At 38.5% G+C, this 144179-nt stretch overlaps 1 pseudogene; it reads left to right on the plus strand.

The window, feature by feature from the left end:
• The first annotated feature begins 12447 nt into the window (after window positions 1-12447).
• Window positions 12448-82466, plus strand: LOC104654242 (annotated as a pseudogene).
• Window positions 82467-144179: the final 61713 nt, after the last annotated feature.

Raw genomic sequence — 144179 nt, forward strand, 5'->3', positions numbered from 1 at the left:
TAATAAGAGTATCTGTCTCATTGTTTATTGAGAGGATTAAATAAGATGATTCATGTAAAGTCCATAGCACAAAACCTCATGTATTAGGAAGCATTCAGTAATGCTAACTATTGTTATTTTGAATTATTGCTTGCTGAAATAATGACTAGCAGTTTTGCCTTGTATGTTATAAAGAACATTCATATACTTTATCTCATCTGTTTCTTGTGACAACGTGTCAAATAGGTGAGTAGACATTATTATAATTGGAGGAAGAAGTTAAGTGACTTGCCCAGTTTGTTAGTAGAAGAACAGTGGTTATAACTCAGTCTTCAGACCCAAAATCCTATGAACTTAAAAAAAAAAAATCACAATACGATTGTAAACTCCATTCATGCAAAGACAACAAATCTCATGCAAAATTATATATGGAAAAAGACCCTAAGCAAATACATGCAAATCAGTTACAAAATAATATGCTATGGCCGGGCACTGTGGCTCATGTCTGTAATCCCAGCACTTTGGGAGGCTGAGGTGGGTGGATCATTTGAGGTCAGGAGTTTGAGACCAGCTTGTCCTACATAGTGAAACCCTGCCTCTACTAAAATACAAAAATTAGCTAGGCGTGGTGGTGGGCGCCTGGAATCCCAGCTACTTGGGAGGCTAAGGCAGGAGAATCGCTTGGACCCCGGAGGCAGAGATGGTAGTGAGCTGAGATCGCACCACTGCACTCCAGCCTGGGCGACAGAGCAAGACTCTCTCTAAAAAATAAATAAATAAATAAAATAAAAATAAATATGCTACTAATAATTCCAATGACCAAGTAAGATTTAGTCCAGGGATATAGTGCAAAGATAAGTAATCTAATAATAGATTAAAGGAGGAAAATCATATTAGTAAATGTAGAGGAGGAATTTGATTTAGTCCAATATCTACTGTTAAACTCTTAGTGAAGTAAAAATAGGAGAAACATCCTTAAGAAAGTAAACAGAAAAAAGAACTGTTCATGATCCAATAATGAGGATATTATGACCCAATAGTTTTGATTAATTAAATTTCATGTCCTTGGTTGGAAAAAAGAAGAAACCTATTAGGAATCAATATTAAAAATTATATTAGCAGGCTGGGCGTGGTGGCTCACGCCTGTAATCCCAGCACTTTGGGAGGCCAAGGCAGGTGGATCACGAGGTCAGGAGATGGAGACCATCCTGGCTAATACGGTGAAACCCCGTCTCTACTAAAAAATACAAAAAAAATTAGCCGGGTGTGATGGCGGGTGCCTGTAGTCCCAGTTACTCGGGAGGCTGAGGCAGGAGAATGGCGTGAACCCGGGAGGTGGAGCTTGCAGTGAGCCGAAGTCGCACCACTGCACTCCAGCGTGGGAGACAGAGCGAGACTCCGGGGGAAAAAAACAATTATATTAGCTATTTAAAACCTAAAGATATTCTTTCTAGTGTCTGAAATAAGATGAAACTATTTTCATTATCAACAGTTTTTAAGATTCTAGCCAATACAATAAGCAAGAAAATAAAGCAAAAATGTGCATTATAGATAGGAAGAAAAGATCATTATTTTCAAATGATAGGATTTTATGAATAGAAAGTCCAAGAGATTATACATTAAAATATTAAAGGTAAAAAGAAGCTCAACTCATTGGTTCATTTTAAGATTACTATGTAGAAATAAAAATCTTTCTCTTACATAGCAAATTATGTATGTGATGGATAAATGTGGAATATTAAAGATAACCACAGATTCTGTTCAGCTCCTTTCATGAGCAGTGACGTTGATTTCTACACTCTCATAAATCTGGGTTGGCTTTGAACTTGCTTTGACTAACAGAATGTGTGGGAATTGAGGCTATGTAGCTTTGAGTCTCAGTTTCAAGAGGTCCTGCAGCTTTCCCTTTGGCTCTTTTGAAACACTACTCCATGATATGAAGAAATCCAGTATCTAGTCTAGAATCCTCTAGATGAGTCCAATACTATCCTCTAGTCTCTAGGATAAAAGACCATGCGAAGTAGGAATGAGCTTAACCAGCCAATACCCACTAAACTAATCAGCTAATAGCCAGCACCAACACAAGACATGTGAGTAAAACCATGCTAGGAAATCCAGTGCCAGTGAAACCACCATATGTCTACAGCTGTATGACTGACCCTGGTTAGACCAGAAAAAGTACCCTTTTCCTAGTTGAGCTTAGTTCAAATGTCCAATCAACAAAATGTTGAACAAATAAATGGGTATTGTTTTAAACCATTAACTTTTAGAGTTTGTTATTCAGTTATGTATAATTGGTACAAAAATATTCAAGATTTACAATAGCAATAAAAACTAAAAAGTGTCTAGGAAGACATTTATATAAAGAGCATTATGAAACATACATGAACGATATAAAACAATATATGAAGAAACACATACAGTATTTTTTGGAGGAAAGATGATAAAGATATCAACTTTCTCCACAAATAAGCTATGTGTTGAGTAATATACCAATCAGAATCCACCACTGACAAAACTGATAATAAATTTTATACGAAGAATGCTGAATATAAAATTTGGAAAGAATAATAATGAGGAATGCAGTTATTAATTGCTGTCTAACAAAATGCTTCTGAATTTAGTGTCTTAAATCGACAATAAACATTTTGCTCATGAATCTGTAAATTTGGTAGGGCTTAGTTAGACGACTGTCTTTTCTCCTGGTGGCATGAGCTGGAGTGGGCCTGGAGGACTCACTTTTGAGATGGACACTCACATAGTGGTGAGTTGGTGCTGCTGACTGTTATCATCCCCAAAGGAAACCTGTACTCACTAAGCAGCCACTTCTCTCCTGCTCCACTTCAGTCTTGGACAGCCACTAACCCGATTTCTGTCACGATGGATTTACATATCTTGGGTATTTCTTATATGTGGAATCTTATAATGTTGAAAAAGAGGAAAAAAGTAGATATGCATGTACTGGATATGAACATATTTTTCCTGTATATTATTAAATAAAAATGAAAATGACAAAATTGTCATATTACATATATTATCTAATCACAATTTGCACATATGTATATATGACTAAAAAGTGTGGAAAAATATAAGCCAAAGTTTTAGAGCAGTTATTTTGGGGGGCTGGTATTACCATCCAAAAAAAAACTAAACATGTATTTGTATTGTTAAATACAAATTTAAAAATTAAACATTAACTTCATAGTCAAAAAGCAAAGATATTTTCATTAAATAATATTTCAATAGGAAGAAATGAACTATTTAAAACGTTGGTGAGCAAACTCTAATGAAATAATGGCTTTAGGCAAGGATCATCAATGACTGCTAGCAAAAAAGACAACCTGATATTCCATGTCTTCTAATGCCAGTACACATCACAGCTTATAAGATATTCTAGCCAAAAATATCAAACCTTAATTGGATTAAGACTTTATCTCTCAAAAAATAGAGCTATATCTCAAATTTCAAAGAGGCAGAGACTCAGGAAATTTGATTGTGAACTTAGCCAACTCCTATTACCTCCCCAAGCCTCAACGTCCTTGTTCTTGCAAAAACAAGAGGGATGAACTTTCAAAAAAAATAAAAAATAAAAAACCCGTAGTCCCTCCTATGACTCAACCACTTGATTCACATTTTCACACGGAAATTTTGATATTTCAGTGTTCTCTATTGGCTTAGTACTTTCATGTGTTGTGTCTTTATTCTTAATTTACAGAAAGTGTAGGGAATGAGAAACATGTTCCAAGACAAAATGGGGAAGCCTTCAGCAAAATCCAGAATGTGATAAACTCTAGGGGTCAAATGATCTGGTTCCTTCAAGAAATAAGGGGAGGAGGCAGGGAATAGAATCCTGTTATATATATTGTGCAAGACGATTCTTTGTTGGTGGTGGCTGTCCTGTGTTTTGGAGCTTTTAGCAGCATCCTTGCCCCTAGGCACTACATACCATTGGAACTCTCCCCCTTTCTCCTTAACCAAGTTATAACAACCAAAAATATCTCCAGACATTGCTAAATGTCTTCTGGGAACAAACTTGCCCCAGTTGAGAACTAAGATGATAGATTTTTTTTAAAAAAAAGGAGACTTAAACGACAGCAAAAAAAAAAAAAAAAAAAAAAAAATGCATCTTGCACACTAATTTGTATAAACCAACTGTAAGGAAGAATTATGAGATAATTGGAATTAGATGTATTTGAAAAGAGACCCATTCTTTAGTGATATACAATGAATGGTATGTCTGTGGTTAAAATGATATGCTGTCTTGTATTGAGGTTGGTGAGTAAACGGGTAGCTGTATAGATAAAATGGGATTGACTATGTGTTGATAATAACTGAAGCTAAGTCATGAGTACAAAGGGTGGGTTCACCATGCTACTCTCTAGCTTTTGTATGCATTTGAAATTTTCCATAACAAAATGTCTTAACAATAATATTCAGTAACTACCAGAATATTGTAATAGTGACAACCAGAAGGAATAGCTAAAAAGAGATGAAAGTGTGGCTTCCGGGAGGGGTAGGGAGAGGAGAGAGGACTGCTTCTTTTTAAAACAAACCTTTTAATACGACTTCACTATGAGTACTACGTGCATGGGTTACTTCAAAGAACAACAAAAAATAATTAAAATCCCCAAATAAGCAAACAAAACATTGGAAAGATGCCATTGATACGAATATTTTTCTTGTAAAAATGGAAGTTTAGTTATATAAAATTTCTAAATATAGAAAGTAAGTTAAATGACATCATGAGGAAGCAACTAACTGAGTCCAGATGTGGAACACTGGACACAGCAATTGAGTTTCTCCTGAGGCTGGCCTGGCTATCTTCTTTTTCTCCTTTACCTTTTTTATTGAGCATGTTAAGAGAGCCAGGGCCTTCTGAGGAAGAGGGGATATTTCTTGTCTTTCTCATTGCATGTGGAAAGCAGGCAAGGGAGGACTGTCCCCTGAGTCACAGCACCCTCTCTCTAACCCAGTGAATGAACCACAGGGCAAACTAGAGTTCATCTGCTTACCTAATCATCTCTTACTTAGGGAGTAAGAAGTCTTTTTGTTTGTTTTTCATATCTCTTGGTCTAAGCTGCATTTTCTAGTTCAGTTTTGATCAAAGCATTATACTGGGGGAGAAGGAAACATTTGTCAAGCTATCACTAAGGGGCTTATATCATCTCTGATTTTGCTATTAACTGTTTTTTGTGTGATACTTTGGCAGGGAGCCCCCAGAATGGACAGAGTAAAAGGATTCTCATACCAAAACCCTATCCCGAACTCTAGCATCTTTCACAGTTCCAAGAAAAACAAACATATTTCTTTTGACCTACTATTCATAAATGTCATGTTAGATGCATAAATATTATGCCTCTCTGGTAACAATGAGTGATATTCCAGCATTCCTAGGAGACAAATCAGCATAGTGACCCAAGGCCAATGTAGGTGAACAGGCCAACAGGATAATGTAATTTGAAAGGTGCTCTAGAGCTACTTGCATTCTGAGGTTTGTTCACCAAGGTTCTAGGCTACCATGGTGCCTAAAGTCACCACTTTGAGAGTCAGCCCTTTCTGTAAATGCATAATGTCTCCAGAAGCTTTCAGCTAAAATACCAATGTGTTATTTTGGAGAGAGAACACATGAACTCTAAGCACTCCAAATTGCCTAAGCATGAACCAGTTTATCAAGTTATTTAAGTTGAGAGAAAGGTCCTCAAGGAAGGAATTACAAGATTGTGCTCTTTATGGGACATCATGAGAAGGCACAGGGAAGTTATGAGGGTAAGAGTAGTGGAAGGAAGAAAAATCTGAAGATACTTGGGAAGGCGTACCTGGGGTAGGTAGAATCCTGGCCAGAGAAGGGAGAGCAGAAGGACTCAGAGTCTAGATCAACTCCGTCCATTAGAACGTCCTGTAATGATGAAAATGTTCTGTAGCTGGGCTGTTCAATATAGTAGTTATTAGCCACATGTGAGTACAGAGGACTTGAAATGTGGCTGGTGTGACTGAGGAATTGGAACTTTAAATTTTATTTAATTTTAATTGATATAAATTAAAATGTAAATAGTCAAATGTGGCCGATGGCTCCTATATTGGATAGTACATGTTTAGATGAAGGATTTGGGGGTGGGAGGTGGGAGGAAATCATAGAAAGGCAATGTGGAAAAGAAAGATACAGTTTGCTTAATTCACACTTTGTATGGTACCACTTTTCATTTCTAGGCAATATGTAGTTTACAATTTACAGGTTATATTATATTTAGCAAATTAACCTTTATTATGAAATAGCTGCACAGATTAAATAGACGGATGAGAATAAGCTATATTAATTAGATTGGCCATGTCCTATATGATCTTATTTTATTCCTATGCATGCTGTCCACTGAAGGAAATGAAAACATTGACTCAAAAGTGTTAAAAAGGGTATCCTGGCCGGGCGCGGTGGCTCAAGCCTGTAATCCCAGCACTTTGGGAGGCCGAGACGGGCGGATCACGAGGTCAGGAGATCGAGACCATCCTGGCTAACACCGTGAAACCCCGTCTCTACTAAAAATACAAAAACTAGCCGGGCGAGGTGGCGGGCGCCTGTAGTCCCAGCTACTCGGGAGGCTGAGGCAAGAGAATGGCGTAAACCCGGGAGGCAGAGCTTGCAGTGAGCTGAGATCCGGCCACTGCACTCCAGTCCGGGCGACAGAGCGAGACTCCGCCTCAAAAAAAAAAAAAAAAAAAAAAAAAAAAAAAAAAAAAGGGTATCCTTTGTTTAATGTTCCAGAAAGGCTGCAATTACTTTTCATAATATGTAATTGCAAGTTTTTCTATTGTTTTTCTTTCTGAATAATAATTATTTTGCTCCATTGCAGAGCAAGGCAAGGGTCACAATCACATTCACAGAACCTCCTTAGGGTGGATCCACAGGACATACTTCCCACTGCTCACAAAAGTATTACCACCCCTTGGAATAGTCAATCAATCAAACCAACTCAACAATCTTCCTTTTTTTTTTTTTTTTTTTTTTTTTTTTTTTTTTTTTTTTTTTTTTTTTTTTTTTTTTTTTTTTTTTTTTTTGGGACGGAGTCTCGCTCTGTCGCCCGGGCTGGAGTGCAGTGGCCGGATCTCAGCTCACTGCAAGCTCCGCCTCCCGGGTTACGCCATTCTCCTGCCTCAGCCTCCCAGGTAGCTGGGACTACAGGCGCCCGCCACCTCGCCCGGCTAGTTTTTTGTATTTTTTAGTAGAGACGGGGTTTCACCATGTTAGCCAGGATGGTCTCGATCTCCTGACCTCGTGATCCGCCCGTCTCGGCCTCCCAAAGTGCTGGGATTACAGGCTTGAGCCACCGCGCCCGGCCAACAATCTTCCTTTTAATGCTAGTGGCACATAGTGACATAAAAATAAAATTTTGCTTTCTGGTGGGACATGAATAATAAAAGTATTTTAAAAGTTGTTTTAATCAAGGCTTCACTATTCAGAAAGTATTCATAAACTGGCACCAGAAAGTTTTCCAAAATCACTAGCTAGTTGTTAGTGGCCACAGAACCTAGATGAGAATAAAAATAATGTCTAAACACAACCGAAACCAGAGGAATCTTTTTGTTGTTGTTCAGGAGGAGACAGCATCCCCTTTGAAATACTTGGAAGGTTCTCCTAATTAATGTGGCAGTACATAGGTGTCATTTCTGAGCCAGATGGTTACTCTAGATGTAGAATTTTGTCAAGTCTTCATTTCATGCCATGTGAAAATCCAAATGCCACCACTTCAAGATTTTCTGTTACCAGAGTCCTTACATTCTTGTGGTCACCTATGACTCTAAAATGCTCTTTCCTCTGAATGCATTGGCTTGAATCATGAATCTATTGCTGTCTGTATTTTCTGTTTTTGTTCTGCCAAACCAATTGTGAACTTCCTTTCCACAGATTTCTGCCATCATAAAGCATGTGCATCAGAATTGCAGATTTTATTTATGTATAAGGTATAGCCTAGGACTTGGCAGAGGTGGAGGATCCTGTTTCATGACGCTAAAATTGGGGGAGACCGAAGACCTGATAATACCCATTAGGGAGGCGGGTGGAAAATACTTGTATTTAAGTATTAGTTAAAATTTTTGTTTGGTTTTTGGAGCTGCTTTACATGATATTTTGTTAAAATTTCACTTTCCAATAGTTTATTATTAGTGTATGGAAATACTATTGATATTTAAAAGTTGACCTTGTAGGCTGAGGTCTTGGTAAATTTACTTACTAGTTTTAGGACCCTACCCCCAGCCCCACTGTTTAAAAAAGATTCCTTCAGATTTTCTATGTAATCATTTCATTTGCAAACAGAGATGGGTTTTTTCCTTTTTTTTTTTTTTTTTTTTGGTTTCAATTTGTATGCCTTTATTCTTTTCCCTTGCTTATTGCACTGGCTAGAACATACAGTACAGTACTAAATATGCGTGGTGAGAGTGGAAACCCTTGGCTTGTATCTGATCTTAGAAGAAAAGCATTCAGTCTCCACCATTAAGTATGATGTGAAAATTTTATAGATTCACTCTATCAGGTTAAGGAAGTTCCCTTCTATTCCTAGTTTACTGAGACTTTCATCATGAATGACTTTTGAATTTTATCAGATACATTGATATGATCATGTGCTTTTTCTTCTTTAGCTTGTTAATATAGTGTATTACACTGGTTGGTTTTCAAATATTGAATCAACCTTGCACTTTTGGGATAGACCCCACTTGGTAGTAGTGTACTACTCTTTTTGTATATTGGTGTTTGATTTGGTAATATTTTATATATTGACCTATAATTTTCTTTTCTCATATTGTCTTTGTCTGGTTCTGGCATCAGGGTAAAGCAGGCCTTACAGGATGAGTTGAGAAGTGTTCTTTCAATTTTTTGGAAGATACTTATAGAATTAATGTTATTCTTCTTTAAATCTTTGTTTGCATTCATCTGTGAAATCATTGGGTTTGGAGCTTCATTTTAGGGAAGTATATAAAGTGTAAAATCAATTTCTTTATTAGATATGGGAACATCCAAATTATCTATTTCATATTAGGTGAGTTGTGGTAGCTCATGTTATTTAAGAAATTGGCCCATTCCATTCAAGTTGTCAAATTTATGTTTGTAGTATTTTCTTATCATCATTTTGGTACCTGCAAAGTCTTTAGTAATATCTGCTATTTTGTCCTTGTTATGGACAATTTGTATCTTCTTTCTTTTTTTGTGTTAGCTTGGTTAGAGGTTTATCAATTTTATTGTTTTCAATAAATCAATTTTTGGTTTTGTTAATTTTCTATGTTATTTTTCTGTTTTCAATTTTACTGGTTTCTACACTTATTTTTATTATTTCCTTTCTTCTGCTTGCTTTGGGCATATTTTGGTCTTCATTTTCTAGTTTAACATAGATACTTAAATTGTTCACTTGAGAAATTTCTTTTCTTCTAGTAGAAGTATTGAATGCTATTAATGTCTCTTTAATCACCACCTTCACTACATCTGACAAATTTTGATATGTTGAATTTTCATTGTCATTCAGTTCATAAGATTTTCCAATTTCCCTTATGACTTCCTTTTAGATCTATGAATTATTTAGTAAAAGGTAAAAGATTTATATGATTTGAAGAGAAACCAGAGCATATCTATTAATTATTTAGAATTGTGTTATTTAATTAAAAGGGATTTGGAGATTTCCTAGTTATCTTCCTGTTACTGAGTTCTAGTTTAATTGCACTGTGATCAGAGAACACATCTTGTATTGTTTTATTTTTTTAAAAAAATGAATAATAAATTTGTTAAGGTTTTTGTTGACTTAAGGTATGGTCTGCCTTGGTTTATGTGCCCTTGAGTAGAATGCATATTCTTTTTGTCGGTGGGATGTTTTATAAATGTTAACCAGCTCATTAGTTAACAGTGAGTTGTTTTTCCATATTGTTGTTGATTTTTATCTACTTGTTCTATCGACTACTGAGTGAGAGTGTTGAAATCTCCAACGGCAATTTTAATTCTGTCAATTTTTGTCTCATGTGTTTTGCGGCTCTGTTGTTGGGTAATAAATGGTTAAGATTGTTAAGTCTCTTGATGAGTTCCTCCTTTTGTCACTAAGTAGTGTCCCCTGTTATCCCTGAAAATCTTTCTTAGCTCAAAGCTTTTTTCCTTCTGAAGACCAATATGATATATAGCCAATCCTGATTTCTTTTGATTAGTATTTAGGTGTTACATTTTTTCTATCCTTTTATTTCTACTTTACCTGTATCATTACATTTAAAGTATAGATTGATTGTAGCAAATAGTTAGGTCTACTTTTGGACATTCTGAAATATGCTTTTTAATTGGTGTATTTGCATCATATGTACTTTTAATTTAATTATTTATATGTTGGGATTTAGGTCTACTACTTTATTTACTTTTAAAATCTTGGTTTCTTCTCATTTTTGTTCCACTATTTCCATCTTCTTGACTTCTGTTGTGATATTTGCATACGTTTGGATGATGATGTGTCTAGGCATAAATTCCTTTTAGTTTATACTATTTTGGAGTGCAATGAACTTGAATTCTTAAGTTCACATCTTTTTCCACATTTAGGAAGCTTTTAGCCATTATTTATTCAAAATTTTTTTCTGCACTCACTCTTTGTCCTCTTCATTTGCTATTAATATATCAATGACATGAATGTTAGATCTTTTAGTATGGCCCCACAAGTCTCTGAGACTTTGTTTATCTTTTTTAACATCATTTTTCTTTTTGTGTGTGTGGCTTAGATAATTTCTAGTAATCTATCTTCAAGTTCACTAAAGCTTTCCTCTGTCACTTTCATTTTGTTATTGAGCTCATCGAGTAACTTTTTAATTTCATTGTTATACTATTTGGTGCTAAAATTTTTGTTTGGTTCTTTATTATATATTCTGTTTATACGCTGAGACTTTTTATCTTTCTGTTTGTTTCCTGAATGCTTACCTTATTTCTTGGAGCATGGTTATGGGAGCTGCTTTATAGGCATTATTAACAATATCAAGATATCCAGGTAATTTTGAAATTAGCATATATGAATTGCCTTTTACTTTGCAAGATGTTGACATTTTCCTCCCATTTTGTGTATCAAATAATTTTGGATTATATCCTGGATATTTTGAATATTTTGAATACTTCATTATGTGACTGTAGATCTGGTTTATTTTCTATTTTTTTTTTTTTTTAATGTTCATTTTAGGTTCAGGGATACATGTGCAGGTTCATTATATAGGTAAAATTGCTGTCATGGGGGTTTGGTGTACAGATTATTTCATCACCCAGGTAATAAGCATAGTAACCTGATATGTAGTTTTTCCATCCTCTCCCTCCTCCTACCCTCCACTTTCAAGCAGCCATATAAAGAATAAAACACTGATGAATACAGCTAACCATGGAGTTGAAAGGTCTCCACAATGAGAATTATAGAACACTGCTAAAAAAAAATTAGAGATGACACAAACAAGTGGGAAATCATTCTGTACTCACGGATGGGAAGAATCAGTGTTGTTAAAATGGACATACAGCCAAAGCAATTTATAGGCCTTGTTTAAATCTTATGGAAAATAGTTTTCTTTTAGTTGGACAATTAAACTGGTCATGTTCAGGTTCTTAACCACCTTTCTGTAGACATTGGTTCTATGCCTGCATCTTTCTGCTTGAATTGTAGGTGAGACATACAGACTGGAAAATATACAAAGTAGAAAAGCCTAATGTACCTACATTACACAGTATAATTCCCTCCTGGTATCTATCTTCTTTTGGTCATGCTACAGTGACGTCAACTTGTTGTTTCTTAAATTTTATCCAGACTTTATGATTGTTATCTGTGGAATGATTTATCTACCATAAGTTACTCTGCAAATATCAAAACCAGAACTGCTAAATATATGTATTCATTTGCTTATCTACCACCTGGATTTATAATATGTAAATATTTTGTCATTTTTTTCATTTTATTTTTGAAAATAAAATCTTATAGAATTGAAGTCTCATCTGTGTTATTTTTCATAGCTCATTCTGTCTTCTTCCCCATGGACAACCAATATTTTAAGATTGGTGAAGAACCTCCCTGCTCATGTTTCTGTACACTTACTGTCCATATGTATCTTTATATAAAATACATGTACATAAATTATTTTATGCTATGTTATTTTGCAACATTTTAATATTTTCCAGGTCAGTTTATATTGTAGATCTAATTTATTCATTCAAACTACCAGATTATGATTTTAAAGCTGTTAGTAGTTTTCTCTGTTGCTCTAAGGGTGGAGCCGTAATTTATCCTTGGGCAAGATTGTGTTTTACTTTTGGGCAAAACTCTAATGTCCCCTTCCAGTTATCCATAGGTAAATCTAAAATGCCATTCTGTATTGGAAAAGTTAGGAATAAAGAAAAATTCAACTGTTCTGTTATAGGAAACCTTGACTCTTGTGGGCAGAGTGGCATCCCTACACATTTTATGGTTTCATGTTGATTAAGCAGGGGGAGCCATGAAAGGTAATGGTCCTTTTAGAATGCTTCTGTCTATGGGAAGGAACCTGTTGGCAGTGAGCGTCAGCATTAAGGAGGATGAAGATCAGGTGAGAGACTTCCAGTGAGAAGATATGACCAATTGTATTTTGGAGGAGAAATAACTAACTTCATTTTTAAGCTTTCTGTCTCTGACTCCCCATTTCCCCTTATAATGCCCCAGTCTTCAGTAAAGTATTATTGAACACTGTGGTCTGGACTTTGGAGAGCTGCAGCAGCAGAGATCTGTGGAGCAGCTGCCTGAATTGACAATGGATATCCAACAACCTACACAGAGTTGTGGAACATGTACATGCAATCACTGAAACCCTTAAAAACACCTGGAAAGGGAGCCCTAAAAAGACTGGATATGAATGTTGTACAAGTGGAATGGGAGATTTTGACTATCATATTTGGGGAGTAATGGGAAGAACACTGCAGACTTGTAAGATGCTTAATAAAAGGATAGAAAAATTGATTCCCCCCAATAGTACAAAACAACCATCACCAAAATCATTCTCATCATTTAATTTCATTTGACAACTTTAGAATGCTCGACACAATGCTTCAATTACAGCAGGCCTTTCTACAAGTGAATTTTCCATACAAGTATGAAATTAACAATGCTTCACTCCCTTAATGAGTTCAAGTTCTGGGTAGAGGAAACACACCCATACTCAATAGACATTCATGGCCAACTGAAGACCCCAAATTGTCTTAAAAAATATAGTTCAGTGGGAAGAAAGACATGCTTAATTTCCAAGTATCCTTTAAATCGGAAAATACATTTTTTTAACTTAAATGAACTGTAAGCACTTTGTCCTGAATTCTACAGGAATTGTTTTCTACTAATTATTCTTTAATGTATATGTTTAGTGCCCATGTTCACATTTTTCAGGATACTTCTGAGAGTCCTAAAGCCCTGTAAATTTATTACTAAGAAATAACCAAAACAGCCCTCAAAATAGTGGTTTTCACTTTTATTTTAAATCAAATAAAATGCTCTTTATTCAAGGATTTTTAGAATCATTAGTCTCCTTTTTCTTCAAATGTCCATGGTATTCGTGTTAATTGAATCAGGTCCTTCTTTCTCAATGTTTCTAAAAATTTTCCTCTCAGAGAAGAGATGCACGTTTTTCTCAAATGATAATGTTATTTATATTTACAATTACTCACAGAAAATCTGGTTATAGACTCCATTGCCAGATTGTTTATTAATGAGTAGATTTTGAGAAAAAATATTTTATTACCATTTTTATGTCTTAGGGACCTCATCATTGAAGCTAAACTTCTAATCTTCCTTACAACATAAAGATAATTTTACTTATTGGAAGCTTAAGTACCTAAAATTTATATTTTGACAATTGTCTTGCAGTTTATAAATATGATAATAAAGAAAGCTATACCAGGATGGTTTAAACTCTTTAACTTAAAAATGATAACTGTGAGACTTCTTGGTATGCTCTGGATGACATTCCAGTTGTTTTTTTGTGTTTGTAGATATAAGTCAAGGATCCCTAAGTTATTCTAAAGTCATGCCCATTGTTCCTCAAGTCTTGGCTTCTGATAATGTCTTGATTTGCTTGAAGTACAGTTGGTTGGTTTATTAATCTCCTTATTGTTAAGATGATTCAATTAAAAATGTCCCAGTCATTTGACAACTTAATCAAATAACTTCAGACAAAGATAACATTCTCATGAAAATAACTCAGAGTGATTAAATGTAGAGGGACTGAGTAGCCCCTTCATATAAAGTCATCGTGGGAGATCTCTAGATAGAGGATATTTCAGGTGGGATCTAAATGTCAAGCATGACGTGGTCTCTCAAGAAAAAACATAAGAAAAAGCATCAGGAAGAAGGAAGCAGAAAACACAAAGGCCATCAGGTAGGAATAAGCTTTGTTTGCTTGAGGAATGACAAGGAGACCAGTGAGATGACTAAGGTGGGAGAAGTCACCAATGCAATAGGAAAAATGAGCAGGGCCAGATTACACTCAGCCTTGCAAGCTGCGAGGATTATTTTGTTTTATTATTTTATTTTATTTTATTTTACTTATTTTTGAGATGGAGTCTCACTCTGTCACCCAGGCTGGAGTGCAGTGGTGCTATCTCAGCTCACTGCAACCTCCACCTCCCAGGTTCAGGTGATTTTCCTGCCTCAGCCTTCCGAGTAGCTGGGACTACAGGGGCCTGCCACCATGCCCAGCTAATCTTTGTATCTTTAGTAGAGATGGGATTTCATCATTTTGGCCAGGATGGCCTCGATCTCTTGACCTCATGATTTGCCCACCTCAGCCTCCCAAAGTGCTGGGACTACAGGTGTGAGTCACTGCACCTGGCTGGAGTTCTGATTTTATAAGCATGGAATCACATGTCCAAGATATGGTTGAGTAAAAAAACTATATTTCGAGCAGCCTGAATAGAAAGATCCCCTTAATATAAAATTATATATTCATTTTCATATGTGTCTGTAGGCACAGAGATACATTGGGGCCTATGTTCAGAGAAACACTAACATTGGAAATATCTGACTGCTGGACTTCAGGTGACAATTATGTTTCTTTTGTATTTTTCTGCACTGCTTGAATTGTTTACTAAAGCAACAAAGCCATATCAAGTATGCATACATAAAAAAAATGAGCCATGGTCCTCTTCGACTAAGATTTAATGTTAAGACAACATTGACATTATTGTGGCCTCCAAACTCACACAAGATAGAAAAAAATGGAATTATAAAGAAAAGTTTGTTGGATTTTATTAATAAATGTAATAATAAAATAACCTATGCTTTTTGGGGGAGTTTTCAATGATTATGGAAGATACAAAAAGCACCAAGAAACCTAGAGTGCACAGAACATGAACAATCAAGAAAATCCCCTTATTATGTACCAAAATAGAATTCCCCACATACAATTGGTATTTCCCTCAACTTCTGGAAAGTGAAAAATGAATAGGAGGACATTAAGCTGACAGAAGGAAGAAGGTGGAAAAAGGGTAAATAGTATTCACATTACACATTAATTCAGTTACTCATTCCTTTGATACAGATTTTAAAATAATCTAAATAAACAAGGGTTGTGTGCAAGACATCTGTTTGAATTAGATTCTCATGGGTGTAAAAATAAAACACGACCACAAAGGGAAGCAGGCAGGGCTGAAAGACAGCACAGAGGCTACTAGCTTCATAACAGAATAGTCAGACTTAGGGTTTCCATACTCCACCAAAAAATACGTGGGAAATCTTCTTTTTGCATCTACTTCTCCCATCAAAATCTTCCCATTGCTTTGTTTTATGTCACTCTTATTTTTACTTGTACATATTCACCTTTTGTTATATCCTCATATTTCTGTGGTGTCTGTGGAGTCCTGCTTCAGAGGATTCACTTGAACCAGCTTTGAATTTGCATGTAACTACCTATTGTCATAATTCCATGGAAAACCACTAGGAGAGTGTTATTATTCCAAAACTGGATTACTTCCATAAATAATCGAATGAGAACTTCATTTTTTTTTCTGCCTATGAAAGCCACTTGAGTTCCATTCCATTTATGGGAAAAAAGGCTTTTCTGTTTCTATTGAATTAAGCAAATGACTGTCTTTTGGCAAGGAAAGAAGAAAAGCATTAATCATTTCCAGTTCACTATATCAGGATGTTTACTCACAAAAGACAAAGATTCAATTATATCTTTCTTATTATGACCTCCAGGGATTTTTCTCAATGTGACAATTCTATAACTCTTCAGAAGAGGTTATTTATGGATATATCCTACTTAGAAGAATAGAATGTGTGCAATAGCATAAGAACACTTTGACATCACTTTCAGATAATCTGATGCCTGCATTGGTCTACCATGACTAGAGGCATTTGTTTGTAATAATAAATAAAGTCTGATGGTGGTCCTTGAGGATGCTGGTTGCTTTTTACCCTCTCCCCAATCACCATCCCTCTGAATGTAGTAGACTATTGCTAGGATTGGATCTTATCTCTGGCCATATTGAAATCTACCTCCCAACTCTTCAAACTTAGCTCTCTCCTTCCATCATGTAGGATTGCACCTGACCTTTTGCCCACCTGGGTTTCATGGGCTTAGACTTCACTCCTAATTCTTGACTGAGTAGCTGCTGCAGTTGGCTTGGCAACCATTGTCAACAGAGTTCCCCCTCAGGCTCTGTCTCAGCAATAGTGTAAGTAGCACTGAGGCTGGCACCTAGACTATGGTGGGCTGATTCATAGAGACTGGGTTGGACTGAATGGAGAAGAGATAAAACTGTGAGAAAGAGAGTGAAAAACATGAAAATCCATGAGTCAATATGTGAGTATGAAGAAGACAAAAGCCCATATTTGTGAAGAGCTACACTGCTCACCAGTGACTTTCCATAAATACCTATCCACCTCAGCATTGAGATGAGATAGAATTTTCTCATCAAATGCTGCAGATGTTAGCTGAGTATGTCTTTTTCTTAGCCAGTTCTGACTACTAGTTAAAAATATTCAAAGGGGCTGTTATGTGAAATTATTGTTTAGCATTTCTATTTGCAGAGCCTATTTTAAGGAGGTTAAATCACTTTTTAATTTAACTAGTTAGGCTCCTATTGGATAGTGATGAAGTACCTTGACTACATTCTGGAACTAGGCATAATCTTCAGTAAACTGATATTAATGTATTTTCTTACTTTTAAATTATTTTCATAAAAAGTTTATTTAAACACAAACAATGTAACAAAGCTTTCTAAAAATAAAATATTTAAAGTAATATATATACTTTTAAATATAAAATTGCTTACCTTTGTCATTAATTTGTAACTTCTGGTAAACATAGCTTAATTTAACCTTGGCTTTATTCTTAGGTTTTGATTGAATGCTTCTTTTATCTTACCCTGGATCATTTCATAAAGTTGTTACATGGACTTCTGGGCTTACACAAGTTATATTAAAAGCCACTGTAGTCTCTCAGAACTGGCATCACACATCAACTTCCAAATAAGGGATTTTTTTTGGTCTGTCTTCTTTCGTAAGTTTCTGTTGAAATCTTTCCTTTATATAACAGAAGAAGTGAAAAAGGGAGAAAAACATGAAGGGCATTTTATGCTGAAAGCACAAAAACTGGGTTTTTATCTAATCATGTGGAAGTATTTTTTCTCTCTGGTGTTAAATAAATGAGAAATATATAATTTCCATTGATTTATAATTGAAAACTGGTAGCTATATATTATTCAAAATTGAAACATACTACAAGTCGTTGCTTTTTTTGTAATATTGTTCTTGAAAATGTATTCTCAAGTTGGTGGTGTGAATTCAAACAATACATATGCAAAAATAGAAAAAGAAACAAAAATGCCCAGACTTTCCATTTGGTGGTTAGAACATATGCTTGACCTCTACCACAAACGAGTGTGTCTATCCATACATCACTGGGCCGTTTCAAAGCGTTTCTAGATTTGTTGGGAAGCTTTGTCGTTGAATGTAATAAATAAAGCTCATATTTAGAGTTTAGAGTTTTTCTCTTTGCAAATAGCAAAACACACACACACACAAACCAAAAACACCAAACAAACAACCAAACAACGACCCCCCCCCCCCCCCACCTTTTTTTATTCACGGGAGGACAAAATCCTCATGTAAGAATCTCAGGAACATAAACATAAAGCTATGCACATGGGGGCATCACCAGTTATTCCTATTGCCCTTTTACTGAAGCGCTGTTATTGTCTGGGGTAAATACCTGAGGTTTATTGCCTCATGCCAAGGAAATCAAGGACGTGGGTACATGAAGGGAGGTTAAGAGTGGAAGATTAACAGGCGAAAGAAAGAATAGCTCTCTCTGCTGCAGAGAGAGGAGTCCCAGAGAAACGGGTTGCCAGTTCTGTGGTGGAATGCAATGGGTTTTATAGACGAGCTTGAGGAGGCGGTGTCTGTTTTACATAGAGCATAAAAAACTTGGCCAGACCAGGTGTGCTATTTCCATAAGGTGCAAAAAACTGGTTAGTACTAGGTGTGCCGTTTGTATAGTGTGTGATAAAGCTGGCTGCCCCACCCTAACCTCTTATTATGCTGATGGGTTCTTTGCCTGGTAGGGGCCATGTTGCCTGGTTCTTTGCTGTACATTTGGTGACAGAAAAAATAGAAGATGGCGCCTCCATGTTGAACATACTTGGTTTCCAGTTAGCCCTTTTCTATTGGCACAGCTGCCAGCATTTACCCATGCCAGCTTTCAGCTATGTCTGCAGCTCAATTTTTCAGGTTGCTCTTTGTTAGAGAAGAAATGATTTTGGGGCTGCTTAGTCTTGCCCAGAAGTCCTTTACTCTCACTATCTGCCTAAGTAATTACCTTCTATCGGCCAGGTGCAGTGGCTTACGTCTGTAATCCCAGCACTTTGGGAGGCCAAGGCAGGCGGATCATGAGGTCAAAAGATCGAGACAATCCCAGCCAACATGGTGAAACCCCGTCTCTACTAAAAATACAAAAATTAGCTGGGTGTCGTGGCATGTACCTATAGTCCCAGCTACTTGGGAGGCTGAGGCAGGAGAATCGCTTGAACCTGGGAGGCAGAGGTTGCAGTGAGCTGAGATCGCACCACTGTGTTCCAGCCTGAAGACAGAGCGAGACTCTGTCTCAAAAAACAAAAAAACAAACAAACAAAAAAAACAAAACACACATACACACAAAAATTTCTTTCCCTTTCCTGTGTCAGTGCCTTGCATTGAATACCTAGCACACCTGTATCCCTTTAATCAGTTATAATTTATATATAATCATATACACTTAAAATTATAAAAAATAAAGGTTCTAGCTTCCTTTGAGGAGTCCTCTGGATTTCCTTTTGGTCACATCTCTTAGTTACTAATCACCCTTTTCTCTGCTTTCTTCTCCTTTACCTCCAATCTAGAACCACAGCTGGGAAAAGTTGAATTGCTTCTCCCCATAGAACCTAGCACTGACTGCTCTAGTATTCTGCATGGTGGAACCTTTGAGAATATTTGGAGACAGGATGCTTGGCATGAAGGGTTGGGATCCCCAAAATAGGGGGGTCACTCCAATGGAGTTAATGTCTTATTTCCTTTTCCTGAAAGAAAATAAAAGTGTATTTACTGAAAATATTAAAAAGATCATTTATGAGCATTTTTCTTAATGGAATCAGTGAATACAATCAAAATACAATCAAAACAAGAAGTAATGGTAGGCATGTATCATTCTACGAGTGTGCATGTTTAATAAAAATATAAAAAGCAAGCAAATAAACAAAACCTACTCCAAAACTTTAACGTATTTATAGATATTTAATTATTCTTCTCTGTATCAAGCTCCTTCCTGTTCCTATCATAAATGACAACAAGGCAAATTGTTGGCTTATGCATCAGGGTATTTGTACTCTTTGTAATGACAATTTGCATTTGCTTTTTCAACACTATGGAGAGGAAATGAGCTCTTGGTGTAGTGTCCCAAGGATATGAACAATTCAGGCTAACATGCGGTAATTTTCCTTTCCGACAAATACTAAATGGAAAAGGAAACTGGAGTTGTGACTGAATGTAATGCTTGAATAAACATGTCTCCCAGTTCAGGGGTCAGTTCTTGTCATAGTCTTAATTATTATTATCAGAATTGAGTTGTGATTATTGGAGTGGAATTGTTTTAATTTTTATGTCAAGACAGCTAAAACAATCACATTCATAGCATCAAATGTCCATTTGGCAGTTTATGATTATTGTCATTTACTGTATAAATGTACTAAATTCTTTTTGAATAGATAGCCATGGCTTTTAAGATAGTTAAAGGATACTTGCTTTATTTTAATGAGAAAAGGAAAGAATGAAAGTAATTTATCTACTGATTTCTTTCAGGGTTTACAGAAAGTCAGGGCCAGGTCTTAGTAAGTTCCCTGGAGCTTACAGGGAGCCTGCTTTTTTGCCACAGTAATAAATGTTCATTACCTGAAAGCAGAAAGGAAGGCATCTCCTTCTTGAACAGTTTCTTGGTTCCTGGATTTGCTAGCATTAGAGCAGGAAGGAAGTAGCTGCCCAGATTCTAGTCTGAAGGGCTGCTGGAAAAATAGATCTTTCTTATTTCTTTGAACAAAAGAGAGAGATTCCCTGGTCAGTAGGCATAAAATTGTAGTTGCCTTTAGACTTATTCACACCAGTAAAGAAAATGGTCCACAAATATCTTCCAGCTTGTTAATGTTTACTCTGTGTGTGTGTGTGTGTGTGTGTGTGTGTGTGTTTATGTGTGTGTACCTGGGTTTATTTTCAGATCATAGTCATCAGTGTATTTTTGGAACACTAGTCTTGCAAGATGATTTCTGAAAACTGCTCTGGTCTTACAGCATTTCTCTTCTTGAAGAGTCATGATACCTAGTAACATATTAAAGGTACTGGAGAGTCTCAAAGTAAAGAAACACTTGAACTTGATTTGACCCAGAATTTCCCTAGCTTCATTTGACCATGAAGCACTTTTTCTTATAATGATTAATAATAGTTCAATTCCATAAACATATTTAAGAAATGCTGAATTAGATGATTTTTCCAAAGACATTTGAATGAACATAATACTCTAATGACAAAAGAATGTAAAAATGTAGGCAGCTGCCAGTTTCAGTATCTCTGCCGGCTTCTTTAAGCTGAGCTTAGTCAATTCTACTTCCCAAAGCCTAGATCTGCTAAAGTATTATTAGGCCCACAAACCCTGTAAAATTCTTTCTTTCTATGCAAGTAGCAGCTGATAAAGGGGCTTGCTAAGGATTTTTATTTTTATTTTTTAACCTTAACTAGAGCGTTCCTTTTCCTGTAATATGTTACCAAGCCAGTTCTATTAGGCGAGTCAATTAAATTACTTCCTGTCTCTTCTATCATCTTCTACCATCTGATACTCAGTGACGTTGGGACCAAAAAATGTACAGTTTTTTTCTAAAAACATATGCTCATCCCAGGGAAAAAAAATAGCAATGAAGAAAAAATGTTCCTCAGTTATCTGAGGATTCCAGTCCTTGGTGGTACTTGCAAACAGCAACAAGCTACATTTAACAAAACAAATCCATCTGGTGTCTTACATTACTCTGTGAATAGAAATTTGGGCTATTTTGCTCTAAGACAACAGCAAAAGGTCTGAATTTCTTTGATTTTTGCCTTACAGTGAAGAAAAAAAAAGTAAAGAAAAGCACAGAGTTATTAATTAACTTCTGTAAAAGATACTTTATTTGATTAATGGTTTACAGCTAAATTTAAATCAGGACAGATATGCTGAATAACTACATGTTTACCAAGATTATTACCAGGTGTGCTGCCGGGAATTTTATTAACCTATAGGCTACTTATGATCTCTCTTCCCTTCTACCCACTCCACAAACAAACACCAAAGAACTGGTCTACTGGAGTACGACTGAAGTCTCGACTGAGGACAAAATGTAAATAACTTTTAGTGTGTTTGAAATGAAGACAATGGATATCTTTTCCAGGTCATGGTGCACACATAGATTTTTGACTTTCTTAACAGAGCACATAACATTTGGAGTTGTCTGGATTAAATCAGATGGCAAAATCTGGTGATCTATATAATAATTCCCTTTCCCCCTTCTTTGTCATTTCAGACAAAACTCTTGTGTGGAGATCAGCTAGAAGAGGACAACTACTGTCTTAAAAGAGTGTTTCTTTTAAATCTTTTTAGTGTAGAAACGTCATAATACACATAAGTAGAGAGACTAGTATGATGGGCTTTCATGCACTAATCAATCCATTAAACAGCTGTCAACATTTTGCAGACCTTGCTCTCCCTCTTCATTCCTCCTTTTTTTCTCTTGAGTATTTCAAGCAAATCCCAGAAATCATGTCATTTTGCAGCATGCATCTCTAACTGGTGAGGCTGTTCTATTTCGTAACAAGCATGCCATTGCTCAATCTGACCATTGAAAATAATTCCTGAATTTTGAGTCTATATAAATCTCCTCTATTTTTCCCTAACTTTTACCCTAACCCAACTCTTGATCACCTCTAGGCCCTCAAAGACTCTCATTTCTAGGAATGAGTGGATCCATGAAGTGGAGGACATTTTTTCTCTTCAATCCAAGCATCAACTTAAAGTCATCACATCACTTCCAAATTTCTCTAACTCTGAACTCTGCTGCTAATACTTTAGGGCATAGTTTCAATATCCACGGATTGAGGGCAAGGCCAAGTTATTTTGGTGACAAGCCAGAGGTGAAATTCTAGAATGCATTCCGCCTAGCGTCTGCTTCCCAAGCCCTTCAGGAGGCACAGAGCAGGAAGTGGACTTAGCTGTTGGTTACAAAGCAGGATTTCCTCATAGGGAGTAGAGTGTTTTCTTTTCACAAAGATGACCTATTTATTTATATTTTCAAGTAATCTATTGCAGCCTTAGTTGTAGTGGGTCACTAGTTCATGCCTTCAATAAACTGTCATTGAGTGTTTACTGTGTGTGAGGCATTGCGCTAGTAAAGAAAGAGGATCTAAAACAAAAATCACTGCATAGAAAATAAAGTGCAGTAGGAATTCGGAAACAAGCTTTTTTACTTGAGTTCATGATGGTCAAAAGGGGCATTTGACTTGGGCCTTAAAGGACTTGTAGAATTGGACAATTAGAGAGGAAGAAAAGTCATTGTAGGGGAAGGAAAGAGAGAGCAAGGCACAAAGGTGGCAAAAGTGAAGTATGCTGAGCAAATGATAAGGAGATCAGTGTGGTGAACATGACAGTATCTTCAGGACAAACATTGTGGCTTATCGTGACCAGCTGTGCAGCTAGGTGTAGCTATTATGTAATCACCCAGTAAGGAGAGATTCCAGTAACTGCTATCAGCCACTGCTGCCAGGAACTACTAATCAGGCAGCATGTTTAGAATGTTAAGATGATAATTATTAATCAGTGACCAACCAAGAAATCTGATGCATGGCAGAGGCATCCAGTCCAATGTGATATAATAATTAATCCAACTGGATAATATTTTACCTCCGAATCCAATCTAGTGGTTGGGTCAACAGGCAAATACTCTGTTACTATGCATGTGAGAAGAAAAATAACTTTTTAGCATTCTCAGGAGGCTTGCGAAGCTCAGGCCCTGCTAAGTGAAGCCTCTTTTGTGGTGGGGCTGGATCCTCCTTAGATCTTTCGTATAACAACCTCACATGCCTTTTTATTTTCTTTCTAAGGGTCAAGACACTAAAACTATGTTGTTTTAGATAATAGCAAAATCCTCCTGACCCCAACCCCGAGCTTGTTATTGCTGTCATCCTTCAGCTAAAGAATGGACTCAAATTGGTGGTGACATGACTGATTTAGGTTTGCTCTAATATGCTCAACACTGAGATGAAATGTTCTGGATCAGAGTATAACTTTATGTCAGACTAGTCCAATGCCTTAGTCCAGGCCATGTGCCTTATGAAGCCTGAGAAAAAGTATGTTCTCACATGGACACAGGGAGGAGAACATCACACATGGAGGCCTCTCAGGGAGTTGGGGGCAAGGCGGGAGAGGCGCATTAGGACAAATACCTAATGCATGTGGGACTTACAACCTAGATGACGGATTGATAGGAGCAACAAACCACCACGGCACATGTGTACTTATGTAACAAACCTGCATGTTCTGCACATGTAGAACTTAAAGAAAAATAAAAAACAAAACAGCAAAAAGTGTGCTCTCTCATTCTCCAACATGAGCTAGAAATGCATTTTTTTTTTTTTTTTGCTAATATCTATCCTGTGTTTATTATGTGCTAGGCTCTGTGTCTGGTGCATCATAAGCATTATCGAATTTAATCTTTATAATAACTATGACGGAAGTTAATGTAATTATATCTTCTTTTTAGAGAGGAGGAAACTGGAGTTGAGAGAGGATTAGTAATTTATGCCATGCTACACAGCTAAGTGGCAGGGCTGGTTTTTGAGCCCTGCTGGTGTTTCTGACAGAGCACAAAGCAGGGATGAAGGCCAGCATGTTGGGATGGGAAAGCAGGTGGGGAGAGCCCATTGATTCCCTCTGCCTCTGAACCTCTTCCTGTTCCTCATTTCTACTTCTTATCCCAACTCCTCCATCTCCCAGGTCCTTTTATGTCGTTGTTTAGTTCATTTATATAATTAGCTGGTTTCCTTTTTCCTCAGGCCTTGCCTGTTAGGAAATCGCAAGGAGAGCTAGCCAGTGAATGAATGAATACACACAGCACAATATAATGAACGTCAGATCAGGGTTGTTTTAGGGGCACAAGGAAATAAACAATGGAAATGTGAGGTCTGGGAGATGATACTTGAGCTGTGTCTTTGAGGAAGAGGTGCAGGCCAGGTGAAGTAGTGGGAAAGGCTCTCTAGGCAGACCTACCAGTTTTTGTATAGTCCCAAAGTTGGGACAACAACCTGACACAGCTGGAGGCCTGCTCCTCATTGGAGATAGCCATAGTGAATGCAGAGTGCTTTCTGGCAGTATTGGGAGATGAAGCCAGAAAGTATGGAATGTGCTACGTTATGAAGCATTTGCGTGCTCAGTTAAGGAGATTGACTGTCAGCCTGAAAGTTATAGGAAATTGCGAAAACGCTTTAAGTTAGGGAAATGTCTAATTGTGTATTTCAGAAGTAGCGTTCTGGATGTAATCACCACTCGCATAGCCAATTTCTATGCCTGGAGAAGGAGACCCTGAGTTTTCACCAATATCATACACTGCTTACCTCAAGAGATTTCCAATACCTCCATCACCCTGTTATCGTCCCTGATGGAAGAGTTCAGTCTTTCACCTACTGCTTGATCTCAGAAGTCCTGCTCGGTTGGGTGCAAGGCAGCCTTTGCAAATTGGCCCTTAAGGAGGGGTTGTTGTGGCAACCACTCTAGCCTGCACACTAGGTGCAGGTTTCACATGGACGTTCAGGTCCCACTTTCTCTCAGCACTCTTCCTACCCACATTATCATGCGTCTGTAGGTTCTGGGCTATTGCATTACCATAATCATTTTTTAGGTGGTGTTTTCTCTGCTGTCACTCCTGAGGTCTGGGGGGAGTTCAGGTGAGCTGCTCTGCAGAGGGTAAATTAACTGAGGCAAGTGGGAGGGTGAACCATGCAGCAGAAGCAGTAAGTGGGATCAGATGAACCACATCTAACAGACGTGTAAGTGTCCTTAGCCAAGATAGACCTGCAGGCAGCTTAGAACAGTGATGCTCAAACTTTTTGCTCACGTACCACTTAAATCCTGCAGCAGAACTATGTACCTAATCATGCATTTTGCAGTTGGCACTTGTAATTATTCATTATATGTTTAAATAGTGTTAGCAGAAATTATGTTACTCTTTTAAATGTGTACCATGGAATCCAGATACTCTAGCAGTTTGATATACTCTACCACCTATTTAGCCAACTGACCTGTGAAAATGTGCTCTAACACAGCATCATCAAATAGTAATGGGCTTGGCAATGATAAAAGCAAAAATGATTGAGGGAGTGGCAGCCATTCTTCCATGGACTTGCATCTCATGTCAAATTTTGCCACCATGCAAATACTGATGAACAAACATTAAGTAACAAAGTTGCTTCAACTCAGTTCTTGCTACTTTTTCTGTAAATTCAGTGACACACCAGCCCTCTGTTCTTTTATGTGCTTCGGCTACTCTTTGTCTGAAAGAGTCTCTTAAGGCCAAGAACAACACTCTATGGAAAGATTCTGTTATATGAATAATTAGCACCAGCCATCCAATATTCCTGTTAAGCCACTAGCTGGAGTCAGGACTTAGGGAATCAAGCCTAGCACATAGTCTGTTAAAACAAATATAGACAAGTGTCTAAAGTATGTTTAGCCAAGCCACGTATCTGAATTCCCTTAATTATGTCAAAGAGCCAATTTTCAATATCCATTGTGGTGATCAACAGGCCAGTATTTCTGTTAATTAAAACCCATTTCTGACATTCACAATATTCATTTAGAAAGCCTCTGTTCTGGTGGAGACGTGGATAATAGAAGACTTTTGTTAGCCGCATTTGGATTAGAAAGTTCCCTTTTAAATCCCCATCTGATCACCCCTGGACAGCATATTTTTGATTAAGGCAACAGACTTCTCCTATAGTGAACATTTAAACTAATTGGAACAAACAAAAAAAAATTACGATATATGTTGAAATATTTTAAGATGATTTATAGACATTGCAAAAATTCATTAAAAATATACATGAACACATTTTCTTATCAGTCAGAAGTTTGAGATTGTTTTGTTAGCTTCTTGTACTTATATTTCTATTCTACTTTTCCTTTCTAATTTTATCTTATTTTGTCTTATTCTCTAAAATCCTATCTTAATTACCCTATCTCATCTTTCTGTAACAAAAATATTTGCTGGAGCTTAAATTATTTTGTAATTTTCTGTGAGTATAAGGCTTTAAATGTAGAAAAAAGTATACACGAAATCAAAACACAGACAATTTGAAACTATCATTAACTTAAAAGGAAAATGTCCTTGATGGGACACCTCTTATGGAGTTGGTAGTGGCTTATTTTTCCCTCTGGTTGGTTCATATATCCATGGATGAACATGACCCATTTCTAGAGTGAATTAGGGTTCGGCTACAGCTGACTCCTATTTTTCATTTTCATAGATGTACGTATGCATAAGCTTTGTTTCTATAAAAATAAATGTTAATAGAAAGGATTTCATTATGGCTGGTTTAGAGCAATGGAAACTGCACAGAGCTGAGAGTCATGGCCCCAACTTCCGTTTCAGACATAAAAATGACATATCCTTGGGCACTTGCTAGGTCCTGGATTCCTCCTTTATAAAAATACAGGATGGCCTAGAGGAGTTTTATGCTCTTTATAGCTCCATCATTCTATAATAATATGAAAAAAGGTAGATTAGAACCACTTGGCCTTATTAGGTAGATAGTATATTTATATATACATATAAATAAAGGAAACTGATACAAATATGAGGTGATTTTAAGGTGACTGTAACCAAACTGGCTAGCAAATAACATTAATTAAGTAGAGATTAAATCAAGATGGCATATAGTTAAATGTTAAGTATTATGATACAGACAAGGTAACAGTTACATTAAAGGTTCAAAGATGAGTCAGTTAATTGGGGCTAAACTCTGTAGAGGAGACTTCATGGAGAAAGTGAGATTTGGGGAGGATCTTAACGGTTAAACATGAAGGAAAGCAGACGACAGAAGCCTGGTTTAGAGGGAGCAAGGTAACTGTGTGGACACTTACTGCTAAGGGGTAGAGGGGCTGAGGTAATAGGCATGGTCCTCAATAATCTGAGGGCCCTGGGATGCAATTAGACACAATTTATAACAGGTTCTAGTTATTCATGGCAGCTATGAGGTCACCTTGAACACTGAATTAGCAAATACTGAATTTTTGATCCTAGGGGAAATTCAGGGTTAGGTTCCTGTGGGCCTCTGTTCACATTTTCTACAACCAAGCAATACATAACCTTGTTTGATATATGTTTCTGCTTAAAGACACCTTATATATGTTGTCAACTCATTAACACTGAACTCACTACCGACACATTGTAGCTTATGCTTGGACAGGGATTATCTAATACATGCGTTTTCTCCCTGAGAAATATTCCAGGTTTCTTGCACTTAGGAACACAATGTAGCACTCCAGCACTACAATTGGAGATCATTTTAAACAGCAAAATTATGAATCAATAGCACAAAAATGTGTGACAACATGGCACTAAATAGACCATGGAAGGGACACTTGTTTAAATTCTGAGAACTGAAACAAGAAGGCAGAGCGTTGCCCTGTTCAACCTCAGCTGGGAACATGCACATTGGGTGACTCAAACTTTGCTGCTCTGCACATGCCCATGAGTGACCTTGAAAGCACTTGAGGAGGGGCGGAGCAAGATGGCCGAATAGGAACAGCTCCAGTCTCCAACTCCCAGCGCGAGCGACACAGAAGACCGGTGATTTCTGCATTTTCAACTGAGGTACTGGGGTCATCTCACTAGGGAGTGCCGGACAATCGGTGCTGGTCAGCTGCTGCAGCCTGACCAGCGAGAGCTGAAGCAGGGCGAGGCATCGCCTCACCTGGAAGTGCAAGGGGGAAGGGAATCTGTTTTCCTAGCAAGGGGAACTGAGACACACAACACCTGGAAAATCAGGTAACTCCACCCCAATACTCCGCTTTAAGCAGACAGGCACACCAGGAGAATATATCCCACACCTGGCCGGGAGGGTCCCATGCCCACGGAGCCTCCCTCACTGCTAACACAGCAGTCTGTGGCGATCTATCCGCAAGGCAGCAGCGAGGCTGGGGGAGGGGCGCCCGCCATTGCTGAGGCTTATGTAGGTAAACAAAGCCGCTGGGAAGCTCGAACTGGGTGGAGCTCACAGCAGCTCAAGGAAGCCTGCCTGTCTCTGTAGTCTCCACCTCTGGGGACAGTGCACAGCTGAAGACCAACAGGGGAAGCAGCGGGGGCCGGTGCAGACGCGAACAACTCTGTCTGACAGCTTTGGGGAGAGCCGTGGATCTCCCAAAGCGGAGGTTGAGATCTGAAAACGGACAGACTGCCTGCTCAGGTGTGTCCCTGACCCCTGAGTAGCCTAGCTGGGAGAAATCCCCCACTAGGGGCAGTCTGACACCCCACACCTCACAGGGTGGAGTACACCCCTGAGAGGAAACTTCCAAAGGAAGAATCAGACAGGTACACTCGCTGTTCAGCAATATTCTATCTTCGGCAACCTCTGCTGCTGATACCCAGGCAAACAGGGTCTGGAGTGGACCTCAAGCAATCTCCAACAGACCAACAGACAGTCCTTCTGACTGTCAGAAGGAAAACTATCAAACAGGAAGGACACCTATACCAAAACCCCATCAGTACGTCACCATCATCAAAGACCAGAGACAGATAAAACCACAAAGATGGGGAAGAAGCAGGGCAGAAAAGCTGGAAATTCAAAAAGTAAGAGCGCATCTCCCCCTGCAAAGGAGCTCAGCCCATCGCCAGCAACGGATCAAAGCTGGTCAGAGAATGACTTTGACGAGATGAGAGAAGAAGGCTTCAGTCCATCAAACTTCTCAGAGCTAAAGGAGGAATTACGTACCCAGCGCAAAGAAATTAAAAATCTTGAAAAAAGAGTGGAAGAATTGACAGCTAGACTAATTAATGCAGAGAAGATCATAAACGAAATGGCAGAGATGAAAACCATGACACGAGAAATACGTGACAAATGCACAAGCTTCAGTAACCGACTCGATCAACTGGAAGAAAGAGTATCAGCGACTGAGGATCAAATGAATGAAATGAAGCGAGAAGAGAAACCAAAAGAAAAAAGAAGAAAAAGAAATGAACAAAGCCTGCAAGAAGTATGGGATTATGTAAAAAGACCAAATCTACGTCTGATTGGGGTGCCTGAAAGTGAGGGGGAAAATGGAACCAAGTTGGAAAACACTCTTCAGGATATCATCCAGGAGAACTTCCCCAACCTAGTAGGGCAGGCCAACATTCAAATTCAGGAAATACAGAGAACGCCACAAAGATACTCCTCCAGAAGAGCAACTCCAAGACACATAATTGCCAGATTCACCAAAGTTGAAATGAAGGAAAAAATCTTAAGGGCAGCCAGAGAGAAAGGTCGGGTTACCCACAAAGGGAAGCCCATCAGACTAACAGCAGATCTCTCGGCAGAAACTCTCCAAGCCAGAAGAGAGTGGGGGCCAATATTCAACGTTCTTAAAGAAAAGAATTTTCAACCCAGAATTTCATATCCAGCCAAACTAAGTTTCATAAGTGAAGGAGAAATAAAATCCTTTACAGATAAGCAAATGCTTAGAGATTTTGTCACCACCAGGCCTGCCTTACAAGAGACCCTGAAGGAAGCCCTAAACATGGAAAGGAACAACCAGTACCAGCCATTGCAAAAACATGCCAAAATGTAAAGACCATCGAGGCTAGGAAGAAACTGGATCAACTAATGAGCAAAATAACAAGTTAATATCATAATGACAGGATCAAGTTCACACATAACAATATTAACCTTAAATGTAAATGGACTAAATGCTCCAATTAAAAGACACAGACTGGCAAACTGGATAAAGAGTCAAGACCCATCAGTCTGCTGTATTCAGGAGACCCATCTCACATGCAGAGACATACATAGGCTCAAAATAAAGGGATGGAGGAAGATCTACCAAGCAAATGGAGAGCAAAAAAAAGCAGGGGTTGCAATCCTTGTCTCTGATAAAACAGACTTTAAACCATCAAAGATCAAAAGAGACAAAGAAGGCCATTACATAATGGTAAAGGGATCAATTCAACAGGAAGAGCTAACTATCCTAAATATATATGCACCCAATACAGGAGCACCCAGATTCATAAAGCAAGTCCTTAGAGACTTACAAAGAGACTTAGACTCCCATACAATAATAATGGGAGACTTCAACACTCCACTGTCAACATTAGACAGATCAATGAGACAGAAAGTTAACAAGGATATCCAGGAATTGAACTCATCTCTGCACCAAGCGGACCTAATAGACATCTATAGAACTCTCCACCCCAAATCAACAGAATATACATTCTTCTCAGCACCACATCACACTTATTCCAAAATTGACCACATAATTGGAAGTAAAGCACTCCTCAGCAAATGTAAAAGAATAGAAATTATAACAAACTGTCTCTCAGACCACAGTGCAATCAAATTAGAACTCAGGACTAAGAAACTCAATCAAAACCGCTCAACTACATGGAAACTGAACAACCTGCTCCTGAATGACTACTGGGTACATAACGAAATGAAAGCAGAAATAAAGATGTTCTTTGAAACCAATGAGAACAAAGATACAACATACCAGAATCTCTGGGACACATTTAAAGCAGTGTGTAGAGGGAAATTTATAGCACTAAATGCCCACAAGAGAAAGCAGGAAAGATCTAAAATTGACACTCTAACATCACAATTAAAAGAACTAGAGAGGCAAGAGCAAACACATTCAAAAGCTAGCAGAAGGCAAGAAATAACTAAGATCAGAGCAGAACTGAAGGAGATAGAGACACAAAAAACCCTCCAAAAAATCAATGAATCCAGGAGTTGGTTTTTTGAAAAGATCAACAAAATTGACAGACCGCTAGCAAGGCTAATAAAGAAGAAAAGAGAGAGGAATCAAATAGACGCAATAAAAAATGATAAAGGGGATATCACCACCGACCCCACAGAAATACAAACAACCATCAGAGAATACTATAAACGCCTCTACGCAAATCAACTAGAAAATCTAGAAGAAATGGATAATTTCCTGGACACTTATACTCTCCCAAGACTAAACCAGGAAGAAGTTGAATCCCTGAATAGACCAATAGCAGGCTATGAAATTGAGGCAACAATTAATAGCCTACCCACCAAAAAAAGTCCAGGACCAGATGGATTCACAGCTGAATTCTACCAGAGGTACAAGGAGGAGCTGGTACCATTCCTTCTGAAACTATTCCAATCAATAGAAAAAGAGGGAATCCTCCCTAACTCATTTTATGAGGCCAACATCATCCTGATACCAAAGCCTGGCAGAGACACAACAAAAAAAGAGAAGTTTAGACCAATATCCCTGATGAACATCGATGCAAAAATTCTCAATAAAATACTGGCAAACCAGATTCAGCAGCACATCAAAAAGCTTATCCACCATGATCAAGTGGGCTTCATCCCCGGGATGCAAGGCTGGTTCAACATTCGCAAATCAATAAACGTAATCCAGCATATAAACAGAACCAAAGACAGGAACCACATGATTATCTCAATAGATGCAGAAAAGGCTTTTGACAAAATTCAACAGCCCTTCATGCTAAAAACGCTCAATAAATTCGGTATTGATGGAACGTACCTCAAAATGATAAGAGCTATTTATGACAAACCCACAGCTAATATCATTCTGAATGGGCAAAAACTGGAAAAATTCCCTTTGAAAACTGGCACAAGACAGGGATGCCCTCTCTCACCACTCCTATTCAACATAGTGTTGGAAGTTCTGGCTAGGGCAATCAGGCAAGAGAAAGAAATCAAGGGTATCCAGTTAGGAAAAGAAGAAGTCAGATTGTCCCTGTTTGCAGATGACATGATTGTATATTTAGAAAACCCCATCGTCTCAGCCCAAAATCTCCTTAAGCTGATAAGCAACTTCAGCAAAGTCTCAGGATACAAAATTAATGTGCAAAAATCACAAGCATTCTTATACACCAGTAACAGACAAGCAGAGAGCCAAATCAGGAATGAACTTCCATTCACAATTGCTTCAAAGAGAATAAAATACCTAGGAATCCAGCTTACAAGGGATGTAAAGGACCTCTTCAAGGAGAACTACAAACCACTGCTCAGTGAAATCAAAGAGGACACAAACAAATGGAAGAACATACCATGCTCATGGATAGGAAGAATCAATATTGTGAAAATGGCCATACTGCCCAAGGTTATTTATAGATTCAATGCCATCCCCATCAAGCTACCAATGAGTTTCTTCACAGAATTGGAAAAAACTGCTTTAAAGTTCATATGGAACCAAAAAAGAGCCCGCATTGCCAAGACAATCCTAAGTCAAAAGGACAAAGCTGGAGGCGTCACGCTACCTGACTTCAAACTATACTACAAGGCTACAGTAACCAAAACAGCATGGTACTGGTACCAAAACAGAGATATAGACCAATGGAACAGAACAGAGTCCTCAGAAATAATACCACACATCTACAGCCATCTGATCTTTGACAAACCTGAGAGAAACAAGAAATGGGGAAAGGATTCCCTATTTAATAAATGGTGCTGGGAAAATTGGCTAGCCATAAGTAGAAAGCTGAAACTGGATCCTTTCTTTACCCCTTATACGAAGATTAATTCAAGATGGATTAGAGACTTAAATGTTAGACCTAATACCATACAAACCCTAGAAGAAAATCTAGGTAGTACCATTCAGGACATAGGCATGGGCAAGGACTTCATGTCTAAAACACCAAAAGCAACAGCAGCAAAAGCAAAAATTGACAAATGGGATCTAATTAAACTAAAGAGCTTTTGCACAGCAAAAGAAACTACCATCAGAGTGAACAGGCAACCTACAGAATGGGAGAAAATTTTTGCAACCTACTCATCTGACAAAGGGCTAATATCCAGAATCTACAAAGAACTCAAACAAATATACAAGAAAAAAGCAAACAACCCCATCAAAAAGTGGGCAAAGGATATGAACAGACATTTCTCAAAAGAAGACATCCATACAGCCAACAGACACATGAAAAAATGCTCATCATCACTCGCCATCAGAGAAATGCAAATCAAAACCACAATGAGATACCATCTCACACCAGTTAAAATGGCAATCATTAAGAAGTCAGGAAACAACAGGTGTTGGAGAGGATGTGGAGAAATAGGAACACTTTTACACTGTTGGTGGGATTGTAAACTAGTTCAACCATTATGGAAAACAGTATGGCAATTCCTCAAGGATCTAGAACTAGATGTACCATATGACCCAGCCATCCCACTACTGGGTATATACCCAAAGGATTATAAATTATTCTACTACAAAGACACATGCACACGTATGTTTATTGCGGCACTATTCACAATAGCAAAGACTTGGAATCAACCCAAATGTCCATCTGTGACAGACTGGATTAAGAAAATGTGGCACATATACACCATGGAATACTATGCAGCCATAAAAAAGGATGAGTTTGCGTCCTTTGTAGGGACATGGATGCAGCTGGAAACCATCATTCTTAGCAAACTATCACAAGAAGAGAAAACCAAACACCGCATGTTCTCACTCATAGGTGGGAACTGAACAATGAGATCACTTGGACTCGGGAAGGGGATCATCACACACTGGGGCCTATCATGGGGAGGGGGGAGGAGGGAGGGATTGCACTGGGGAGTTATACATGATATAAATGATGAATTGATGGGTGCTGACGAGTTGGTGGGTGCAGCACACCAACATGGCATAAGTATACATATGTAACAAACCTGCATGTTATGCACATGTACCCTAGAACTTAAAGTATAATAAAAAAAAAAAAAAAAAAAGAAAGCACTTGAGTGTTGATTTTGGGATTACAGAGAAATTTTATCAAGTAGGTGAATTCACAAATAGGAAATATGTAATAATGTGATCAACTCTATTTTGATGAGGCAGGCTGTAGCCAGCCATTAAGGAGATTTCAGCAGTTATATTTAGGAAACCAGCTTGGTTATCCATTCACTCAATTATCAATCGTTTAAAGAAGACTCACTGTATATTAGAAGGTGCACAGACTGCTTGGAATGCAAATGAATAAATATGGTGCCTGCCCTTAAGGAAATTACAGGTAAGCAGAAGCAGTCTAAGGGAGAAGCCTGGGCTGGCGATGGGGAGGATGAGGCTACCAAAAGTCTTATTGCCAGAATAATTCTTAAGGTGATGAGGACCTGGTATTGCAAAGTGACTGTGGGAGTGAGGAGGGAGGGCAAACACAAAGAGCATTAACTGATTTATATTTTTGCTTGACTATTACAGTGAGGAAGAACTCCCATACATTTCATATTTAAGGCTGAGGAAGGGTATGCAAAAAAAAAAAAAAAAAAAAAAAAAGAAAAAGGTATGAAGGTATGTACTTTTGCTCCAGTGAAAGAAGATAGTTTCCTCAAAGTGGGAGGCTTGTGGAGGGAAGTCATCAGGACTGTTGTTTGCTTCAACTCTCATTATTTTAAAATTCAGAATGATAAAAATTACATTATGTAAAATTAAGAATGAAATAAACCAAAACCAAAAGATTAGATTTACTGCTGCCAGTGGAACACACAAGTTTTCCAGATTCCAGATATCTTATTGGTTTCTATTTAAATCAGCTCTGAAAAATCTAGTAACAAAAACCTATATGTTTACCTCATATATTAACATCGTCCGTCTACAATAACCCAAGTTCAGCAGCAAAGTGATTAACTGTTAACCTTTTCTTGGTAGATTCATGTTGCTTTGTTTTCTATTTTCTGATTTTGGGGAAAATATTTTCTCTTTTGTTTAGAGAAATAAGTTTATCATATCTGGATTTATTAATTAATAACATTCTCCTTATACTGCTTTGGGACAGCTTTGGAAGAAGCTTATAGTTCTGTGGGATCTGGTACCACTTGGTCTGATCTGTTACCTCTTTGTCCCAAAGAGCTTCTCCTCTTCCTTGGCAGGCTCATGAGTTGGTTGGGTGTTCATTTTGACTCAAGTAAATTCACCAAATAATCATCTGCTCTCTGAGTGACAGGCACTGTGCTGGGCCTGGGGATGAGAAAGATAGAAATGTTCTTATTGCTAAATAATTAGCAATTATCAAAGGCTAAGGGAGTCTTCAGGCATTAAATTTTGCTTAATGCTTTACCTTGCAGACATTAACCTCGCATTGCCAATGTGAAAGGTGAAAGGAATAGAAATGTGAATGGTAGAACAAGAAGAGGCCACCTGCTTGGCCAAGGCTCTGCTTTCAGATGCCTCTAAGCACCTCTTAAACTCATTGGGTAACAAAGACTTTCAAAATCCAACCTTTGTAATGAGAAAGAATCAAATTCTGGAAGAAATGTGAATCAAGGCAAATACTTTCACTGAAAGCATTTCCCCACTTCTCTCATTTGCTTTTTTTCTTCTCCAAAATGCCTATCCCATGAAAATACTCCTTCTCTACTTCATACCATGAACACTTTCTTGTTAGGAAATAAACAGCAAACAAACTCAATGCATTGACAGGGTATTATTGGTAATACAAGTGCACATGCAGAAGCATAACAATAATAAGACATTTCAGGCTTCTCTTGAGGGTTGCTATTCAGGGAAGAGTTTGGTAAGGGAGTGTTCCACACAGCATTCTACTTGCGGATACATGCTCAGGGTTATCTTGTCCTTTTTAACCTGGAGAATAAAGTCTCATACCCTCCCTTAGCTTTTATTACCAGACAACATGGTCTTTGTTTTAATAAGTATCTGTGACTCTAAAGGATCATTCTAGGAACGTCACAATACCAATGTGTTTTGAAGGTCATGACACCAAAATTTTATAAATGCAATATTGTGGGGGCTGTTAAGAAATGAGGATAATAGGCTGATTTAGTCATATGCCTCTTCATGTAATTGCTGAAAGCAAGATGAAATTATTTTGTTGCATCTGTGGAATGTGATGGGACCTGTCTGTTGCAGGAAAGGGAAGGCAGCTGCCTGTGGGTGTGGCATGAGGAAGGAAGGAGCTGCCCACTCTAACGATGGGTCTTTCTGGTCGCAAAGTCTCATCCTTCCATTCCTGAGAGTAGAACACTGGAGTAAAGTCATTGCCTCTTGAAGAACTAGTTAAAACAGAAATTCCCTACTTTGTGGAATTGCTATAATTGTAAAGGATTGTTGCATGTATGAAATGAGATGATCCATGTAATGTCCATTGTTTAATTGTGTATATATTAGCTGTTGCTATTACTTTTAACATTATTATCATTCTTACTATATACAGCAGAAGCCCTTGCACTGACTATCAGGGTCTAAAGAATTTGTTGGTCAAACCTCACCTCCGCTAAGTGATGACTCCTTGTTTTGACTGAGCCCCATGGCACTGGTACAAGTCACTTGCTAACACAGGGGTGCAGCTGTGTTCAAATGAGTCATGTGGATATCCTGTGTTTTTCACTTTTGATAATTAGATGGAGAAAAATTAATATGGAATAATATAAAGCCTAATAAGTCATATTCCACTTCTGAGAAATGTGTTTTGGTTAACAAACTCTTTTCTAAGGTATAAATGAACTGTGTTTCATTTTTTTCATCTAGAGTTTGATAACCAAGATCAGATAATGCATGAGGATGTGCTGATGCCTAGAGTGTGTAGGAAGGGGAATCTTGCACTTGGGACCATTGGTGAAAGGCTGACTTTGTTTGGAGGAATGGCCTGGTGGAGTGCCAGCCCCTGGGTGCCTGCAGGACCAGGCTGGTAATAAGGAGGTAGGAAGGTGAGGGAACGTATCTTGCCGAGGGCAGGTGAATGGCTGATGTGGCACTGAAATTCCCCAGCAGGCTGCCTGTAGCTGGATATGGGATAGGTTGCCAGTGCCTGGGGTGAGATGTCAAGACTAGTTTGGAAAGCTGAAATTTAAAAATGTATTGTATTTTTGGCCAGCTCAATGTCTTCTAATCCAGCTTCTGCAGTTTATTCCAGTTCAGCAGTCTCTCTTCCCTCAGACTTGACTTCTTTTTCCGAAGTTAAAATAGAAAAGAAAAATAGAAACCTTGAAAAAAGAGAAGAGCATTTTCCTCCTTTTCCTCCTGGAAAAGTCGATCTGATTTCTAGGACTCTTTTCTCTCCACCTTTTTCATCTTTATTATGTACATAAGCCGGGGCTTTTAAAGCCTCTGCCTGGAAATGTTTAGGGCCTTTTGTATTTTTTTTTTAAATTGATCTCTTATGAAGAAGTGCCACCCCTCCCCTAACTGCTAATAGAACCAGTGTACTTAAAATTAATATTCTAGCCTCTTCTAAATACAGAAGTGAAGATAGCAAATTATCTTTCTATTATAGTTTTATACTTACATGAAAAATCATAAGTTCCCTTTAGTTACATAAACAGAGGAGTCTGTTATGTTGAGGAGAGGATCCCAGGAGTCTTTGGATTTTATGAAGACAGCTTTTCTCTGTATTCCCTTGGTATGCAGTTCTCTTAGGAGAACTAGTTGGGATTAATGGACGAATTAGAAAAATAAAATAGACATGAATGTGTTTGTACCTCAGACTGGTGAAGTGAGTCAGACCAGTTATATTCCCAAGGGGATTATGAAAGTTTTTCTTAGGGCACCTGAGTAAGTACTTGGATGAAAACCAAGAAAGTGCCACATACTGTTGATGCCAGGTTCTCAGTGGCCATTCCTGTAGACAACTGAGAAATGTAGCCGGTCAGGAGAACATACCCAGTGTTTTTGTCAACTTGGAGAGCAAGATCAGTTTAATTCTTATTAAACATCTAACATAGAGAAGGCATGCCCATCTCATGAGGGCATCAGGAGGCGGCAAAGGGAATTGTTCTCTTTCCTCACTTCACAATGCCCCCTTTCCCAGCCCTTCTCCTACCGGTACCCTAACACTTGGGATTTCCACACAAACAGGAGCTTTTTCCGTCTTGTTCACTGTTGAATCCTCAGTGCTGAGAACAATGTCCAGCACCCAGGAAGCACTCAATAAATTACCCATTTAAAATTGATAAATGAATTAACTTAAACTGGGAAAAAATATTGAAGTTGTTGAATGACAGACTTAGGACCTTAAAGAGATCTACTAGAATTATAAGTTGAACCTACCATGATAAAATGTATGGGGAAAAAGTGAAAAACCCCTCCCTTAGGTCAAAAATCAACTGTACAATGCCTAGATGAAGAGATACAACTTGTCAATACCTTATATGAAAATGTATTTGATAGTAAACACAACATAAATGAGAAATGTGCTATGATTGGGATAAAAATTTAATATGATTGTAGGCCATGTTAATTAAGACATAATATCTAGAGTAGAGGAGGTGATAGCACTTGTCTTCTTTAATTTGATATCAGGTGTTACTTGGAGTACTATATTCTATTCTTCTATGTGGATACTAAACTCAAAAAAAGATGTGAGAAATTAAGGGTGTGTTTAATGGAGACTAGTCAGGATCATGAGGGGACTCAGAAAGTGAAGGATAATTGGTAACATTGAGGACAGTTTTAGGCAGCCCAAGAGAAGGTTCAATGAGCTTCAACCTCCATGCATCTGAGGAGGAACTATTCTTTGGAAGAAGTATCATATTTGTTCTTTGTGTTTTCAGGGACCAAACCTAGGGCAAATGTGTGGAGGTTTCAGGAAGACACATGTTATCTCATCAAAAAGAAGGACTTCATGGTTTGTCTGAGCTGCACTGAGCCTCGTGGAGAGTGAGTCTTCTGCTTCTGGAAGTTTTCAAACAGGTTGCAAAAGACTGCAGACTCAAGTACCCAGTTGAACCTGAGGATCTGTAGGATATATTCAGTAGAGATAAGTCATGTGGGTAGATGGGGCTGCTAGGAGAAATCACATGTTTCATTGATTTCAGGACCAGCCCAACATTAGAATTCTTTCTCATGAACCGCACTGCTGGGATACAATTTAAGAGTACTCTCATTTACCTGGTCTGCCTCTGTGAAACCTGCGTAATGTAACTGAGATCACCCGGAATTTGTAAGTAAATGCAATTATTCATTTAACAACTATTTATTGAGCACTGGCTCTGTGTACTGAAGTACTTGCTAGAGGTTGAGGTAGAATAATAAACAAGATTCATTTCCTGTCTTTAGGAACCTTAAACGTGTAGTGCCCATAGGACCTCTGCTCTAAACACTAACATTTCAGCTTGGAGGCTCCATTCTCAGACTTGACTGAGCATTTGGTTCACTGCCTTGTATAATTTGTGTGCTTATTGGTTCTGCACATGGACTAACATTTCCTTGAATTCAGGGATTGTTTCTCATTGTTTAACTTCAGCACAATCTCAAAGTACAGTGGTTGGCATAATAGCAGGTATTCAATAAATGTTTGTAGAAACAAAACAAACTATACAGATCACTGCCCTGCAAATGAGTTGAGAACAAGAATATATCCTGGGAAAGTTTGGTGGAGGGACAGTGTCTTAAAAAGCTAAAGGAATCATTAAAAAGTCTTCTAGGCCTTGGCGATGAGGGCAGGAATGGGGTGGGGATTGGGTGGGAGTTGACAAGTCCAGATTGGGTCAAAGGATGATGAAAGTGGCCACAGAACCACTAGACAGGCCATGGCAACAGCCTGGGAGGTGGGTAATGTTGGTCTTTACTAAGGGGTTGCACCAGCCTTGGGAATCACTTAGTCTAACATATCATTCAGTACCAAATCACACATACAAGAATGGGTTACGGAAATGTCAGAACTTCCAGTTGAGTCATTTAGAGAGAGGAAGAGGAGCGAGTAGTTTCAGAGAGGTCTGAAGCTTGGTTTTAAGTTAGGGAAGTGCTTTTCTTATTGCAGGGAACGTGGCTGGGCTCAGAGGGTCAATTCAGAACAAAAGGGGAGTCTATCTGCTCAAAGATGTGAGGTTAATTCTAATCAGCAGCATTTGGAAGAAGCTGAAGATCCTACGGGATCTGGAAGCCAGGTCTCCCTGGGACAAAGGGTCTGCTCAGTGTGGTCTAGCTTTCAAAAGAGACAAGACTGTGGCAAGAAGAAACCAGAACTGACTGCCAAGCTGAGCCAGCCAGGTTGATCCAGATGGACACTTACATTTGAATAAACAACATGCTTTTCATCTTAATCAATTTTTATATTTTGAATTTTATTTTATTTTCTCACATTTTTAAACATTCATTTTTCACAACCAGACTTAGTGAGTCTTTTTATGAGAGTGCGTGAGGCTACTAGGAGCATGATCTCTGGGGTATGGAGACACATTTTTATGTCTGACATTTAGATCTGTCACTTATTTGCTGGGTGTCCTTGAGCAAGTTTCTTCACCTTCCTAAGCTTTAGTTTCCTTGTTGTAAAGTAAGGGTGATGATAATACTTACCTCATAGATTTCTTGAGAGAATTAAAAAATGTCTGTAAAGTGTTAACATAGCATTTGAGTTCCATAAATGTCAACTCTGTGGTTATTGATGTTACTAAGGTGAAGAGGCAAGAGGGCACTGTAACGATTGTTGCCTCCAAGCTGAAAGAAAGACATCCTCATATTTGAGAAGGAAGAAGAGATAAGAAATTCTGCTTTGGGCATGTTGAGTTTAATGAGTCAGTGGGAAATCCAGGTTGAATAAGAGTCCAGAAGTCAGGAGAGGATAGGGCTAAATATTTGAATATAAGCATCGAAATGCAGAGGTGGTGGGTAAAATAAAATAGAAAGGGAGAAGGATCTGGTCTCTATATTCAAGCGTTATCAGAAGAGAGTGACTAAGAAGGAGATCAGAAGGAACAGCTAGAAATAGATGAGAACCAGGATAAAGGCATATTGAGAAAGTCAAAGGATGGATGTTTGATTATGGAAGAAGCGGCCAAGGGAGATAAAAGTAAGCCAAGGCCGGAGGTGGCCTTAGATTTAGCAATGATTGTACCACTTGCTTCCCTTATTAGGGCAGACAAGGGAGCAGTCATAGCGAAACCAAACTGTTGTAGATTGAAAAATAACGAAAAGGTAAAACATTCATAATATATGAAGAAAAAAATCAGATTAAAAATCATATGTCTGGCTGGGTGCAGTGGCCCAAGCCTATAATTCCAGCACTTTGAGAGGTTAAAGTGCGAGGATTGCTTGGGCCCAGGAGTTTGAAACCAGCCTGAGCAACATGGTGAGACCCTATTTCTACAACAAAATGAAAATGAAAATTAGCCAGATGTGGCAGTTCACACCTGTAGTCCCAGCTACTCTGGAGGCGGATGTGGGAGAAACGCTTGAGCCCCACTGTGGTGAGCCATGATAGCACCACTGCCCTCCACCCTGGGCAACAGAGTGAGACCCTGTCTAAAAAAAAAAAAAATCATTTGCCTATTATAACCCATTTTTATTAAAAAATGAAGTTAAAAAAAGAAATATTTGCATGGGGGATGGTATTTAAAGCATAACTATTTCTTTTCTAATATCACTTGCTGACTGCTTGTAAAGACTGGACGGCTAAGCTTCCCCTAGACTATTATTTTCAGTTCTGTGCTACTTATACCTGCTTTGGACTTGCAGACCTTGCCTCTGGTGTCCTCTCTGCTCTATACTTGATGACTGAATTCTGCTTCCAGAGCCTGCTTTTTGGTGCTCTCCAAAGACTGAACAATTACACAGCTCTGACTCTTTGTGCTTCAGGCTGCTTTAGAAATGTACTCCACACGGCCGGGCGCGGTGGCTCAAGTCTGTAGTCCCAGCACTTTGGGAGGCCGAGACGGGCGGATCACGAGGTCAGGGGATCGAGACCATCCTGGCTAACACGGTGAAACCCCGTCTCTACTAAAAAAAATACAAAAAACTAGCCGGGCGAGGTGGCGGGCGCCTGTAGTCCCAGCTACTCGGGAGGCTGAGGCAGGAGAATGGCGTGAACCCGGGAGGCGGAGCTTGTAGTGAACTGAGATCCGGCCACTGCACTCCAGCGTGGGCGACAGAGCCAGACTATGTCTCAAAAAAAAAAAAAAAAAAAAAAAAAAAAAAAAAAAGAAATGTACTCCACACATCCCACTTGACCCCTGGGACACAGATTCCGGCATAAGAATGTGCCTGTGCCAGCCTGCCCCAGGAGGCAGGTGCACATGCTCTTAGGAGTTATACGATGAAAATATGTATGTTTCTGCAGAAGTGTTGCTCATTAGCAAATCGAAGCCCCAGCAAAATTGGTTACTGTAGGAGATAATGTTCCCACAAAATCACTTCCCACTTTTCCATGCTGAGTCATGTCCTGATTTCATTTTCTCAGGCAGGTAACAACTCCTGTCAATGTCACAGGACATTTTTTTTTTCTGAAATCACTGATTGGAGAGTTTTATACACTTAAAGACAAGTTACGTTTTAAATCTCAGTCATGAGAGAAGAAGGAAGCCAGGAGTTGATGGGAATAAACGTTTCCACTCACCTCAAGCCTTCACAGCACCCCCGCCGGCTCATGTGACTTTGGGTGAATCCCCAGCCTTTCATTCTGTCATCTGTAAAAGGGCATTGTGATGCCAGCTTTACCTGTTGTGAGAAACCCACGTGTTAATGGTTCAAAGGGCTAACAGAGCTGATTGTCCTTAGTAAACAGTCTTCGATTCTGCCTCATTTTACTCCCAGAAAGTATCTCATCTCTTTCCTGACTAGAAGCTTGTCCCATGAAAAGGGAAATGTCTAAGAAAATATAACCATTTAGTATGAATTGTAATCTCCAACTCAAAATGTTTCTTTACTCTTAGGCTTCCTCCCGCTCTTGTGTGATGCTTAGGCCAGCCAGCTGCTACCTTCTATTAGATTCTGGAAGGTGTAATATTTTTGAAAAACTATCCTATGGCTTTTTTTTTCCTATGGTACTTTCTCCTCTTTGTCTCTTACTTGCCTCCATATAAATAACTAGCCCATATGTATTGCCTCAGGAGAGAGAAAAAGCTTTGTTGGTGCTTTTGTTTTTTTGTTAGGGCTTAGAACAGGAGTGAGGCCAAGACAGAAGTGGCTTGGAAAATAGGGAGGAAAACTTCTCATGGATGGCCTCCCCAATGAGGAAGGATTCCTTGGGCTATCAGAATAAGAAATAAATGAGAAAAGGCAAGGAAGCTCGGGGGGTTCCTGAAAAAGGTCCTGTGCCAAGCTGGAGGGTTTGGCAATAGCTCCAGATAGCTTGGGGGATCTGAGAGGAGAGAGAGCCTATGCCTCATTTCTCTTCAGAGCAGCTGGTGAGAGAAGGGAAAACGGCTCTGCCATGCGGCTCTAACCAGATGGGATGTTAGACAGCTCCTAGAGTTTCTCACACCATATTATTATGAGGGAGCAGCAAATGACATCTTTGCATCCAAGAATGGTGGAGAAGGAGTTCCTGAAGGGACTGTGCAGGTGGAAACCAAGGACATTTTTTCAGGCGCCCAGATGGACCAGCCACTGAGGGGGAGGTGTGATCTGAGATGGGACAGCAGATGCCAGTGTGAGATGACTCTGAGGTTCAAATGCAAGTGCTCCTTCAATTGTCCGCTCCCATCACACACATGTGCACGCAAACACTAGCCACGCACATGCACGTCAACCACACACACATACATACCTTAGCACTAGGTAAGATTGAAGAATTTAGATGGAAATAAAACTTGGAGAGAATTAGGTTACATTTCTACTACCTCAATGGGATAGGGACTCAAGAAAGAGATTGGTTTCTGAAACAAATAAAGCTGTATTTCTAACATATCAGAATTTGTAGACTAAGATACTTCCTACACTTGATTAGCTGTTCTTTCTTCTTTTAATCTTTTCTCTTCTTTTTTCCGCTGTTATCCATCTCTGTTACTTTCCATAGTGTCTTCTCTCTTGACTTATATATGTGTGCAGGCCTTTTCTAACATTAATGCCAAAAAATAGTAAACCACAGATCCCCAGTTCTCCCTGATGCCATCTGTTTGCAGCTCACTAGGACCAATCTCATTGTTTTCTTGATTCCTGTTTGTTTCAGTTGCTGTAAGAAGCCCAAGACTTCTTCTGTTCTCCCTTTATCTTCCATGCTTTTCATGTAATTCTGTACATACCAATTTTGTACCATGTCCAACCCCTCCCCAACTCCTGAAATCTTTCCATTGGACCCTCAGGGGCTCATGGAACATCATAGCCAAACCTTTGTAGCACCAGCTGTTTGGATTCCTGTGCTGATCATTTGCCTGCTTGTTTTCAGGCCCATTTCCCACTTTTCCTCTCCTCTGCTCTCTATTACAGGTGACAGAGCTCAGCAAAAACTCCGTTGTCACCTGGCTGCCATCTAGGCTCAGAAAATAGAAAGCACTGGTGGAACATTAATGAGTGGTGGCAAAGGAGAAACAGGGCATTCCTCCCCATCCTCTCCACATGAGCCTCTCGTGGTGTCTTCTCTTTCGTTCTGGTTCCTTCTGGATGAACTTCCTCTGTTGTCCCAGCTTCCACTTGGTTCCAGGTCCTGCCAGGTGGCTGAGCTCCTGGGTATGGACATGTCACCTCCTTCTCTGGGCTTTCCAGACAAATCACTGACAGTGGCCTTCTACTCTTGTTAATCTCTGAGTATTCTTCACTGTACCTCGCTGGGCTTCTCAACTCTTCTAGTAACTTTTATTAATATAACAAATTCTTTGAGTAAAATAAACTGTCTGATGTGGGTTATTTTCTCCTGATTGGACCCTGATACAGTTTTGTTTACCTTCCTGCTCTGACTAAAACCAAGATCTTTTCTGAGGATCCTACTTCCCCTGTAGCCCTTTCCTTTGGTGACATTTTTCCCCCCCTTCTTGAAACTCTAGTTCCACTGAGTCTAGATATGGGTTAGGTGCCCCTCCTTGTTTCTTACTACGATTTTCAGACTGTTTCTTACTACCATTTTCAGACTGTTTCTACTTAAATGGTAGTTTTTTACTACCATTTAAGACTACCATTCTTACTACCATTTTCAGACTGTTCTTCTTCCATTCTACCCTAAAGTCTTCGAACTTCATCATACTATACCTTCCACTCCTCTTCATCTCTGGTCCTTGGATTATTTGTTTCTGGATGAATTTAGCTACTGGCTCTTTATTACACTCTTCAATACTATTCCTGTTTCAATTCTTGGTGATTTCAACAAAAATCACAACACAAATGATTCCTTTAACACTCTGCCTTTTCCATTTATGGAACTCCCCTACAAAGATAATATTGCTCTGTATTCTACCTTAACTACTCATTTCCCTGGTAATATCCTAGGCCTTATTATTCCCAATGACTGCAACCCCTTCATAATCTCAATTTTATTTATGCCACCCTCTGATCTCTTTCTCTAGTGCCCTACATTTCTAGCTAACTCTCTTTAGTACCTGAACTCCATCTACCCCTCGATTCCAGCATGGATTTCAGTGTATTGGCTCTTCTACCTTTTCACTATTTATTATTCCTTATGTCTTTATTTATTTCTTTATCCAGATTAAATTCCATGTCAATTATTATTCACTCCCATGCATACAGCCTCAAATACCTGAAGCCCCTCTCTTGCTTTATTATAACTTGACAGAACCTCAATCCTGATTAAAACCCATTTCTGTCTACTCTGCCCCTGAATCTGAGCAACTTCATACACCTGGACAAAAACAGCCACTGGGTCAGGAACCTTTCTATCAAGAGGCCCTTAGTGCTGACTGAGAAACAGACTACGTTTTCTTAGCCATTCACTTGCCCTCTATTCCAGATGATTGTTTTATACCTTCTCCTCTCTCCTCCAACCTCATGGTAGTCATGGAGGTGTGTCACTCAGATCTCCTGCTGAGAGTATCTGTGGGGCACAGGTGATGGACAGCCTCTAGCTGCTGCACATTCGGGTTCACTGCAGCATTCATACTAAGGCCATTTTTCCCCTGGACTTCTCCCAGCCAGTGACTGGTGGGAGTACTAGAACCAGGCTACTCCTAACCAACATGAGACTGCTTTAATGGGATCCTTTGCTTTGGGACACTTCATTGGCCTGGTGAGACATTCTCAGAATTGTACTTCAGTCTAAGTCTCTTTCTCCTTCCTCTCTTATTTCAAAGCTGGGAGATTTGGATTGAAGTTTGAAGACTCTTTCCATGTCTCTTACTTTCTCCCCCATTATTATTCATGGATGTTTCCCCAACGAATCTCTTTTGTATCTACTTGATCTTGTATCTACCTGCTTCTTGGAGGATCAGAACTAGTCTTCAATACTTGAATGCCGTCTCCCAATGCTCCCTCTTCACTGAAGATTTTGTCTTTTAAATCAATAAGAAAATCGAAACCATCAAATTAGAATTTCCACAAAATTCCCACACCTTATTTATTCAGTTATCAGGACATGTTTCCTTATATCCTGTCTTTTCACTTGTTACCACAGATGACATATCCATTTTATTATGTACAGGCCAACCTCTCCACTTGGGCACCAGATTCCATCCCAAATTGATACTCAAGAAAGTATCTCCAGTAAGTTTTTTCTCTTGTGTACATCTCCTCTCTTTTCTATATCATTAATTACCCCTCTCTACTATATCATTCCTATCAGCAAAAAGCATGTTATTGTGTCACCCACCCTAAAAAATATTTTCTTGATCCTACTTTTTCCTCTCCCTACTAGCACATTTTACTTTCCTTTTTACCTAAACTGCAGAAATGTATTCTTTTTTCCTTTTGTAGTATTTCTATACTTACAGTTTCTCTCCTCCCAATCTTTTAAATGCAACTCGACCTCGTTTTTACTTACTCTAGCGAAACTGCTCTTGTTGAAGTTAGCAACAGCCTCTACATGCTTAGATTCAATGGCTAATTTTAATGACCTATCTGTAGTACTTGATACAGTTGATCACTCCCTCCTCTTTCTTTATTTATTAACATCCGGGACACTGTACTCTTTTGGTTTACCTCCTTTCTCATTATTTATTTCACTCTCCTGCTGATTTCTCATATGCTTCCTGGATTTTTTTTGTGTGTGTGTGTGACAATGGAGTGCTCCAGAGCTCTCTGCACTCACTCACTTGATGATCTTGTTCAGACTCATGGATTATTAATCTAGCTACTGACAAATCACATCTCCAGCCTGAACTTCCTTGAATTCCAGACTTACATATTCATCTGCCTACTTGTTATGTCTAGTTGAATACCTCATAGATATCTCAAACTTGGCATGTCCCAAGCCAAAACCCTCGTCTTCTCCCACACCTATGCAAATATATAAATATAAATATATATTATTTATATTATATGCAAATGCACCACAAACAAAACTGGCTTCACTACAGTCATTGACTTCTTAGTTAATGGCATTTCCATTTGTCCAGCTGCTTGGGTCTGAAGCATTGGAGATTTTCTAGACACTTCTCTTTCTGTCACACTCAATGTCCCATCTATCAGAAAATCCTTGTGGCTCTATCCTTAAAATACATCTAGAACCCAACAAACTTTTAACACCTTGATTGCTGCCATCCAGTCCTCCTCTCATCAATCATCCCTCATCTGAATTATTGCAACATCCTCTAATTGTTCTCCCTGCTTCAGCTCTTATTTTGCTAACAGTGTTTTAAGAGATTCTTTTAAAATGCAGGTTTGCCATACCACTCTCTACTTAAAACTGTCTAATAATCCCCATTTCCTCCAGAGTAAAATCAGAGTTTTACTGAGAAGCTGAGAAGTGCCACAGCTGGGGAGGTTCTGAGTCACCACAGAAAGTCTTTACAATGGCCTAAACACCCTTCATAACATTGGCCTGCATCACCTTGGTACATCACTGACCTTAATCCTTGCTCCAACCTTTCTGGCCTCTTGATTCCCCTGAAAAATCAAGTGCATTTCTATTTTTTGGCCTTTGCACTACCTCTTCCATCTGCTTGGAATTCTCTTCCAAATGAATCTCTCACCTTCTTTAAGACCTTGCTCAAATCTCACCTTCACAATGAGGCTCAATTGGACCATACTATTTTGAGTACAGTGTCCTCAGCACTCTTGTCATTTATTTACCTGGTTCTTATTTTCCCAGTTGAACTCATCACCTCTTAATGTAATTTACTTATGTCATATTTAGTGTCTGCCTTGTTGAAATGGCATATAAGTTTCATGAGGGTGGAATTTGTGTCTCCAGGAAAAACAATAGTGCTTGGAACATAGTAAACACTCAATAAATAATTACTGAATGACTACTGATTACCTAGTACAGTCGTTGAATTTTAGAAACAAAAACACCACCAAGTACTGAGTGGCAATATAGCATTGTGCCTGAGCACACTCACGCAGGAGTCAGGTTTTCTGGAGTCTGTGAGATGCTGAGCAAATTCCTTGACCTCCTGAGACCATGGCTTTCTTATCTATAAAGTAGAAATATTAATTATATGTACTTCATAGGCTCTTCAAAAGGACTAGGTGAAACAGTAGTGTAAAGCATTTGAAAGTGGCTGAATAGGAACAGCTCCAGTCTACAGTTCCCAGTGTGAGTGATGCAGAAGATGAGTGATTTCTGCATTTCCAACTGAGGTACCTGGTTCATCTCACTGGGGCTTGTCAGGCAGTGGGTGCAGCCCACGGAGTAGGGTGGGGTATCACCTCACCCAGGAAGTGCAAGGGGTCAGGGAATTCCCTTTCCTAGCAAAGGGAAGCTGTGACAGATGGTACCTGGAAATTCGGGACACTTCCACCCTAATACTACACTTTTCCAATGGCCTTAGCAAATGGCACACCAGGAGGTTATATCCCGTTCCTGGCTCGGAGGGTCCCATGCCCACGGAGCCTCGCTCACTGCTAGCACAGCAGTCTGAGATCAAACTGCAAGGCGGCATCCACCAATGGGGGGCAGCCACCATTGCTGAGGCTTGAATAGGTAAACAAAGTGGCTGGGAAGCTCGAACTGGGTGGAGCCCACCGCAGCTCAAGGAGGCCTACCTGCCTCTGTAGACTCCACCTCTAGGGGCAGGGCATAGCTGAACAAAAGGCAGCAGAAATGTCTTAAACATTCCTGTCTGACAGCTTTGAAGAGAGTAGTGGTTCTTCCAGCACAGAGTTTGAGATCTGAAGAGGGTGTCTGACCCCTTAGTAGTCTAACTGGGAGACACCTCCCAGTAGGAGCCGACTGACACCTCATACAGCTGGGTGCCCCTCTGAGACGAAGCTTCCAGAGGAAGGATCAGGCAGCAACATCTACCATTCTGCAATATTTGCTGTTCTGCAACCTCCACTGGTGATACCTAGGCAAACAGGGTCTGGAGTGGACCTCTAGCAAACTCCAACAGACCTGCAGCTGAGGGTTCTGACTGTTAGAAGGAAAACTAACAAACAAAAAGGACATCTACATCAAAACCCCATCTGTACATCACCATCATCAAAGACCAAAGGTAGATAAAACCACAAAGATGGGGAGAAACCAGAGCAGAAAAGCTAAAAATTCTAAAAATCAGAGCACCTCTTCTCCTCCAAAAGAATGCAGCTCCTCGCCAGCAGTGGAACAAAGCTGGATGGAGAATGACTTTTAAGAGTTAAGAGAAGAAGGTTTCAGACAATCGATAATAACAAACTTCTACGAGCTAAAGGAGGATGTTCGAACCCATCGCAAAGAAGCTAAAAACCTTGAAAAAAGATTAGACAAATGGCTAACTAGAATAAACAGTGTAAAGAAGTCCTTAAATGACTCAATGGAGCTGAAAACCATGGCACGAGAACTACATGACGCATGCACAAGCTTCAGTAGCTGATTTGATCAAGTGGAAGAAAGGGTATCAGTCTTTGAAGGTCAAATGAATGAAATAAAGTGAGAAAACAAGGTTAGAGAAAAAAGAGTAAAAAGAAATGAACAAAGCATCCAAGAAATATGGGACTATGTGAAAAGACCAAATCTATGTTTGATTGGTGTACCTGAAAGTGACAAGGAGAATGGAACCAAGTTGGAAAACACTCTTCAGTATATTATCCAGGAGAACTTCCCCAACCTAGTGAGGCAGGCCAATTTTCAAATTCAGGAAATACAGAGAACACCACAAGGATGCTCCTCCAGAAGAGCAACTCCAAGACACATACTTGTCAGATTCACCAAAGCAGAAATTAAGGAAAAAATGTTAAGTGCAGCCAGAGAGAAAGGTCAGGTTATCCACAAAGGGAAGCCCGTCAGACTAAGAGCAGATCTCTCGGCAGAAACTCTACAAGCCGGAAGAGAGTGGGGGCCAATATTCAACATTCTTAAAGAAAAGAATTTTCAACCTGGAATTTCATAGCCAGCCAAACTAAGCTCATAAGTGAAGGAGAAATAAAATCCTTTACAGACAAACAAATGCTGAGAGATTTTGTCACCACCAGGCCTGCCTTACAAGAGCTCCTGAAGGAAGCACTAAACATGGAAAGGAACAACCAGTACCAGCCATTGCAAAAACATGCCAAATTGTAAAGACCACCAATGCTAGGAAGAAACTGCAACAACTAATGAGCGAAATCATAATGACAGGATCAAATTCACACATAATAATATTAACCTTAAATGTGAGTGGGCTAAATGCTCCAATTAAAAGACACAGACTGGCAAATTGGATAAAGAGTCAATACCCATCAGTGTGCTGTATTCAGGAGACCCATCTCACATGCAGAGACACATGTAGGCTCAAAATAAAGGGATGGAGGAAGATCTACCAAGCAAATGGAAAACAAACAAACAAAAAAGCAGGGGTTGCAATTCTAGCCTCTGCTAAAACAGACTTTAAACCAACAAAGATCAAAAGAGACAAGGCCATTACATAATAGTAAAGGGATCGATTCAACAAGAAGAGCTAACTATCCTAAATATATATGCACCCAATACAGGAGCACGCAGATTCATAAAGCAAGTCCTTAGAGACCTACAAAGAGACTTAGACTCCCACACAACAATAATGGGAGACTTTAACACCCCATTGTCAACATTAGACAGATCAACGAGACAGAAAGTTAACAAGGATATCCAGGAATTGAACTCAACTCTGCACCAAGCAGACCTAATAGACATCTACAGAACTCTCCACCCCAAATCAACAGAATATACACTCTTCTCAGCACCACATGACGTTTATTTCAAAATTGACCACATAGTTGGAAGTAAAGCACTCCTCAGCAAATGTAAAAGAACAGAAATTATAGCAAACTGTCTCTCAGACCACAGTGCAATCCAGCTAGAATTCAGGGTTAAGAAAGTCACTCAAAATCACTCAACTACATGAAAACTGAACAACCTGCTCCTGAATGACTACTGGGTACATAATGAAATGAAGGCAGAAATAAAGATATTCTTTGAAACCAATGAGAACAAAAATACAGCATACCAGAATCTCTGGGACACATTTAAAGCAGTATGTAGAGGGAAACTTATAGCATTAAATGCCCACAAGAGAAAGCAGGAAGGATCTAAAATTGACACCCTAACATCACAATTAAAAGAAATAGAGAAGCAAGAGCAAACACATTCAAAAGCTAGCAGAAGCAAGAAAGAACTAAGATCAGAGCAGAACTGAAGGAGATAGAGACACAAAAAACCCTTCAAAGAATCAATGAATCCAAGAGCTGGTTTTTTGGAAAGATCAACAAAATTGATAGACCGCTAGCAAAACTAATATAGAAGAAAGAGAGAAGAATCAAATAGATGCAATAAAAAATCATAGAGGGGATATCACCACTGATCTCACAGAAATACAAACTATCATCAGAGAATACTATAAACACCTCTAAGCGAATAAACTAGAAAATCTAGAAGAAATAGATAAATTCCTGGATGCATACACCCTCCCAAGACTAAACCGGAAGAAGTCGAATCCTTTAATAGACCAATAACAGGTTCTGAAATTGAGGGAATATTTAATAGCCGACTAACCAAAAAAAGTCTAGGACCAGATGGATTCACAGCTGAATTCTACCACAGGTACCAAGAGGAACTGGTACCATTCTTTCTGAAACTATTCCAGTCAATAGGAAAAGAGGGAATCCTCCCTAATTCATTTTATGAGTTGAACATCATCCTGATACCAAAGCCTGACAGAGAGACAACCAAAAAAGAGAATTTTAGACCAATATCCCTGATGAACATTGATGCAAAAATCCTCAATAAAATACCGGCAAACAGAATCCAGCAGCACATCAAAAAGCCTATCCACCATGATCAAGCTGGCTTCATCCCTGGGATGCAAGGATGGTTCAACATAGGCAAATCAATACACGTAATCCGTCATATAAACAGAACCAAAGACGAAAACCGCATGATTATCTTAATAGATGCAGAAACAGCCATTGACAAAATTCAACAGCGCTTCATGCTATAAACTCTTTATAAATTAGGTATTGTTCTGTAAATATCTATTAGGTCCATTTGGTCTACAGTGTAGATTAAGTTCAATGTTTCTATGTTGATTTTCCATCAGAAGATCTGTCCAGTGCTTCAAGTAGTGTCGAAGTCTCCAGCTCTTACTGTATTGGGATCTCTCTCTCTCTTTAGTTCTAATAATATTTACTTTATATATCTGAGTCCTTCAGTGTTGGATGCATATATATTTACCATTGAATCATCTTGCTAAATTGACCCCTTTATCATTATGTAATAATCGTCTTTGTCTTTCATTTTACAGTTTTTGTCTTGAAATCTATGTAATGTGGTTTAAGTATAGCTACTGTTGCTCTTTTTTTGTTTCTATTGGCTTGAAATTTTTTTCTATCCCTTTATTTTCAGTCTTGGTGTATTTTTATAGGTAAAATGTGTTTCTTAAAGGTAACAGATCATTGGTTCTTGTTTTTTATTCCATTCAACCACTCTGTCTTTTGATTGAAGAGCTTAGCCCATTGAAATTCAATGTCATCATTAATAAGTGCTTACATCTTCCATTTTGTATTTGTTTTCCGGTCTTCTTTTCCCTCTTTCCGTTTTTTCCTCTGTTCCTTTTAGTGAAGATTTTCTCTGCTGCTATTATTTAATTTCTTGTTTTCTATTTTTTGAGTATCCATTGTATGTTTTGATTTGACATTACCATGAGGCTTGCATACACTATCTTGTCACTCATTATTTTAAGCTGATAACAACTTAGCACTGTTTGCTTAAACAAATGAATAAAGAAGCACAAAGAAAGTTAATAAAAACTCTACACCTTAACTTCACCCCCCTACTTTTTAACCTTTTGTTGTTTCCATTTGCATCTTATTGTTCCATTGTACTAAGTCTTGAAAAGTTGTTTTAGTTATTATTTTTCATTGGTTCACTGGTTAGTCCTTCTATTTAAGATGAGGGGTTTACTCACCAATTACAGTTTTGTAATTTTCTGTGTTTTTCTGTGTGCATACTATTACCAGTGAGATTTGTATCTTCAAATAATTTCTTATTGCTTATTAATGTCTTTTTCCTTCTGTCTGCATTTTTTGCAGGACAGGTCTGAGTGATGAAATCTCTCAGCATTTTTGTGTGTGGGAAAGTGTTTATTTCTCCTTCATGTTTGAAGGATATTTTTGTCAGATACACTATTTTAGGGGAAGAGTATTTTCCTTCAGCATCTTAAATATATTATGCCACTCTCTCCTGGCCTGTAAGGTTTCCACTGAAAAGTCTGCTGCCAGATGTGCTGGAGCTCTATTGTATGTTGTTTCTTTTTTCTTGCTGTTTTTAGGATCCCTTCTTTATCCTTGATCTTTGGGAGTTTATTAAATGCCTTGAGGTAGTCTTCTTTGGGTTAAATCTGCTTGGTGCTTGATAACTTTCCTTTACTTGGATATTGGTATCTTTCTCTAGGTTTGAGAAGCTCTCCATTATTATCCCTTCGGATAAACTTTCTCCCCTTATCTCTTTCTCTACCTCGTCTTAATAACTCTTAGATTTGTCCCTTTGAGGCTATTTTCTAGTGCCTGTAGGCATGCTTTTTTATTATTCTTTTTTCTTTTGTTTACCCTGACTATGTATTTTCAAATAGCCTGTCTTCAGGCTCACTAATTCTTTTTTTCTGTTTGATAAATTCTGCCATTGAAACACTCTGATGCATTCTTCAGTATGTCAATTGCATTTCTCAACTCCAAAATATCTGCTTCATTCTTTTTAATTATTTCAATCTCTTTGTTAAATTTACTTGATAGAATTCTAAATTTCTTCTCTGTATTATCTCGAATTTCCTCAAAACTTATTTTGAGTTCTCTGCCTGAAGGGTAACATGTTTTTATTTCTCCAGTATTGGTGCCTGGTGACTTATTTAGCTCATTTGGTGAGGCTATGTTTTCCTGGATGGTCTTGTTGCTTGTGGATATTCATCTGTGACTAGGCATTGGAAAGTTATATTTTTATTATAGTCTTTGCAGTCTGGACTTGTTTGTAATCATCCTCCTTGGGAAGGCTTTCCAGGTATTTGAAAGGACTTGGGTGTTGTGGTTTCAGCCATATATGCATTGGGGGCACCCTGTGCCCACTAACGGTTTGTGCAGACTCGTAGATGTACTGCCTTGATAGTCTTGGAAAAGATCTGGAAGAATTCTCTGGATTACCAGGCAGAGACTGTTTTTCTCTTCTCTTACTTTCTTCTAAATGAACAGAGTCTCTCTCTGTTCTGAGCTGCTTCGAGTGCGTGGTGGTGAGGAGATACAAACATCCCTGTGACCTCCACCCCTGGGACTGCAGTGGATCAGACCTGAAGCCAGCACAGCACTAGGTCTCACCCAAGCCCCACTGTAACCACTACCTGGCTACTGCCTATGTTCACTCAAGGTCCTAGGGCTCTATAATCAGCAGGTGGTGAAACCATCCAGGCTTGTGTACTTTCCTTCAGGGCAGAGAGTTCCCCCATGCCCCTGGGCAGGTCCAGAGGTGCCATCTGGGAGCCAGGGGCTGGAGTTAAAAGCCTTGGAAGTCTACTTGGTGTTCTAGTGTACTTTAGCAGAGCTGTTACTCAAACCACAAGATGCAGTCCTTCCTACTCCTCCTTCCTCTTTCTGCAAACAGAGAATTCTCACCCCGTGGCCACCACTGCCACAGACCCATGAGGAGTATTGCCAGCCTACTGCTGATGTTCCCTTGAGGCCCAAAGGCTCTTCAGTCAGCTTGTGGTGAACGCTGCTTTCCCTGGGACTCACCCTGCAGGGGACTGGGCTTCTCTGTGGCCCAGAGTAGGTCCAGAAATGCCATCTAAGAGCCACAGCCTAGAATTGTCGACCCCAAGAGCCCATCTGGTGCTCTACCCCCTATGGCCAAGCTGGCACTTAAGGTATGAGACAAAGCACCCTTTACTTTTCTGTCTGCTTTTCTCAAGCAGGAGTCTCTCCCTGTAACCACCACAACTGGGAATGTGCTGAGTCTCACCTGAAGCCAGCGAGTCTCAGAGTCTTACCCAAGGTCCATCAGGTACCATCTCCATCTGGGTATTACTTCTGGTTACTCAGGGCCCAAGGGCTCTTTAGTCAGCAGGTGATGGGTTGTACTGGGACTTGGTCCTTTTTTAAAACACTGCTGGTTCCTTTATGGCCCAGGGTATGCCTAGAAATGCCATCTGAGAACTAGGGTCTGGAAAGGAGGCCTCGTGACTCTGACTGGTTCTTTATCCTGTTGTAACTGAGCTGGTATCCAAGGTGCAAGACAAAATTCTCTTTACTCTCTCTCCTCTCCTGAAGTGAAGGGAAGGGGTCTTTTTGGAGCCATGAACTGTGCAGCCAGGGATTGGGGAAGGAGTCATGCAAGCACTACTTTAGCCAGCCCAGCTGATGTCTCACTAGGTCATGTGCTCCCCACATTCACTGGTGGTGAGCCCAGTTTAGCACTAGAACTTGCCTAGGAGTTGCAGTACTTGTGTCCTAGACCGCCTTTCAAGTTTACTTAGAGCCCCGGAGTACTTTAGCCCAAGGTGGTAAGGCTTGCCAGAAGTCAAGTTCTAATTGCTGGAGTGAGTAATTCTCTTCTGGCTAGGACTGGTTTAAATACTCTTTCCATGGGTGGGCATCAGCTGAGTTCAACCTGGTTTTGCTTTCTGTTGTGACAGGGCATGATTGAGTTCAATGCAAAGTCTCACAATTGTCATGCTTAAACTCTTCCAAATGCACAGATTCTTTCTTCACACCATGCGACTGTTGCTAGCAGATGGGATGGGGTGGCCTCGGGGACTCAAGAGTCTTTCCTACCCTCTTCAGTGTCTCTTTCAGGGATATGAAGTGAAAACTAGGTACTGTGAGGGCTCACCTGGTTTTTGGTTCTTATAAAGGTGATTTGTGTGTGTGTGTGTGTGTGTAGATGGTTGTTAACTTGGTGTTCTTACAGGACGTATGATCATTGGAGCTTTCCACCCCTCTCCCACAAGTGCAATTTTGTTACACACATATATCGCATAGTGGTGAAGTCTTGGCTTCTAGTGTATTTCAGCCATGTTTGAGTTTGCTTCATTCCCAGAAGGAGGTGGACAGGCTTTCCTGGGCAATTAGAGATGTTGGGGTGGGTGGGGAGCATCTGTTTAACTCCCAGTTTCCAGGCAGCTTGCTTCAAAACGTTTCCAGACAAATGAATTTCAAAAAGCAACAAATTCTCAGAATAAATTCAGTTCTGAGCATTCCATGGCTGGTTTTCAGCCCACAATTTCATTTCCATCTTGCCAAAACAATTTCTGAGGAAAAACTGCGCAATTCAGAATGATGGCTCAGTGACAGGAGACATTTTTGCCCATGTGAAGGATTTTCAGATCCTGATTCTAAGCTAGAAGGGCATAGATTTTTTTTTCTGAGATTGGCCAGGATGTTTATGTGGATTTTTCTTTCACTCCCTGTAAAAACAAAAGAGTATGATTCTTAGAGCCAGGAGTTCCAGTTCAAATCCCAAACTTACTAACAGGTTACTGTGAAAGAATTAACTGGCCAGACCATCCCTTGTGTTCTTTATCTGTAAAATAAGATGGGTAATAGTCCTTATCTCATTGACTTGTTAAAGAAATAAACAAGGGTACATGTAAAATGATTAGAACAGTGCCTGGTACATGACAAGTGCTCTGTATGTTTGTTAATTAGCTGCTTTTTATCATCATTTCATGCTGCTGTGTTTCTCACTCTGAATCAGGAGGCTTTGCCCATTGTGTCAACTTCCCGGCCCACTTGCCTGTGTATAAAGCCCCTGCCCTTGAGGACCAAACCCTTGACTCCATCAAAACCTTTCAGGAACAGTGAAGTTTCATAAACTTTGTGAGCTCACTCTTATTTGGAGAAATGACCTATCTGGATCAAAAACAGTGTGGAGTAATATAAACTTAAAAATGTAGTGTTGCTACTTGCAGATATGTAGAATAATGCTGTGGTCAGAAGATACTGAGCTGAACTATACGTGCTACAGCAATGTCCTTCAAGTTGCAGATGTGGACTCACTGGTGGGAAGAAAATCATATTAAAAAGTTATGAAAAGATTAAAAAAAGAATTTTAATAAAATATATTACATTCTATGAAATAAGGGCAACATTTTTTCTATGAAACCTTTTTCAATTACATATTCATGTGTTTGGGATAGGATGTAAAATGCATTTCTTACTGTGAGTCCTCATCAAAAAGTTAGAGAGCCATTGTGCTAGCGAATCTTGTATTTTAATAAGTACATTGAAATAGTTCCTAACTGACATATTCTTTTAATAGTGTACTTCCTCTAAAGTCTTCTCTCTCAAGAAGGCTGTTCGTTGTATTATTTATTTGCTTAGCAAACCACTTTTTCTTAGATAATATGAAAGGGAAAATTCCATTACCAGGAGATTGCATAAGAAAATTGTCATCTAGCAGATTTTCTGAGTTGATCTAATCATAACACATTCTTAACAATTATAATAACCTTGTTCATTAAGTGCTTTTTCTGGTTCTTGTCCATGTACGTAAGAAAAGTTTGAGACTATGCATGGCTTACATTGTTGGAACAGTGGAGAGGATTTATCTGTTAACAGTTCTTTATTCTACCATCAGGAGCAATTTCCTCATCTTACCTCACTCAGTGTTTACTAATGCCTGTATTCTGGCTACCTGGTAATAAATATTTTAAACATTGTGCTGAACTTTCACACATACCCTATTCTTCCTTGTCCTTCTAAGGCTGCCCTTTAAATTTGTTGTAACTGATTTCATTTTTATAAACAGAAGGAAGGTGGCCCTGAGCTATTTAAGGTGGAACATGAGGTTGCATTAAGCATCCATCCTCCAACTTGAATCCTGGAGGCATCCCATTAGATGAAAAAATTAGCCAATTCTCCTAAAAATGTATACTTATTTTATATGATTATACTACTATACTGACATATTATATATATTACAAAACACATATAAAAGTTGGAGTTAAAAAGGGTGAAATGTTGCATTGGTTAATTATTACACTGCTATAAAGAAGTACTCAAGACTGGGTAACTTATAAAGGAGAGAGGTTTAATTGACTCACAGTTCTATGTGGCTGGGAAGGCCTCAGGAAACTTACAATCATGGTGGAAAGGGAAGGAAGCACCTTCTTCACAAGGTAGCAGGAGAGAGAAAGAGCAGAAACTGTCACTTATAAAACCATAAAATCTCATGAGAACTCACTCACTATCACTAGAATTGTATAGGGGAAACCGCCCCCATGATCTGATCACCTCCCGGTAGGTCCCTTCCTTGACACGTGGGGATTATAATTAGAGATGAAATTTGGATGGGGGCACAGAACCAAACTATATCATTCTGTCCCAGCTCCTCCCAAATCTCATGTCTTTCTCACATTTCAAAATACAGTCATGCCTTCCCAACAGTCCCACAAGGTCTTAACTCATTCCAGCATTAACCAAAAAGTTCAAGTCCAAAATCTCATCTGAGAAGGCAAGTCCCTTCTGCCTAGGCACCTGTAAAATCAAAAGCAAGCCAGTTCATTCCAAGATGCAATGGGGTTACAGGCTTGGATAAATGCTCCCATTCAAAATGGGAGAAATTGGCCAAAACAAAGGGGCTACAGGACCTATGCAAGTCTGAAATCCAACAGGGCAGTCATTAAATCTTAAGCTCCAAAATAATCTCCTTTGCCTACAAGTCTCACATCTGGGGCACACTGATGCAAGGGGTGGGCTCGCATGGCCTTGGGCAGCTCCTTCACAGGCTGGGATTGAGTGTCTGTGGCTTTTTCAGGTGCATGGTGCAAGCTGTCAGTAGAGCTACCATTCTGGGATGTGGAGGCTAGTGGCTTTTTTTTTTTTTCACAGCTCCATTAGGCAGTGCCCCAGTGGGAGCTCTGTGTGGGGGGTCCAACCCCGCATTTCCCTTCCACACTGCCCTAGCAGAGGTTCTCCATGAGGGCTGCCCTTCCCTTGCAGCAGACTTCTGCCTGGACATCCAGGCATTTCCATACATCCTCTGAAATCTAGGCAGAGGTTTCCAAACCTGAATTCTTGACTTCTGTGCACCTGCAGACCCAACACCAAATGGAAGCTGCCAACGATTGGGGCTTGCATCTTCTGAAGCAATGGCCTGAGGTGTACTTTGGCCCCTTTTAGCCATGACTGTAGCTGAAGTGGCTGGGGCACAGGGTGCCATATCCCAAGGATGCACAGAGCAGCAGGGGCCCCTGGGACTAACCCATGAAGCCATTTTTCCCTTGTAGGCCTCCAGGCCTGTGATGAGAGGGACTGCTGTGAACATCTCTGACATGCGCTAGAGACATTTTTTCCCATTGTCTTGGCATTAATATTTGGCTCCTCATTACTTATACAGATTTCTTCAGCAGGCTTGAATTCCTCCCCAGGAAATGAGTCTTTCTTTCCTATATTACAGTCATGCTGCAAATTTTCCAAACTTTTATGCTCTACTTCCTTTTTTAAACATAAGTTCCAATTTCAGATCAAATTTCCACACATCTCTAGGGCAGGGGCAAAATACCTCCAGTCTCTTTGCTAAAGCATAGCAAGAGTGACCTTTGCTCCAGTTCCCAAGAAGTTCCTTATCTCTATTTGAGACCATGTGAATGCTGGCATTCACATCACTATCAGCATTTCATTAAAACCATTTAAATCTCCAGAAGGACCCAAACTTTCCCACATCTTCCTATCTTCTTCAGAGCCTTCCAAACTGTACCAACCCCTGCCTGTTACCCAGTTTCAGAGTTGCTTCCACATTTTCAAATATCTTCATGACAGTTCCTCACTCTGTGCACTACCAATATACTGTATTAGTCTGTTCTTACACTGCTATAAAGAAATACCCAAGTCTGGGTAACTTATAAAAGAAAGAGGTTTAATTGATTTACAGTTCCACTTGGCTGGGAAGACCTTAGGAAACTTACAATCATGGGAGAAAGGGAAGCCGTCACCTTCTTCACAAGGCAGCAGGAGACAGAATGAGTGTTGAGCAAAGGGAGAAGCCCCTTATAAAACCAACAGATCTCATGAGAACTCACTTACTGTCACCAGAACAGCATGGAGGGAACTGCCACCATGATCCAATCACCTCCCACTAGGTCCCTCCCTTGACATGTGGGGATTATAATTCGAGAGGAGATTTGGGTGGGGACAGAGCCAAACCACATTAGATGTCATAAATCATATTTAAAATAGGTTAAAAATTATGAAAATTTTTTTGCCAATAATAATGTTAAATAATATTTTTGTGGTTCAATAGTTGCATTATTTTTAAAACAATGTGATATTGAGAATTAAAGTTCTAGTTCCAAGCACAATTCAATTCAATACTTAGTTTTAGTGGCATAATGTTATATATGAAAAAGATAACACATATCAATAAATGGATCCAAATAAAGAAGTATATTATTCGTTGTTATTCCTCTATAAAATGTTCATTCTTAACTCTCATACACCAATCATGCTAAAGGTTTGTTGAAATTCTGTTTGTAATATCCATCCTCCCTAAGGCATTAGTCTTTTAAAACTCATCAAAATCAGATTGAAAACATATTGAAGTGCTGCTGAATCCGGTTTGCCAGTATTTTATTGAGGATTTTTGCATCGATGTTCATCAGGGATATTGGTCTAAAATTTTCTTTTTTTGTTGTGTCTCTGCCAGGCTTTGGTATCAGGATGATGTTGGCCTCATAAAATGAGTTAGGGAGGATTCCCTCTTTTTCTATTGATTGGAATAGTTTCAGAAGGAATGGTACCAGCTCCTCCTTGTACCTCTGGTAGAATTCAGCTGTGAATCCATCTGGTCCTGGACTTTTTTTGGTTGGTAGGCTATTAATTATTGCCTCAATTTCAGAGCCTACTATTGGTCTATTCAGGGATTCAACTTCTTCCTGGTTTAGTCTTGGAAGAGTATAAGTGTCCAGGAAATTATCCATTTCTTCTAGATTTTCTAGTTTATTTGCATAGAGGTGTTTATAGTATTCTCTGATGGTAGTTTGTATTTCTGTGGGGTTGGTGGTGATAACCCCTTTATCATTTTTTATTGCGTCTATTTGATTCTTCTCTCTTTTCTTCCTTATTAGTCTTGCTAGCGGTCTGTCAATTTTGTTGATTTTTTCAAAAAACCAACTCCTGGATTCATTGATTTTTTGGAGGGTTTTTTGTGTCTCTATCTCCTTCAGTTCTGCTCTGATCTTAGTTATTTCCTGCCTTCTGCTAGCTTTTGAATGTGTTTGCTCTTGCTTCTCCAGTTCTTTTAATTGTGATGTTAGAGTGTCAATTTTAGATCTTTCCAGCTTTCTCTTGATCCTTTCCTTACTCCTTATATGAAAATTAATTCAAGATGGATTAGAGACTTAAATATTATACCTAATACCATAAAAACCCTAGAAGAAAACCTAGGTAGTACCATTCAGGACATAGGCATGGGCAAGGACTTCATGTCTAAAACACCAAAAGCAACGGCGGCAAAAGCCAAAATTGACAAATGGGATCTAATTAAACTAAAGAGCTTCTGCACAGCAAAAGAAACTACCATCAGAATGAACAGGCAACCTACAGAATGGGAGAAAATTTTTGCAATCTACTCATCTGACAAAGGGCTAATATCCAGAATCTACAAAGAACTCAAACAAATTTACAAGAAAAAAACAAACAACCCCATCAAAAAGTGGGCAAAGGATATGAACAGACATTTCTCAAAAGGACATTCATATAGCCAACAGACACATGAAAAAATGCTCATCATCACTGGCCATCAGAGAAATGCAAATCAAAACCACAATGAGATACCATCTCACACCAGTTAGAATGGCAATCATTAAAAAGTCAGGAAACAACAGGTGCTGGAGAGGATGTGGAGAAATAGGAACACTTTTACACTGTTGGTGGGATTGTAAACTAGTTCAACCATTATGGAAAACAGTATGGCGATTCCTCAAGGATCTAGAACTAGATGTACCATATGACCCAGCCATCCCACTACTGGGTATATACCCAAAGGATTATAAATCATGCTGCTATAAAGACACATGCACACGTATGTTCATTGCGGCACTATTCACAATAGCAAAGGCTTGGAATCAACCCAAATGTCCATCTGTGACAGACTGGATTAAGAAAATGTGGCACATATACACCATGGAATACTATGCAGCCATAAAAAAGGATGAGTTTGCGTCCTTCGTAGGGACATGGATGCAGCTGGAAACCATCATTCTTAGCAAACTATCACAAGAACAGAAAACCAAACACCGCATGTTCTCACTCATAGGTGGGAACTGAACAATGAGATCACTTGGACTCGGGAAGGGGAACATCACACATCGGGGCCTATCATGGGGAGGGGGGAGGGGGAGGGATTGCATTGGGAGTTATACCTGATATAAATGATGAATTGATGGGTGCTGACGAGTTGATGGGTGCAGCACACCAACATGGCACAAGTATACATATGTAACAAACCTGCATGTTATGCACATGTACCCTAGAACTTAAAGTATAATCATAAAAAAAACAAAAAACAAAAACAAAAACAAAAAAAATATTGAAATACTTAATTTGGAAGATATTTAGCTGGGTTAAGTAATTCTGTTTCCATGTTCTTAAGTGTGCAGATATAAAAGGTTTTATAAGTGGTACACATCATTTATAGCAACACAAGCTCATAATCATGAAAATATTTCTCAGTACACACTTTCAGAATCCTTTTTTTCTAAAATTTCTTTAGAAAAATCAGCCAGTTCCTCACTTAACACTGAAGCATAACTTTTTAAAAATTGTGATAAGAACAGAATGTGAAATCTTCTTAACAAACTTTTAAGTGCACAGCACAGTATTGTTAATTACAGGTGGAATGTGTACAGCAAATCTCTAGAATTTATTCATCTTGCCTAACTGAAACTGTATGCTTGAACAGCAACCATGTCTCCCTCCCATCAGCTTCTCACAATTGCCATTCTACTCTCTGTTTCTATGAGTCTTGACTATTCTAGATAACTCACATAAGTGTGATCATGCAATATTTTTTCTTTTGTGACTGGCTAATTTAACTCAGCATAGTGTTCCCAAGTTTCCTCTTTGTTATTGTATGTAACAGGGTTTTCTTCCTCTAAAAAATTGAATGTGGTATGTATATGCCTCATTTTCTTCATCTTTTCATCTGTTGGTGGACATTTAGGTTGTTGCCATATCTTGCCTATTTAAATACTACTGCAGTAAACATAGAAGTGTGGGTATCTCTTTGAGATCTTGATTTTAATTCTTATATATCCAGAAATTGGATTGCTGGATCATACAGTAGTTCCATTGTTAATATTTTTTAGGAACTGCCATACTGTTTTCCACAGTGGTTGCACCATTTTGCATTCCCATCAAGAATGTTCAAAGGTTCCAATTTCTCCATATCTTCTCCAACATTTGTTATTTTCTAAATCTGTAAAATTCCTTTAAAAAAGGGGAAAAAGGTTCATGATATTGGTCTAGGCAATCTTTTAATGTGATACCAAAAGCACAAACAACAAAAGTAAAAATCTACAAGTGGGACTACATCAAACCAAAAGCTCTGCAGAGCAAATGAAGCAATCAACAAAATAAAAAGGCAACCTACCAAATGAGAGAAAATACTTTGAAATCAATATGTGACAAAAGAGTTAATATTGAAATATATAAGGAACTACTATGACTCAATGATGAAAAAAATCCTATTAAAAATGTACAAAGGATCTGAATAGACATTTCTCCAAAGAGCACATATAAATGGCCAAGAGGTGTATGACAAAGTGTGTAATGTCACTAATCATCAGGGAAATGCAAGTTGAAATCACAATAACACCTTATAGCTGTTAGGATGGCTATTAGAACACAAAAACACAAACAAAAGAGAGTAAGTGGAGCATCACTTCTAATTTGAAGAGAGATTTTCCTTTCTTTATTTTAAAAATTATATGCAACAGTGTATTCTACTGACAGCCACATAGCATTAAAGAAAAGCTCAACAAATTTGGATCACTTGCCTTTTTGTAAAACGAAAATGGATATCTTATCAGTAAGTGTGACTTCTTTTATGTACTTTGCCATAGCGGAACTGGGGGAATTTCATGAGGTACAAAAGATTTTTATGGTTACTCTCCATCTCATTAAAATGTATTGTCAAGATCTTGTTTTTGTAAAATCAATTACATCAATGACGTTCGGTAGCAATTTGTGTATTTCTTTTTCATCTGCTTTGTTGTGTTTTCTTCTGCTTTGTCTTTGAACAAAGGAGTGCCAAAATTTCATGCGAGTTGCTCTCTCTACCACTTACTCTGGAAATTATTCTTATTTCTTATTATAGTCAAAGCTGTTACTCCATCAACAAGTAGTTTAAAATTTTTATACATACATTAGAGAAATAATTTATTTTTTATTTTTATTTTTATTTTTTTTTTGAGATGGAGTCTCACTCTGTCACCCAGGCTGGAGTGCAGTGGCATGATCTCAGCTCACTGCAACCTCCACCTCCCGGGTTCAAGCGATTCTCTACCTCAGTCACCTGAGTAGCTGGGATTACAGGCACCCGCCACCTCACCCAGCTAATTTTTTTGGTATTTTTAGTAGAGACAGGGTTTCACCATGTTGGCCAGGCTGGTCTTGAACTCCTGACCTTGTGATCCACCCGCCTCAGCCTCCCAAAGTGCTGGGATTACAGGCGTGAGCCACCGCACCAGGCCCTAGAGAAATAATTTATAAGTAGAAAATTATATTTTTCCTTATTCTCAATAAAGTTAGTGTCATATATGTATATATATAATAATTGGAAAAAGTCTAGAATACTAGAATATATCATAAGCTGAAAAACAGATATACTTTTATCCAATTGTATAACAAACTTCCCACACTAGGTAATATTTATTTCCTTAAATCCTCAAGGTTTTTGTGTCTTCCAATAGTATTTTCTAACAAAAGAATGCATTATAATTTTACCTGTTTTATTTCCCAGGTGTTTTATTTTCCAGATGCATTTACTGTAGAAAGAACAATGTTTCCCAATGGTATATAGTTTTTCTTTAATCCTTAGGTAGGAGATTAAATATTTATTACATATTTAGTGAAATATTGTGAAGTCCTGGGTTAGTTATTACATGATACTTTGAAGCACTATTTTAAAAACCCGTTGATATTTGTCTTCATAATTCTGTATGGTGATTTATGCGTCAGTAATTATGATGGCTTTAAAATGATCATTAATATTTTAAAGTACAAAATCTACTTAGAGCAAGACTAATCTTTAAATATAGTGGATACAAACTATATTTCATAGAGTCTTCTTGAAAATTTTGAATCATTTTACACAATTAATATCAGGGTAAATGGCCATTGTTTTTACCACGTAATAGGGCTGACAAAGAACTTACTGAAATACATCTATACAATATAACATTATCTTGTTTCCTTATATTCTTTGAGGCAACCATTTAAAAATTTGTGTATAACTTTATTATGAAATTTTATACACATAGACAAAAATAGAACATAAGGAACCTGATGTGCTTATCTTCCAGCTTCAATAATTATAACTGTATGGCATATCTTATTTCATCTATGCCTCCCTACTTACCTATACTTCAGATTATTTTATATCAATTTCTAGATAACATATAATTTTATCTATATGGTTCAGTGCACATCTTTAAAAATGATTATAATACCAACTACATACAAAATTAACAATAAATTTCCAATATTATTAAATATTGAGTGTTCTATTTTTTCTCATTGTTTATAATTTTATTTACATTTTTGAAGATAGAAGCAATGGGCTCAAGATATATTTTGAAGATAGATTCTACGCTAGTTTCTGTTTGATTGGTTTAATGGTGGAGAAAAGAGAGAGGAAGTTGAAGGTGAAACAATTTTCTAGGGGTGTCGTATACTTAAATGAGGAAGACTGTAGAGGTAGATTTGGGTAAGAAGATAAAGCATTCGGCTGGAGAAATATCAAGATGGAAACATGTTAACATTTGGATGAATAAACCTGTAACTCAAAAAGGAGATGTGGTTTAGAGACATACGTTTGGAAATAGGTATATCGTAGATAATATTTATTTTTTTTACTTCTCTTGTCAGTTTCTTTTTTCTTCCTTTTTTAAATTATACCTTAAATTCTGGGATACATGTGCAGAATGTCTAGGTTTGTTACATAGGTATACATGGGCCATGGTAGTTTGCTGCGACCATCACCCTGTCAGATATCTAAGTTTTAAGCTCTGTCTGTGTTAGGTATTTGTCCTAATGCTCTCCCTCCCCATGACCCTCACCCCCCAACAGGCCCCAGTGTGTGATGTTCCCCGCTCTGTGGCCATGTGTTCTCATTGTTCAACTCCCACTTATGAGTGAGAACATACAGTGTTTGTTTTTCTGTTCCTGTGTTAGCTTGCCGAGAATGATGGTTTCCAGCTTCATCCATGTCCCTGCAAAGGACGCGAAGCCATTCTTTTTTATGGCTGAATAGTATTCCATGGTGTATATGTGCCACGTTTTCTTTTCTTTTTTTTTTTTTTTGGGCTATAAAAATTATCTATTTCTTTTTTTTTTTTTTTATTATACTTTAAGTTCTAGGGTACATGTGCATAACGTGCAGGTTTGTTACATATGTATACTTATGCCATGTTGGTGTGCTGCACCCATCAACTTGTCAGCACCCATCAATTCATCATTTATATCATGTATAACTCCCCAATGCAATCCCTCCCTCCTCCCCCCTCCCCCCTCCCCATGATAGGCCCCAGTGCGTGATGTTCCCCTTCCCGAGTCCAAGTGATCTCATTGTTCAGTTCCCACCTATGAGTGAGAACATGCGGTGTTTGGTTTTCTCTTCTTGTGATAGTTTGCTAAGAATGATGGTTTCCAGCTGCATCCATGTCCCTACAAAGGACGCAAACTCATCCTTTTTTATGGCTGCATAGTATTCCATGGTGTATATGTGCCACATTTTCTTAATCCAGTCTGTCACAGATGGACATTTGGGTTGATTCCAAGTCTTTGCTATTGTGAATAGTGCCGCAATAAACATACGTGTGCATGTGTCTTTGTAGTAGAATAATTTATAATCCTTTGGGTATATACCCAGTAGTGGGATGGCTGGGTCATATGGTACATCTAGTTCTAGATCCTTGAGGAATTGCCATACTGTTTTCCATAATGGTTGAACTAGTTTACAATCCCACCAACAGTGTAAAAGTGTTCCTATTTCTCCACATCCTCTCCAACACCTGTTGTTTCCTGACTTCTTAATGATTGCCATTCTAACTGGTGTGAGATGGTATCTCATTGTGGTTTTGATTTGCATTTCTCTGATGGTGAGTGACGATGAGCATTTTTTCATGTGTCTGTTGGCTGTATGAATATCTTCTTTTGAGAAATGTCTGTTCATATCCTTTGCCCACTTTTTGATGGGGTTGTTTGTTTTTTTCTCGTATATTTGTTTGAGTTCTTTGTAGATTCTGGATATTAGCCCTTTGTCAGATGAGTGGTTGCAAAAATTTTCTCCCATTCTGTAGGTTGCCTGTTCACTCTGATGGTAGTTTCTTTTGCTGTGCAAAAGCTCTTTAGTTTAATTAGATCCCATTTGTCAATTTTTGCTTTTGCTGCTGTTGCTTTTGGTGTTTTAGACATGAAGTCCTTGCCCATGCCTATGTCCTGAATGGTACTACCTAGATTTTCTTCTAGGGTTTTTATGGTATTAGGTCTAACATTTAAGTCTCTAATCCATCTTGAATTAATCTTCATATAAGGGGTAAAGAAAGGATCCAGTTTCAGCTTTCTACTTATGGCTAGCCAATTTTCCCAGCACCATTTATTAAATAGGGAATCCTTTCCCCATTTCTTGTTTCTCTCAGGTTTGTCAAAGATCAGATGGCTGTAGATGTGCGGTATTATTTCTGAGGACTCTGTTCTGTTCCATTGGTCTATATCTCCGTTTTGGTACCAGTACCATGCTGTTTTGGTTACTGTAGCCTTGTAGTATAGTTTGAAGTCAGGTAGCGTGACGCCTCCAGCTTTGTCCTTTTGACTTAGGATTGTCTTGGCAATGCGGGCTCTTTTTTGGTTCCATATGAACTTTAAAGCAGTTTTTTCCAATTCTGTGAAGAAACTCATTGGTAGCTTGATGGGGATGGCATTGAATCTATAAATAACCTTGGGGAGTATGGCCATTTTCACGATATTGATTCTTCCTATCCATGAGCATGGTATGTTCTTCCATTTGTTTGTGTCCTCTTTGATTTCACTGAGCAGTGGTTTGTAGTTCTCCTTGAAGAGGTCCTTTACATCCCTTGTAAGCTGGATTCCTAGGTATTTTATTCTCTTTGAAGCAATTGTGAATGGAAGTTCATTCCTGATTTGGCTCTCTGCTTGTCTGTTACTGGTGTATAAGAATGCTTGTGATTTTTGCACATTAATTTTGTATCCTGAGACTTTGCTGAAGTTGCTTATCAGCTTAAGGAGATTTTGGGCTGAGACGATGGGGTTTTCTAAATATACGATCATGTCATCTGCAAACAGGGACAATTTGACTTCTTCTTTTCCTAACTGGATACCCTTGATTTCTTTCTCTTGCCTGATTGCCCTAGCCAGAACTTCCAACACTATGTTGAATAGGAGTGGTGAGAGAGGGCATCCCTGTCTTGTGCCAGTTTTCAAAGGGAATTTTTCCAGTTTTTGCCCATTCAGTATGATATTAGCTGTGGGTTTGTCATAAATGGCTCTTATTATTTTGAGATACGTTCCATCAATACCGACTTTATTGAGCGTTTTTAGCATGAAGGGCTGTTGAATTTTGTCAAAAGCCTTTTCTGCATCTATTGAGACAATCATGTGGTTCCTGTCTTTGGTTCTGTTTATATGCTGGATTACGTTTATTGATTTGCGAATGTTGAACCAGCCTTGCATCCCAGGGATGAAGCCCACTTGATCATGGTGGATAAGCTTTTTGATGTGCTGCTGAATCCGGTTTGCCAGTATTTTATTGAGAATTTTTGCATCGATGTTCATCAGGGATATTGGTCTAAAATTCTCTTTTTTTGTTGTGTCTCTGCCAGGCTTTGGTATCAGGATGATGTTGGCCTCATAAAATGAGTTAGGGAGGATTCCCTCTTTTTCTATTGATTGGAATAGTTTCAGAAGGAATGGTACCAGCTCCTCCTTGTACCTCTGGTAGAATTCAGCTGTGAATCCATCTGGTCCTGGACTTTTTTTGGTGGGTAGGCTATTAATTGTTGCCTCAATTTCATAGCCTGCTATTGGTCTATTCAGGGATTCAACTTCTTCCTGGTTTAGCCTTGGGAGAGTGTAAGTGTCCAGGAAATTATCCATTTCTTCTAGATTTTCTAGTTGATTTGCGTAGAGGCGTTTATAGTATTCTCTGATGGTAGTTTGTATTTCTGTGGGGTCAGTGGTGATATCCCCTTTATCATTTTTTATTGCATCTATTTGATTCCTCTCTCTTTTCTTCTTTATTAGCCTTGCTAGCGGTCTGTCAATTTTGTTGATCTTTTCAAAAAACCAACTCCTGGATTCATTGATTTTTTGGAGGGTTTTTTGTGTCTCTATCTCCTTCAGTTCTGCTCTGATCTTAGTTATTTCTTGCCTTCTGCTAGCTTTTGAATGTGTTTGCTCTTGCCTCTCTAGTTCTTTTAATTGTGATGTTAGAGTGTCAATTTTAGATCTTTCCTGCTTTCTCTTGTGGGCATTTAGTGCTATAAATTTCCCTCTACACACTGCTTTAAATGTGTCCCAGAGATTCTGGTATGTTGTATCTTTGTTCTCATTGGTTTCAAAGAACATCTTTATTTCCGCTTTCATTTCGTTATGTACCCAGTAGTCATTCAGGAGCAGGTTGTTCAGTTTCCATGTAGTTGAGCGGTTTTGATTGAGTTTCTTAGTCCTGAGTTCTAGTTTGATTGCACTGTGGTCTGAGAGACAGTTTGTTATAATTTCTGTTCTTTTACATTTGCTGAGGAGTGCTTTACTTCCAATTATGTGGTCAATTTTGGAATAAGTGCGATGTGGTGCTGAGAAGAATGTATATTCTGTTGATTTGGGGTGGAGAGTTCTATAGATGTCTATTAGGTCCGCTTGGTGCAGAGATGAGTTCAATTCCTGGATATCCTTGTTAACTTTCTGTCTCGTTGATCTGTCTAATGTTGACAGCGGAGTGTTGAAGTCTCCCATTATTATTGTATGGGAGTCTAAGTCTCTTTGTAAGTCCCTAAGGACTTGCTTTATGAATCTGGGTGCTCCTGTATTGGGTGCATATATATTTAGGAGAGTTAGCTCTTCCTGTTGAATTGATCCCTTTACCATTATGTAATGGCCTTCTTTGTCTCTTTTGATCTTTGATGGTTTAAAGTCTGTTTTATCAGAGACAAGGATTGCAACCCCTGCTTTTTTTTGTTCTCCATTTGCTTGGTAGATCTTCCTCCATCCCTTTATTTTGAGCCTATGTATGTCTCTGCATGTGAGATGGGTCTCCTGAATACAGCAGACTGATGGGTCTTGACTCTTTATCCAGTTTGCCAGTCTGTGTCTTTTAATTGGAGCATTTAATCCATTAACATTTAAGGTTAATATTGTTATGTGTGAACTTGATCCTGCCATTAGATATTAACTGGTTATTTTGCTCGTTAGTTGATGCAGTTTCTTCCTAGCCTCGATGGTCTTTACATTTTGGCATGTTTTTGCGATGGCTGGTACCGGTTGTTCCTTTCCATGTTTAGGGCTTCCTTCAGGGTCTCTTGTAAGGCAGGCCTGGTGGTGACAAAATCTCTAAGCATTTGCTTATCTGTAAAGGATTTTATTTCTCCTTCACTTATGAAACTTAGTTTGGCTGGATATGAAATTCTGGGTTTAAAATTCTTTTCTTTAAGAATGTTGAATATTGGCCCCCACTCTCTTCTGGCTTGTAGAGTTTCTGCCGAGAGATCTGCTGTTAGTCTGATGGGCTTCCCTTTGTGGGTAACCCGACCTTTCTCTCTGGCTGCCCTTAAGATTTTTTCCTTCATTTCAACTTTGGTGAATCTGGCAATTATGTGTCTTGGAGTTGCTCTTCTGGAGGAGTATCTTTGTGGCGTTCTCTGTATTTCCTGAATTTGAATGTTGGCCTGCCCTACTAGGTTGGGGAAGTTCTCCTGGATGATTTCCTGAAGAGTGTTTTCCAACTTGGTTCCATTTTCCCCCTCACTTTCAGGCACCCCAATCAGGCGTAGATTTGGTCTTTTTACGTAATCCCATACTTCTTGCAGGCTTTGCTCATTTCTTTTTCTTCTTTTTTCTTTTGGTTTCTCTTCTCGCTTCATTTCATTCATTTGATCTTCAATCGCTGATACTCTTTCTTCCAGTTGATCGAGTCGGTTACTGAAGCTTGTGCATTTGTCACGTATTTCTCGTGTCATGGTTTTCATCTCTGTCATTTCGTTTATGATCTTCTCTGCATTAATTAGTCTAGCTGTCAATTCTTCCACTCTTTTTTCAAGATTTTTAGTTTCTTTGCGCTGGGTACGTAATTCCTCCTTTAGCTCTGATAAGTTTGATGGACTGAAGCCTTCTTCTCTCCTCTCGTCCAAGTCATTCTCTGACCAGCTTTGATCCGTTGCTGGCGATGGGCTGCGCTCCTTTGCAGGGGGAGATGCGCTCTTACTTTTTGAATTTCCAGCTTTTCTGCCCTGCTTCTTCCCCATCTTTGTGGTTTTATCTGTCTCTGGTCTTTGATGGTGGTGACGTACTGATGCGGTTTTGGTATAGGTGTCCTTCCTGTTTGATAGTTTTCCTTCTGACAGTCAGAAGGACTGTCTGTTGGTCTGTTGGAGATTGCTTGAGGTCCACTCCAGACCCTGTTTGCCTGGGTATCAGCAGCAGAGGTTGCCGAAGATAGAATATTGCTGAACAGCGAGTGTACCTGTCTGATTCTTCCTTTGGAAGTGTCCTCTCAGGGGTGTACTCCACCCTGTGAGGTGTGGGGTGTCAGACTGCCCCTAGTGGGGGATTTCTCCCAGCTAGGCTACTCAGGGGTCAGGGACACACCTGAGCAGGCAGTCTGTCCGTTCTCAGATCTCAACCTCCGCGTTGGGAGATCCACGGCTCTCCCCAAAGCTGTCAGACAGAGTCGTTCGCGTCTGCACCGGCTCCTGCTACTTCCCCTATTGGTCTTCAGCTGTGCGCTGTCCCCAGAGGTGGAGACTACAGAGACAGGCAGGCTTCCTTGAGCTGCTGTGAGCTCCACCCAGTTCGAGCTTCCCAGCGGCTTTGTTTACCTACTTAAGCCTCAGCAATGGCGGGCGCCCCTCCCCCAGCCTCGCTGCTGCCTTGCGGATAGATCGCGGCAGACTGCTGTGTTAGCAGTGAGGGAGGCTTCGTGGGCGTGGGACCCTCCCGGCCAGGTGTGGGATATATTCTGGTGTGCCTGTATGCTTACAGCGCAGTATTGGGGTGGGAGTTACCCGATTTTCCAGGTGTTGTGTGTCTCAGTTCCCCTGGCTAGGAAAACGGATCCCCTTCCCCCTTGCGCTTCCAGGTGAGGCGATGCCTCGCCCTGCTTCAGCTCTCGCTGGTCAGGCTGCAGCAGCTGACCAGCACCGATTGTCCGGCACTCCCTAGTGAGATGACCCCAGTACCTCAGTTGAAAATGCAGAAATCACCGGTCTTCTGTGTCGCTCGCGCTGGGAGTTGGAGACTGGAGCTGTTCCTATTCGGCCATCTTGCTCCGCCCCCCGTGCCAGGTTTTCTTAATCCAGTCTATCATAGATGGGCATTTGGGTTGGTTCCAAGTCTTTGCTATTGTGAATAGTGCTGTAATAAACATATGTAATGCATGTGTCTTTATGGCAGATTGATTTATAATCCTTTGGGTTTATACCCAGTAATGGGATTGCTGGGTCAAATGGTATTTCTGGTTCTAGATCCTTGAGGAATCATCACACTGTCTTCCATAATGGTTGAACTAATTTACACTCCCACCAACAGTGTAAAAGCGTTCCTATTTCTCCACATCCTCTCCAGCATTTGTTGTTTCCTGACTTGTTAATAATCTCCATTCTAACTGGCGTGAGATGGTATCTCACTGTGGTTTTGATTTGCATTTTTCTAATGACCAGTGATACTGAGCTTTTTTTTGTGTGTGTGTGTTGGCTGCATAAATGTTTTCTTTTGAAAAGTGTCTGTTCATATCCTGTGCCCACTTTTTGATGAGATTTTTTTTTCTTGTAAATTTGTTTAAGTCCTTTAAGATTCTGGATGTTAGCCCTTTGTCAGATGGATAGATTGCAAACATTTTCTCCCATTCTGTAGATTGCCTGTTGACTCTGATGCTAGTTTCTTCTGCTGTGCAGAAGCTCTTTAGTTTAATTAGATCCCATTTGTTAATTTTGGCATTCGCTGCCATTGCTTTCGGTGTTTTAGTCATGAAGTCTGTGCCTATGCCTATGTCCTGAATGGTATTGCCTAGGTTTTCTTCTAGGGTTTTTATGGTTTTAGGTTTTACGTTTAAGTCTTTAATCCATCTTGAGTTAATTTTTGTATAAGGTGTAAGGAAGGGATCCAGTTTCAGTTTTCTGCATACGACTAGCCAGTTTTCCCAGCACTATTTGTTAAATAGGGAATCCTTTCCCCATTGCTTGTTTTGTCAGGTTTGTCAAAGATCAGGTGGTTGTAGATGAGTGGTATTATTTCTGAGGCCTCTGTTCTGTTCCATTGATCTATATATCTGTTTTGATACCAGTAGAATGCTGTTTTGGTTACTGTAGCCTTGTAGTATAGTTTGAAGTGAGGTAGTATGAGGCCTCCAGCTTTGTTCTTTTTGCTTAAGATTGCTTGGCTATACGAGCTCTTTTTGGGTTCCATATGAAATTTAAAGTAGATTTTTTCTAATTCTGTGAAGAAAGTCAATGGTAGCTTGATGGGAATAGCATTGAATCTATAAATTACTGTGGGTAGTATGGCCATTTTCACAATATTCGTGCTTCCTATGCATGAGCATGGAATGTTTTTCCATTTGTTTGTGTCCTCTCTTATTTCCTTGAGCAGTGGTTTGTGGTTTTCCTTGAAGAGGTCCTTCATGTCCCTGGTAAGTTGTATTCCTAAGTATTTTATTCCCTTGCAGCAATTGCGTATGGGAGTTCACTCATGATTTGGCTCTCTGCTTGTCTATTATTGGTTTTTCCTTTCCATATTTAGTGCTTCCTTAAGGAGCTCTTGTAAGGCAGGCCTGGTGGTGACAAAAATCCCTCAGCATTTGCTTGTCTGTACAGGATTTTATATTTCCTTCATTTACGAAGCTTAGCTTGGCTGGATTATGAAATTCTGGGTTGAAAATACTTTAAGAATGTTAAATATTGGTCTCCACTCTCTCCTGGCTTGGAGGGTTACTGGAGAGAGATCTGCTGTTAGTCTGTTCGACTTCCCTTCGTAGGTAACCTGACCTTCCTCTCTGCCATTAACAGTTTTTCCTTCATTTCAGCTTGGAGAATCTGATGATTATGTGTCTTGGAGTTGCTCTTCTCAAGGAGTATCTTAGTAGTATTGTGTGTATTTCCTGAATTTGAATGTGGCCTGTCTTGCTAGGTTGGGGAAGTTCTCCTGGATAATATCCTGAAGAGTGTTTTCCAACTTGGTTCCATTCTCCCTGTCACTTTCGGGTACACCAATCAATCATAGGTTTGGTCTTTTCACATAGTCCCCTATTTCTTGGAGAGTTTTTTCATTCATTTTTATTCTTTCTTCTCTATTCTTGTCTTCATGCCTTATTTCAGGAAGTTGATCTTCGATCTCTGATATCCTTTCTTCCATTTGATTGATTCAGCTATTGATACTTGTGTATGCTTCACAAAGTTCTCATGCTGTGTTTTTCAGCTCCATCAGGTCATTTATGTTCCTCTCTAAACTGGTGATTCTAGTTAGCAGTTCCTGTAACCTTTTATCGAGGTTCTTAGCTTCCTTGCTTTGGGTTAGAACATGCTCTTTTAGCTCAGAGGAGTTTGTTATTACCCACCTATTGAAGACTACTTCTGTCAATTTGTCAAACTCATTCTCCATCCAGCTTTGTGCCCTTGCTGGAGAGGAGTTGTGATCATTTGGAGGAGAAGAAGCATTCTGATTTTTGGAATCTTCAGCATTTTTGTTCTTTTTTTCCCTCATCTTCGTGGATTTATCTACCTTTGACTTTTGATGCTGATGACCTTTCAATGAGGTTTTTGTGTGGGCATCTTTTTGGTTGATGTCAATGTTATTGCTTTATCTTCGTTAGTTTTTCTTCTAATAGTCAGGCCCCTCTTCTGCAGGTCTGCTGGAGTTTGCTGGAGGTCCACTCCAGACTCTGTTTGCCTGGGTATCACCAGCAGAGGCTGCAGAACAGCAAAGATTGCTGCCTGCTCCTTCCTCTGGAAGCTTCATCACAGAGGGGGACCCACCTGATGCCAGCCAGAGCTCTCCTGTATGAGGTGTCTGTCGACTCCTGCTGGGATGTGTCTCCCAGTCAGGAGGCATAGGGGTCAGGGACCCACTTGAGGAGGCAGTCTGTTCCTTAGCAGAGCTTGAGTGCTGTGCTGGGAGATATGCTGCTGTCTTCAGAGATGGCAGGCAGGAACATTTAAGTCTGCTGAAGCTGTGCCCACAGCCACCCCTTTCCCCAGGTGCTCTGTCTCAGGGAGATGGGAGTTTTGACTATAAGTCCCTGACTGGGACTGCTGCCTTTCTTTCAGCGATGCTCTGCCCAGTGAGGAGACATCTAGAGAGGTAGTCTGGCCCAAGCCACTTGGCTGCGCTGAGGTGAGCTCCCCCAAGTCCGAACTTCCTGGCTTCCTTCACACTGTGAGGGGAAAACCACCTACTCAAGCCTCAGTAATGGTGAGTGCCCCTCCCCTCACCAAGCTCCATCACCCCAGGTCGACTTCAGACTGCTGTGCTGACAGCGAGAATTTCAAGCCAGTGGTTCTTAGCTTGCTGGGCTCCATGAGAGTGGGAACTAACAAGCAAGACCGCTTTGCTCCCTGGCTTCAGCACCCTTTCCAAAGGAGTGAACGGTTCTGTCTCACTGGAGTTCCAGGCAACACTGCCGTGCAAAAAACACTCCTGCAGCTAGCTTGGTGTCTGCCTGAACAGCCGCCCAGTTTTGTGCTTGAAATCCAGTTTTGTGGTGTAGTCACCCGAGGGAATCTCCTGGTCTGTTGGTTGCAAAAACCATGGGAAAAGCATAGTATCTGGGCCGGTTACCACAGTCCCTCACAACTTCCCTTGGCTAGGGGAGGGTGGTCCCGGGCCCCTTGCACTTCCTGGAGTGGGGCAACGCCCCACCCTGCTTTTGCTCACCCTCTGTGGGCTGCATCCACTGTCTAACCAGTCCCAATGCGATGAACCGGGTGCCTCAGTTGGAAATGTAGAAATCACCCGCCTTCTGCGTTGGTCCTGCTGGGAGCTGTGGACCACAGCTGTTCCTATTCAGCCATCTTCCATAGATAATATTTAAAACTTTGAGAATAAAGGAGAAAATGAAAGAGAGGCTACAGAGTAAGAAAAGAAGAGTTGCTCAGGACTAAGCCTGACCAAACTGATGTTCCTGAGGAGAATGAGAAGAAGGGATCACAGAAAAATGAGGGTGTAGTGCTACTGAAACGCAGAGACATGGCTCAAGAAAGCAGTAGGGTGTTGAATACTGCTGAGAGGTTTAATGCAATGAAAACTGAAAAATGCTTAACTCGTCTGAGACTGGGATCCTCCACTTGCGTATATTCTGCTTTTGGGAGAGTCACCTAATGTATTTGGATTTGTTTCATCATCTGTAAAATAGTTGTGCTTGTGAAAGGAGGTGTTGAGTGCTGTGAAAGGAGGGGGTTTGCTTGGGAAGTGCCAGACATTGCATTGGACAATGCAAGATGATTAAATGTAGAGGTGAGGGTGGAGTAGATGATCTACCAACTCTAAAAATGTATGAAATGTGAGCCTATGTACAGAATGATAGTATTTAACTTCACAGGATGGATGAAAGGATTTTCTGTATCACTCACTAAAGTACCAAGTACTAGGTAAATACAAAGTATTATTTCTGTTTACTGAGAATATACATATCAAAGGGAATTGAGGATTTGTGGCAGCTGTTTTAAGATAGACGTAGGCTATAGCCATGATGGGTGATCTCATATAGAAGAAGCTGGAGGCAGAATTGTCAGGTCTGTGAACCCAAATGTTAGTGCATCAGCACCTTAGAAATTAAGAGGTCCCTGAGGCTTTGAGATTGACTGCGTCTGGTCTTCTCAAGTGACAGCCACTAGGAGATTTTGCCTTGTTCTCATACCACAGAACTATCTCCATAATCTGAGGCCACCTGCTGGGTGGTCAGGTCAGAACATCCTTCCTTTTGGTACCACTCTCAGAATTGCCCACTCCTGCCCACTACCACACATTTAATTTTATATAGGGGAGAGAGTGGAAGGGGAGGAGGATCCCTGTTCCCCAGGGCCTTGCCACGGAAATAATGCTGAGGCTTCCACTGCTTCCTAGTGTGTCATGCAGGGAGAAATCACTGGGTCCTCATACAGCAATCTTGTGCATTTGGGAACCTCATGTACAGTGAATGCTCAATAAATACTTGTTTTTCTTAAAAAGGGAATAGCTAGCAATTCATACTGTGTGTATTAGTGGGAGGCAAGGCTAACCTTTGCCATTGGCCTATGGTGTCGGCTCTGTGGGATGATTTTGCAAATGTTCTGTTCCCACATTAGTAACTTTCTGGATGATTACAATTCTACTTTTAGAATTCCACCCTTTAATGGGCATTGTTCTCTGACAAAATGCAAGGGAGAGCGAAATCACCTCATTAGCTTTTTATATCTTACTGCATTTGAGTCATTTGGATCTCTCTTGAGAGCAGAGTTTGAAAGGGATGTTGACAAAGCCGGGGAGCTGAAGGAAGGTGGGGAACTACACAGAGAATCGTAGCTACAAAAATCTAGTTCTACAGATTTCACAGTTGTCCCTAAGACCAGTCCTGATCAGTAGCTTTCACAAGGCACATACGCGAGGACAATGTGTGCTCCCTCTCATTCTGTCTGTTTTTCAGGAATTCCTTTATACTTCACTTTGAATACGTATTGTGAGTCAAATGTCCCACACATAGTCACATGTTCTTAATACAGTTACACCCAGATGTACAAAGAGTAACGATTTTAGTCTCTCTCAACTTCAAATTTTGTGTGACTGATTGATTAACACAGTAACACGAGCAAACACGAAGTACCAGAGTTTCAGGTGACACATTTCATTAATGACATTCAGGCAAGCAAAGAAAGATAAGCATTCTGGTAGCAGCCAATTACAAATTACAGATTAATGAATGTAATTTTGGGTTTCAGAGATTTTCCTATTTTATTCTAACACTGGGATCAACATTAATCAGCTCAGAAGGGGGAAGGTGCAGGCCTGCTAAGCAAGGCATCCATCTAAGGATAGCTTTTGCTTTTGCTCCATCTGCATGACCGATTAGACAGAATTACCAAACTTAATCTGACCTCTAGTGGCACCTCGTGTTAACAAGCACATTTGAAATCCACTTAGGAATTTTGCTGTGAGAATTCTAGTATCATCCCATCTCACAGCTGGAAGGAACCTTAGAGATGATCTGCTTGGCAGGCTTCTACCCACTCCCCGATTTCACAGATGAGGAGACTGAGGCCTGGAGATATTGATGAGTGATGATACAAATTGAATAGCTAATTGATAGAAAAGTCAATGATGACAGAATCCAAATTTCTAAACAATTTTAATTTTAATTTCTGTGGATACATAGTAGGTGTATACATTTATAGGATACATAAGATATTTTGATACAGGCATGCAATGAGTAATAATGACATCATGGAAAATGAGGTATCCATCCCGTCAAGTATATTTATCCTTTGTATCACCAACAATCTAGTTACACTGTTTTAGTTATTTTAAGATGCACAATTAAATTATTATTGAGTATAGTCACTCTGTTGTGCTATCAAATACTAGGTCTTATTCATTCTTTCTAACTATTTTTGTACCCCATTAAACCATCCCAATCTCCCCCATACCTTCCTACTACCCTTCCCAGCTTATGGTAACCATTCTTCTTCTATCTCCAGAATCCAGGTTTTTAGATTTCTACACTGTTATGACTGTATTAGCAGAGAAAAGTCAATATGCAAGTCTGTAAGATTCTTGATAAGAATAAGCTTAGGTGTATACAATTAATGGCTGTCTGAAATGTCAAAAGCATCAAAACACTTTTGGTTCAATATCTGTATGTTTTAGCCCAAAGTTCCAGAGTTTTATGGCATTATCTGAATCAAAGTAACTGATTTTGGTTTAGCTACATTTAAATGGTGAATTCCTTTGATTTTTTTGAGTCAATGGTTTATAACTATTACTCTTAGCAAGTGAGATGATTGTAATGATTTAATCGGGCCAACAATTCAGTGAACTAATCTAATATTCAGTTCTAAATCTCAGGAATATTCAAACTGGGACAACGTATGAATCTTTTTGTACTCATTTCCAGGATTTTTACTCAAACCACAGGCTGTGTTAAGCAGTTGAAAATAACTCAGACTTCAGGTTTGAGTAGACCTGGGTTAGAATTCTGGATTCTTCTCTGCATTCATTTCTATTGCTGCTGTAACAAATTACCACAAACTGAGTGATTTAAAGTAACACACACTTACTTTCCTTTACTTCTGGAGATCAGAAGTCCCAAATACATTTTAAGGGGCAACTAGGCATCAGCAGGGTTTTTTCCTTCTGGTGGCTTTAGGGCAGAATCCTTTTCTGGACTCTCCTACTTCTAAAGGTTGCTGACATCCCTTGGCTCCTGGCTACATCACCCCAACCTCTGCTTCCATGGTCATATCGCCTTCTCTTCTGTAGTAAAATTTCCCCTTTATGAGGATACACATGACCACATTTATGGGCCACCTGGATTGCTTGGGTAATCTTGCCATCTTTGAATCCTGATTTTAATCACATCTACAAAGTTCCTTTTGCCATGTAAGGTAATGTTAACAGGTTCTAGGGATTATGATATGGACATCTCGAGTGGGTTTTTTATTCAGCCTGCCACAATCTCTTACCAGCTGTGTGATCTAGGTCTAATCTTCTTAACCAGCTTTATTGAATTGGTCATGAGGATTAAAACAGAGGATAGATAAAACACACCTAGCAAACTACCTGGTGCACAATAGGTGCTCAGCAACAGCAATGTTCTCTTCTTTTCCTTTGGCTATTAATCAATAGATGAAATATCTAACAGTAGATTATGCATATAGTGGAGGAGGTTTATATTCAGTGTAGTCCAAGATCTGGTTTCTAGAAGCAGAATTACCACTGGGTAGATGAAGTAGAAACCGGAAATCCCTGAAATGCAGTATTTCTCAGTCCAACCTTTCCCAAAAGATGAATTCCTCTCTCCACCCTCCTGAATGGTGCATCTTGCATTTTGATTTTGGAAACTTGATTACTTTCTTCATCAGATTGTCCTTTCTTAGTCTGCATAGATAAAAACTTCATTGCTGGTGGCCGGGCGCGGTGGCTCAAGCCTGTAATCCCAGCACTTTGGGAGGCCGAGACGGGCGGATCACGAGGTCAGGAGATGGAGACCATCCGGGCTAACACGGTGAAACCCCGTCTCTACTAAAAAATACAAAAAAAAAAAAAAAAAAAAAAACTAGCCGGGTGAGGTGGCGGGCGCCTGTAGTCCCAGCTACTCGGGAGGCTGAGGCAGGAGAATGGCATAAACCCGGGAGGCTGAGCTTGCAGTGAGCTGAGATCCGGCCACTGCACTCCAGCCTGGGCGACAGAGCGAGACTCCGTCTCAAAAACAAACAAACAAACAAACAAACAAACAAACAAACAAACAAAAAAAACTTCATTGCTGGTAATCAAATTAATTGTCTTTTAAAATAATTATGTCCTGTGGCAATCAATTATACAAGTCTACAGATGGCACATAAAGTGTGTGCTGAATGGAATGATAATGGAAAATGAACTATATTCAGGTTTACCCTGTTTTGTTGTTTCTACTCGGCCATGTAGTTGGTCTACCTGAGAGGGATACTTAAATAAATGTACTGCTGCTTCCTTTTTGTCCGACATCTTAGCAAGCCTGTGGTGTCCGCTGCTGCTCTGCGAGCTTCGCAGTGCCGCCCAAGGACGACTAGAAGAAGAAGGATGCCGGAAAGTCGGCCAAGAAAGACAAAGACCCAGTGAACAAATCCGGGGGCAAGGCCAAAAAGAAGAAGTGGTCCAAAGGCAAAGTTCGGGACAAGCTCAATAACTTAGTCTTGTTTGACAAAGCTACTTACGACAAACTCTGTAAGGAAGTTCCCAACTATAAACTTATAACCCCAGCTGTGGTCTCTGAGAGACTGAAGATTCGAAGCTCCCTGGCCAGGGCAGACCTTCAGGAGCTCCTTAGTAAAGAACTTATCAAACTGGTTTCAAAGCACAGAGCTCAAGTAATTTACACCAGAAATACCAAGGGCGGAGATGCTCCAGCTGCTGGTAAAGATGCATGAACAGGTCCAACCAACTGTACATTTGGAAAAATAAAACTTTATTAAATCACACACACACACACACACAAAAAGAAATGTACTGCTGTATTTGGCCTCTTATGTTTTGCTTTCCTTCTCTTTTTATCATCTTTTACAACACAGATTTAGAGAAAATGTGTGTAGTAGAACTCAGTTTCCTTGATTATTGGTAATGATGTCCAACAACTTGATGTGAAATGATTCACTGATAGCCACTCTGGAAGCCTTACTTTGAACATCTTTCTTAGTGACACCATTAATTACAGGCTGCAGTCTGGCTATCATCACACTGAATGTGGCCTTCAGAAGTAGTCTGCTTGGGCAGCATGGGATTCAAAATGCTTCTTTTGCATGTGTTCAGATGGGCAATCACTCTGTAGTTTTCTCCAGTGATAATACTTACCATAATGGGCTATTGCATGCATTGATGCCAGCTCCCTGAAGGCATTTCTCCAGGCCGGAAACTGACATATAGAAAAAAGGTGAAGGCAAAATAAGACTGACATCTATGGCTCCTTAAAATGATTTTCTCTCAAATCAAGACATGGGTCCATCCTATGCACATGGCTACATATAGTTGCCATTACCATACAATGGCCCTTCCTTTTTTTTCAGAGTGTTCCAGATTTGCATTAAGCTGTCACCCAGTGGCTGTGTAACTAGCTGCTTTTGTGACTGTTACAGGTAAGTGATCGAAAAACCTAGATCCTGTTCGTACAAACTAGAATTAGAGGTTCTGAAAAATATTTTTCTCTAACATTCTGTGATTCTGTTTTAGTAATTTTCTTATTGGAGAAGGTAACTTTTGCCAATGGAAAAAACCACAGTAAATTTAGAGGAGAAAAGGGCTGGATAGACAGGTGAAATGACCTTGAGAGAAAGGAGAGGAGATAGAGCAGCAGTATCAGCTACATGTAATATGCACTGGTGCATCTGCCCTGAAAATAAGTTCCTTCGACAATATCTCCTGTAGGTATTTTGCTCTGCTTTATTTTTACCTTTATCAGATGGTCATTAAGATTTCCTAAGCTCAAAAATTCTTTGATCCTTCATTATTACATCTGTATGCCATGTTTAACCTCTGTACTAGTAAAAATGCAGAGGGCATTAGGAGCCACATGAATTTGTTATCAGGAGCTTCTATTTTCTTGTGTCAATTCTTTTTGTTCTATATTATATTGTGCTGCATTGCAGCAAAAATTACTGACAAGATCAAAATATTCTAAAGGTAGAATTTTCAATAAGAAACATAAATACAAAACCAATGTTACCAGTTATCACTAAACTAACCTATTCAGAATGTGCAATTCTAGCCCTTGGCAGAATGGATACCTCAAGATATAGGTTTTCTGCAGCTAAATGGATACTTTGCCCCATAAAAGGTAGGGATGTTTTTCAGCCACAAAAGCCCTAACAGACCTGCACTTACAGACTCAGGGAAAAGCTTGTACTGTCTGTGGATCACAGGGAAGCCAGAGTTGCAGCTGACTCTGACTTTCTGCCCACGAGATGGCGGTAGAGGAGCACAGAAAAAAGAAAGCATCTTGGGCTGTTAATCATGTTGACTGTTTAGAAGCTAAGAGGGAAGCCAATCTGTCATTAGGTAAGACCAAGCAGAAATTTATGGATTTTATACCTTAGTGGAAAACACTGGTTTGAGGCTCGTGGCTGTTTCTAAGACCTTGTGATTTTATACAAAAATTCCATTCAATTTCTCATCATCAAATAGCTGTCCCTATTTTTCCTTGATTTTGGCATATTTTAGCTTTTCACAGCTGGATCAACTGATGGGCTTAATTTCAGCCCAGGCCAGCCCCAAGTCCTGAGGCAGTCCTGACAGGAGCAGAAAGGATAGCGGCTGCCTCTGTGCAGGTGTGTTTGATAAGCAGCACTTAGGCCGTATATTCCAGGGGCTGGCATTTCCAGCTTCTCGGGTGGGATTTGTTTCTCCCTCCTATCAAGATTCATATGGTGAGAAATTCATCAAATGGGAAAAAGATTTAGATGCTGGTTTAGGCAACCAATGACAATGATATAGGAATACTGACGCAGACTAACTTCAGGTGGTCATCCATAATTGGTAAGACACTTAAACGCTAACTAGTATCCCAAATAACTCCCTCTCCCTCCCCCACACTATCATTCAGCTTCTCTTTCCTTTTCTCTTCTTTACTTCCCAGCAGATCCTGTATCTGGAACCTGAAGGGGAAGTTCTTGGTACCCTTCCAGCTTTGGATTTTCTAACTCTGTTTTCTATTGGGTTTTACCTTGCCTAGGGTTCTTCTATGCAGTATTCAATCCTGCATCTCCTGCTTGGGGAGAACAGTTCTAAGGACATGAACAGCTTACCTAAGAAACTGACCATGACCATGTCTTGCCCATACCCCTCTGCCCTTAAAATGTATCTCCTAATGTGGACAATTCTCTGGGTCACATCCGAGTACTTGTTCTTTTTCTACTTTTTTTTTTTTTTAGAGACAGGATCTCACTCTGTCACTCAAGCTGTATTGCAGTGGCATGATCCCAGCTCATGCAGTCTTGACTCTTGGGCTAAACTGAGCCTCTCCTCTCAGCCTCCTGAGTAGCTGGGACTACAGGTGCATGACATCTCACCCAGCTAATTTTTAACATTTTTGTAGAGACAGGGTCTCACTACATTGCCCAGGCTAGTCTCAAACTCCTGGCCTAGAGTGATCCTTCCACCTCAGCCTACCAAAGTGCTGGGATTACAGGCATGAGCCACCATGGCCAGTGCATCCCAGCTTTTTAATAAAGTGCAGCACCAAACAAATACTCCTGGGAGTGAGAGGGGAAGGAAAGGAACCAGGCAGGGTCTGAGACAAAGCCTGAATCAGTCCACCCTCAAAAAAAGAGAATTTTGTGGTGCCTTCTATTTTATTTCAAACATATTTGTGAGGTTTACATTCTACTTACATGTATCTATGCTTGTTTTAATATATTAAAATACATTTAATTGCTTTGACATTGAGTAAAATTGCTCCAGGAAAATGCAACATATTTATCCTGTGACTGAGTCTTTTTGGCCACTCTGACAATTACCCCTTGAATTTGAGTTTCTCAGTTAAGATTAGGTAGGAGTAGTGGTAAGGTGATGGGTTTGGAAGTCAGACTGAACTGGGTTGATTCTAGCTACTAATTGTGTAACCTTGGACATGATGTGGGGCCTCTCAGCCTCATCTTTTTAATACATAAACAGGAATAATTGTAATCATTTAGGATTGTTGTGAGATGTAAATGCTAGAATGTGCCCCAAAGGACAGAAAGCGTATAAAGCACTTAGTACCAGATACACAGGGGCACACTCCATAACTGTTCTATCATGGTTATGAATGAGCCATTTGGATACTGCATTGAGCAATCCATTTGGTCCCATTTGCTGAATATGAACTTAGTCTGATATGTTCAATGGTACCAGGTTAAAATACAGCTTCTTACAATGCAAAGGCAACCTCTAAAATATCAGAATTGCTTTAATATTGTTCCCTACGGCTTGTGCCTCTTTCAGTAAGGCAACCTATATAAACAAAACATTTTCAGTTGAGAGAAAAGGAGTGGGAGTGGGGTGAGGACAGGGCTTATTTTTCACTCCATAGCTTAACTATTTGGCTCTGAGATGATCTGATGACTTGGCAGTTGGCAGCTAGCTGATGGCATAAGCTTTTTAGAAGCCAGAGCATGACAACATTTCAAAGAAGACAGGAGAGTAGTAGTTGGCTCTGGCTATAAAATTCAGTTTTCAACTTTGGCTTCTGATCCCCTACAATGACTATGGTCCCCTTCAAACACAAGTGTCAGCTAGGTGATACTTAAATCTAGTAAATTTAAGGCATTACCTCAAGTTCTCTCAGATATAAACACATTTTGGTGCCTTGGCCTGGCATTCAATTACTTTACACATGAGCAGGGAAAACAGCATCTTCTTATGCAACACTATATTTAATGCAATCACCAGTGTAAGCTCCATTAGCACAAGGACTCTCTTAATCAATTAATTAATCTGACAAGCATAAAGTATACATAAGATCTGAAACTGTGTGGTGTGGATTTGATTGAACAAGGTATGAAGTTTATACTTAAAGATCTTACAGTCTAGTTGGAGGGAGGCAAATAGGTAATTATGACGCAGTCTCTATGAGAAGGTGCTAACTCCGCCTGAGGGAGTCAGGTGAGGTCTTACATCTGAGTGCGTTGACAGACTCATGTCTTTGTAAGGTCTATGTGGTGGTTGGAAGCAGATTGGATTAGAAGAATTCTGCTGGTATTGAAACGGTAAGGATGAATACTAAAGACATTTTAAACTTTAAAAGCTAAAGGACAGCTTGCAGGTCTCCATAACTTACGATGTAGAGAATCAGAGGAAAGGAAAAGTCTATGGTGATTCTAACGCATAGGACGGACTGGGTGCCCCGTAGAATGGTGGTGTCATGACAGAGAAGGACAACATAATAATGATGACCAACTGATTTCGGCTTTGAGAGCAAGATCAATTTACAGTTTACCGGTTAAACTTGAGATGTAATTTCTAAGCATATATTAAGGAATTTACAGCTAAGGCTGTTGGGAATTTTTTTTACTGGGCCTTTACTCTCTATATCCACTGACAATAGCTAGCATGTTGAAATATATAAAATTAGAGTATATTTTGTATAAATTTGGGAAGGATTATCATAATATGTTAGAAATATATTATCAGAATATGTTATGTCAGAATATGTTAAATTAAAGGTATTTGCTACTGATATTAATAGAGATGTAAATTAAGGGGATATGGGAACCCTAATGAATGAGTAAAGTGAGAAAAGTTAAATTAAAAAAGTTAAAGTAGTGCTCTCTCAGAAGTCCTCTGTGACAAAAATAATCAATTTCCCCAAATTCTCTTACCTTTACTTCTTGAAAGTTTTAAAAAATCTGTCTCCTTGTCTTCAACCATATTCGCACTGGTTTAGCTAAAGCTTTCCCTCCCATATTCTGGGTTAATAAGAATCTATTAAGTTTCCACCTTGCTTCCAGTCTCATTACCCCAGTCCACCTTCCACACTGTTATTTGAATGATCATTCCAAAGGACACAGTACCGTATTTCAACCTTCCTATAAACGCATCCACTGGCTCTGTCTCTTCTATAGCATCTTAGCACTCGCTTAGATGCTGATGTTTTCACTTTTCACCCCACATAATTGTACACACATGGACTTTCCATATTAAGGTGTGTACTTTTTGAGTCTAGGGGCAATGTTTTATTCATTTCTGCATGTCCTAGGTCTAGAACCATATCCTTCTCTTATCGTATTCTTGATAAAAGTGGGTTTATTATGGGCTGAATTTGGCTCCTCGAATTCATATGGTGAAGCCCTAATCCCAATGGATGTGGAGACAGGATCCTTAAGAAGGTCATTAAGGTTAACTGAGGTCATAAGCTTGAGGTCCTGATTCAGTAGGACTGGTGTTCTCACAAGAAGTGGCAGAGACACCAGGAGTAGTGCCGGTGCAAAGAGGAAAGAGCATGTGAGCACACAGAGAAGGTGCTGTCTGCAAGCCGAGGAGAGAGGCCTCACCATATATGAACCCTGCTGGCACCTTGATGTTGGACTTCCAGTCTCCAGAACTGTGAGAAGATAAATTTCTGTTGTTTAAGCCACTCAATCTGTGGCACTTTGTTAAGGCGGCCCAGCCAGACTAATACAGGGTTGAGCTGGGCAGATATGATGGATCATGTCTAGTATGTATTTGCCATGAGAGGTCAATATCAATCTCTAGGTTTCTTGGCATTGCAGGTCATCTCTAAGTTCATGTGACAAAAATAGATCAGCAAGAAAGTGTTCTTAGCTGAGGATTCAAGGCTGATAATAGGTTTGTTTGATTCCTAATAAACAGTCAAGTATTTTTTATTTTTTTAATTTTTATTTTATTTATTTATTTTTTTGAGACGGAGTCTCGCTCTGCAGCCCAGGCTGGAGTGCAGTGGCCAGATCTCAGCTCACTGCAAGCTCCGCCTCCCGGGTTCACGCCATTCTCCTGCCTCAGCCTCCCGAGTAGCTGGGACTACAGGCACCCGCCACCTCGCCCGGCTAGTTTTTTGTATTTTTTTAGTAGAGACGGGGTTCACCGTGTTAGCCAGGATGGTCTCGATCTCCTGACCTCGTGATCCGCCCGCCTCGGCCTCCCAAAGTGCTGGGATTACAGGCTTGAGCCACCGCGCCTGGCCTCAAGTATTTTTTAAAGAAATGCACTCTAAGAGGGGCTTTTGAATTTTTTCCTGCTTTTCTTCTTCTCCTGTACAAACTCCTAGGATGTGAAGATGACCCAAGGAAAGTTGATGCTGTTAGGGGAGAGAGCAAAAAAATAATTACTGGGAATCCAAGAGTATGTTCATATATGGCAGGACTCATAGGGTTTTATAGGCTCATGAATCAAGCGTGTGGCATCCTGATTTTGATTTAAGATTATCCACTGGGGAGCAGATGTTCTTTGAGCTTTGCTTAAGCCTTCATGAACAAAGAGATCCTTCAGATACGCACTGTGAACTTCCCGTTATAGTAACATGGGACTCTTGGGGATGGTTGTTGCACATAATTTACTGCACACACTGACTGGACACACACCACTGCTCACTGGACCCCAAACAATATTTAGAGAGGTGCTGCTAGCAATCTGGCCTTCTGCTTTCAGCTTGGTGGCTGCTCCATAGTTATTCAGAGAATTTCGATGGAAAGAAAACCAGAGAATTACAATGAAAAAACAAGGATAAGGGGCTTCATTGAGCTACTTCACAAATGATGAATCCACAAACCAAAAATTAGTAGGAAGGATCAAGGCCAAGTCTTACCTTCACAGTTGCTATAACTTTTTAACTTCTGCTGTGCATTTCTTTATCTGATTTATTTCATCAACTTGGTCAAATTGTGTGTGTGTGTGTGTGTGTGTGTGTGTGTGAGAGTTGGAGCTCTCTTCTATAATGATGTTTGTGATGTAACTCTCTTATTATTAGCATAATGCTTATTTGTACGATTTGTAATTTTCAGGGTGCTTTCCCAGCTTCTCTATTACTTGCTTCATACATTGGACACATTAGATTACTGCAAGGACAGCAATTGTTTTATTTAGTGTACTGCTTAATCTACACAGCCCAGCACTCTTCATGTTTATCCATCAATGATTCATCCAATGATTATGATAGGTTTCAGAGAAATGAAAATTCTGGACATCTTTCAGATAAAAGACCAAACAATTCCATAGGGATGCTTTTATAGCATTTGAACTGTAGGGAACTCAGATAATTAAGACACCACATGGTTTTATACTGGCTCTTTGGTTTTATTTCATGATTTTGTCATTTGTTAAACTTTGCTTTGATTTTTGACTCTGAGTTTCATCTCTCTTAAAACAACTGAGCGTTGTCTGTTAGGCTCAGGTGACAAAAGGATGTTTGATCTCTTGTCAATGAGAAATCTCAGAAAACTACAATCTATGTCATTATTTTGTGCAATATGCAAAAAATAATAAAAGTCAGTGTCTAACCCTTTCTGTGGTTCCCTGACAATAAGTAGTGGTGATGCTATCAATTTCTTTACCTTAACCTATCTTAGTTCATTGCTTTTGTTGAAATTCAGCCCAAATAGAAAACTGTTTCATTAGGTAGGGTTGTATATCATAACATATGTGTAGGAGACACCACTGATGTGACATAACCGATCCCTGAAAGTACAAAATAATTTTTCTATGTATTTACAATATATTTTCTGTAAGAAGAGAAGTTTGGGAAGGAACAGAAAGTATACTACGAGTTCATTTAGTATTGTCTGTTAAAATCGGGACTATGCTTGAAAGCTTGCAACTGACACTGAAACCATGAAGTAAAGTAACCATCTTGGTTTATTTTATCAGCAATTAAATACATTTTGTTGCCCAGAATTTGGTTTAATGTTGGGAAAAACCCCATAAACTAGATTTAATTGAATTCCATAAATCAATTAAAATGTGATATTAATTAATATCAGTGGTAGGAGCGTCTATGGTGTTATAGCAATTCATGAGGACTTCTGCAGTCTGTATTTTTTGTTGCCATTAGCAAAGCCCGCGGATTCTGATGTTTGCATAAAACAATATTTGAGGAAAGGAGGGAGAAAGTGTGACTGTTTTTACTTTCGCTAGATCTTCCTGCTCAATTATACTTCAAGGTCATGATACCATAAAAAAAGCTAAAAATAGCGTAGTTGGCGCAGGAGATCATCTAAAAGGTTGTGTGTATTTCAAACCAACACAAAGAGAAGGTAAGAGTTTGTCTGTTAAGTGATGGCCACCAGATGGCAGTGCATCTCAAGGAATGGAGGGAGGACAGCTCTTCTGGACCAGAACTGCCAAACTCTACCATGAGCACTGCTTCCCTTCTCTAAGCCAAAGAGATGAAAGGATGAAGATCTGAAAGTGTTTAAATATTTCAAATCTTGCAGAAAACCTTGGAGAAACAATCTTGCCAACTGCAGATGTGTGATTCCTGAGATTGAATCCTGAGTGATTCTGAATGGAATATTTAATTTATTAGCTTTTAAATCTTGTGAAGACAGGGCTGTCCTTCTCAGAACATAGGTTGTAGCCCTTTACGTGGCAAGGTGTGAGTCTCTATTGTGGGGGCTCTTCTTCTTAATTCATATTCTCTCCTTAGGCGATCACATTGACCCCTGTGATTTCAATGTCATCTGCACCCATGATTATGACCTATAGCTCTATCTGCTACCTACTCAATATCTTCATTTTGACATGTTTCAAAGAAGTCTTTAATTTCACAGGTCTCACACTTAACTCTAATGCTTGGTCCCCTGCAACCCACAATATTTCCAGTGTTTGCCAGTTTATCATCCAACCAAGCCCTAAAACTAGAAATCTGAGAGTCATTTTTTAACTCCTCTCTCTTCTTCACTCCTGATATCCATTCAATCTTAAAGCTTGTTCATTCTCTATCTCTACCTTTTTTTTGCTACTATTCCCACTTTTACTGTGCCTTTTTCCCCAGCCCTTGATTTTGCACAGAACTTCTAAATAATATCTGTGAATCCATTCTTGCTCCATTCCTATGTATCTTCTGTAGTCAGTGACCTTTAAAAATGTAAATCAGATGGTGACACTTTTGGTCTTACCTTGATCACTGCCACTCTCTACTGAACCTCTGTGAGGCAGTCACACTGATTCTCTTTCCATTTTTGTTTTGTTATTTGCAACCTCGACGCCTTGGATCATAATGTTACCACTGTTTGGGATGCCATTTCTCTCTTTTTTATTCCCTTCCTCTAAATAGGATCTTGTCTTTCAAAATTCATCTCAAATATCACTTGCTCAGAAAGCTTTTCCTAACTCAGAAAACTAGGTTAGACCTCTGTTTTATTATGTGCTACTTCCCTGGTGTTGTACTTATCACATTAGTAATCACTTGTTCATTGTTTCTTGCTAATCTTTTAGTGCCATGAAGAAAAATGACCATGTCTGTCTTGGTCATTGCTATATCTTCTGTGTGTAGCACAGTGCCTGGAATATAGTTGTCATTCAATACATATTTGTAGAATGGATTATGTCATGAATGCAAATATTAGTGAGAATTGAAAGAATGAACTAATAGACATAATTTAGTTCTTTTAAATGGTGGCCATTTGGGTAGAGCATTTTGGGTGGTGTAGGAATGGAGTGGGCATGCTTCGACACACTACTATAAAAGAAGAATGTGTAATCTGGTTAAAAGCACTCTAACCACATTTCTCTTGGAATACGCCCTGGGTCTGTGATCTTCCTGCAATGGTCAGGGAAGTCTTACTAGCTCCTGATCCTGGAGCAGCAAGGAAGGAAGTAGCTTGAGAGTAAATGTGTGGTTGGCTCACTATTTTATTACTGGAATTAAGTCAGTTGCGTTAAAGGGCAGTAATATGACAAAAAGAGGCCCTTTGTCTCTTTTTCTGCCAGAACTTAGCAAAGGAACATAATGTATATGGAAAGTCTAAAGTAGTGCCATTCAATGAAACTTTCTGTGATAATGGAAATGTTTTATATCTATACATCTGCTATAGAAGCCATTACTCATATATGCCTTTTGGGCAATTCAAATGCAGTAAATGTAAATTAGGAGCTGAATTTTTAATTTTGCTTTATTTAAATAAATTTAAATTACACTATTTAAATTTATACTTAAATTTACATACTCATACATGGGTAGTGACTACTGTGTTAGACTGTATTAGATAGGTATGGAGGATATGAATTTTGTTGAGATGAAGATGGCTGAGCACATAGAATGTTTTGTTCTGAAGTTACCCTGCATTACAAAGATATGAATTTGACATGCTTTTATTTATAGTGATGCTCCCTTTCCAACAAGAATGTTAAAATAAAATCTTTCTGGATAAGAAGTAAGATGTGGATTTTTTTTGAAAGGAAAATATAAGGGACTCGCTTGTAAGCCTTGGAGTGTACTATCATCTTCTAATTCAATAGAGTGGCTTTCACTTCCCATCAGATAAAAAGAGATGCCTCAAACCAATTCCAAAAGCTACTTTCAGAAAAGCTTTGGTTGAGTTTTCATCCTGACTCCTAGGATAACAAATAGTAAGTCTTCAAACAAAGTAGCAGCGAGGTGAATTCTAGAATTTTGATGTGTATTGTTAATGCTAGTGTCGAAACACTTGGCGCTCTTATGACATGTTTCATGACATCGAGTACTGCACAAAATTAAATTCACATTCTAACACTTGTTTCAGTTTAGTTGGTTAGGATAGTGCTGGCTTCCTACCATTTTTAATGTGTTTAGTACATGAAAAGTACATAACGTTCTCCTTTGTGTACATAGTACACATATAAAATTCAAGCCTGTGTTTGCACAGCATATGAGGGTAAATGGACAAACCAGGACACGGCTAGAGGAGGCTGGCCCAGTGGCTTTAAAGGATCTGGACTCTGCCTAGCTCTGCTGAAGGCTGTGGAAATTGTTAATTCTGCCCAACTGTAACCCATTTGTCACGCTGTAGGTGGTAAACTCTGTTGACTGGGTGCTCACGTGTTGAGATAATGCCTCCTAAAGTTTAATGTGCATATGAATCACCTGGGCATTTTGTTAAAAGGCAAATTCTGACTCAGCAGCCCTGTGACTGGGCCAGAGATCCTGCATTGCTAACAAGTTCTCGAGTGATACTGATGCTGCTGGACTTCATTGTGAGTAGCAACGTGCTGGGGCATAACTGTGATTTCATTTTGATTAGTTTTACGCTGAAACATCTTCCTCCATCACTACAAAACTTATTCTTCAATCCTGACAACTATGATGTTGTGCTATCAGTCCAGGTAAAAGTACATACAAATTTTGATTCAAACTTGTTTCTGGGTCTAGAAAAATATAGCTGTTAGGAAGTTGGTAGCTATGTATTTACATTTCAATTTTTGAGGTAATCTTTAGCAGTAGAGGAGTTGCTTTCTGCCTACTGTGATCCCACACAATTTCTATAGTGACATGTACATCTTCCAGGCTTTCATTTTCCTTTTCACCTCTCAATACTTGTGAATTTTCTAAAATGCTTCCTTGAATTTGATGCCCTGGGGAGAAAGGTCTATATCCTTGTAACCACACTCATGTGACAAATTAGCCCAAGCTTCTGGATTATCAAACTTTTCTTCAGTTCTCAGTGTGCTCTTGTAAAATTATGACCTCAAGCTTTAACTTTTTGGTCTATTGCTGGTAGAGTAAAGCAAGCAAACACACAAAAGCAAGTGCCATGCATATGCACAGACAAATGTAAACATATGGGTCAGCACACACTTCTGGAAATATAAAGAAATATTAGTGGGAAAGAAAGCTAAACAAATATCAGTGATTATTAATACAATTTAGTGACCAATTAGGCATAAATATGCACTCTCCAGTGTCTTCTCAATTTCAAATTTAAAAATAAATTTTAGTTGATTCCCACAAGGAATCTTATGTAAATTTTAAGCAAATGTAAATTTGCTATCTTACTTTTTTTCCTCTTCTTATCCCCTTCTTATATGAAATAAGATGGTTATTTTGGTAATTGATGAATAATTTATTACAGCTAAAATAATGGTGCATCTAAATATTTGTATCTACATTGATAAAAGCTTCTTAGAGTTGACATTAGAATGTGCTAGATTTGAAGTAGCCACTAGATTTTATCATTCTCAGATAATACAAAACCAATTAATTAGTTTTTGACAGAGGTTTTCTTTGAAAGATAACACAGCTTAAATTCATAGAGCTTCTTCCCTTAAGGAATTTAGATTGCTCATTCTTTTCTTACCCATAATTTAGTTTCATTTTAATTTCCTAAAACCTGTTTCTTTACTTGCCCTGTCTAGCCCAGTTTACCGTGGTGCCCCACCTGAGACTCTGGGATGGGCCAGTGTGTGTTTTAACCAGCCCTGCCAACCATCCTCGTGTTTGAGCAGCATGGGTTTACGCCATCACTCTACACTGGGCTGCCTCAGCGGAAACCTGGAAAGAATTCTTTCTAAGTCCTTCCTTTTACCTCCTATATTAAATTCATTTGCTCAGGCCTCAGACACAGCTCTCAAAAATCCTTTTTCCCTCTTGTTTTGATGTCCACTATGTTAGGTCAAGTCCTTATAATTTTTTTCCTGGTCCATGGCAGGGTCCTCTATCAGGTATCTCTGCTTTTGTCACCTCCCCTACTCCAGTCCACTCTCCACACTGTGATTAGAGTAACCATTTGAAACACACTTAGGCTTATAATACCCTTCCTGGCAAGATCCCTTATGTGAACCTGAGTTCTGTGGGAAGGAGTCCATGCTTGTGGGCATAGCAAGTAGACCTGTTCTCCACTGACTCCTTCTAACCTTGGGGGTCTTACTTTGACACCCTCTCTTTCCTTCCCTTCACTTGTATCCCAGGCTCTAATTACTCTGACCTACTTTAGATTTCTCAAATGTGATGTATTCTCTTATCTTTTCAGGCATTTCTTATGCTGCTCTCTCTACTTGACTTTCTTTGTGTGCTTGGCGTTCTCCTATTGACTCCTCAAGATCCATTTCACTAGTCACCTTATTTCTGGAACATTATATCACTCTCGTTCATCTTTCTCAGCATAATTAATTACTACTTCTCTGTATTCCCATAGGCCTATGTACATAGTTCTTTTATAGGACTTACCACTAAATACAATTTATGAATGCATGTGTGTTTTCCTTAAGGATTTAAAACCTCTGAAGGCAAAGATCAGTTTTATTCATCTTTGTATCTCATGCTCCTGGCACTTAGTAAAATGCTCTGTAGTTGAGTATTGAACTGGGTATGCCAAGCCTTTTTTTTTTTTTTATTAGTATAGAAGGCAGAACATGTCATCTTTGTTTTGTAGAAAGGAGAGCTCTTATTCCACAGCCATAAGCAGGTCAGTCAATGGCCTCAGAAGGAGCAGGGTGTATGCAGGGCTGAAAAGTTGATCTTGGTTCATGGTGAACAGCAGCCCTATCCCCTTCCCTGAAGTTATCTGTGCGTCTTCTACCCCATTAGCCTACTAGCTTCCGAGACAAGGACCATGTCCCTGTCTCTCTTATCTTTGTGTCCCTAGATCCTAGGAGTATTCATTTTTTATGATTACTGTAACAAATTTCCACACACTTGAATACATGGAAGTGGATTCATTGGGTGTCACCTTAGGATCGGTCTGCCAAGCTGCCCCCAACACCAAAATCAACCATCAGGCCATTAATGGCTTAATACTTCTGGAGGTCAGAAATTATAAATAGGGATAACTGGGCTTATATCAGGGTATTGGCAGGGTTGAATTCCACTTTGGAAGCTCTAGAGAAGAATCCAAATTCTTGTCTTTTCCTAGATTCTAGAGCTTGCCCACATTCCTTGGCTTGTTGTGTCATTCCATCTTCAAAGCCAGCAACGACCAGTTGAATCTTTCTCACATTGTTTCACTCTGACACTCTCTCTTCTGCTTCCTTCTTTCGTTCATAGGAACACTTATGATTATATTGAACCTACCTGAGTAAATCAGGGTACTCTCTCTATCGCCAGGCCAGCTGATTTGCAATCTTAATTTCACCTGCAACCTAAATTCCCCTTTGTGATTTATTTGATAATATTCACAGGTTCTGGAAATCAGGAAGTAGACTTTTTTTATAGTGATGGTTGGTGGGGGGATGACATTATTCTGTATTCTATACTAGTATAGGACCTGGCTCATATCAGGAGACCAATAAGCTTTGCAGAATGAATGGACAGGGTCTGTATTGAGTGTGGCTTGGCTGTGGGCAGTCAGAATGACTTTGAAAGCAATGGTGATTGAAGAGGAATTGGAGGATGGTGAGGGAGAAATTTCTTGGTAAGAGTGGAGTGTTTCAGCCATGTCTGATGGTTGATTTTGGTGTTAAGGACAGCTTGGCAGGCTGACCCTCAGGTGATACCCAATCTATCCACTTCCTAGTGTTCACAGCTTTGTGTAATGCTCTCCCCTTGGCTTTAGGCAGGAACTACGACTTGCTTCTAGGCAATAGCATGACAGCACTTTCATGCTTAGGTATTTACTTGGCCGAGGTAATGGATGTCATTTCTGTGGCTACTATAGATTAAATGAGTTCTGGAGCTGGAGACTCCTTGTGGGCTTGATGAAGTAAGCAGTCATGTTGGAGAAGCCCACACTGCAGGCAGCCTCTGGGAATAACGGGAAACTTCTGGAACCTGGAGATGACCTCCAATCAATAGCCAGCGAAAAGCCAGGGCCCTACATATTATAGCCACAAGGAAACAATTTCTATCAACAACTTCAATGAATTTGGGTGCAGACTTTTACTCCTTTGAGCTTCCAGATGAAAATGCAGCCCTGCAGCCTTGTAAAACCCTGAGCAGGGGGCCCAGTTAAGCCATGCCTTGACCTAAGGACGCTGTGAGATAATAAATATGTTTTGTTTTAAGCTAATGAGATTGTGGTAATTTGGATTCAGCAATAGAAAACAAATGCCAGCAGTTTGGGAATTATGGAATAGATGGCGGTAGGAGCTGCTCTGCCCATGCTTATGGGGGAAAGAGTTCTTGACTGTATGTTTACCTCCATTTTACAGCTGGAGCTAATGAGGAAGGGCAAGTTGAAACTTACTACTCTTGATTCAATGGTTAGTGAAATAGATGGGAAGAGAATGTATTATTCTGACTTCTGCTGGAATTCCTTCCACCCCTTCCTGGGGACATTGATTCTCTTGGAATTGAAGTTCATAGCAGGGGACTTTGCTTCATTAATCCTCACAGCAGAGCTCTAAAAGAAGTCTTCTGGAAGCCTTCTTGGGATTCTATTTTCTTTCAAATAGAGTCACAGAGAGACCCCACCTAGCTAAAAATTACAGTAAAGATTTAGGTAAATAGCTGGGCATGGAATGAATAAGATTAATTATGCTTAGCAGTTAAGTTATTAAAATTATATGCAGGCTTATGAATATACTGCTTAACACTCCTACACTATTTAAAAAAATTATCTATAAAGATCAGTCAAAACTCAGCTTAGATTTAAAAAATGTATTTGAAGGATCTATTTTAAATTTATCAATAATATTTAGGTGAAGACTTCAACCCATGTAAATGATTTCAAAAATTCTTTGACTTACATGGGCTCCATAGCTCAGTGGTTAGAGCACTGGTCTTGTAAAAATTCTTTGACCTAACCACTTTCCTCATTTCACAGGTGGAGTTATTGAGTGTGGAAAGATTAAGTGAATTGTCCCACATGGTTACACAGCTAATTCTTACTAATCCAGTTTCCAAGATTAGAGTTTCATATTGTTTTCACCTACAAACTCTAAAATAGGGATTTCTGGAACATAGTAACAGAGCACTAAGTCCACACTCCTACCTTAAACAGAACCAAATATATCTTAAGTATCTCAAACCTGTAATTATCTCTTTTTCCAAATAGTCCCAAAGGAGGTAATATTTCTTGGTGCTTTAGCTTCAACTTCAATTAATATCTACTGGCATTTTAAATAATCATCATCCTTATATTCCTTGGTTAGATATTGGTTATGGTCTGAAATGTGGTACAGGCCTGTAAATTCTTTTGTTTTTAACTGGGAGACCAAGGACAAGGGGATCGAGGTTATATCATCTTTGCCTTGAGTTGGGGCACCAGGTAGAGATCTGTCGCAGATGACTTGCCCAAGAACATACAGCTAATCAGTGACAGGCTTAAAACTTCGAAGCTCTTAAATATCACAACTATTATTTATTTGTTTGTTTTTCTTAATTTTATATCTTTGCTACTGCTACACTGTTTATCTACCACACTCGGTCATTGACACAACACACACACACATACACATCTTTGCTCTTCTACTAACTTGCTGGTGTTGGTGGTGGTGCTGATAGTCATGGCATATGTTCACAAAAATATTTTGAATGCTCATAATAGAGGCAGTATGGTTAAGTAGAAGAATCAGGTTTTGACTTACTTATAGGGAAACTGAATTTTCTGAGTGTCAGTGTCCTCATCTATAAACTGAAAGCAAAGAGTTAATAGTGAGAATAGGTGTGGGAGCCTCCGGGGGCAAGGCTGGGATGGTGGGGCCCAGTGTTTATGTTGCTGGGAGTATGGCTACCTTGGAAGTCGCAAGTGCTTTGTATATTCCAAAGTGTTTCTCTCTCTCTCTCTCTCTCTCTCTCTTTCTCTCTCTCTCTCTCTCTCTCTCTCTCTGTGTGTGTGTGTGTGTATAGTGATATATATATAGCGATATATATAGTGCTATTGTTACTCCTTCATATCAGGCATTATGATAAATGCAGGAGAAATATTGTCTGATATGTAGTCCTTGCATTCAATAAAGTTATACTAAAGTTACAATCTCAGGATATAAAGGGTATAACAGGACAGCATATGCTGAGTGGCCAGTGCATAGCAAGGACAAATACCTAGAGAGAAGTGAGATGACTATGAAATGTACAATTGAGATGCCTATGAAGTGGACAATTGGGAGGACTTTGTGGAGAAGTTATGACTTGAGCTGGGTCATGAAGGATGTGTAGCAGACAACAAGACATCGTCTTAGGCAGGTGGGACACATTGAGCAAAGGCAGGGAGGTTGCTCAAGGAGTGGTTAATATACAAGAAAGGAAATGTGACAAATATTTACAAGAGTAGAATTAAGTCAGAGCAAATATTTACATCAAAGCTTAGAATTTTATTATGCTGGCAACAGGGAGCCACAGGTGACTTTTGAGCAGACATAGCCTGTCCAAAGTGATGGTTTGGGAAGCTTACTTTAGCAGGAGTGTAGATTGGTTTCTAGTAGGGAGTAAGGCGGGGAGAGCTGCTTATTCCTTTTTCTGCTCAGTAGTGTGGGGCAATTGGAGTGCTGCTTTCTAAATGATACTTATGAAAGTGTTGAGACTATGTGAGGCACCCCTTGTTTCTGGAGTACCAGATTTCTGGAGTACCCTCATGTCCCATCCCTGCCCAGGCCTCTAAGTCCTGCTCCTCGCTAAATGCACAAAACCTCAAGGCTGATTGCCTGGAGTTTGTTTTGAGCCAAATTATTTTAATGACTAGCAATTACATTACAGAGCCACTGATAACAAAAAGCTCATTTTTTTTTTTCCCCTCAAAGTACAAGGAAAGGAGAAAGAATCTTGAAGTCTCGTGAGAGAAAAGGAAAAGAGATCTATTTTTCCTGTTCTTCTCCCTCCCAACTTCTACCCTCCAAAAGGCCCTGGTGTGTGTTGTAAATAACTAATGGGTACTAGGCTTAACACCCGAGTGATGAAACAATCTGTACGACAAACTCCCATGACACAATTCCACCTATGTAACAAACCTACGCTTGTACCCCTGACCTTAAAAGAGATCTATTAAGGAAAAGAGACCTATTGCATCCTTTCCTGATTGAGCAAGATTTTTTTTCTTCTCTGTCTGTTGACTATGTTTTATCTACTTTCAGTTAACTGTCTGAACAATGACTATTTTACTTCTTCTAGTGGAAGTATTTTCAATAGGTTAATTGTTGCACTTATTGCCATTGACATTTTTCTGCTTTTCAACCAGAATATTTATATAATAATTTGCTAATATTTTTATGCCTGTTTATATAAAAAGTAGTATTTGAGTGACTATAAAAATAATATTCTTATATTAAGTACTATCAACTTAAAAGCCACAGCCAACAAGAATACATTATTTGTATTTTGAACTTTCTTCTTTCATAGGCGTACTAGTCACTAATCCAAAATCAAATTAGGAAAAAATGAAAAAAAAAAGGCCGGGCGTGGTGGCTCATGCCTGTAATCCCAGCACTTTGGGAGGCCGAGGCAGGTGAATCACCTGAGGTTGGGAGTTCGAGGCCAGCTTGGCCAACATGGAGAAACCCCGTCTCTACTAAAAATACAAAATTGGCCAGGTGTGGTGGACATGCCTGTAATCCCAGCTACTCGGGAGGCTGAGGCAGGAGAATTGCTGGAACCCAGAAGGCGCAGGTTGTGGTGAGCCAAGATTGTGCCATTGCACTCCAACCTGAGCAACAAGAGTGAAACTCTGTCTCAAATAACAACAACAACAACAACAACAACAACGACAGCAATAGCGTTAGTGTAATTCTAATCATTGAAGTGACAAATGAACATAAACATGATGGGGAAACAGTAGAATAATCCATGGGAATTTTATTTGTATTCAAATGAAAAAATAGAGAAAGAAAAAGTGCTTCATCTTCTGTATAATTAAAGAGGATTTTGAGTTGGAGAATATTGCTCTATGATTTATACAATATCTTCTCAACTCGTTAGAATTCATCACATCTTTGGTTTAGATTTAAGTTACTTACACTTTTACAAAAACAGCAAACTTTTAAAATCAGAAAAAGCCTTGAAATGCATTCAAATTCATGTAGGCTTCTCTTTATATGACTTTAATTTTTTTCATCAGATCGATCATACTTTCTAGTCCTATTTTGTTCATGAAAATATAAACCTAAGTAAGTGTCTTAGTTGCTTCGTCGAAACTACTGGTTCTCCCTTCAAGGATGTTGTTAGGAAAAAGTGGTTAAATGACAATGAATGTCTTATAATGCGAAAGTGCTCTGCATATTTTTAATAACAAACAATAATTTGTGTTTTTCTTGTGCCTGAAAAAATGTTTTATCAAGTGGAGAACACTTTTAAATATATGAATGAAGCCTATGAGGAGAGTTTATTATTATTAATTGTTATTATTATTTTCTGATGCTTATATGACCTTGGGTAAGTTACTGAACCTCTGGCACATGCTGTACATCTGGACTGCTCATGAAGATGTGTGCAGGTAGACAGCCCTCAATCCTAATGTGCTGACCTCCACAAATCCCAAATACCTACCTTGGCTCTACAACATTCCTTTACCAGTGACACGAGGAAAAGAGAAATTAAAAAATAATTTTATGACACAATTTCTGCCTTGACCTCTCAACTGGACACCCCCTACCCATACTCATCTCAGACCTAGAGAGAGGATCAGTCATGTCCGGCCTCTGCATGCTTACATGGTTCTGTTTAACTTGGCCTTGAGACTGGGGCTCTGAGCCCAGAGGGCCACTGATAACACTGCAGGCTGTCTACTGTGATGAGTGCCTGATTCTCCACATTTGTGCCTTTGCATAATGCTCCCGTGACCATCTGCATTTTTGGCTCTGGCATCAGGCAGTAGGATATGGTGGTGGCAGCAGTGGAGAGGAAATCCTAAGCACTCCAGATCCACTGAAAGGAGGACACATCTTACGGAACTTTCTACTATGAGCCTCATGTTTAATACTTCCCATATTTATTGACATTTTAGTGACAATCTGCTAAGTTTCCTTTGTAGTTTTCATTTATTAGATGTGTAATGAAGCAGAAGTAACCTCTGTTACCCAGCAAACATTGGCGCCATTCTCCCTTGCTTCTTTAGCACTCCAGAGGACGGCTTTGATATTGTCATAGAAGTGATCCCAGGCCAGTCTGGGGCAAAGCTCAGATATTTGGCAATGAAGAGAGTTAGAAAACATGCCAGGCTCATAACCCACTATAATGGAAATAAGAGAAGAACCTCCTCGGATTCCAAAGAGAATTTCATTTTATGAAAATGAAAATTCAACCTTGGGGAAGCCCAGTTTGAGGAGCTTTTTCTGACCTTCATAGTTTTTTGCTTGACTTCTTAGCAAAAGGAGATAAATCAATATAGCATAAACAATTTCTGAGTAGCAAAGAATATGAATAGAATTTCAAAGGTTTTTTGGGAGTGGGACACTTTTAGATACATTCTGAGAGAATCAAGTGGCTTGGAAAGAACTGGTTATTCTAAGGTTATTGTTTGGGGAGTGGAGACAGAAAGTGGGAAGGGAAACCATGTAATGTAATGTTGGGAACTGAGTAAGTTGAGAATAAACCAGAAGACAGCAATTTTTCTAAGACCAAAAATAATTTATTTTCATGTAAACTATTGGATTAAGTCAGAGAAGCAAAAGCATTAAGTACCATGAGATTTTAAACTCAAACTAACCCAAAGCATTCTCAAAGAATTTATTTTCTGTGATGGTACAAATGATGTATATTTAAACATTTTTAAAATGTTGTACTTAGTTTAGATTTTTCAGCTTTCCTGCAGCCTCTGGCTGCTGAGAATCTACTGAAAAATCTTCTGTGTAACTTATGTATACTAGTAAATCTCTGCTGCTTGACTGTGATCTGTCTCATATAAATGAGGCAGCACAGTTGGCTGGAATGCTAGGGTTGGCTGTGCTTGCCATAATAATGGTGTGGGAAATGAGGTCAGGAGATCGAGACCATCCTGGGCAACATGGTAAAACCCCGTCTCTACTAAAAATACAAAAATTAGTTGGGTGTGGTGGTGCGTGCCTGTAATCCCAGCTACTAGGGAGACTGAGGCAGGAGAATCGCTTAAACCAGGGAGTCAGAGGTTGCAGTGAGCTGAGATTGCGCCACTGTACTCCAGCCTCAGCGACAGAGAGAGACTCCATCTCAAAAAGGAAAAAATGGTGTGGGAAAGCAGGACAGTAGACTGAAGCTGATTGTAAAGACTTAAATACCAACAAGAAAGATAGGGTGCTTGTCTTCATCAGCTGGTTATGGATATGCTTCTCTAGTATCTTCCCTGGACATCTACCCTGCCTTCCACCACCAATTTCTTTCTTTTCCTGGCCTAAGCTAATTCCTCAAATTCTGCATATGGAAGAAGAGAAGACTATGAATTTCCAAAAAGTTTTCTTCAGTACTTTTTTCCTTATTGAAGTCTCCTTTATCTAAAAAAATTTAAATGTCTTTTAAATTTAAAACACAACTAGCAAACAAGCAGAGCCAAAAATGAAGTAGCTGATGGGTTTTGTAAGGGATTAGACAAGTACCCTTCCTTCCTCCCTATCCTAACTTGAGTTGTGTCTTAGTCTGTTTTCTGTTGCTGTGACTAAATACCTGGGACTGGGTAATTTACAAAGAAAAGAGGTGTATTTCTTACGGTTCTGGAGGCTGGGAAGTCCAGATTAGGTGACTACATCTGGTTGACTTTTGGTGAGGGTCTCATGCTGTGCATGGCAGAGGGCATCCCAGGGTGAGGGGGTGAGCTCAGAGCCACGATGGCTTTTATAACAGACTTACTCTCATGATAACTAATCCATTCCTGTGATAACCCATTAATCCATTAAACCATTAATCCATGAATGGACCTGATCACCTCTTAAAGGCCTCATCTTTTAATATGGCTACATTGCAGATTAACTTTCAACATAAGTTTCAGATGGGACAAGCATTCAAACCATAGCAAGCTGTCTTTCAAGGGCATCCCATTTGCCAGTTTGCAGGAAGCCCTTCTGACCACTCAAGAGCCTCTGGAGTTTTTCCTTCTCTGAATTCTTATCATATTAATAATCTATCCCACACCAGTGGGACTAGTTTGACTCATGTCCTTCCTAGTCTCTTGTAAATGTAAATCAAGTAGTTATATATCTCAACTTGAAATCATAAGGTTTTGAGCATGAGAGCATCTTATACTTCTATACCTGTACATTGTACACATGTAATAAGTGTAATTGGATGTTGACAAGTATTGAAGAACCAGATAAAGTCTTCAAAGATAAGAATTTGTATTTTTTTATGTATCACATTAAGTAATGGGGGCATTTAATACATATTAAATAGCATAGCACCACAAAAATTGAGGAAGCACTTCTTAGATTCTAACAGAATCCCTGTCTTTTCTGTCTTGGTCTATATTTATTCTTCCTGTAAGTAGCAAGCACGTGGTTGGGCTATACATAAGTCTTTCATTGAAAGGCAATTGTTCTGAATCAAGGAAAACAAAATTAAATAATTCTGAGAAGGGAATGAGCAGTAGGAACGGGCTCAACACTCTTTTGTTAGGGGATTAAAGCATTAATCATCCTATTATCTGCTATTTTGAGCTTTGCCAAAGTTGCTAGAGGTCGATAGGAATTAGTTCCAATTAAAAAACTTTAGAACTTTCCTTCTTATATTACCTACTGTTTTGAATTGAAAGAAGATGGATGATGATAACGTGGTCCCGATAGTCTAATTGCGGTTTCTTTCCATTTTTTGCTAAGAAGTTGTAGAAAAGGTCACTGTGGATTTTAAAAATTAAGAGCTTCATTGTCAGAGTGTATCACTAATGCATATAATTACTATTTGAGATTATCAAGAAGGTCTGAAGACAGACATTTTATTTTAATACTCACTGTTAAATTGCATTAGTGACATTTGCTAATAACCTAAGGAAGTTACCTACTGTGGTGGTGAGTTTTGAATTGTAAAGTTTAGTGTTTTGACATGGCATGCCAACACTACATATAATACACACAAAAAGTAAGAATTAATAAATATGTCCATTAAAACTGTTAAAAACCTGAACTAGTCCCCAATAACTTCATCAGGAAAGACAAAATGTAATAAACAGTAGCAGTTATTTCTTGATAAACTGCCGAATAGACTGGTTTGCAGAATTGCTATAGTTCACATTTAGAAAGTTAAGAGAGAGTCCTGGCAGATTGAGATTGGCAGGTAAACTAATTCTAAAGTGGTAAACATGGGTAGGTTAATCGCTGAAGCAGCAAGATAATATCCTTCAGAGTGTGCTTCCTTACCTGATGCATTGATTAAAAAATAAAAATTCAGTGTTTCCAGTCTTTAGATAACTAGCTTGTAATAGTAAGAAAATATTGGATAATTATTCAGCTTTTGGTATTTTTCAATCATTTTTCAAACATCTTTCTTGGGCAGTGAGATGAAAGCTCAATGTCTCATTACCAGCTGTTAGGTTTATTTGTGCATATTATTAAAATACTTAATGGTGAGTTTATTTAGTTATTTGGAGAAAGAAGAAAGGTGACTCAGTTTAGACGTTTCTATCTACTCCAGCATGGACTTTGGCTCAAAAGAAAGTGATCTCAAACCTACTATAGAGATAAATCTATTTTATTGTTCACAGAGAGTTTTTTTAAGCACACATTTAAAAAGTTGCTTTGTTTTTCCAATTATGAAAGTAACAAATACTCATCATGGGTAATTTGTGAGTTGGAAAGGAAAAAATAAAATAGCATCATATAAAGAAAACTATTAACATTTTACTTATTTACTTTTACATTTTCTATGCAGAACCTTTTTGTAAACAGTTCTCCACTTCATCTGTAGTTTAGTTTTGGATATTTTTTTTAGCTCAATGTTATAACCTAAGATTGTCCCCATGACAATGCAAGTTATTGTTGGATATGTGGGTTCTATTTAGTGAGGATTCCGTAACTTACCTAGCCGTTCTTATGTTGTTGAATATTTACATGGTTTTCATTATTTTTGTAGAGATGCAATGGAAATCTTTGTAAACTAGACTTTTTTTTGGTACCCTGGGTTATTTTTTTGGTGTTGAATCACTGATGTAAAATTTTTAGTCTAAAGAGTATGATAATATGACAAAAATGGAAGTTTTGGTTGAGGTAACAAGATGTGAGAGATGACAAATTCCATAGGTGATGTCAGAAAAGATGCCAAATTTTAAGATTATTAAAAGCCAGTTACATAGATCTTAATTATTTTATAACATCGAGAATATTAAAGGGTCATAATTTGAATATCAAAGGGAATTTGGGGTACCAGTTGTTCATTTGCTGTGTCTCCCAGAATTGAATGGCGTTTGCCTGCTCCTCTCCTCACCCTAAATAATTTAATGTGTCCCTGTAGGTTTGAATGACATGGTGGACCTGCTTCTGACTCACGCTTGAGAGATCTGAGATGAGTGACTGGCTAGATACTGTACTGAGGGTACAAAGGAGAAATTGATGAATGAGGAAACCCTGAAATCCTGGAGTTTGTCAGAGGAAAGAATGTGCGATAATTTCTCATGAGCCATATATTATCAGAGATAACATAACTTCATCCTCGCTCCCATCCAACAAAGCTGTTTGACATGGCAGCAGATTCCTGGAGGCTGAATAGTGACAAGCCTGGAAAAAAAAATGCATTTGCTGTTGTTGAGGTTACTGTAGGTCTCTGAAAACTTACGAAAGATAAAGAAGGAAGAGGGGGAATAGACATAAGGGTGTAACAAAAAGCAGTTTAAATTTTGAGCATGTTGAATTTAAGGTACTTGTGAAACATCAAGATGTAAGTGTCTAGCAGGGAAGTATGGTGCACAGGTTGGGGCTGAAAGAGTCCTTGACTAGAGATGTGGATACTGACATAATCACACGTAGATGAATGTTGGATGTTTGAGATAGTCTAAAGAGGATGCAGACTGAGGTGAGAAGAATGCTAAATGCAGAATCCTGGATTGCATCCCTTTGGAAGAGTCTGAGAATCTAGCAAAAGAGACTAAGGAAGATCTAAGTAAATCCAAGTTGGAGAGAATTCTAACTAGTAGTAACTAGTTTTGGCAAGTAATGGGACATTGGTGATTATATCTGGCTAAGCCTTAGTGTAACTATGGAGACAGGAACCTGATTGCAGTGGATTGAGTAATAAATGGATAGAGACAGGTCATCTTTGAGTGAAGACCATTGTTTTTAGGATCTTGATTGTAAAAGGAAGGAGAGATACATACTAGTGAGAAAAAGGCTTAAAAAATCAAGTGAAAGACTTGTGCATTGTGTATACACCATGGGGAAGGTGGCAGTAGAGTGGGGAAACAAAATATAGGAGAGAAAGATTAATGGACCTAGACTGCATAGAAAAGAAGGGAAAATTAGATTAAGAGCTTCCTGGCCTCCTGAATTGGAAATTTAAATAGTTTAAGTGGTATAAAGCAAAGAATGTTATGAAACCATAAAAATAATATTATTCTTTAGAATTGATATGGAAGAGTCTCCAATATATATTATGAGTATGAAAAACAGGGTACATAGTGTATTTAGTATGCTACCAGGGTTATGATGAATGGCCATGTGGATCGTGTACTCATATGTGAGTGATGCCTCTCTGGAACTGAACATTGTGTTGTACTATAGATGAGATTCCCTGATGTGAGTCAGCACCTCACATTACCTTTGTTGGAGGATACTTTTCATGAGTCTCCATCTTCCTTTGTTCTGGTCAATATTAAGAGCTATAATTTTTTGATCATTTGATTTCCCACTTATCTTATTTAAGAATACTGTACCAATCAGACTAATGGATCAGATTCTCTGCTCTGCTTGATAGCTATGTTTTAAATGTAAACTTCAGTAAAGTGTTCTGATAATAATTTAGGTCTTCATGTCACTTGTTCACGGAAAGAGAATGCATTGGCGTGCTGGTGTGAGTATTTCTACCTGATGGTTGAGCCTCTTATAAATGAATATATTGTCATTGTTATATAACATCATTCTTTGAGAACTTGATTTATGAGAACCTCTTAAAGTCAGTGTGCTAATAAAACCACATTTCTCACCCTGTCTCTGAAAGCTAAAAGCCAATTCCCAGACTCTGGCGAATGCAGTGAGCACAATTTTACTTTGTGCATGTTCAGTGTAGGCAGTTATCTGGCCTTTTCCTGTTGATTTCCCTTTTCTATGTACCATTTCTATTTAAATGCAGTGGCTTGATGATCTCAGTCTTCTTCGTAAAGAAAGAGGAAAAGCCGTGCACATGAGAACGTATGGGATAGTAGTGGGATGTGAATGTGTGGAATGGAGGAGAAATCTGAATTGGGATGTGAAAATGATTTTCGAGCCTCGTTAATGATGCAGTTAGGTTGTTCTGGTTGGCTAATGACTGTTCTGGTTTTTAAGTCTCACACTCCAGAAAATCCTTCAGTTTCAGGCAAACTGGTCACCCTAGACGTGGCTGACATAGAAAACTAAAAATTTATTGAAAAGCAAATCTATAGGATTTGGTGATTTTTTTTCTAGAGAACTTCTGCAGCCACCGGGTGGAACCATGAAGATGAATATTTGGATTGATCCTAGATCACAAGGGGGTTGCTGAAGAAAGATAATGGGTTGGGGATGTATAGATAGTTGAAACAATCTAGATAGAGCAGGGCAGGAGCTGGGACAGATGGTCACATGTCTGGGTGACACCCTGGTTCTGTGTCTCCTGTACTGCAAAGGGAGACAACACTAGGTAGAAAACAGCAGACTGTCGTGACCAGGCAATCTTATTTTCCAAACAACTACAGCATGGAAGAGGGCTCCAGTAAGAAAATATAGGCAGCAGGAGCAGGAGACATTCAAGCAAGAACACCAAATAGTAGCCCTCTTCATATCATCCTTTAAGGTTTTGCAGAATCGTAGACTATTGGAACTTGGAGGGAACTTAGCATTGTCCAGTTACTCCCTTGGACATTGGGAAAGGTAAAATACTTCCATTATAAGTGAGTATTTGAAGATTCATTAACATTTTCTCTGTAATTGTGAGAGTGATTAAAGCAATCACACCAAATGAGAAGTTCAATTTAGCTAAGAAGAGAATAAAAATAACTACAACACAAACCATTAGCCAGGCTATTGCCAGTGTCTCAACAATATAGCTCCAAATACTTACCATTCCAACCCAATGCTAAAATATGATTGACCCTTGAACAACACAGGTTTGAATTGTGAAGTCCACTTACGTGGAATTTCCTCAACCAAAGGCAGATGGAACATAACAGTAGTTGCAGGATATGAAAAGTCATGAATACAGAGCGCATTTTTGTTTAAGCTGGTGAGGGTTTTGGCAGATGTGAGTGTCCTGGACACACTGTATCCTCATGGATACAGAGGAAAAAATGTACTGTCAACCTTAGGAAAAGTAAGACTAATTCTATACACTATATAAACTAAGATTCAGCATTGTCCAGTTACTCCCTTGGACACTGGGGAAGGTAAAATACTTCCACTATAAGTAAGGATGTGAAGATTCATTAACATTTTCTCTGTAATTGTGAGAGTGATTAAAGCAATCACTGAATGAGCAGTTCAATTTAGCTAAGAAGAGAACAAAAATAACTACAATACAAACTGTTAGCCAGGTTATTTCCAGTGTCTCAACAATATGGCTCAATCGTATAACTACTGATAAAAGAGTGATCAGTGTTTCAAAGAATAAATTCGTTGCTCAATACTGAATTATCCTGTGATCAATGTGTCTAAAATACTATCTGAGTTGCTGTTAGATTCAATTCAGAGACAATTATTTAGTTTCTATAACTGTAGGCCAATACTTAGATGCCGTAGGACAGAATTAACACACCACTTGGCCTGCATGGGTTACCTAGTATGGTAGGCAGAATAACATCCTCCCAAAGATGTCCAGTCCTAATTGTCAGAACGTAGGAATATGTTATGTTACACAGCAATGGGAAATGAAGGTTACTAATCAGCTGACTTTAAAATAAGATTATGCTGGATTATATGGTGGACACTGTGTAATCACGAGACTTCTTAAATGATGGACTGCAGAGGCAGAAGAGTCACTGCCAAAGTGATGCAATGTGAGAAAGTCATTGCTGGCTTTGAAGATGGAAGGAGGCCATGAGCCAAGAAAGGCAGTAAAACTCTAGAAGCTGGAAAAGGCAAGGAAATACACTCTTTCCTGCAGCCTCCAGAAAGAATGCAGCCCTGCTGACACCTTGTTTAACCCAGTAAGACCCATTTTGGATTTCTGATCTCCAGAACTGTGAGATGATAAATTTGTGTTGTTTGGAGCCACTGACTTTGTGCTAATTTGCGACAGCAGCAATAAGAAATTAATACAGAAAATAACATAAAGCAGTGAAGGTGAGACATGGAGACAATATGGATTGGTGGGTACTGTGGCCATCTGGAGAGTGCCTACACAACACGCAGTTCTGATTCAGCTCTAGCCACTATTTCTTTGAGGAAAAAGGGCTCAGAGTTGCCAAATTCTATTTTTATTTTTCAAAATAAAATCAATATCCAGATTTATATAAAAGTGACTGTTTCTATTTAATTATTTGCACTATTTTAACTTTAAAAATCTCTTAAACCTGTACGCAAATAGATGTGGATGAGAATGTTCATTTCAGTGCTGTCTGTGGTAGCAAAGAATTGGAAACAAATGGCATGTCTATGAAACATGAGTATAAATAAATATAAATATATATGATACAAATGCATACTTTAGTCAAAACCAATGAATTGTGTATTCTAAGTGTGTTAAGTAGAAGTGTAAACAGAATGAGATGTTTAGCATGTTTAGATGTTTAACACTTCGTTTGGATAAAAATATATTCATAAAAATATATATAGCTTGTGGGTGTTTATAATGTAAAATAAAGTTAGGAAAGTGAATTAGAAAAAATTCACATTAATTACATTAAATTGAGTCTGTTTGGGGAGAATAAAAAGAGAGGAATGTGATCTGGGATGATAGCTGACAAAAAGCTAGGATGCAGGAGATGACAATAGAAAGAGGTCTGTGCGTGGACTGAGGCATGATGATGAACTATGAGCCAGTGCCCCACCCAGTTTTGATCACTATATAGGCTGGAGCACAGAAGACAGTGGATCTAGTTAGAGTCATGCCCACTGAGGATTCAAAGAAAACCAAGGTGTAGACCCTTCCTTCAAAATTTTGCAGAGAACTTGGGGAAAAAAGGCTGGGTACAGTGGCTCACACCTGTAATCTCAATACTTAGGGAGGCTAGGAAGGGACAATTTCTTGAAGTCAGGAGTTCTGAGGTTATAGTAAGCTGTGATCGTGCCACTGCACTACAGCCTGGGTGACAGAGCGAAACCCTGTCTCTTAAAAGAAAGATATATAAATGAAGCAGAAAAAAATGTGGTTATTAAAAAGTGAACAAGTTTCATTTATTAATTCATTTATTCAACATTCATTCAAATATTTATTAAGCTCCTGCTATGTTCCCAGCGGTTTGTTTAATCACAGTGTCTGTGTAGTATAGGATATGGTTGAAAGAGTAGTAAAAGCTGTGTTTAATTTTGTTTTTATATTCCCTTTAGCTTCCACCCCAAGAATAGGACCCATAATAGTGGCATGGCAGTTAGCCTTTCTGAGCCACAGATTCCTCATTGGTATAAAGAATATCACTCCTGTTGTGTTTTATCTGTGTAGGATTGTTGTGAGAAAATAAATGGAAGAGTTCTGGTGAAGTGTTCTGTAGATGGAAGACACCTTAACTGGGACTCCTTTCCTCTTTTTGCATATTTCTCCCCCCTCACCTTCACTTTTCTTCTGACTTGCTGCTGCCACTGTCTGGCCCAGTCCCTCACTGCTGGTGCTTAAGTCACTGCAATGGACACTTGGTCTTCCCTTTCTCTTCCCTTTTAGTCTGGTTTATGATTAAAGCAAGACAGACAGTCCTAAAATACCTCCTTCATCAGCAAATCATAAACTTATAACCTATTCAGGTGGGAGGGGATTGAAATGTCTTCCTCAGTCTTGTGCACATTGTAGGAATCCCAGGAGCCTCACCTTGGAGATTTGCTCTTTGTATGTGTTTCCGTCATTCCCATTAAACTTTTCTAAATTGCCTCTTGTGGTAAGGATGTGGCCATAGTTTCCCTTTGTTCTCTACAATTCCTTTATCCACGTTCCACCAACTGGTAACAATATTCTCCCACACAGGCAGTTTCAAAGATTCATTTGTGGAAAAAGCTTTCCTGGAATAGAAGTATTCATGTTGTGATGTTTCTAAGAAAAAAAATGTTATTCCTGATAATAGGCCTCAGAACGTCTGCCTAATTCCCACTGATACACATCTGTTTCATAAAGAGAATTCTCTTTGGAATCAGTAGGGGTTTAGAGCAACTCATCAAAGGAAATATGAAAATCAAGTTGGGGGCAAACTTTCACTTTGGAGCCATATACCTCCATCACAGTAACAAAACAATCCATATGTTGGGATTTATTAGCTCTTATTGACAATTTAAAAACATAAACTCCTGATGAAATGAAACATCTACCTAAAAGTTATGAAGAGATGGATCTGTTTCATAGTTGAAATTTTTTGAATATTTTTTGGTGTTGAAGCAATATATGATTATAGGAGGATGTTAGCTATAAACCGAATCTGTTTCCTGGAGGGAATGCATTTTGCAATAACTCCCATTCAACTGAAGTTCTCTGCAAACCAAGAAAGAGTTGAATTTCTCATATTTACTTTTTATTGTGTGAAAATTGCTATTGCATTGTGAGTGTTATAGATATTTGGGAAAGAAGAAGGGGGCATTATTAGAAACATATCCTTGGGGTATAATTTAACATAACTAGTAAGAGATGAACGAAATGACTTCATACTGAAAAAGCAATGTCTGAGAATTATTATCGGTAACATGCCACTAAAACCAAAGGCTAGACTGATTAGAATCAGTGGGAGTTTGGCTACATAAAAATCCTATTATTAGAACTTATGCAAAGAAGGGAGACAGGAAGTAACTGTGTTGTTAAGGTAAGCTGTACTGACTGGTAAGGAACACATTCCAAGGAAATAAAAGGGTGAAAAAGCATTAACAGACCCCTTGGAGATTCATGACGCATCAATTTATTTTTCTAAAGGACTCACTGTGCTTTACAAAGTATATTACTCATGGACCTCTGTGGCATTCAGTTAGCGGCAAATATTATAAAGGGAAGTAAAACTACTCAAGTTTTGACTCACCTATGGATGCAGAAAGTTGAAAGTAAAGTTTGGACTTGAATCAATTTATTGTCTAATATGATTTTTGAAATGCTTTTTGTACCAACTGAGAATTCACTTCACAAAACCTTTAAATTATAGTCCTTTTGGCTTTCCTGTATATTTGTTCTGACAATATAAATTATTTTTATCTCAAAATACTTAGAAGATAAAAGAAATTAACCCAAGTGATTAGGGCAATAAAACATAATTTAATTTTTGTGATCATACCTTTTGGAATCTGAGTTAATTAAAATATATTTTTGTTATTATAACAAAGTAATCATGCACATAATAAAACATTTGAACAGTATGTAGTATAAAATGAAAAGTAAAAACATATCTTTCTCTGCCTCCTATTTCCACTTTCTAGAGGTTAACTATAACTTTTAATGTATTCTTTTCGAAAATTTTTACGCTCCTGTAAGGGTATTTTACTATGGTTACACAAGCTGTTAAAATTCCATATCCTTTTGATTATACAAGTCGAATGATTATATGCATACTCTTTTGTACCTTGCCTTTTTCCCTTGCCAGAATATGTTATTAGTCTTACCTTTCCAAATCACTGCATTGAGACCAATCTCTTTTCAAATGGTGGCACATTATTGCATTTGTGTTTTTGCCGTAATTATTTAACCAGTTCTGTACTGATGAACAGGTTGTTCTTCCTGCTGTGTGTGTGTGTGTGTGTGTGTGTGTGTGTGTGTGTGCGCGCGCGCGCGCGCGCATGTTCATTCATGAACATGTGCCCACAAAATGCTATGATGGATTATTTTGTCAATGTCTTTACATGCTTATGTAAATATAACTAAAAGAAAAGTTCTTACTTGAAGGATTGCTTGACCAAATGGAGCATGTGTATGTATATTACATTTAACTAAATTATTTCCAAATTGCTCTATCAGCATCTTCTATCTAATAAACAGGCAGGAAACTGTTTCCTAACACCCTCAATGAAATTGTGTATTATCAAATGATCTGATAGTGAACAGCAGTATCCTATTACTATATATTGTATAACTTTAATAAGGAGTGAGATTGGGGAATCTTTTCCTACATTTATTTCTCATTTAACTTCTTTTTCTCTGAAATGTTAGTTCGTACCCTTGGACTACTTTTTTTGAGAGATTGCTTAACTACTTTTATTGACTTGACAGACATTTTTGTATATTAAGAAAATTATTCATATTCTCTCAAATGTTTTGGAAATACTTTTCTTAGTAAGTTCTCTGTATTTTGACCTTGTAATAATTATTTTCTTTACATAAAATTTGAAATTTTTGTAAACCAACATTGATCAAATCCTTCTTTTAGGGTTTCTGGGATTTGTGTGATGTTTAGAAATGTTTTTCTCACTCCACATTTATAAATATATTCACTCATGTTTTATTCAAGTTCTTCTGTATTTTAATTTTGTTTACTTTAAAATTTTTATTCTGTCTAGGATATATTTGTAGGAAGGAATAAAGTTAGAAGTTATTTTAATTATCTTTTTCCAAAGGGCTAGTTAGTTGTCTTAACTTACTGAATAATTAATCATTTTCTTAATGAAGTAAAATTCTGTGTTTATTAAAAAAATGAAATTCCCTTGCATATTTAGCTTTATTTTGCCCCTCCATTCTGCTCCTTTCATCTGTGTATATTCCTGTGCTCACAACAAACAATTTCAATAGTAGTAGCTTAAAGAATGGTAACTATGTAGTGGGGCTAGTTCCTTCTCATTATTCTTTCACAGTATTTTCTTAGCTGGACAAGTGTGTTCATTTTCTTGATGACCTTGATCATCATTAAGGGACACTGCAATTAATTTAATAGGATTTTAATAGGATTACATTGATTTCATAGATTAGGTTTGAGGGAGAATTGACATCTTTACGGTGTGGAGATTTAATATAAATCATACGGATTTGTGTTATGTTGACTTTTAGTTACCCCACTTTTGTTAATAAGGTATTTCCTTCCACCATATTTTCAGTTTTTTGTGTGTGTGTTTAAACCTGAGATTGGCTTGCAGTATTGTATGTATGTGTCTGAACTATTATCTATCCATCTAGGCTAATAATTTTTGTATTTTGCAGCTTATTCTTTGTAATAAGATTTTGAAAATTTGCCTTATTTTCCATGCTTTTGAAATCTTTAGCCTCAGAATGTTTCTTGAAGTTTTGATAAAATTCACACTACCTGGGCAATAATTACGTTCACATTTTCAAATGTGTTTGCACACCATAAAGCAATGTTTCTTCCTGTAATTCAGTGTTTTCTGTGTGTTTAGGTCCTATATTTATTTTATTTTATTGTTTCAATTTTGTTTAATTTTATTATTTTTATTTATTTTATTGATACATATTAGATGTATATATATTTTGGGTACATGTGATAATTTGATACATTCAAATTACATGATACATTCATATAATCAAATCAGAATAATTGGGATATCCATCACCATAAACATTTACCTTGTATTTATGCTAGGAACACTCCAATTCACTTAGAAGAAATGATGCCTGGTGTTCGAGAGATCAGTAGGGTGACTATAGTTAACATTATTCAATTGTACATTTCAAAATAGCTAGAAGAGAATAATAAAAATATTAGCCAGGTATGGTGGCCTGTAAAAATTTAAAAACGTTAAATAGTAATAATAAGTTCCAGCTACTAAGGAGGCTGTGGTGGGAAGATCACTTGAACCTAGCAGTTTGAGGTTGCAGTGAGCCATGATCACACCACTGCACTCTAGCCTGCGTGACAAGAGTGAGACCCTGTCTCAAAAAACCATATTTTTAAAAAGAGAATAGTTCAAGTAAATCGAATATTCTATATTTTAAATTGTCTATTTGTATGTTTTTTAAAAAAATCTTGATTAGTTTAAGTACTTTTAAAATGTGCTTTATTTGATTTTTAAAGGACTCAACCCTTGGATATATTCCCTGCCTAATTTATCCTTTTTCTATTTAACTTTTTAAAATTTTTGTTCTTTTTATAACTTTTTGGTTGTTATTAATTTTATTTTTCCTTGCTTAGTAATACATTTTAGACGATGATTATTTATTAAAACTTTGCCGTAGCTGTGTTCTGTAGATTCCAGTGTACAGAGCATTCACAATGGTTATTTATCAGATAGACTATAATCTACATTTTTTATTACAAAATTTTAACCGATTGGAGTTTTATTTTTGTTTCATTTTGCTTTTTGTTACATGTATTTCTTTTATTGTGTTATGGCTAGAGAATGTTCCTGTACAATTTACACTTCGTGTAAGTTATTGTGATTTTCTTGGTGGCTTAAATAAATCAGTTTTTGTAAATGTTCCATGGGCCCTGGAAAAAAAAAAAAAAAAGAGACATTCTGTTTCTGGGAGACATAGAATTCAGTGAAATCATTCCTTCATTTCTTCAACAAGTTATTTGTGAATGCATATTTATTCATTTTAAATACAAGTATTTGTATGTGCCAGATTCTACTTTAGGCACCAGGGATGGTGCAGTGAATAAGACAAAATAAATGTCTGCATTTATGGAGCTTTCATTCTGGCAAAGGAGACAGAAAATCAGAAAGTCCAATCAAGCAAATAAATACAATACACTTTTTTTTTTTTTTTTTTTTTTTGAGATGGATTCTCGGTCTGTCACCCAGGCTGGAGTGCAGTCGCATGATCTCGGTTCACTGCAACCTCTGCCACCCAGGTTCAAGCGATTCTCCTGCCTCAGCCTCCTGAGTAGCTGTGATTATAGGCGGCCACCACCACGCCTGGCTAACTTTTTGTATTTTTAGTAGAGACGGGGTTTCACCACGATGGCCAGGCTGGTCTTGAACTCTGATCCAACCACTTCAGCCTCCCAAATGCTGGCACCGTGTCCGGCCCATACACTTTTTCAGTACTAACAAATGCTTTGACAAAAATAAAGCAAGTAAGGAGATGAGGAATGCTGGGCTGGGGAGGTGGACGGTTGGTGGGGGGAGGTATTAGAAGGATACTCAGCAAAGGCCTGCTTAAGCTGTGACATTTGAGCAGCCACTAAAAGGAAGCCAATGAGGCAGCATTGTCCTGAGAAAAGCATGCCTGGCCAGAGGAGCAATAGCGAAGACACTTGCAGGTGACAAAACCAGGGGATTTGAGAAGAGCAGCAACATCGCAACATCGACAGTGTGGCCTGAGTTGAGTGAGTGAGGAAGAACATGGCGGTGACCACAGTAATGAGTTTGGAAAGCCACTGGGAAATTTAGAACCAGAGAATGACATAATCTGATCTATGTTTTTAAAATGTTTCTCTGACAATTACCCATTAAATTTGTTTTTTTATGATATTTTAGTATTCTATGAACCTTTACTTATTAGACCTTGGTCTACTTGATTCGTCAAAGGTTCAGAGAGTTGGGGTAAAGACTCCTGTTACTGTACTTGCCTCTGTTCATTTCTGCTTTTCATGCAATGTTTTCTTTAGGTGCTTTGGTGCTAAGTTAATTAGGGCCAAAAGTTTCAAGCAATGAGCCCAGGAGTTTTAGGTTGCAGTATGATTGTAGCACTGCACTCCAGCCTGGGAAACAGTGAGATTCTGTCTCTTTAGAAAAAAAAAAGTTTCAAGCAAATGAGATATTCATTGTGGATTTTATTTTTACTGCTTTAAATCTCTCTTCTTTTTTTGTGTAAGGAGTTTTCCTTGAATTCACCCTTTATGTATTAATATTGCAATGCAATGCTTGCCTTATTTTCATTTAGATTAGTTTGCTATGACTTTGCTTATCCTCTTTTAAAAATATTTTGAGTCATTTTTCCCTCAATTTATCTGTCATATAGTCAAGCAGTTAGATTTTAAAATCCAATCTATTTTTTTCTCTTGCTAAATGGTCTGTTTTTGTTTTACATTTTACAATTAGGAAGATTTATAATACATGTTTAAGTCTTTAGTGGTTATAAATCTAAATTTGCATATGTACTTAAGTCAGTTTCTTGACTTTAGATGGATTGTGTTGAATTCTCAGTCTGAAATTTTGTGGTAATGGACACATTCACACTTCTGTACCACTTTCCCTCTCAATAATCTATCTCTTTAAAAATATTTGCATTTTGTTCTACAGTTGTAATTCCCTCAGTCTTGTAGACATTTCCAGTTTCTTCAATCTATAGCTCCTTTATTGAGCTTTTCCTTTTAATTATTTTTTGTTTTTACTCAAACTATTTTTTCAGAAGTTTTTAAGAAATCCTCGGAGATATTTTATATTTCTTGCTTTTCTGATGAGATCTGTCTGTTGCTTTTATTCTTAAATAAACTTTGGCTACATATATAACTTTCGGGTTCAGTTTTGATCCTGTAACAATTTACAAACATTGTTGCACAGAAGTGAAAAAGGGTTTCATCTATTGTATCTTCTTCAGCAATATTAATGTAAGTACCATGATCTTATGTGTATCTCTTCCTGCTCTATTGTCTTCTCTCTAATGACAAGCATCTTCTAATCTTTTTATCCTCTTAATCCTGTTCTCTCTGACCATATTTTCAGAACTGTTTTCTAATGTTAGCTTCTTCTAATGTGGCTTTCATTTCTCTAATACTTTTATTTTATTTTTTACTGCTGTTTATCATCTGTCAAATTATCTTATCTCTCATTTGGTTTCCTTGTCTTCTTTCAACCTCATTTTGCCCCAGAGTCCAAGTTATTTATTTGTTTACCTTTTGGAATTTATTTGAAATTTTCTCCTGTACATTTCTTTGCAATACGTCTTTGGATATTTAGTTTTCAACCAATTATTTTCGCTCCGTATATTCTTCTCATTTTTTCTTTTATAACACCTCCGTATAGACCTTGTGGCTCCTTTATGACTGTTGTTCACCTTTGAGTGAGGCTTCCTAAATCTTGGCCACCTATTTGCTCAACAGATGTGGGGAGGTGTAATGAACTAAATGCTTGTGTCCTTCAACAAATGCGTATGTTGCAACCCTATCCCCTAATGTGATAATATTAGGAGGTGAGGTCTTCGGGTGGTTTTTAGGATTAGAGGAGGTAATGACAGTGAAGCCCTTGTAGTGTCCTAAGAGAGCTTGTTTCCCATCTCCGCTATGTTAGGACACAGCAAGAAGGCATCATCTATGAACCAGGAAGTGGGCCCTCACCAGACACAGAAGCTGCTAGAACCTTGATATTGGATTTCCCAGGCACCAGAACTATGAGAAATAAATGTTTGTTGTTCAAGCCACCCAGTCTATGAATGATACTTTGTTATAGCAGTCCAAGCTAAGACAGGAGGGCTGGGGGAATGATGCAGTCTTGGTTTGTAATCGCCAACAGTTTCCTACCAAGATCTCTCCATCACCTTTCCTCTGAGGTAGGTCTCCCTGTAGTTTGTGAGCTCTTCTTTTCTGGGGATGAGCAGGAGTTCCTTGTGGGTTGCAGGGAAGCTGGCATGTCATAAGTCTTCCATGTGCTAGTCTAGCATGTATATTTAAAAATCTGCACATATAACTTCAGCCACCAGTAAAACTGCAGTTACCACTTCCCCTCTCTTCTGTTCTCTGTCACTCCTCTGGCCTGCTTCTCCACTTGTGAGGCACTATTATTTTTGGCAGATGTTCTTCCTAGTTCAAGGTTTGGATTTGTGGTGCATTTTCAGTTTCATTAGAGATGATGTTTTCTTCACATTTTGTTGCTTTCAGTGTGCTTTGGGGAGAACTGGTAAACAAAAATCATTTATTCCTTTACCTTTAATTGGAAATCCCCATATAAGTGGTTTATTGTTTTTGCAGTCTAAAGCAATCTCATTAAGAGTGATTTTAAAGGATTCCCAGTGACTCTATTGTGTGATAAATTTATCAAAATATCAATCTACTAGGGCATCACCAAAGTCACTGAGAAAACTAGGAATTTTCAGCTAGCAATAGAGTCCATTCAAGGTCATATTCCCAAAACATTTATTACTGAATCATTAACTGATAAAATGGCAGGTTGGAATGTGTACAAGCAAAGTTTGGGATGAGACTAGCAAGCTGTAATTTCAGCGTAATTAGTTTTGACATTATTTAGTAGGAAATGAGGGAGCCATTGAAGTCTTTACCAGGGAAGTCATTTGATTACAACTCTGTTTAAGAAAGATGGATTGGAGAGAGGAGAGAAAGGAGTAACACAGAGGGCACTGGTTAAGAGGCTGCTGCCATCAGTCAGCCAAGAGGTAATATCTTTTGGAGTTTGTGTTGTTTCTTACTCACTACTCCAGATTCACCAATCCTGTGTTAAATAGAGAATAAAAAGAGAAAACTGTTACTTATATTTTGGCCAGCTCTGTAGTGTTAATGGCATTTCTCTCAATGCCTCACTGCTTGTCCATTATTGAAATACAGCAATTCTTAGTCAGATATAGTTGATAACTATCTGAAATACATATAATGATACATTTATTTATGGTCCATTCCTACTTTGGAAAATGCACTGTTGGACATTTGAGAAGAAATGAGGTGTACAACATTGTTTTACCCTCAAAAAATTTGCATTTTATAATGTGATTGGCAGAATAATAGCCGCCAAAAGATTTCTGTCTAATACTCCAGAATGTGTGAATATGTACCTTACTTGGAAAAGGTACTATCCAGACGTGATTAAGATTAAGAACTTTGAGATGAAGATGACCAAGTGCCTCTAAGAGTTGAAAGCAAAACAGGAATTAAGAAGAACTTTAAGGAGAGGACATATAATTGGGCTCTTGAGGTTGTCTAAAGTTTCCAGAAGTAGAGATGAGGCAAACAAATTTCAGACAGAAAGAATGGGATGAACAGAGGTTAGTGAGTGTGAAAATATGTACTGTGATGGGGAAAAAGTGGAGAAATCAGTACTATAGCATATGGGATTAAATTAATATTCATAAAATAGTTCTTTTATTACTGAATATTTTTATTGAATCATACATTTATAAGATATTTGGATAAAAAAGATGTAGAGAAATATAGAACCAGATTGTGAAAAGTTTTTAATACCAGGATTCAGAACCAGACTGTAAAAAGTTTTTAATACCAGGCAAATTATATTATTGTTATTTAACATATATTAAAAATAACATATATATGTTAATGTGTATATATGTGTGTGTGCGTGCGTGCGCGTGTGTGTGTATATATATACACACATATACATCAGAAACTTGTTGCCTTATAACATAATGTAGAGCCTTGACCAGGCACAGTGGCTCTCACCCGCAATCGCATGCTGTGGGAAGCCAAGGCAAGAGGATTTCTTGAGGTCAGGAGTTTGAGACCCCAGATACGGATGAAAGGAAGTGAAAGGAAGAAAGGGAGGTTGAAAATGGTTAGGATATTTCCAGCCTGGGTGCCTGGGAGAGTATAATTCATTAACAGATAAAGGAAAATAAGGAGGATCTGGTTTAGAGGGTCGGGTCTGGTTTTTGGACATGAGAAGTTTGAAGCTCTAAACGCTTCATCTAAGTGGAACTATATAGTCGACATCTAGAAATGGCAGTCTAGCAGAGTAAAGATCATAAGTTTGTGATAAAATTTGCTTGTAGAAATGGAAATAAAAAAGCATAATGAGATGCCATCCCACACCAGTTAGAATGGCCATTATTAAAAAGTAAAAAAATAACCAATGCTTATGGAGTTGTGGAGAAAAGGGAACTCTTATACTGTGTTGGTGGGAGTGTAAATTAGTTCAACCATGCGGAAAGCAGTATGGTAATGCCTCAAAATGCTAAGAGGAGAACTACCATTAAACCCAGCTATCCTGTTCCTTGGTATACACCCAAAGGAATTTAAAGTATTCTACCATAAGGGCACACACCCTCAAATGTTCATTGCAGCACTATTCGTAATAGCAAAGACATGGAATCAACCTAAATGCTAATCAGTGGCAGATTGGATAAAGAAAATGTGGTACATATACACTATGGAATATTATGCAGTCATAAAGAAGAATGAGATTGTCTTTTGCAGGAACATGGATGGAGCTGGAGGCTATTATCCTGCGTAAGCTAACACAGGAAAAGAAAACCAAATACTGCATGTTCTCACCTATAAGTGGGAGCTAAATGATAAGAACTTGTGAACACAAATAAGGAAACGACAGACACTGGAGTTTCCTTGACAGGGAGGTTGAGAGGAGGTAAAGGAGCAGAAAAGATACCTATTGGGTACTGGGCTTAATACCTGGGGGATAAAAAGATACATACAACAAACCCCCACGACACATGTTTATCTATGTAACAAACCTTCACATGCACCCCCAAACCTAAATCAAAGGTTAAGAAAATAAAATTTGGCCATCAACATATAGGGAGGATAATTATAGAGGATAATAACATGCATGAGAGAGTAATTTGACTGGATACACGAAGAAGGAAAGAGGGCTAAAGAAAGAAAAAGGTCATGGAGAGGTTGCTGTGTGTATTATCTTTGACAACCTTCCTTTGCTTCTGTTGCTGTGAAGACTAATTGACTCCCAGAGGCTGTTCTCTTTCTGCCGTACTGCAGCAACTGTAAGCTAACACTTTTCTTACTCTTGGACTCATTGACCTTCTCACTGGCCTGAGTTATGAAGATTTGACAAACCTATTTTGTAATGGTCTAACACATCCAGATTTTGCCAAACTACTTGAGCCAGTTTAAAGAAATGAGAACTCTGGCAACAAAATAATACATGTTTGGAGGGAAGCAGATATTGTGGGTGTGGGGAAGATGGGTAATTGGGACCGCTGGCCCAAGCATACAACATTTGCCCTCCACATGCTGCCACTTTGCCACTAGAATTAAAAGTCCTCAGCCTGAGCTGCGTATCCCAAGAAAAACAGAAAATTCCAGTACTCTTTTTCTCTTCTGAGTTTATGGGAATGGGTAGTAATGAAAGCATAGTCTTTGTGAATGAAAAAGCTGATCTGCACCCGTATTGGTGTAGTCTGGGAATACTTCAATACTTCTAAATAGTTTTTGCTCTAATATATTTCTTCATAGTATTGGCTATCTCAGCTGTACCCAAAGCTTTTAATTTGCTTAAATTTATGCTGGGAAGTTTTGGAAACTGGAACTTTGTAGGGGTTCCTCTCATCCTCACATTGTAATTCTCATGTGAATTTCTCCCCTGCAAAGTTATGTGGCTTTCCATCTGGCTATATTCATAAGGCATCCTTCTCATAGAACTTAGATCAAATGCATTAGTTTCCTTGGAATTAGATTAGCATCTTGATCTGAGAGCTTTCTTGGCTTTTCGTGCTGACAAGAGATGAAATCCTCATAAATAAAAATGCTGCTTTGTTTGCCTTTATGTTGTGATGTACCCTGTGGAAGAGGAAGACAATTAGATCTAAACATCTTTTTATTCAATGTTACAGATATTTTCTTCTTTTATGGCTTGACCTAGCTCCCTCTCTTCCAATATTATCTGCTGTGCAGATTGTATAATAGCTCTGGAAAATTAAATAGCAACCTTCAAACTAGCATTTGCTTCTTCTGACTACTTCAGAAATCTTTTCAGGGGAGGATGTGAGTTCTTTGTGCTTCACTATCAAGGATATCATTCTAAATTGAGTGATAGTGAATTACTTTTTCCTGAGAATTTTGTCAAAAATAGTCAATAAGAATTGACAATCAAGTCTGAATAAAACACCATAATAAAGTCTGCATGCATTAGACTGGAGGTAGCTATTTAAATTTATGTTTTTATTTAGCATTGGTTAAACATTTATAGATGGCGCTAAATACTAAGGGAATTTTGGGACACAGATTCAGACATAGAATTCACCTGAGTTGAGGTGTAAATGTATAAAGTTATGACATCAGACTTGACTTTATTAATATGATGCTATTTGGGATAGTTCTACTTTTATATTAAAATAACTTTGAAGTAGTAAGCTTTTTGTTATTATTAATATAATGCTGATAATGTTATTGGTCATAATAATTTATAGTATTTAAGAGTAAAGTAGTTAGGATCTGGAAAAGGGCTGTGGCTGTACAATTTCAATAAATAGTAGAAGTCAGTGTTTCTGAGACCAAAGTTAAAGAGTTATAGGGAGAGAAAGAGGCATGTGGTATCAAAATCAGAAGCCTGAATCTGTCATTGAAAAATGAAGTTGAAGACAGCCTTGCAATAATAAGACTGATTCAAGCAGAGAGATTGCTGATGGAAAACACCTGGAAAAGGCAGTAGACATAATTTTGTGTCATTGAAACATATTCAAGTTTCTCAGCTTAGGTATATTAGTCCATTTTCACACTGCTATAAAGACATGCTCGAGACTGGGTAATTTGTGAAGAAAAGACATTTAATTGACTCACAGTTCTTCATTGGGGGAGGCCTCAGGAAACTTACAATTATGACGGGAGGAGAAGCAGGCACCTTCTTCACAAAGTGACAGGAGAGAGTGTGAGTGAAAAGTCCAGGGGAAACTGCCATTTATGAAACTGTCAGATCTCATGTAAACTCACTCACTATCACAAGAACAGCATGGGGGAAATCTGTCCCCATGATCCAATCACCTCTCGCCAGGTCCCTCCCTCAACACCTGGGGATTACAATTCAAGATGAGATTTGGGTGGGGACAGAAAGCTTAACCATATCATTAGGAGAATATGAAATTCCCAGGCTTTTTGGAATTAAAAAGTTATTTTTAACTTTTGTGGTATGTAACAGGCATATATTTTTATGGAATATATGAGCTATTTTGATACAGGCATCCAATGCATAATAATTACATCAGAGTAAGTGGGGTATCCATCACCTCAAGCATTTATCCTTTCTTTGTGTTACAAATAATCCAATTATACTTTTAGTTACTTGAAAATATATAATAATTATTGTAGATTGTGGTCACCCTGTTATGCTATCAAACACTAGGTCTTACACATTTTATCTAACTATATTTTTGTATCCAGTAGCCATCTCCCCTTGGCCCCTCACCCAACTACCCTTTCCAGCCTCTAGTAACCATCATTCTACTTCCTGTCTCTATGAGGTTCAATTGTTTTCAGTTTTAGCTCCCACAAATAGGTGAAAACAAGTGAAATTTGTCTTTCTGTGCCTCACTTATTTCACGTAACATAATGATCTCCAGTTCCATCCATGTTACATATGACAGAATCTCATTTTTTGTATGATTGAATACTACTCCATTGTGTATATGTACTACATATTCTTTATACAGTCATCTGTTTATGCACACTTAGGTTGCTTCCAAATCTTGGTTATGGTGAATAGTGCTGCAATAAACATGGGAGTGCAGTTATCTCTTCAATATACTGATTTCCATTCTTTTGGGTACTTACCTAGCAGTGGGATTGCTGGATCATATAGTAGCTCTATTTTTAGTTTTGAGGAACCTCCAAACTCTTCTCTATAGTGGTTGTACTAATTTACATTCCCACCCAACAATGTACAAGGGTCCCATTTCTCCTTATCCTTGCCAGCATTTGTTACTGCCTGTCTTTTGGATAAAAGCCGTTTTATTTATTTTACTTTTTAAAATTATAATTACTTTTACTATACCTTTTTAATTAAAACTTTTTATTTTAGGTTTGGGGGTACATGTTTGTTACATAGATAAATATATGTCATGGGGGTTTGTTGTACATATTATTACATCAGCCAGGTATTAAGCCCAGTACCCAATGGGTACCTTTTCTGTTCCTCTCCCTCTTCCCAACCTCCCCCATCAAGTAGACCTCAGCAATTGCTGCTTCCTTCTTTGCGTTCATAAGTTCTTATCATTTAGGTCCCACTTATAAGTAAGAACATGCACTATTTGGTTTTCTGTTTCTGTGTTAGTTTGCTAGATAGCCTCCAGCTTCATCCATGTTCATGGAAAATATCTTATTCTTTATTATGACTACAAAATATTCCATGGTGTATGTGTACCCTATTTTCTTTATCCAGTCTGTCATTGATGGGTATTTTAGTTGATTCCATGTCTTTGCTGTTGTGAATAGTGCTGCAATGAACATTGTGTGCACAGTCTTTATTGTAGGATGCTTTATATTCCTTTGGGTATATACCCAGCAATGGGATTGCTGAGTAGAATGGTACTTCTGCTTTTAGCTCTTTGAGGAATCACCATACTGCTTTCCACAATGGCAGAATTAATTTACACTGCCACCAACAGTGTATGAGAGTTCCCTTTTCTCTACAACTTCACCAGCACTGGTTATTTTTTGACTTTTTAGTAATCACCATGCTGACTGGTGTGAGATGGCATCTCATTGTGGTTTTGATTTCCATTTCTCTAATGATCAGTGATATTGAGCTTTTTTTAAAATATGCTAGTTGGCTGCATGTATGTCTTCCTTTGAGAAGTGTCCATGTCCTTGGCCCACTTTTTAATGGAGTTGTTTTTCTCTTGTAAATTTGTTTAAGTTCCTTAAACGTGCTTGATATTAGACATTTGTCAGATGCATAATTTGCAAGTATTTTCTCCCATTCTGTAGGTTGTCTGTTTACTGTGTTGATAGCTTCTTTTGTTGTGCAGAAGCTCTTAAGTTTAATTAGTTCACATTTGTCATTTTTTGCTCTTGTTGTGATTGCTTTTGGTGTCTTTGTCATAAAATCTTTACCTGTTCCTGTGTCAAGGATGGTATTGCCTAGTTTGCCTTCCAGGGATTTTATAGTTTTGGGTTTTACATTTAGGTATTGAATCCATCTTGAATTGACTTTTGTATATGGTGGAAGGAAGGAGCCCAGCTTTAATCTTCTGCATATGGCTAGCCAGTTATCCCAGCGCCATTTATTGACTAGGGAGTCTTTTCCTCATTGTTTGTTTGTGTCAGCTTTGTCAAATATCAGATGGTCATAGATGTGTGTGGCCTTATTTCTGGGCTCTTTATTCCATTCCATTGGTCTATGTGTCTGTTGATAAAAGCCATTTTAACTGGGTAAAATGATATCTCATTGTAATTTTGTTTTTTATTTCTCTGATGATCAATGATGTTGAACACCTTTTCATATACCTGATTTCCTTTTTTATGTCTTCTTTCAAGAAACGTCTATTCAGATTTTTTTGTTCATTTTAAAATCAGGTTATTAGATTTTTTTCCTGTAGAGTTGTTTAAGCTCTTTTCGTATTCTGGTTATTAATCCTTTATTAGATGGATAGTTTGCAAATATTTTCTCCATATCTGTGAGTTGTTTCTTCACATTGTTGACTGTTTCCTTTGCTGTGTAGAAGCTTTTTAACTTGTTGTGATCCTATTTATCCATTTTTGCTTTGGTTGCCTGTGCTTGTGGGATATTACTCAAGAAATCTTTGCTCAGTCCAATGTCCTAGAGAATTCCCTCAATGTTTTCTTTTAGTAGTTTCATAGCTTGATGTTTTAGATTTAAGTCTTTAATCCATTTTGATTCAATTTTTGTATATCATGAGAGATAAGAGTCTAGTTTCATTCTTCTGCATATGAATATGAATATTTCCCCAGCATTATTTATTGAATAAATTGTCCCTTTTCCAGTGTATGTTCTTGACTACTTATCAAAATGAAATCACCAGAGATGTATGGATTTGTTTCTGCATTCTCTATTCTGTCCATTGGTCTATTTTTTTTTATGGCAGTACTGTGCTGTTTTGATTAATATACATTTGCAGCGTGATGTGAAGTCAGGTAATGTATTCCTCCAGTTCTGTTATTTTTGTTCAGGATAGCTTTGACTATTTTAGGTCTTCTGTGGTTCCATATAAATTTTAAAATTGTTTGTTTTTTTCAGAAGAATATCATTGGTATTTTGATAGGGACTGCACTGAATCTGTAGATTGATTTGGGTGGTATGAACAGTTTAACAATATTGATTTTTCTAATCCATGAACATGGAATATCATTCCATTTTTTGGTGTCCTCTTCAATTTCCTTCATCAATGCTTCATAGTTTTTAGTGTAGAGACCTTTTACTTCTTTGTTTATTTTTGAGGTATTTTATTTTATTTGTAGCTACTGCAAATAAGAGTACCTTCTTGATTTCTGTTTGAGATTGTTAACTCTTGGCACATAAAAGTTGTACTGATTTTTTTATGTTGACTATGTATTCTGCAACTTTACTGTATTTGTTTATTGATTCTAATAGTTTTTGGTGGAGTCCTTAGGTTTCTCCAAATATAAGATCATACCATATGAAAACAAGGATACTTAGTATTCTTCCTTTCCAATTTGTATGCCTTTTCTTTTCTCTTTTCTTTTCTTGTCTTTTTTTTCTTCCTTCCCTTCCCTTCCCTTCCCTTCCCTTCCCTTCCCTTCCCACCCCTCCCCTCCCCTCCCCTCCCCTCCCCTCCCCTCCCCTCCCCTCCCCTCCCCTTCCCTTCCCTTTCCTTTCCTTTCCTTCCTTTCCCTTCCTTTACTTTTTTCTCTTGTCTGATTGCTCTAGCTAGGACCTCCAGTACTCTGTTGAATAACAGTGGGAAAAGTGGGCATCCCTGTCTTCTTCCAGATCTCAGAGGCAAGGCTTTCAGTTTTTTCCAATTCAGTATGATACTAGCTATGAGTCTGTTATAAATGGCTTTTGTTGTGTGTAGGTATGTTCCTTCTATCCCCAGATTTTTTGAGGATTTTTTATCATGAAGGGACGTTGAATTTTATCAAACACTTTTTTGGCATCAATTGAAATGGTCATATTGATTTCTTCCTTTATTCAGTTGATATAGTGTATCTCATAGACTGATTTGTATATGTTAAACCATCTTTGCGTCCCTGGGATAAATCCTGCTTGGTCATGATAAGCAATGTTTTTAATATGTTGTTGAATTTGGTTTACCAATATTTTGTTGAGGATTTTTCATCAATGTTCATTGGGGATATGGGCCTATAGTTTTTTTTTCTTGATGTGTTTTTGCCTGGTTTTGGTATCAGAGTAATACTGGCCTCATTGAATGAATTTAAAAGTATTCCCTCCTCAATTTTTTGAAATAGTTTGTGTAGGATTTGTATCCATTCTTCTTTAAATATTTGGTAAGATTCAGCAGTAAATCCATCAGGTCCCAGGATTTTCTTTGCTGGGATTGTTTCCATTATAGCTTTGATCTCACTACTTGTTATTGATCTTTTCAGGGTTTGGATTTCTTTGTGTTTCAGTCTTGGTAGGCTGTATGTGTCTAGGAATTTATGCATTTATTATAAGTTTTCCAATTTATTGGCATATAGTTGCTCAGAGCAGCTTCTGTTTATCCTTTGGTTTCTGTGGTGTTGGTGGTAATGTATCCTTTTCCACCTTGATTTTATTTACTTGAGTCTTCTTTCTTTTTTCCTCAGTTAGTCGGGGTAAACATTTGTCGATTTTTTAAAATGTATTTTCAAAAAAACAACTTTTTGCTTGACCATTTGTTTTGTTTTCTTCATCTCAATTTCATTTGTTTCTACTTTGATCTTTATTATTTCTTTTCTTCTACTAATTTGGGGTTTGGTTTGCTCTTCTCTTTCTAGTTCTTTAAGACATGCCATTAGGTTGTTCCTTTGTAGTTTTTCTGGTTCTTTGATGTAGGTGCCTATAGTTATAAACTTTCCTCTTATTATGTTTTCTTTGTGTCCCATAGGGTATGGTATATTGTGTTTCATTATCATTTGCTTCAAGAAATTTTTAAATTTTCTTCTAACTTTCTTCATTACCCCACTGATCATTCAGGAACATATTGTTTAATTTCCATGTGTTTGTATAGTTTCCAGTGTTTCTTTTGTTATTGATTTCTCATTTTATTCCATTGTGGTCAGAGAAGTTACTTGATACAATTTCAATTTTAAAAAAATGTTTTAAGACTTGTTTTGTGGCCTAACATATGGCCTATCCTTGAGAATGTTTCATGTGCTGAGGAGAAGAATGCATATTATGCACCGTTAGAGAACATATTCTTTAAATATATAATAGGTGCATTTGTTTTATAATGCAGATTAAGTCTGATTTTCTTTGTTGATTTCCTGTCTGAATGATCTGTCCAATGCTGAACATGAGGTGTTAACATCTCTGGCTATGATTGTATTGGGGGCTATCTCTCTCTTTAGCTCTAATGATATTTGTTTTATATATCTGGGTGGTCCAATGTGGGATGCATATATATTTACAATTGTCATATCCTGCTGAATTGACCCTTTTATCATTATGTAATTACTTATTTTGTCTCTTCTTATAGTTTTAAATCTTGTAATCTTTTTGTATAAGCGTAGCTACTCCTGTTCTTTTTTGTTTCCCTTTTGTGGAATATCTTTTTCCATTTCTTTATTTTCAGTCTATGTATGTCTTTAGAGGTGCAGTGTGTGTTAGTGTGTTTTTTATAGGCAACAAATCATTGAGTCTTGGTTGTTTATCCATTCAGCCATTCTGTGTCTTTTTTGTTTTGTTTTGTTTTGTTTTGTTTTGTTTTGTTTTGTTTTGTTTGTTTTTGAGTCAGAGTCTCACTCTGTCTCCCAGGCTGGAGTGCAATGGCGTGATCTTTGGGTCACTGCGATCTCTGCCTTCCAGGTTCAAGCAATTCTCCTGCCTCAGCCTCCCAAATAGCTGGAATTACAGGCACCCACCACCACACCCGACTAATTTTTGTATTTTTAGTAGAGACGGGATTTCACCATATTGGCCGGGCTGGTCTCTTGGCCAGACTGGTCTCGAACTCCTGACCTCATGATCTGCCTGCCTCAGACTCCCAAAGTGCTGGGATTACAGGTGTGAGCCACTGTGCCCAACCTATTCTATGTCTTTTGATTGGAGTGTTAGTTCATTTACATTCAATGTAAATTTGTTTTTTGTTTGTTTTTGGTCTTCTCTTTCTTCTTTCTATTATTCCTGTCTTCCTTTTAGCGAAGGTGTTATTCTCTGGTGATATTTAATTTTTTGCTTTTGTGTGTGTATCTGTTGCATGTTTTGTTATTTGAGGTTTCCATGCCTCTTGCAAGTAATGTATTATAGCCACTATTTTAAATAGATGACTTAACGTTGATTGCATAAACAAATAAGTAAATTAACAAATAAAGAGAAAACTAATAAAAACTCAACTTTTTAACTTCCGTCCCCTGCTTTTTAACTTTCTGTTGTTTTTACTTATGTCTTTTTGTAAATAAGATACATGAGATTCAAAATTAGATCTCTGTAGTCTCTGACTTAAAAAGTTGTAGTTGTTGTTTTTTCATTGGTTCATCTTTTAGTCTTTTTACTCAAGACATAAACAATTTACATGCCACAATGACAGTGTTGTAATATTCTTTGTTTTTCTGTGTACTTACTATTGCCAGTGAGATTTCTATTTTCAGATGATTTATTATTGCTCATTAACATCCTTTTCTTTCAGATTGAGGACTCCCCTTTAGTATTTCTTGTAGGACTGGTTTGGCATTGATAAAATCCCTCAGCTTTTGAAGGATAGTTTTGCTGGATATACCATTCTAGGATAAAAGTGTTTTTCCCTGAGTATGTTATGCCTGTCTTGCCACTCTCTCCTGACCTGTAAGGTTTCCACTGAGAAGTCTGCTGCCTGATGTATTGGAGCTTCATTGTATGTTATTTGTTTCTCTTCTCTTGTTACTTTTAGGATTCCTTCTTCATCCATGACCTTTGGAAGTTTGATTATTAAATGTCTTGAGGTAGTTTTCTTTCAATTAAATCTGCTTAGTATTCTATAACTGTCTTACACTTCATAACAGTATAATGTTGGCTATGTGTTTGTTATAGATGACTCTTATTATTTTGAAGTATGTTCTTTTGATATTAGTTTGTTCCTGCGTTGCTACAAAGAAATTTGTGGGACTGGGTAATTTATAAGAAAAAGAGGTTTAACTGGCTCAGTGTTCTGCAGGCTGTACAAAATACATAATGCTGGCATCTGCTCAGCTTCTTGAGAGACCTCAGGAAACTTACAATCATGGTTAAAGGCAAAGAGGGAGCAGGCACAGCACGTGGCCAGAGCAGAAGCAAGAGGAAGAAGGTGGGAAGGTGTCTATTAAATAAACAGATCTCATGAAAACTACTCACTATTGTGTGGACAGCATCAAGGGAATGATGCTAAGCCATTTGTGAGAAACCTGCCCCCATGATCCAATCACCTCCTACTAGACCCCACCTCCAACAAGGGGGATTATATTTCAACATTAGATGTGAGTAGGAACACAAATCCATATCATCTTTCAATGCCTCATCTGTTTAGAGTTTTTATCAAGAAGGGATGTTGGAGTTTACCAAAGGCTTTTTATGTGTCTATTGAGATAATCATATGGTTTTTGCTTTTGATTCTGTTTATGTGGTGAATCGCATTCGTTGATTTGTGTATGTTGAACCAACTTTGCATCCCAGAAATAAAGCCTACTTGATCATGCCGAATTACCTTTTGACGTACTGCTGGGTTTGGTTTGCTAGTATTTTGTTGATGATTTTTGTGTCTATGTTAATCAGGGGTATTGGCCTAAAGTGTTCTTTTTCTATTGTGTTTCTGCCAGGTTTTGGTATTAGGATGATACTGGCTTCATAGAATGAGTTAGGGAAATGCTCTTCCTCCTTCAATTTTTGGAATAGTTTCAGTAAGAATTTTTATTACTGATTTAATTTCCAATCTTGTTATTGGTCTGTTCAGCTTTTCACTTTCCTCCTGATTCAATCTTGGGAGGTTGTATGTTTTTAGGAATTTAATTATTTTCTCTCGTTTTCCTAATTTGTGTGCATAGCATGTGCATAATAGATCAGAGGATCTTTTGTATTTCTGTAAGATCAGTTGTGAGTTGTTTTTGTCATTTCTGATTGTGCTTATTTGGATCTTTTCTTTTCTTTGTTAATATAGCTTATGGTCTATCAGTCTTGCTTATTCTTTTGAAAAACCAATACTTGCTCTCACTGATTTTTTTGGATCTCCTTTTTTTCAGTTGTTCTCTGATTTTAGTTCATTTTCTTCTTCTGTTAGCTTAGAGGTTGTTCTTTTTTAATTCTAGTTCCTCCAGTTGCTCTTTTAAGTCGTTAATTTGTGAGCTTTGTAACCTCTTGATTAAGGCATTCAGTGCTATAAATTTTCCTTTAAACACAGCTTTAGCTGCGTCCCAAAGGTATTAGTATGTTGTATCTCTATTTTCATTTATTTCAAAAAAATTTTTGATTTCTGTCTTAATTTTGTTGTTTACCCAAGAGTTATTCAGAAGCAAGTTATTTAGTTTCCACTTTGCTGTGTAGTTTTTGAGTGATCTTCTTGACATTACTTTCTATTTTTATTGCAATGTGGTCCAAGAGTGGGCTTGGTACTATTTTGATTTTTCTGAATTTATGGAAACTTGCTTTATGGCAAAGCATGTGGTCAATTTTAGAATATGTTACATATATGAATGAGAAAATGAGAAAAATGTATATTATGTGGTTTTTCAGTAGAGTACTCTGTAAATGTTTATTAAGTTGAATTGGTCAAGTGTCAAATTTAGGTTTGGAATTTCTTGGTTAGTTTTCTTCCTCAATGGGTCTGTCTAATGCTGTGAGGGTGGTGTTAAAATCCCCCATTATCATTGTGTGGCCATCTACAGTTTTATAAGTCAAGAAGAGTTTGTTTTATGAATCTGGGTGGTCCTATGTTGGGTGCATATATCTTTAGGATAATTAAATCTTCATGTTGAATTGACCCGTAAATCAGGGTTTACTGCCGTTCTTTGTCCTTCCTGATTGTTGTTGGTTTAAAATCTGTTTTATTTGATATAAGAATAGAGGCTTCTGCTCTTTTTTGTTTCTGTTTGCTTGATAGATCATCCTCCATCCCTTTACTTTGAGCTTGTGTGTTTCATCATATGTGAGATGCATCTCTTAAAGAAAACAGACTGTTGGGTCTTGTCTTTTTGTCCAGATTGCCAGTCTGTGCTTTTTAAGTGGGATATGTAGACCATTTATATTCAGGGTAATGTATTGATAGATAAGATATTGATCCTGTCATCCTGTTGTTGGTTGTTTTGAAGACTTGATTATGTTGTTGTTTATATTGTCTGTGGGCTATCTGTTTGAGTGTATTTTTGAGGTAGCAGGCTTTTGTCCTTTGTTTACCACTTTTTTTAAGAAGCTCTTATAAAGGTGGTCTGGTGATAACAAATTCCCTTAGTGCTTACTTGTCTGAGAAGGATTTTATTTCTCCTTTGCTTATGAAGCTTAGCTAGGTGGGGTATAATATTCTTGGTTAGATTTTTGTGTTTTTTTGCCTTAAGAATGATAAAAATATGTCCCCAATCTCTTCCGTCTTAGGTTTTCTGCTGAGGGGTCTGCTGCTAGCCTGATGGGGTTTTCTTTGTAGGTGACCTGACCCTTCTCTCTAGCTGTCTTAAAGATTGTGTCTTTCGTTTTGACCTTGGTAAATCTGATGACTATATACGTTGGGGATGGTCACCTTACATAGTCTCTTGCAGAGGTTCTCTGTATTTTTTGAATTTGTATATCCCCTTCTCTACCAAGTTTGGGGAAATTTTCATGGGCTATATACCCAAATATATTTTCCAAGTTACTTACCCTCTACCCTTCTGTTTTTGGAATGCCAATGAGTTACACATTTTGTCTCTTCACATAATCTCATATTTCTTGAAGCCTTTGCTCATTTTTATAGTTCTTTTTCTTTTTTTTTATTTTTGTCTGACTGAGTTGATTCAAAGAGCTGGCCTTAAAGCTCTGAGATTTTTTCTTCAGCTTGATCTATTGTGCTTTTGATTCTTCTGATTGTGTTGCAGAATTCTTGAAGTAAATTTTTTAGTTTCTGAAGTTCAGTTTGGTTCTTACTTTATATGGCTATTTCATCTTTCAGCCCTTGGATTGTCTTATTGGATTCCTTGGATTCGATTTCAACTCTCTTTTTGATCCCATTGAGGTATTTTGGCATACAGATTCTGAATTCTGTACCCATCATTTCAGTCATCTTAATCTGGCTAAGAACTGTATCTGGGAGAGTAGTGTTTATATTTGTAGGTAAGGAGATACCCTGGCTTTTGGAGTTGCGAGTTCTTGTTCTGATTCCTTTTCATGTATAAGAGCTATTGCTCTTTTAACTATGATGTAGGTTGAATATAGTCAGTTGGGTTCATTTCGGAGTGTTTTCAGAGGGTCAGCACTCTACAAAATGTTTATTTGTGGCTGGATCTTTGCCTTAGTTTTCACAGGCAATGCATACTGGTAAAATATATTGTTACTGTATTTTGGGCTGCCATCAGAAGGTAGTGCTTAAGAGTGTAAGCTGGCAGATAGGCTATGATATGGTTTGGATTTGTGTTCCCACCCAAATCTCATGTTAAATTGGAGAAGGGGCCTGGTGGGAGGTGATTGGATCATGGGGTGGAACTCCCCCTTGTTCTGATGACAGTAAGTGAATTCTCATGAGATCTGATGGGTTTAGAGTACATGGTGCTTCCCCCTTATCTTTTTCTTTCTCCTGCCACCATGGTAAAATATGCTTGCTTCCCCTTCATCCTTCCACCATTATTGTAAGTTTTCTGAGGCCTCCAAGCCATGCTTCCTGTTAAGTCTGCAGAACTGTGAGTCAATTAAATCTCTTTTCTTCATAAATTTCCTAGTCTCAGGTAGTTCTTTCTAGTAGTGTGAAAACAGACTAATATAGAGAACTGGTACCAGGACTGTGGAGCACTGCTATGAAGATACCTGAAAATGTGGAATTGACTTGGAACTGCATAATGGGCAGAGGTTGGGATGGTTTGGAGGGCTCAGAAGAATAAAGGAAGATGTAAGAAAGTTTGGGACTTCCTGGGAACTTGTTGAATGGTGTTGACTAAAATGCTGATAGTGATATGGACAATTAAGTCCAGGCTGAGGTGGTCTAAGATGGAGATGAGGAACTTATTAAGAACTAAATTAAAGGTCACTTTTATTATGCTTTAGTAAAGTGACTGGCGGCATTTTGCCCCTGCATGAGAGATCTATGGAAATTTGAACTTCAGAGAGATGACTTAGGGTATCTGGCAGAAGAAATTTCTAAGCAACAAAGCATTCAAGAAGTGACCTGGCTGTTTCTAAAAGTGAACACTCATATGTATGAACAAAGAGATTATCTGAAACTGGAACTTATATTTAAAAGGGAAGCAGAATTTAAAAGCTTGGAAAATTTGCAACCTGACCATATGGTAAAAAAGGAAAACCCATTTTCTGGAGAGAAATACAAATCAATTGCAGAAATTTGCATAAGTAAAGAAGAGCCAAATGTTAATAGCTAAGACAGTGGGGAAAATGTCTCCAGGGCATGTCAGAGACCTTCACAGCACTCCTCCATTCACAGGCCTAGAAGCCTAGGAGGGAAAAATGGCTTTGTGGGCTGGGCTCAGAGTTCTGATGCTCTATGCAGCCTCAGGACATAGCATGCTACATCCCAGCCGCTCCAACCTCAGCGGTGGCTAAAAGGGGCCAACATATAGCTCAAGCTGTTGCTTCAGGGAGTGCAAGCCCCAAGCCTTGGTGGCTTCCACATGGTGACGGGCCTGTGGGTGCACAGAAGGCAAGAGTTGAGGTTTGGGAAACTCTGCCTAGATTTTAGAGAAAGTATGGAAATGTCTGGATATCCAGGAAGATGTCTGCTGCAGGAGCAGACTCCTCATGGACAACCTCTACTAGGGTAGTGCAGAGGGGAAATGTGGGGTTGAAGCCCCCACACAGAGTTCCCACTGGGGCACTGCCTAGTGGAGCTATGAGAAAGGGATCACCATCCCCCAGACCTCCAAATGGTAGATCCACTGACAGCTTGCACTGTGTGCCTGGAAGATCCTCAGGCACTCAATGCCAGCCCATGAAAGCAGCCAGGGGGCTGTACCTTGCATCACCACATAGGCAGAGCTTCCCAAGGCCTTGGGAGCATACCTGTTGCATCAGTGTGCCCTGGGTATGAGACATGGGGTCAAAGAGGATCATTTTGAAGCTTTAAGACATAATGACTGCCCTGCTAGGTTTTGGGGCTGTAGTCCCTTTGTTTTGGTCCATTTTTCCCACTTGGAATGGGAGCATTCACCCAATGCCTGTCCCCCCATTTTATCTTGGAAGTAATGAACTTCCAAGGGGCCTCATGGGAGGTGATTGAATCATGGGGGTGGATTCCTTCCTTGCTGTTCTTCTGATAGTGAGTAAGTTCTCATAAGATCTGATGGTTTAAAGTGTGTGGTGCTTCCCCCTTGTCTCTCTCTCCTGCCACCATGGTAAGACATGCTTGCTTACACTTTGCCCTTCTGTCATGATTGTAAGTTTCTTGAGGTCTCCCAGCCATGCTTTCTGTTAAGCTTGCAGAACTGTGAGTCAACTAAATCTCTTTTCTTCATAAATTACCCAGTCTCAGGTAGTTCTTTATGGCAGTGTGAAAACAGACTAATACAGTCTTATATTCTGGGGCATGGCTCTTTTGTGTTTTGGCACAGTTGGCAGTTGTGCTCTGTTGTTGGGAAGGGGTTGGGAGAGAGATGGCCTGCTCGCCTAGTCTGTCCTGGGTCTTAGAGGAACACAATTTGATCACTGGCTCTGTGCCCAGATTTCATTTGTTAAGTATTCTGGTCCACAGGGCTCCCTCAGGCATGGGCTGTAGTTGGCAGATAGTCTGTATTCTTGCTGGATCAGCCTGCAGAGGGAGGCACACCCTGCTCCTTCACTGGCCCATTAACTCAGGTGTCTCATTTCTCTCAGTGATCAAGGAGTGAGGGCTCCTCCTTGCTTGGGCACTGCCCACACCAGCAAGTCCCACTCAAATAGAAGATGTGGGAGTGTTTAGGGTCACCTAATCCACTGTGTGGGTGCTTTCCAGGGGAACATGGAGTTTCACCTGCCTGCAGAGTTCTGGCGGAAGTGGGACTACTTGTCTGGAAGCTCTAGCAGCTATAGCCTGCCTGGCTATGTGCAGCAGAGGAGGGTGGAGTTTCCCAGGACAACAGGAGACTGTGTCCCTGGTTTAGTTCATGTAGAAGCATGACCACTGGGCCAGCAACTGGCACCATGCCTTTCCTGGTGACAGAGGATAGAGTGATCTTACTGCTTCCAGTCACTGTGAATGTTGCCTCTATTGGGCTATGACACTGATGCCTGTGTATTTCAAGGTCCAAGGCCTTTAGAAGTCCCTGTGGACTTGAAAGTTGCCTCAGCAAAAACTCTGAGTGGCTCTCTGTCTCAGTTTAGAAGCACAGCATGGGGATGGGGGCACCATGGAGGATTCTCCTATTCCCAGGCTTGCTCAGGTCCCTGTGGAGAGTGTGACTCCCCCAGGGGACAATCACTCCCTCACTGTTTTTTGTGTTGGGGAGCTTCTTTTGGCTCTGTGTCAATCCCAGATAGTCTGCTGCCCAGCTTTGCCCCTTTCTGTTCTCTGTGTCTCCCTGTTACCTAGATGGATATTGACATGGTTTCTTGCCAGATGATTTGCTTATAGGGTCAGTGTTCACTAGCCTTTGTGTTTCCCCTCCAGGAAAGCAGTACACATGACCTGCTTCTAGTCCACCATCTGGACCCAACCCTGTATTTTTCAACTTTAGAAATTCTGCTTTTTTTCCTTTCAATTATTTCACTCTATTTGTTAAATGTAGTTAATACGATTATGAATTCTTATTCTGTTATCTAGAATTTTGTTGAACTTCCTCAAAATAGCTACTTGAAATTATCTGTCTGAGAGGTGATGTATCTCTGTCTCTCCATGATTTGTCCCTGGTGACTTTTTTAGTTCATTTGGTGAGGTCATGTTTTACTGGTTAGTCCTGAGGCTTGTGGATATCTGTCAGCTTCTGGATATTGAAGAGTTAAATATTTATTATAATCTTCTCATACTGGGCTTGTATGCACCTGTCCTTCTTGGGAAGGCTTTCCAGATACTTGAAGGGATGTGGGTGTTATAATCAAAGTCCTGAGTTACTTCACTTAGAATATAGTCTCCAATTAGGTAGCTGTGAATGCCATTATTTTGTTCCTTTTTTCATTTTGATCAATGAATAGTATTCCATGGTGTATATATATATCTCTCACATTTTCTGTATCCACTCATTGATTGATGGGCATTTGTGCTTCTATATTTTTGCAATTGCAAATTGTGCTGCTATAAACATGCATGTGCAAGTATCTTTTTGTATAATGACTTTTTTCCTCTGGGCAGATACCTAGTAGTGAGATTGTTGATCAAATGGCAGGTTTACTTTTAGTTCTTTAAGGAATCTCCACACTGTTTTCCACAGTGGTTGTACTAGTGTACATTTCCATCAACAGTGTAAAAGTGTTCCCTTTTCACCACATCCACGCCAACATCTATGATTTTTTGATTATGACCTTTCTTGCAAGAGTGAGGTGATATTGCATTGTGATTTTGATTTGCATTTTCCTGATAATTAGTGATGGTGGGTGTTTTTTCATATGCTTTTTGACCATTTGTGTATCTTCCTTTGAGAACTGTCTATTCATGTCTTGCCCATTTTTTGATGGAATTTTTTTTTTTTTTTTTTTTTGCTGATTCGTTCATTGTAGATTCTGGATATTAGTACTTTGTCAGATGTATAGATTGTAAAGATTTTCTCCCATACTCTGGGCTGTCTGTTAACTCTGTTAATTATTTCTTTTGCTGTGCAGAAGCTTTTTAGTTTAATTAAGTTATATCTATTTATCTTTTTTATTTTGCTTTTGCTTTTGGGTGCTTGGTCATCTATTTATCTTTTGTTTGGTTGCATTTGTTTATGGGTTCTTGGTCATGAAGTCTTTGACTAAGCTAATGTCTAGAAGGGTTTCTCTGATGTTTTCTTCTAGAATCTTTATGGTTTCAGGTCTTAGATTTAAGTCTTTGATCCATCTTGAGTTGATTTTTGCCTAAGGTGAGAGATAAGCATCTAGTTTCATTCTTCTACATGTGACTTGTCAATTATCCCATCACCATTGTTTGAATAGGGTGTCCTTTTGCTACTTTATGTTTTTGTTTGTTTTGTGGAAGATCAGTTGGCTGTAAGTATTTGGGTTTATTTCTGGGTTCTCTATTCTGTTCTATTGGTGTATGTGCCGATTTTTATACCAGTACCATATTGTTTTGGTGACTATGGCTTTATAGTTTGAAGCTGGGTAATGTGATGCCTCCAGATTTGTTCTTTTTGCTTAGTTTTTCTTGGGCTATGTGGGTTCTCTTTTGGTTCCATATGAATTTTAAGATCATTTTTTCTAGTTCTGTGAAGAAAGATGATGATATTTTGATGGGAATTGCATGGAATTTGTAGATTGCTTTTGGCAGTATGGTCATTTTCACAATATTGATTCTACCCATCCACGAGCATGGGATATGTCTCCATTTGTTTGTGTCATCTATGATTTCTTTCAGCAGTGCTTTGCAGTTCACCTTGTAGAGGTCTTTCACGTTTATTTGTTAGGTATATTCCTAAGTATTTTATTTTATTTTTTTGTAACTATTGTGAAAGGGGTTAAGTTCTTGATTTGATTCTCAGCTTGGTCACTGTTGGTATATAGCAGAGCTACTGATTTGTGTGCATTAATTTTGTATCCTGAAAGTTTGATGGATTCGTTTATTGGTTCTAGGAGTTTATGGATGGGTCTTTAAGGTCTTCTAGGTACATGATCATATCCTCAGTAAACAGTGACAGTTTGACTTCCTCTTTATCGATTTGGATGCCCTTTATTTCTTTATCTTGTCTGATTGCTCTGGTGAGGACTTCCAATGCTATGTTGAATATAAATGGTGAAAGTGGGCATCCTTGTCTTGTTCCAGTTTTCAGGGGAAATGCTTTCAATTTTTACCGATTCAGTATAACATTGGCTCTGGGTTTGTTTAGATGACTCTTATTAACTTAAGGTATGTCCCTTCTATGCGGATCTTGCTGAGGGTTTTAATTATAAAGGGATGCTGGATTCTGACAAATGCTTTTTCTGCATCTACTGAGATGATCATGTGATTTTTGATTTAATTCTGTTTATGTGGTGTGTCACATTTATTGACTTACATATATAGTAAACTATCCCTGCATCCCTAGTATGAAACCCACTATATCATGGTGGATTATCTTTTTGATATGCTGTTGGATTAGATTTGCTAGTATTTTATTGAAGATTTTTGCATCTGTGTTCATCAGGGATATTGGTCTGTAGTTTTCTCTTTTTGTTATGTCCTTCCCTGGTTTTGGTATTAGGGTGAAGCTAGCTTCATAGAATGATTTAGGAAGGATTCTCTATCTTTCTCTATTTTATGGAATAGTGTCAATAGGATTAGCACCAATTTTTCTTTTAATGTCTGATAGGATTTAGCTGTGAATTGATCTGGTCCTGGACTTTTTTTTTTTTGGCATTTTTTTTTATTACCATTTCAATCCTGCTGCTTGTTATTGGTCTTTTCAGAGATTCTATATCTTCCTGGTTTAATCTAGAAGGGCTGCATATTTCCAGGAATTTAACCCCCTCCTCTAGGTTTTCTAGTTTATGTACATAAAAGTGTTTATAGTAGACTTCCATAATCTTTTATATTTCTGTTGTATTCATTGTAATATCTTCCATTTCATTTCTAATCGAACTTATTTGGATCTTCTCTCTTCTTTTCTGGTTAATCTTCCCAATGGTTAATCAGTATTATTTTATTTTTAAAAATAACCAACTTTTTGTTTCATTTATCTTTTGTGGTTTTTGTTTGTTTGTTTGTTTGTTTCAGTTTCATTTAGTTCTGCTGTTGTCTTTGATTTTTTTTTTCTTCTACTGGGTTTGAGTTTGGATTGTTTTTGTTTCTCCAATTCTATAGAATTGGTATGACCTTAGACTGTCTATTTGTGCTGTTTCAAACTTATTGATGTAAACATTCAATCATTCAATGCTATGAAATTTCCTCTTAGCACCGTTTTTGCTGTATTCCAGAAGTTTTGATAGGTCATGTCACTATTATCATTCAGTTCAAATAGTTTTTTAATTTCATCTTGATTTCATTGTTGACCCAATGATCATCCAAGAGCAGGTTTTTAAATTTTCATTTATTTGCATGGTTTTAAGGGTTTCTTTCAGAGTTGATTTCCAATTTTATCCCACTGTGGTCTGAGACAGTACTTAATATAATTTCAATTTTCTTAAATTTACTGAGACTTGTTTTGTGTCCTATCATATGGTCTGTCTTGGAGAATGTTCCCTGTGCTGATGAATAGAATGTATATTTTGCAGTTGTTTGGTAGAATGGTCTGCAAATATCTGTTAAGTCCATTTGTTGTAGGGTATAGTTTAAGACTATTGTTCCTTTGTTGACTCTATCTTGATGACTTGTCTAGTGCTGTCAGTGCAGTATTAAAGTCCCCCACTATTATTTTCTTACCATCTATCTCATTTCTTAGGTCTAGTATTAATTGCTTTATAAATTTTGGAGCTCCAGTGTTAGGTGCATATATATTTAGTATTGTGATATTTTCCTCTTGGATGAGTCCTTTTATCATTATATAATGTCCCTCTTTGTCTTTTTTTAACAGCTGTTGCTTCAAAGCTATAAAAATAGCTACTCCTGCTCACTTTTGATGTCCATTTGCATGGAATATCTTTTTCCACACCTTTACCTTAAATCTATTTAAGTCCTTATGTGTTAGGTGAGTCTCCTGAAGACAGCAGAAACTTGGTTGATGAATTCTTATCCATTCTGCCATTCTGTATCTTTTCAGTGGAGCGTTTAGGCCATTTACATTCAATGTTAGTATTGAGATGAGATGTGAGGTATGATTCTATTCATCATGCTATTTGTAACCTGAATGCCTCATTTTTTTCATTGTGCTATTGTTATATAAGTCCTGTGAGATTCGTACTTTAAGGAAGATCTATTTTGGTGTATTTCAGGAATTTTTTTCAAGATTTAGAGCTCCTTTTAGCAGTTCTTATAGCGCTGGGTTGGTAGTGGTGAATTCTTTGTCTGAAAAAGATTGTATCTTTCCTTCATTTATGAAGCTTAGTTTTGCTGGATACAAAATTCTTCACTGATATTTGTTTTGTTTAAGGAAGCTAGAAATAGGACTCCAATCCTTTCTAGCTTGTATGGTTTCTGCTGAGAATTTTGCTGTTAATCTGATAAATTTTCCTTTATATGTTACCTGATGCTTTTGACTTACAGCTCTTAAGATTATTTCCTTCATCTTGACTTCAGATAACCTGACGACTATGTCCCTAGGGGATGATCTTTTTGTGATGAATTTCCCAGGTGTTCTTTGAGCTTCCTGTATTTGGATGTCTAGATCTCTAGCAAGGCCAGGGAAGTTTTCCTTGATTATTCCCTGAAATATGTTTTCCAAACTTTTAGATTTCTCTTCTTCTTTGGGAACACCAGTGATTTTTAGGTTTGGATGTTTAACATAGTCCTAAACTTTTTGGAAGCTTTGTTCAATTTTTAGAATTTTTTTTTCTTTGTCTTTGATGGGTTGGGTTAATTCAGCAGCCTTGCCTTCAAGCTCTAAGGTCCTTTCTTCCACTTGTTTAATTCTATTGCTGAGACTTTCCAGTGCATTTTGTATTTCTCTAAGTATGTCCTTGATTTCCAGAAATTGTGATTGTTTTTTGTTTATGCTATTTATTTCACTGAAGAATTTTCCTTTCATATCCTGTATCATGTTTTTGATTTCTTTAAGTTGGATTTCACCTTTCTGTGGTGCCTCCTGATTAGCTTAATAACTGACCTTCTGAATTCTTTTTCTGGCAATTCAGAGATTTTTGTCTTGGTTTGGATCCATTGCCAGTGAGCC

Source organism: Rhinopithecus roxellana, chromosome 1, assembly GCF_007565055.1.
Source record: "Rhinopithecus roxellana isolate Shanxi Qingling chromosome 1, ASM756505v1, whole genome shotgun sequence".
NCBI classification, from domain to species: domain Eukaryota; kingdom Metazoa; phylum Chordata; class Mammalia; order Primates; family Cercopithecidae; genus Rhinopithecus; species Rhinopithecus roxellana.